Here is a 117,401-nt window from a genome sequence, read left to right on the forward strand (position 1 = left end):
TTTATAAAAAGGCTTTACTATAATTTAACTGCAAATTGAAAAATTTGAATAATCTTAGAAGAAGTATACTGAGTTATTTCTGCTGCACTTCTGGTAGACTACCTCTTTCAGACACCAGGCAGTTTCCAACTAGCACACGCACAGACGTCGGCATGTCCAACAGCCTCTTTCCACAACGAAATAAAGATCCGTTTTCAGGGGGCATATTTCTAGAAACCCTCGAATGATACGACAGAGGTAAACATGGCCCAAAATATAACAGAATGATACTACGTTTCTCAAAAACAATTCAGAAAACGCTGTTTGTTTTTCTTCCGTATGTTTGTTACGTGACAATCCTGTCTTGCGAAGTATTAAATCATAAAATTAGTGAAGATGGTGGAATGGTATTATTGTACAGGGTAATCGTATTCAACCGCGTGCGTATGCTGCAGTGCCCCACGGAATCTGGTACGGGGTGATAAAAGCAGCGCAGATAAAACATGTAAATATTTAAACACCCTTACTTTTCGTACCTAAATTACTTTGCTTACGCATCTCACAAGTTAATGAGGTAATTAATTGCCCTTAGAACTTTTTGCGTCCCAAGTCCGATAACCAGACTCAGGAATTTTGAAGAGAACACCCGTGTGAAGCTAACTACCAAAATGTGAAAAAAAGTGTAACACCACGACAGAAATCTCGTTATAGGTGAAAGCTGTTAACTCATAAGCTTCAGTCATAACTGAGTGTTCTAAGACTTAAACACATAATTCATAGCTTTAGGGGAACAGGAGCTATGGAGGGTGCATAAACACCACGGATATCCTTTTAACCTGGCTGGTGGTACAGTCTTAAAAATCATAATATATGTTAAACAGGTTGTATTAGGAAGGTTCCGGCGCAAAAATTGATCTGGTAACAGTAGTGGCCTACGCGATATTGGCGAATTTGTGAAATTGTACTGAAGCTCAACCAATTAAAAAAACTCATGCTTTTTTGAGCGTGGTGTTATAAAAGCAGTGCACATTGCAAATGCCCACTGCCCAGGCATAGCGGTTTCAAGTCGTGATCAGTTATTCACTGACTGAGTCATGGGTAAAGCTGTGCCACGACTCTATGTTCAAGCTATTTCAGACGTTACGGCATCAGTTCTGCCACCAACCGTGCGGGGCACTGCCAGTAAGATGCTTTACCAAAGTTTCAGAACAACCCTCAAAGCTACTACAGTTTCGCTCAAAGCCGCAAAAGGTGCGGCAATCATGATATACACTACATTTTGCCCTAAGAGCGCAGCAAAGCATACAATACAACCAAAAAATAAAAAGGCGGCCCATTTTAATTTGGTTTTTATGAACTAAATTCTACCAGGTTTGCCCCTAGTCATAATTTTCTCTTGCCCGTCGCGCGCTCGGATTATGGAAAACATACTGCCCACTTCGTGCTATGGTGTTTTGTAACGATCCCCACCAACTAACGTTAAACTTTTCCTCCTTACATGTATTTAAAACAGTTGCTTGCTAATTTTTTTCTGCAGTCATAACCATATGCGCCTTTTTTTATTGTCAGTATACACCTGCCGACTCCCCCTAGCCTCGACTGTGTGTTTAATTTTGTTGATACCTTCGCTCATGTACTGCTTATACCTCAAGTACGATTGTCTATGTGATTACTTGCAGAAGGTCCTCTTTCAGCTTTTGGCTCTGTGATCTCCTTCTGTATTGCACTCATGCATCAGTCAACAATCGCCAATCGCAACATTCTTCTGGTTATGATTTCACCTATTTAGCGCATACACTTCTTTTAATTTTCGATACAGTTTTATTAAATTTTAAATCTTCTAGTCGTTTTTAACGTGGCGCCCATATTGATTCAGTACGCGCCATTGAGTTTCCGTTTCAGAGCCTCTCACATGCAGTCGTCTCTCGAACACGTTGCAAACCCCGGCCGTGCTTTGCAACGTTCCCTTCAGTTTTTTATTTGTTCATCTTTGCGATTTTTTTTTTCGCACGTGCTGCTTGGTGGAATAATGATGAGGTAAAATTGAGCTCTATAAATTCTCAAAATGGGCCGTTTCCCTGGCAGAATCTGTGACGGCTAAATAATATTTTCCTCTGGACATCCAAAAAAAGTGTTCGCAACGTATGGCTGCATTTTGCATTCTGCAATCTGCATTTTGTATTCCTCTAATTAGTTCCTAACCAATTTTTTAGCAGAAAAAAATGTTTTCTTGGACTCCTAAAAATCGGTCAATTTTCCTGCGGTCACGAAAGACTTAAAGACGGCTGATCGCGATTTAGAGCAATTTATAAGATAGTTAAGCAGTACTACTTCTACTGCTGATTCGACCACATTGGCCTCGGCCTACTACGTATAATAAAAAAATAAAATAAAACGTTAGTAATCTTAATTACGGGTACGTAAAATTAGTTGCGTAAACTTAATGCGCTTAAAAATAACGGGCCGTCCTTACAAGGTGCATAACCAAAGTTACCCTAAGACTTACTTACAATAAAGCTAAAACTTGTGTATGCTCAAGTTGAAATGATTGATTGATTTTTAATCGAATTATATGATGGATTGATTGACCTTTGGGTTTAGCAAGCCGAAGCTATGACTGGGCTATGTTCCCTGCCGTGGTGTAGGGCTCAAGATTAATTTTAACCACCTGGTGATCTTTAACGGGTGCTGAAATCTCAACGCACGGGCTTTGTTCTGTCATCACAGAAGCAGGCACCGCGTCCGGGATCAAACCCACGTCCTTGGGCTCAGCAACATAACGTCTCAGATACTGCGCCATCACGCAGTAGCCACTTACACCCACTGGGGTTAGTACAAGTTCAATTATTCATATAAATCAGAATCCAGGGCAGAAGGTTATGGCCGGAAAATATTGCTACGCGGCGTCACAATGAAAGACCCGAATCCCGGTAGATGAATGAAGTGACGATTTAATGGATGCCCATGACAGCACGAGCCAACACCAGGGCTATTGCCCCATTCACAACGTCGTCGTCTTCGGTGGGGCTTCCATGACGCAGTGCGCCACTGTCAACTTCATCTTGTGACAATATTGTTTGTGCATGAATTTCGCACATATGAATTAGGGGCACAGAATGATGGGCCTCGCCGAACTTGCAACTGCCCATGCTTCCTTGAAAAAGCTCCTTCCTTACTAATGGTCTTCCCGCTTTAGCATTCATTGCTGATGAATGATATTCCATATCTGGACGTTCAGTCACGATACTACTGCCCACGTTTTAAGGGATTCACATTTGACATCGGCATCACTGGATTACGAAGTAATAAGCAGCGCCACAAAATTCCGGCCCGATTTCAGTAGGACTTGGGCATGCCAACGTGCCCGGTTGTGCAACATCTTCCCTAGTCACAAGCGTCGCTGCGCATGAGTTTTTGCGGTTTAATATAACTAAGCCTTTGGATTAGAAGTCAAAGCACCTTTCTTTAAAAGAAAAACATGTTTAAAACGCGAGGCTTTCTTGCATACAATTTGATTCTAAGTCGAAAATCCAGGCTGCTTCGATCGTGTCCGAATGGACCCAGGTTCGTATCCGACCACGCGTAGAGTTTTTTCTTCAGGCGCTTCGCGTTTCATCGTCATATGTGCCCTTTGTGGAGACCAATTGTGTATAGTTGGCTTTCCAGCAGTGTGTTTGGAAATTAAAATCTACGGCGTCAGTGAGGCATAAAAAGTTCCGCAGTAACATTATGTTTGGGTCGGAATTGTTGCAAGAAGATTTTAAAGTTGGACAACCTTCCCAAGCGATAGGTTTTTACTGTTTGGACACACAAAACTACACTCTTAAATTAGGCGTAAAAACTCCCATCCGAAAACTAAATTGCTTGTTGGAAAATTCAAACCACTGCTGTAAGGACCACTGCTGTCTCAATGTACTTAATCTAACCCCTTGTGGTTCCTTAGGCAAGTATTGTACCTTTTGTATACTCCAATGCCTGGAGTAGCCAGCTCCTGTTTGGGTTGGAGCTAAACTCTCCAATAAATAATTATTTCTCTCTCTCTCTCAAACCACCTTAATCATTACCACCGTATTTACATGCCTGTAGGTCGACTCCAATGTAGGTGGAACACACACACACTGCACGTAGAAAAAAATACAAAAACTCCGAACAGACTAGTTCTCGCGGAAAGGACCCACTCGCACACAGTATTCAGGGCGGCCCTCTTTACAGTTAGCCCATCTGGTGTGAGTTCTCGAATCTCCGCCCACCACCACTCATTGTATTTTTTTTCAACATAAAGCGGCTGAAGTTGCACCGTCAGACAACGGGGGATCGCCAGCACCACCACCACCACAACCGGCGACACGATGCTGCTCGTGAAGGTGCCCCTAAATGGCAAACGGTAGATGCAACCTGTATCAGCGTGAGCCTAGTAAGAATAGAAAAATGGCAGCATCTGCACTCCGTGGATGATGGCGAGGGTGCGGAGTACGGGGACTCGAAATGACATCCAAGTTGCGCCCCGAGTGACATCCGATTTGCGCCCCGACCGTCATTCGATTTTAGCCGTGAGTTGCACCTTGATTATTCCCTAAAGGAAATTGCAACTCACGGCTCAAATCGAATTTCACTTGACTTTCGCTTGATGGTGTTGTGCGCACGGATGGACGCGGACGGACATTGGGAGGTCCTAAGCTACTCCGCACCGTTACAGGCGAGGGAGTAAGCCGTCTGATTCTCGCGTACAAACACACGGTCGTAGCTCAAAGGGTAAGACGACTGACACTAACCCTGTCTGGTCTACCAGACACAGGCTCGAATCCATCCTGCCGGTGCCTGTGTGATTTCTTGCGATTGTAAATGCTATGCGCACGGACGCGGACGGACATTGTGCGGTCCTAAGGTACTCCGCACCTAAAAAAAGTATTGCGGACGAACGTTCGCCGTAACTACTACATGCAATAGAGCGAGTCGGAAAGCAATCACGGAACTGCAACTACGTCTCTGCGTCCCCAATTTTTTATTTGGCCATCACTGGCGGTACTAGTGTCAGTTTAGGTTGTAGGTGGACCCCAAATTTCAGATTTTCAAATTTGAATAAATGGGTCGACCTTCAATCGAGTAAATACTGTACATGTCAGGGAGACTTAATTGCAGGTTTAGCGTGTGAATTACATCGAACATTGAATTCTAATGTAGTAAAATAAATCAAGATATATCCGCATCAGAACTACGTAACAAATATAGTGCTTTTATGGGAAGAACACAATAAACAGGCTTTGACAGTAGACAGCGAGTTTATCGTTTGCGTGAACACTGCGGAACGTTGCAACATAAAACGTGCAACTAGATATTAGTCATAAATATCAGCAAACTACCCAGGCAAAGATACAGGGGGGATTAAAAGAAATGCGAACAACGGAGCGCACAGCCTCCGACTCATGCTCCAGCATCTGGCTGAAAAGTCGGCCAACTGCGCGCCTGCGCGTCTCTTCGATAGCGTTTGTGAGTGTGCCCTACATTTATGGGAAATGCTTGATCAACCCGCCGCGGTGGCTCAGTGGCTATGGCGTTGTGCTGCTGAGCCCAGGATCGATTCCCGGCTGCGGCGGCCGCTTTTCTGGTGGAGGCGAAAAGCGAAAACGCCTGTGTGATCGGGATTTCGACGCACGTTAAAGATCCCCAGGTGGTCAAAATAATCCGGAGCCCTCCACTACAGCGCACCTCATCGCCTGCGTTGCGTCGGCGCGTTAAACCCCCCAATCAAATCGGGAAATGCTTCATCAAGAAGGCTCCTTTTCACGCTGCGTCGCCACTGAGCAGGATGATCGTTGAAGGGAATCATGGTGGCTGCAATCAGCCTGGTGCGCGCTTTGCGCCCGAATGTAGTCAATAACCGGATGCTCAGTGCCGACAGAGAATAAAAAGACGCCTCAAAATAAATGAACGGCGTCGCTTTTTTATCAAACATTTCGCCGAACAGTAGGTCACACTCTCAAACGTTCTGAAAGAACTATAGCGCTTTCCATTGGGCGAACAGGGGCACTTCTAACTGCACCCAAAATGCTCTCGCGAGTTCTGGCGTCTTCCAGTCGTCGGGCAGGAGCAGGGGCGTTGTGTTTCATTGGTCGAGGAGGAGCACTTTTTCGCCGCCGAGAGCAGCCGAGAGCAGTTCTCGGTGCTCCGTCGCCAGCGGCGGAGTAACAGGGAACGCCGAGGAAGTCACATGACCTCTTTTACGTCATTTCTGGTTTTATCCCCGGGTGGCGGAGGAAAAATGGCGGAATCCAGCAGCTGCAATAGTCGCTCAGTGCGTACGGCAGCAGCTAAGCGCGGCCGTCTGGACGATTCTGCTACTTTTAGATGATGAAAGCACCACAGATTCAAGCGCAAACTCATCATCGGGCAGCAGCAGCAGCAGCAGCGACGACGACGGCGATTTGACATTGCATGAGTTTCTGTTCGAGCACCTGTACACCCTGTCGGAGCAGCGACCGAAGGTAGAGTCGTATCTGGAAAAGACGGCGGATGCTGTTATCGTTCGCAGCTAATTTTTGGGAGATACGATGGTGACCCTATCATGGACATGAACATCCGCTCGGCTTCTTCATTCGTCGCCATGCGGAAGGCAGACACAAAACCACCGGCACGTATCTGCCAAAACTGGCGAGGAACAGCGTGCGGACAACTCGAGCGCGCGAAATGCTCCGGGAAGCGAGAGCGGGAAAAGTTTGGTCACATGACTCTTGACATCACGCCCTCCCCCTCTTTTCACTGCTCCCGGAGCAGCGCGAATGTTTCATTCGCGGAACGAAAGCACACGTCCCCGTTATTCCCGTGTGCTGCTCTGGCTGCTCGCTCCACTTGCTCCTGTTCTCCCAATGGAATTCGCCATTAGCATGTGCGCAGTTTACTGACAGTGCAGCCAGACGGTGTGGCATGCGTCCGAGGCTGTGTGCTCCGTTGTTCGTATTTCTTTTAATGCCCGCTGTACAGGTGCCGTCAGAAGTAACTGGAGCACGGGAGCTGTGGCTGAACTGCATAGGAGCGCCGTGTAGCCGCACAGGCGGTAAACTAAAGGAGCTGAGCACGCAGGCGTGCCTACCGACGCCGATAGCCTCTCTATACTTTTTAACCACCCGCCGCGGTGGCTCAGTGGCTAAGGCGTTGCGCTGCTGAGCACGAGGTCGCGGGTTCGATTCCCGGCCGCGCCGGCCGCTTTTCTGATGGAGGCGAAAAGCAAAAACGCCCGTGTGTACGAGATTTCGGCGCACGTTAAAGATCCCCAGGTGGTCTAAATTAATCCGGAGCCCTCCACTACGGCGCGCCTCATCGCCTGCGTTGCGTCGGCGCGTTAAACCCCACAATCAATCAATCAATATACTTTTTAACCCACTTCTGTTGACGCGGTTTCCAGCGTTGTTCGCAGAATTCTGGTCTCGGCGATGGCGCTGATAGCAGAGCCACCTAAAAATATTAGAAAATAAACATTGTCACTTCAGACCCCTGCGATTGCGACGCTTTTCCAGTAGCTCTTGTGCTCTGAAAGTGTGTTAGCGACGCTGCTAGATACCGCCTCCGCTATCAGCGCCATCGCTGATACCAGTATGCAGCGAATAACGCTTCAAGCAGTGTTAAAATAAGTGAGTTGAGAAGTATAGGCGGGCTATCACCGTCGGCAGGTGCGCATGCGTGTTCTGCTCCTTTTGTTTACCGCCGGTGCAGCTACACGGCGCCCCTATGCGGCTCGGTCACAGCTCCCGTGCTCCAATTACTTTTCACGGCATCTGTACATCTGGAAAATGGCAGTACTGCAGTATATCTAAGAGTTACAGTACTTTTGAGCATAGAATAGCAACGTTCAACTAATTAGCACGCTTTAAACCACTGCTGTTTCATTACAATCTCGCACACACAGCTGTGCTTGCCTTATCACTAAAGCCAGCTGCAGTGACGTATTTCGGAAGCCTGTGGTTCCGCTCCATTTACGTCCTGCCATAGCGGAGTGCCCAACTTCCAAAGTACCTTTATGTCACAGCTACGTCGCTGGGGTATAAACACCAGTTTTAGCAGCTGTATGAGTCCTGACGCATTTTTATGTTCAAGGTAATTTTATTTATTTTTAAAAACTTGTGCAGGTACTGTCCTTGACTGAAGTGACACGAGGATCCGTAGCTTCCCGCAGCGCCGTTTTTCGCAAACAAAAATGTGGGTCAAAATGTGGGTGCATGCTCGCTTTTGATTGTAGGGCTCTTCAGTGTGTGTTTGTGGGGCATGTCCACGCACGTGTGAGGGGGTCAATTGATGCATGAGCACGTGCGTGCTCCCTCCGTGTTGCTGCCCTATACTTTGAATGTTTTCCTTCATCCGTGAAGCTCGGTGGTCAAAAGCATGTTTTTCTTACTTTATCACTGCCCAGTAACCATGTTTTTGTTTTGTACTTACTTGCTAGGTGTTCTTTGGTGAACGCCGTGATGTAATAAAAGTAGTCGGCCGGTGTATCGCAGGACGTTTTGTCGGATGGATCGCTGCTGAAGGAAATTAATGGTACCCAATTTGGAAAGTTTCAAATAGGAAACAATTTTACTATTGTGGCACTTACCAAATTGTTTAAAACAAAACTCATGGCTATGTAACCTTTTGAGCAGGCGAACGCCGTGCAATTTCTTTCGAGATAGTTCGAGTAAAAAAATTCCGCCGTCTCCACGAAGTGAATGATGATATGAGGGCCGAAGCAAAAATGCTAATCGGTAAAACCGTTAAACATTCGCCCACACAACATATAAAGACTCGACACGTCAAGCTTTCCACCACTCCGTTGACAAGCCCGTCGACGACGGCGATGTTTGTGGTGATTATGTAGGGGTTGTTTTGGACGATGAGAATCTCCATGGGCAAGTTGGCGAATTCGGTGTGTGACATTTTAGCCACCTTGGCTTCTGCAGAGCGTCTTGTGTCGTGTACCCCCGCTACGTGTTTTGATCTCGCAGGCGAGGAACGACCACCTCTTCTTCTTCCTCTCCTCCTTGTTGGGTAGCAACGAACGCGTTGAACGTTTTGTCCTCAAAGATTGGCCAATCCCTAGGGGGATCCTGCCACAATCAACATTAATGTGCCGTGCCGTATACAGCAGCAACGACGGACGGGACAGGACCCGAGCAAGAGAAGCTTCGCCCCTAAAATTAGTACCAGCCAGTTGTTGTACACACACGCTTGCTATAGGAGCCAATGTGTTGACGACAGCTGTGACTTCCAGTCGCGTAAAATTTCACGCAAATAATGAATGAATCAATATTTGTTATGCCCATTAATATATTGGCACACCCGGGTGTCACAGGGTGCTACAGCAGGTCACACAGACTTACCCCAGCTAGTGCATCACCCTTGCATCATCGTGGTTGACCCTCTCAAACAGCAATTTTGCGGACGTTTCATGTCTTTCATTATTTAAAGCGCACCGGGAAAGACATTCATTAAATTCAACATACTACCTGATCCTTAAGCTTCCCAGACATAGCCTGCTGCCTCCAAACGGTGATTTTGGTGCTCTCGGTAATGCCATCCTTGATAATTCTGACCTTAATGCGGTCCTTGATGATTTATGATTCGGTTTTTCATCCATGTGGGTGTGTTAATTATCACTAGGTATGATGCAGCAACATAAAAAAATAGATGTGATTCAATGTTTTTCTGTTTCGCAAGCCATGAGGCCGGATGTATTATTTTGTTTTTCTTTATTGCTCCAGTTACTCCTGCAAGGTCATTTTCGCCAACGGTATGGTATAATTCAGTTCTGAAGTGTTTCTTTTTTACTTTTTCGCGAGAGCTCTGGCGCCAAATTTCCCCTACATTTGCTTCCACACAGCTGTACGTTGACGTATCCCCGCATTACACTAGCGTTGAGTTCGGGACGTGCGCATTTTCAACTGTGCTTTGAACACCGAGAGCTCACGAGGTGAGTGTCTCCACTTAAAATGGAGCTATATGATGCTCACTGCACTTGCTAACCCTTTGCCTGTTTCAATAAGAATTTCGGTGCCATTATAAAACTTTACATCCACATCAAACATAGCTGTATCTTCATCACAGACAAACAGCGACATCGCAGCCCTAAGATATTTGTCTGTCGGTCTCGAAATATATTTTACAGTAGCATGTGGCCTACTACTCCCTATAGTTGAGTATATATACTACCGCACACTAGCTACTAAAAGACATGTCGTTAGACTTGCGAGTACGTTTGAGAGGGAAAATGGTCTGGGGTTGTCTTTGGTTATTTAATCAATAGCAGTCGTAAACGGCGCTAACGTTGTGAACTAAGACGAACGCAGAAGTGTAAAACGGTTAGTATGGTTGCACAATCGCTGAAAAGTTTGTTTGTGGGCACGGCTAATAGAAGCCTCAGAATGACCTTCCCTAGAATATTCTTCGAATAAAAAGAAGGGTTTTTCGGTTGATGACAGTAAATTCGAACAGGTGCTGTTACTGAACCAAAGTTACTAAACTAAAACTAAAGTTGCTGTTACAAAAACTAAAACAAAGACTGAAAAGAAAAAAACAGCTACGTATAATAAAATGATTTAGTGCCGACTGAAAATTTACGTCTCAAGTCCTGACATAACCAATGTTCAGTGGAAATAGTCAACTGCTTTGCTTAAAGCAGATACAGATAAAAAAATACAAGTATTTTATGATGAAGAAAAAATCATTTTCATTCAGAGTTAAAACAGGAAAGATGATATTATGTAGGAAGAAGGCAGCTGTGACTGAACCAACACTGCACCGAAGCACCAGAACAAATATTTATGAGTAAAACTACTTTTATTTATGAGGAGCCCAAGACGCCATGTCAGCAGAAGTGAAAAGCCTCGACACTGCGGATTTCGCTGTTTTTGGCGTGCTCACCGCCCTTGGTTACCTTGTTGGCATCTACTTCTCTTGGACTCGACGACGACGCATACAGGTACGTGGGGAAAAGGGACAAGTCCGAAACACACGTGTTCACGAGCATTTCAAGAAACTCAAGAAGAAACTCGCGAACCGCATACAGTGACCTTGTTTCAAATTTTAAAAAATAGGCAAGCAAGATGATTCGAAGAAAAGGTGACTCATAATGAAGGTAAAAGGGCGCGTACGAGTGATTTCACTAGTTACAACACATGCTTACATTGCGAACTTGCGTTAGTAATAACAAGTCGCCATTCTGGTAATAACTGCGATCAAATGGAAACGAGATGGCCGATGTGTGCCATATATAAGTTGGTACTATCATAACTACTAATTAGTCCCCGTAATTTAACACGGCCTCGTTACAGTTGCATTCTGACCGCCAGACGTTCTATGGTCAAGTAAATTCGCGTTAAACCATTTTAGGTGCGGAGTAACCTAGGACCGCACAATGTCCTTCCGCGTCCATGCGCATAGCGTTTACAATCGCAAAGAATCACACAGGTACCGGCAGGATTCGAGCCTGTGTCTGGTAGAAGAGACAGCGTTAGTGTCAGTCGTCTTACACTTTGGACTACAACCATGAATTAGCACCCGAGAGTCAAACGGTTTACTCCCTCGCCTGTAACGGTGCGGAGTACCTTAAGGCCTCCTAATTTCCGTCCGCGTCCATCCGTGCGCACACCACCATCAAGCGAAACTCAAGCGAAATTTGATTTGAGCTTTGAGCTGCAGTTTCATTTAGGGAATAATCAAGGTGCAACTCACGGCTTAAATCGAATGACGGTTGGGGCACAAATCAAATGTCACTCGGGGCGCAACTTGGATGCCATTTCGACTCCCCGTACTCTGCCCCCTCTCCATCATCCACGGAGTGGAGATGCTGCCATTTCTTGTTTTCGTTTTTACGAAGCGCCCCAACAAGACGGCGACTGCCGCCACCCCCTCTCACCGAAATTTTCTGGTTGATTCAACGGGAAGGTGGAGGTTATGAACACAGCAACTAACCCTGCCTGTCGTCCTAAGAACAACCAATAATTTTTTTCTGTCGCAAGCAACATACCAAGCTTACACGGCGACGACGACTGCTCTCATACCAACGATCAACTATTTGTTCGTACCCTTGAAGAAAAACAAAAATTACATAAATAGTCCGAAGGTGCCGTAAGTACTGTCATGGCACCGCGAAGTTTTAAATGCGGAGCTTGTATGGTTACTTGTTCCTTACCTTTGTTACCTATACTTTGTCTATCCCTTTGTGTTTTTTTAAGTGCGAATGCACTTCTTAAGCGAGCCTGAATCGTCCGCCGCCGTAGTCCGCATAGCAACAGCTGCGGGTGCGCGCGCTCCTCGTCTTCCTTAGCAACGGGGGGAGATGGGCGCGCGCTGCCTGGCGGCTGACATGGCACATTCCCACGTGGGGGATTGGCCAGGAATCGGGCGTGAGAAGCGCTAATGCACCCGCTTAAATGAGTACTGACACGAAATTTTAAAGATGGGCGCGCGCTGCCTGGCCGCTGACATGGCACATACCCACGTGGGGGATTGGCCAGGAATCGGGCGTGAGAAGGGCTAATGCACCCGCTTAAAGGAGTACTGACACGAAATTTCAAAGCTGAGATCCGCTCTAGCAATCAAGTACAACGACAACACAAATAGGTGTCTGTGAATAAATGCATCTTTCTTTCTTTGTAGTTGTGTGTGTGTGTGTGTGATCTCTCTTTTGCGAACATTACCGAACCGCGCAAATTCAACTCGTGCATTCGCACTTTCACATTCTTCCCCTCGGGGAAATGCGGGGAATTTTTTTTCTCTTTTGTGTGTGTGTTTTCGCCCTTCAAGAAGATATGCAGCGTACTCCACTGCTCTACATAAATGAACATTAAGATATTTTGACATATTCGGTTTATGCTTTAAGGGGACACTGAGGTGAATTTGTCAAGCTCCCGTTTTTGCTTGCACTGTGCAAACTGGCTTAAACTAAGGCGCTTTTTATCGTTTATCCAGCTGATTAGTATGTAATATTTTTATAAAGACCGAAAGAGGAAAAACTACCATGAGCGGTCTGTGGCGGCCGTATTCAAAGACTAGCATTCAAACAAGTTTCGGTTTCGCTTCTGTAAAACAACATGCTTGACATCCGGCGTTATAGTTGGATGGGCATTCTTGATATCTCAATATTCGCCACACCGCGCTTATGCCATGTTGCCGACTGTAAAACGCTAAGATAAGCCTCCCAGGACGGCTTGGAATCGTAGCAATCACTAGCCGAGGCCTACGCAGTGGATGAACGCCCTCCGCGTCACCGCAGACGCTCAAATGCCATGCGCTTTTCCCGCATATTCAGAGCTTGCCTGACTCATGCCTGTATCGTAAAAAGCGTGTTCGCACCAGGCCAAAGGTCCGCTGATTCTGGCCTGTGCCCACTGCCCGCAAGTAGTCGGTGCTTGTGGCAACACCACGCCAACGAGAAATCGCTAGCGCGTCAGTGTCAGTCTGCGCGCGTTCTGCGAACTCGCTCGTGGAGCAGTGAACGTTACGGCCCAAAAATGGTGAACTCCGTTTAGACAACATCACCCGCAAACGAAAAAATCATCTAACAAAAAGAACATGACCCTCGGGGATTTCAACTTGCGCCTTGCAAAACAACAATCCTAGCGCTTCAGACCACTTGGACACAAGAGAGCGCTACCGATGTTGGATATATAAGGTATATAATGTATAACCAGGTTACACTTATATTTAGCTTTAGCATTTCAAGTACCTTAAGTGACTATTTGTTGTATAGAGTTCGTGCAGTAAGCGTCCCCCAAACTTCAACAATATCTCACGTCTAGCAATTGCATTTCCTAGACGGAAAAGCGTTCGCAGATGTGGGGTCGTGCTGCTGACCGCTGCGCTTGTTTACCCAGCGCAAAAAAGTGATTCCTGCTCCCTAGTTTTACGCTGACCGGTAAAAGTTGCAGTTGATTTTATTTCCTTAATACCTACATTGACTTCGCTGACTCTTCTCCCGCCTTCAAGCGGCCTTAGATTTTCCTACTAGCGTACCAGTCAGTGACGTGTCGCATGTGCACTTGTGCAGCGCTTGTGTGGAGCGACCCGGACTCAGAGCTTGATACAGTGTACAAACTAACAAAATAAAGAAAGGCGCTTTCTTCCATTCACAAACGTGTTGTGGCTTAGTTTCAACTGAGCGAGCGAATTGCGACGACCCGTCGGCGGCCGGCGGACTAAACACTGGGCCGACTGACTTTGTCGGAAGGTCGGCGACGCGTGCAGTAGCGCAGCCCATTGCCAAGTCACCTCCTCCTGACGTCACACGAGAACGCCACAGAAAATGGGCGAGGGTGGAGAGAGGAGGACAGCATTTTAAGTGCGAACGCACTTCTTAAAGGGACACTGAAGTGAATTTGTCAAGCTCCCGTTTTTGCTTGCACTGCGTAGACTGGCTCAAATTAGCACACTTTTCATCGTTTATCCGGTTGACAAATCGGTAATTATTTTACAAAGCGCGAAAGAAGAAAAACTACCATGCGCGGTTTGCGGCGGCCGCACCAACTAAGGCTGTGACGTTGAGAGGAGGGGCGCCGTGATTGGACGATGCCCAAGGTTAGCAATCACACAAGTTTCGGTTTCGGTTTCGGTTCTGTAAAACATAACCAATGGCTTTGTTGGATGGGCATTCTCAATATCTAAGTAATCATCGTACCGCGCTTCTGCCATGTTGTCGGCTGTAAAATGCACAAGATAAGCCTCCCAGGACGGCTTGTAGTCGTAGCATTCACTAGCCGAGACCTACGCAGTGCATGAACGCCCTCCGCGTACCCGCAGACGCCCAAATGTCATGCGCTTTTCCCCCATATTTGGAGCTTGCCTCCCTCATGCCTGTATCGTAAAAAGCCTGTTCGCACCAGGCCAAGAGTCTGTTCATTCTGGCCTGTGCCCACTGCCTGCAAGCAGTCGGTGCTTAAGGCAACAGCACGCCAACGAGAACTCGCTAACGCGCCAGTGCCAGCCTGCGCGCGTTTTGTGAACTAGTTCGTGTAGCCATGAACGTTGCGGCCCCAAAAAAGGTGAACTCAATATAGAAAACATCGGCGGAAAACAAAAAAGTTAACTTACAAAAAAAAAAAAAGCACGTACCCGCGGGGATTCGAACTCGTGACTCCCAAAACATTCAGGGTGAATTCCTACCGCCCCAGAGTGGTAGGCTACGGAGCGGGACGCGAAAGCTTTGCTAATATAGGGTATATATTGTACAACCGGTTTACACTTTTATTTAGTTTTGGCATTTCAAGCCGCTTAGGTGACTATTTGTTGTACTGCGATCGTGCAGTAAGCGTCGCCCGAGTTTCAACAGTAGCTCACGTCTAGCAATTGCATTTCATAGACGGAAAAGCGTTCGCAGATGCGTAGTCGTGCTGCTGACCGCTGTGCTTGTTCGCCCAGCGTAAAAAAGTGCTTCCCGCGCCCTAGTTTTACGCTGTACGGTAAAAATATCAGTTGATTTTATTTGCTTAGTACCTATATTGACTTCACTGACTCTTCTCCCGCCTTCAAGAGGCCTTATATTTTCCTACTGGCGTACCAGTCAGCGAAGCGTCGCATGTGCAGCGCTTGTGTGAAGCGACCTTGACTTGGAGCTAGATACAGTGTACAAACAAACCAAGTAAAGAAAGGCACAATCTTCCATTCACAATCGTGTCCTGGCTTCGTTTCAACTAAGCGAACGAATTGCGACCAAGCAATTTTTTTTTAACCTCCTTGATTGCGACGACCCGCCGGCGGCCGGCGGACGAAACGCTGGGCCGACTGACTCTGTCGGCCGGGGAGCCGTGCAGTAGCGCAGCCGTGGCGCAGCCAATTGCCAGCTCATCCCCTCCTGACGTCACATGAAAACGCCACAGAAAATGGGCGAGCGTAAAGAGAGGAGGACAGCGTTTTCGAATTAGTTTTTCTACTAAATAAAATCGCGTAAACGCGCCTAGAGTGGTCGAAACATGGCCTGGGGACTCCGGACTACAATTTGCGCTAGTAATCCCGCAATGTTTACATATCACTTCAGTGTCCCCTTAAGCGAGCCTGAATCGTCCGCCGCCGTAGTCCGCATAGCAACAGCTGCGGGTGCGCGCGCTCCTCGTCTTCCTTAGCAACGGGGGGAGATGGGCGCGCGCTGCCTGGCCGCTGACATGGCACATACCCACGTGGGGGATTGGCCAGGAATCGGGCGTGAGAAGGGCTAATGCACCCGCTTAAAGGAGTACTGACACGAAATTTCAAAGATGGGCGCGCGCTGCCTGCCCGCTGACATGGCACATACCCACGTGGGGGATTGGCCAGGAATCGGGCGTGAGAAGGGCTAATGCACCCGCTTAAAGGAGTACTGACACGAAATTTCAAAGATGGGCGCGCGCTGCCTGCCCGCTGACATGGCACATACCCACGTGGGGGATTGGCCAGGAATCGGGGGTGAGAAGGGCTAATGCACCCGCTTAAAGGAGTACTGACACGAAATTTCAAAGCTGAGATCCGCTCTAGCAATCAAGTACAACGACAACACAAATAGGTGTCTGTGAATAAATGCATCTTTCTTTCTTTGTAGTTGTGTGTGTGTGTGTGATCTCTCTTTCGCGAACATTACCGAACCGCGCAAATTCAACTCGTACATTCGCACTTTCACATTCTTCCCCTCGGGGAAATGCGGGGAATTTTTTTAAATTGATTTTTCTACCAAATAAATTCGCGTAAACGCGCTCAGAGTGGTCGAAACATATCCCATGGACTCCGGACTACAATTCGCGCTAGTAATCCCGCAATGTTTACAAATCACTTCAGTGTCCCTTTAAGCAACTTTTCCCATCAAGAACGAGGGCCTCCATTGATGCATTAAGGCCTACGCAGAAAGTTCCCTTCCAAAAAACACGGTTACCTGATAAACACTGAGCACATTAAAAACGAGATAAATGCGCGAAATATAGAAATGTCCTGCTGTATCCGGCAAAACCCGAGCACGTATTCTGAAGAATCTGAAGAAATTGATAGTCGCTGCTGTGTGATCTCACTTTGCACCAGTTACCTCAACTAATATGCATTTATTATTTTAGATGCGAATCAGCTCATGGTCGGGGCTATGTCCCTCCCTTGTCGTTATCGTTGTTGCGCCGTCCACACCCCCACTGAGCATCCTGGGCTTGCTGAACGCCCGGTGGTGTCTTACCTCCTCCACACAAAAACCTCACAAAAGAGCAAGAACACCACCTTCGATGCATCCAAACCAACACCTTTCCCCACCCAACTAGAGCCCACATTCTGGCCCCCACCCTCTACTCCTCGGAATGTCGCTTCTGTGAGTCTCCGGGCACGCTTTACCACATTGGGTGGGCTGCGAGAAGAACCCCAACCTACCCCCCCTTCCCTTCCCCTCCCCTGAGCACTGGGGGAGAGCACTGTCCAGCTCGGACCCTGATGACCAGCTTTGGCTGGTGAAGAGGGCTCAAGAAGCCGAACGGTCTCAAGGGGTCCTGGAATAAGGACTCTTTCCCAAGGCGACCTGCTTTATAGGGACGTTTATTCCTCCTCCTCCTTTTTTTTTCAATGTAAAAACTCTTTATTTTTCATAAACAAAGACTAAGGGTACGGGGACAAAAGGTACACATAAGTGCCTGACTGGGTCCCTGCTCCCTTTGAGACATCAGCAGCAGCACAAAGTTACAAGACGAGAGAAAAAAAAATAAAAATTCAGTACAACTGGTAGCCGAGCAAACAAAAAAACAACAAATTTTCAAGCACTCGCAACACTTCGCGTAACAGTGTGAGCATAACACAACATATCATCACAAAATAACATATATATAAACTTACAAATAACGGAACTTCAAAGCGAATTATTTATACAAAAAAGAGAGGTACATATACAACACAGGATGCCAATAGCTAAATTTACTTATAAAATAAGTCAAAATAGAGATCTTGCAAAACAGTATTCTCGTAATATTCGTTAAAAGGAATTTGGAGGACATGTTTCGATAATCTCACCGATATCTGCATTATCATTTAGGAATTTAGGAATGAGATAGTGCATGGTCTTTAAGCCATAGTTTGTTCTAATACGGGGTAACCTGTAGTTTATTTTTCTGAATTGAAAAGTATCATTCATTGATAGATATGTTTGCTGAAATTCATGACGATTTATGCGCATTTCCTTGTAGACATATAATGCTAAGTTGTACATATGTAGCTGTTGTATATTGAGTATTTCATGTGCTTCTCTGAACTGTCTGGTACTGTGTCGGGAACCTAGATTTTCTAGAGCCCGAATAGCTTTTTTCTGCGTCATAGTTAGCTTTAAAATATTAGAACGATTTGTTAAGCCCCAGACTAAAAGGCAGTAATTTAATTGTGATTGGAACATTGCATAATACACAGTTAGTCTGAAACTCTTGGGAATTTTATCACGGAGTTTCCATAGTGCGCCAGTAACCTTAGATAGCTTCAGTAATAGTTGATTAGTATGCTCGTTTCACGTAAGAAATTCATCAAAATATACGCCAAGAAATTTGATACTGTTCACAGATTTAATACCTTCATTTGAAAAATAGAGTTCAGGATTCTTATCTAAAGGAGTGTTTCTAGCTCTGAAAATTACGCACTTGGTTTTTTTTGTATTTAGCTCCAGATCATTTGTCAATAGCCAAGCGGAGAGTTCCTTAAGCCAATCGTTCGCTACTATTTCAAGATCTCCCATGTTATCACCAGTAAAAAACACGTTAGTGTCGTCTGCATATAGTATAATATCTTGCGTTTGCGGTATATTGCATATGTCATTTATATATAGTAAAAAAAGGAGAGATCCTAAAATGGAACCTTGTGGGACACCTTTCGTGATATTTTGATATTGTGATGCATATTCACCGACCAGTACATACTGTTTACGATTACTAAGATAACTTTCAATGAGGCTCTGCGCATTTCCCCTTATTCCATAGCAGTCTAACTTTTTCAATAATATGCGGTGATTTACGGAATCAAATGCCTTTTTTATATCAAGGAATATTCCAATTGTGCAAAGCTTTTTTTCGATGTTTTCAATAAGCTTTTCCTTGATTGTAAGTAGGGCCAGTTCCGTAGACTTTCCCTTTACAAAGCCGAATTGTTTTGGTGTAATTATTTTTAAGCGGTTTACATAATCGGTGAATCTTTTAAGAATTAATGATTCGAAAGCCTTTCAAAAAATGCTTAAGACGGAAATTGGCCGGTAGTTGTTGAAATCATTTTTTGCCCCACCCTTCTGCACTACGGTTACCCGACCAATTTTAAGCTCGCTGGGATATAGACCATCATGAAACACACGATTGCATACGTGAGCCAAAGGTACTGCTATAAAGGGGGCGATTAACTTGATTGGCCACGCTTTTATACCATCTGGACCAGCAGCACTGCTAGTTTTCAATGAAAGGATAGTAGTCATAATTTCAGGCTCATCAGTCGGGGAAATGAAAATTGTACCTGACGAACCCGGTTTTAGATATTTGATTGGGTCAGGAGCTACTAGGCAAGATTTTTTCCGACTTGTAACACAAGAGACGAAATGCTCATTCAAGCGCTCACACAGTTTAGTTCCGGAAACAGGCTCACCATTTATATCTAAAAAATCTGGAAAAACGTGACTCGGTTTTTTATTGCCTAACTCATTGAAGACTCTCCAAAATTTATGTGGTTGATCAACTTGTTCAAACTTACGCCGGTAGTACATATCCCTCGCTCTTTTTATTTCCGCATTTACTTTATTACGAAGAGCTAGAAATTCCTTAAATTTGGTATCATCTCTGAGCTGCAGGCAAAGCTGAAATAAACGATTTCTTTCTTGGATTTTCTTATAAAGTGTGGCACATATCCAAGGCTTTCTCGCTTTTTTGTGTTTCCGCAGAGAATACTCCGGAAAAGCCTTATAGTATAAGTCTTTAATTTTACTATAGAACATTGTGAAGCTTGTACTCGAACTCTCCTCGTTCAATACATCGGACCAATCTGCCTGTCTAACATGTTCTACAAACGCTTCTACAGTAGTATCATTTATTACCCTTGTTTTGTAAGTAGGTGCTTTTGTTCTACCAACATGAATTTCTAGAGCACAAAACACAGCCAAGTGGTCACTCACGTCCGCACAAAGCCCACCAGAAATCACTCTTCCAGTACGATAGTGCGTAAAACAAACATCAAGTAAAGTTTCGGAAGTTTCAGTGACTCTAGTAGCACAATTCACAAGATTTTGAAAATCATAACAGTACACAGTCGAAAAAATTCACATTGGGCATTACTACGTGTTAATAAATCAATATTTACGTCCCCTACAAGTATCGCACATAGACCTTCACCCTTACCCTTCACCCTTACATAGACCTCCTTACCCTTCAATGGCTCCTGGATCGACAGCGTTGCCGGTGTCTTCCTGGGCCGGCACTAGACGAGCACGCTTCACGCGCCTTCGACGTTTCATCGTCGTCGGCAGCGGCGTGCGTCGGTGAGTCTCGCCGGGCCGTGATTAAAAGCAGCCCACAACCATCCGGGGAACGTGCATCTACCTCATCTTCAGCAACTTTAGCGTTCATCCACTACAACAGCCCTTGACTTTACACTTCACAGACCATAAGGCGGTCATACTCAAAGCGGAACGCCAACCACAGCTCGACGTCACCTACGTTGAACATGATGATGATAATGCCTTAATAAAGACAAACTCATTCCACGTACAGCGTCTCTCTCTCTCTCTCTCTCTCTCTCTCTCTCTCTCTCTCTCTCTCTCTCTCTAATGCCTCTCCACTCTAACACCCCTCACCCCCCTCCAATAAATTACACCATCTTCCCGTAGGGGAACCCTGTGTAGTATGCGAAACGCGAAACAGCCATGGGATCAACGCAATTTCCCATTTCGTGGTTCCGGTAAGTGAAAAGTGTGGTAGTTACCATGGAAAACAAACGGTAAATATAACGGTAGCTACGTACCTGAATCTCGCGGAAACGACAAACTGAAAACTAATGGGCACTTAAATCGACCCCATGCCTGCTTCGCATACTACTCAGAGTTCCCCTACGGGAAGATGGTGTAATTTTTAATCAGTGAAGAGAAAAAATTCAGTGCCCATTTTTACTACGAATATTGCCAGAATGCAAACATTACATGTAAGCACAAAGTTTCCTGAAAGTTACTAAAACTTGTGTTCAAAGCACAGGTGTTGCACTTCTATTCAATTACCAACTTTCTGAGTAACCGAATGGTGATGTTAGTTTGAAATTCAGTGTACTGGATCTCTCCGAGCAAGAATATGTAGAGAAAAAAATAATGATATTGACCACAAAAAATAAGTGTAGTAAAATATGTAGTTAAAGCCTATTCTGCATTGGTATTACACGTCATTTCCCGTGAGCCAGCGTAGCCAAACGCTCGCTTTCACAATGGACTAACACACCGAGATAGAATTTTTATGGGTTATCAGGTTTATGTCCAAAGGCAATAATACGCGAAATTATTGATTCTTTTCAAAACGAGAAAAATTGGTGTTGTGTGCCACCGGTATGCAAACACACCTGGCATATTCACGCTTGAATTATTAATTTGGCGCTAATGCTATAAAAAGGATCATCTCAGCTATACAAATCAGTGCTTCGCCAAGCACCTTTCAACTGCAACAATGTTTTATCTAAGTGTTTTACAGCAACTTCCAATGTCGGCGAAAAAATTCCATTTCAATTAAATAACGACTTGCTTTGGATGTGAACCCAGGCAACACAAGGCGAGTCCGAGTTCGAGGAGTTCTTGGGAGGCCGCAGTCTTCCTGCCATCGCCTTGTCCGTCTCCCTACTGGCCTCTGTGGCCAACAGCGTTGGGGTGGTTAGCTTCGTTGCCCACTACTACGCGCACGGTTTCCATGCGATTTGGTCTTTAGCGAGCACTCCCATTGTCACAGCCTTCTCAGCGTGGACTCTGGTGCCACTTCTCTACAGCCTTCGGGTGTCTACTGTGTTTCAGGTATGGAGAACCACTTACTAACGCGTGTTCGACCTAGTTAATACCCCATAATAAATACCTTTAAGCGCGAACAATATCAGACAAAAGACGTAAACGACAAGGACAGGTGCTAAGACAAAGACAGGTGGCGTCTGTCTTTTTCACAGGCGCTACGACGAGGACAGGTAGCGCTTGTCTTTGTCCTTTACGCGCTTCGTCTGATTTTTTTACGCCTAAGGGTGCTGATCAAGGATGAAACGGAAGGCAAGTGTCAAAGCAATTAAGACACTCAGGCATGGTGTGCACATTGCATTGGTGCAAAGGGAACAAAGTTCTGGCAGTATTCAGACCGGACCACGGTATGGTACATGGTAATTGACGGCGTTGCTGTGCATGCGCATGCGCAAACGGGCTTGTGTTACGACCTGGGACCATACGCGACCAGGTTTCCCGCTCTTATATCACTCCCGATCACGTTCTTTACTGAACATTCCAGCTACGCGATATTTTCCTCGGACGAAGCTACTTTTTGGTGGATGCAAGGATCTGAGGGATGCTATACCACAATCTTGGTTGTAAGGGGTTATCCCGTCTGTAGAGTTAGGCTGTAAGCACTCTGTGTCCTAACTGCGAGAGACTGCATGGCAAATGGTAATCACACTGCTAATTGTTCACTCATCATTGCAAGAACTGTACGGTGATTTAAATTGTTACAAGTGGTAGATGTATAACACCCACTGAAGCGTTCCGAAATTTGGTGGTCCAAATTCTTTGAAATTTGTCTGAAGCCATGACGCAGTTCTCGTTGTCCCGTGTGCAATGACTCGTTGAAATGTGTATGCCATTGATTCTTCAATAAGTAGTTGATGTACAATTCTTTATTCAGGACCTTTCAAAAACAGCCTTCTGGAGACTTGACTCCACCTTTTAGGCGGATGGCAATGTGTAATGTGCATAGATGTATTAAACGCGCCAACAAGAAGATCGCGCAAACAATCAAATGAAACGACCAATACCGATCACACGAGTGAGAGCACGCTCGTAGGATGGCTATAATCGCTACGAAAGTGATCCACGCCTTCTAGGCTGCTTTTGCTAGTGGCCGCGTTTGCAGCTATGAGGCTTTTCCAAGCCAGTTCGAGACCCATGGGGCACTGTAATTATTGCCTATCTTGGGATTCAAACCCGAAGGCTAGTTTGAACATTTGTTTCTTTCCTTGCACTGGCTTTTTCGCGTCGTGTTTCCTCCACATTGCAGTGCATGTCGCTGTGGTAGTTTTGCTGTGTCTCGTGAACCTTCCACTGAAGCCTCACTTACTCACCGCCGTCTAGCTGTCCTGATATGCTTTCGCGCCTAGTCCTAGTATTTTCGCTGGACAATGATGTTCTCGCCAACATTAATGTCACCAACACTTCCTGGAGCTTAGATTACTTATTCTACGCAGGCCTTCCAAAAACACTCTTAATACTTTGACGCGAATTGTCTTCTAGGCTATCGTGAATCATGCGAGGATTCAGATTTTGTTGTGTACTTCAGTCGTCTCGAAAAATTGCTCGTGAAATAGTTAACATTTCGGTCGGCTGGATGAGAGAAACATCGCGGCAGCTGACTTTTGAAAAAAAAAAGAAGTACGTAATGCTCTATTGTTTGCCGTTTTTTTGTTTTTATCCCCCCTTTTAGTACCTGCGAATGCGCTTCAACAATGCGGTAGGCATCATGGCCTGCATCGTCTACTTCGTATTCAGCGTAAGTGTCCTAACAAATGCTTCAACATTGACCCTTCATGCCCACAGGTACAAATATTTCAAATAATTTTCAGACTTCTTATTTTATGGGAAACTGCGATAGGAAATAAATGTTTAAGCAGTACGTGGAAAGGCGCCAGCAAAGTTTTACATGCTTTCTGCAACTGAACACTGCAGAAAACCAAATATACGAGCGGGTTAAGCTAATAACGTTTTACAATCTGCGCTGCTTGACGAACATGTACAAATATAAAGTAATCTACGGCTTGGGTTACTGTTAAAAATATTGTGGCCTATAAATAACAAGTTTAGGGGGATAAACACACCAGCAAATTACCATAGATGCGTAGATAAAGTCATGTTCATTCAGAAGATAAATAAAACATCTTGTTCCAGGGCCACCTAAACGCAATTAGGGGCTGGGAATAACTGATATTTGTCATTATTTGCGCTGCACGTCTACACACACCAAAAACTATGTTCCATTTCCTCCCATTTCGTCTGTAGGCCGTAGGGTGGAAATCCATTGCCCATGATTAATTTCGATTTTATAATTGTCGGTCGTATAAACCCCCAAAAAATCGGGATGACTTATTGCGTCACGCAGCTGAATTCACCCAAAGGAGGAATGAGTGTCAGGACTTATTTCCGTCCCAAGCGACCGTTCCTGTCTTCGTACTGTCGCATCAGGCTACTTGTTCATTTTGTACATTGTAATCGTCATTGTGTTATTTTGGATTTTGCTGCCCGATCGCTAGAATAAAAGGCTGTCCCCTTGCCTTTCAATATGTAGACGGCAGCTAAACATTTTATACTTTGAAAAATTTGTAGCACTTTGGAAAAAGCCTCTCAGAGAAAGTGGAGAAGTATACAGCTCCCATGTTCTATATGACATTATATTTTCTCATTGTTTCTGTTTTTATACTTCGTACTGCTTACGAGCAACTTCATCTCCCCAACACAAAAATTTTTATATCAGTGCAGTCAGGTCACCTTACCTGTTCTTCTCAAAAGAGCTACAAAATATTCCACTGTGGCATTTTATTAAACAGCGAAAGAGCTGCTAGCACAATCCCAACCATGACCTCACCTGGTGGCGATTGACAGCGTCGTTCTTTGAACGACTCTGTTCTGGCGTCCAAGTTCATAACTAATTACACAGCTAGAGAGCCAACTGTAGCTGTATGAAATCACTCAGCCTTTTATGAAAGAACGGAGCCCTGAGGTTGGGAGTGATTACTTGGTTCAGCGTGTAGAAATTGCTAAAGCTAGTTTTACTCTCAAAGTACGGCTACAGTACTGAAAAGGCAATCCCAAACATTTTAGTATTGTAAATGTAAGGGTCTTTATTATTCAAATTACCTGGTACAACTCATGCCAGCAATGAAGCGCTGCGTTTCATGTAATCCGAACCAATGTACCTTCCAGTTCTTACTCAACACTACAAGATTATCTGCGCCTAAGTTCTTGACACAAAGCAATGAAAACAGACATGATCAATGTTAAATTTCTGCTGCTCTTTTGCAGAACTTTTGATATGTTCACTATTAGGGTTTACGGCTTAACTTTAATTCTAGTGAAACTTTCGAGCTGTACTGTGTCACTTGGTCAATTTATATTATAAGTAACGTACAAAGTATTTTAATGCCAAGTGTGCACCAATGAAACATAATTCTCAATGAACCAGAGAACTTTTCTAAGAACCTTCGCGTGGCGTGCATTTATATGTCAGCTTCTTAATAAATATCGACTGAGTATCAGCCTTTCACATTATTTTAACTAGCTCAAGAACACTTGTGCCCAGCATTAGGCGGTCACCGTCTTTGTTTAATAACCGTATGTTTAGAATGAAATATTTATTTTTATTTTTCCCTCCCTGATATTTTGATTCGAATTTCGAGATTAGTCTGGTTAAGGATACTGAAATACTGATTCATATCTTATGTACCCTGACAGCAAATACTTGGAGCGGTGGCAATATTCAGCGTCGCCGTCGGCATTTCAACAAGTACGTATTACTTCTGGGCATAATTATTTTCCGTTCCTTTTTGTGTCTTGCTCAATTTGATCATAAAACTTTACTAATTTATTACGGTTTCTCCCCCTAGAGTGATATTAGGGGAAAATTGACAGACGATTCACATACGGCTTATTGCTTTTGATAACTGAACAAAATAACGTCCTTGAGAGAGAGAGAGAGAGAGAGAGAGAAAGTTTAATCAGAGTTCAAGCTACCATATTTCTGCTAGGGTTTTCAGTCCACGACTCCGATGGTGCGTCCAGCTGTCTTCGCCCTTTCCGCTAGAAAAAGCTGCATTTCAGGACAAGAGCTGGCCAGCGTTCCCTCCTACTGCTCGTTTAAGGGGTGGTAATGGAGGGAAGGTCTGCGTCTTGTTGACATTCCCAGACAGTATAGTACGGTGTGCCGGGGGCTTGGCAGTAAATCGAGCAAGAATCGTAGATAACAATAGATGGCGTGTAGTCGTGCTGGGTGTTGGTATGTGTCGGTCTTTCGTAGACTTTGAATTACTTCCTGTTCTTTCATAGCTTCATTCTTGTCCGGAAGTTATAGTTCTTTCGTTAGTTGGTAATGTTGAGAAATTTCACCGTTTTCGAGGAGTGGCCCTCAGGTCCACTCCGAGTCTTCTTGTGGCGCTGGTGGGCGAGTTCTCCGTCCAGGGCGTGTGCCGTCTGGTTGGCGCGAAGAGCAGGGTGGGTCCGGGTCCATATGATTTTGACTTGCTTTCGTCGGGGTTGTTGGAGGAGAGCCGGAAGCGCTTGCCTTCAAATTCTGTTTTCTTGGCATGCTCGGCCGGTGGCTTGATAACCGGAAATAATTGCTTTAGTTTTGTCTGGGAGATTGCGAGGGCGATACCCTCTCTTCAGCCTGCTGGGTGTTAGACGGCTGAAGCGTCAGGCTTGTAATAAGGTCTGCTACCGAGGTAACGACCACCGATCTTACCACGTGCCTAGCACATTCCGCTGCGTCTGTACAGACAAAGTGGTCTGGGCCTCGACACTGGTTTTCTAAAGCAATAGCTCTTGCTATGAGTCTTCCCTCATGATGTTGAGGGGACATATTGCGTGGTATTGGTCAAACAAAAATTATAGGCCTAATGTCGGGGGGACTCCCACTGCGTATTCCCCGATGTACGGTGCCTTGTAACAAAGCTTACCTCTCGTTGCCCTCCTCGTTGGGCTTTCTCCCAGTCTCACTTTTTGCGCCGTTAGGTGGGCCTCTTTAAGTTCTTCCATGGTGTTGTCCATGCCCAAAACCATGACGCTATCCGTTGAGGTGCTCGTAAGAAGTGCCAGAGCTTTTTAATATGCATTTTAAGAAGTAGAGCCTCCCAAATTTTTAATAATACAGCGGGAGCGACGACCGATCGACATGTCAGCGCCTTATCACGGTGTTCAGCAGCGATATAGGTGAGAGTACACGCACGCGCATAGGGCTATCCGCTTTATGAGTGTTGTCTGGTGCGCTGTTTCCTTGAAAGTGGTACACCCCCTGCCACTGCACCTGAATGACACTGTGCCACACGCTTCTTAGCTACCTTTGGCGGTAGCGAAACGGCCTTGCAAGATAAGAAAAACAGGGGGTGTGTTGTCCTGAGAAGAACAGCGGAGCAGACGACGCTCCCACAACATATATTTCAATGGGTGTAAGCGCACCCTCGCCTATTTTGCCGGTGAACACCACGATAAGGCGTTGACAGGTCGATCGGTCGTCGCTCCTGCTATATTATTAAAAATTTGGGAGGCTGTACGTCTAGCTTTTGCCGCGAAGAAAGAATGGTCCTGCATTTTACCCAAAATGACACGTCCTTCTACTCCAAAGTCTATCTTTACATTTCCCTGAATTATTTTTCTAAAGCATATATTGTCATTCTTATAAAAAGGACGCCAGATAATTCTAGTATTTTAAATCAAAGTAGCATTCAGCTGTGTTGAAAACAAATTAAGAATAAGGGTAACGTTAATACTTAAAAAAGCGGCGTGCCCACAAATCGTCTAGATCCCATTTGAATAACACTCGTGGCGCTGACGTTTATATTTGTCAGTGGATGATCAGCACAGCAGAGAATATGAAGCAAATAAACAAAAAGATCGGACAACCCTTGGGCACTTGGGCAAACTGCAAGCCACGAATACTTTCGTAGAGAATGTGCACGACAGAGCGATAATTATTCTTGCTTAAAACATTTCAAAACGAAAATTTTATTAAAAATACTTGTTTCTTGGACAGAAAAGGTTTAGCTGCCTTTCCAAGACTTCTACAATACCGCATGTTAAAGGAGCCATGAAGAGAAAACACAAGTTTGGTTCATTCGAAAGATTGCCTCGTTAGAACCATAACGACACCATTTATAACGCAAACTTCTCTCAAATAAGCTACATAATTAGGAAAAAAGGAAGTGACCATGCGACCCACGAGCTCATTTTCCGCAACAGAACCTATGATGTCACTCGAGAATGCTCTGCGATTGGCGGAGGCCGGCAAAAGCAAACGCATGTCAGGCAGGGCTTACAGTTTGCATAGTGAGCTATATGTCCGTGAAGCATACTGCACATTCTTTTTATGACAAAGAACGGTGGAGTAAACGGTTGAAGTTCCGAACGAACACGCAAGCGTGTGCGCCAATGCGTACGAAACTACCGCCGGCCGAGCTCGACACCTCGCCGTCGCGCAGACGAATTTTCGGGTTCGAGGCTCTTACGGGCGAACGAACCGTTCCAGCACGTACAGCCGCGACCTTGCTTGGTATCTTAATCCCTTGACAGGAGGTTGGCCGTCATATCGCCAACCAGCAAAGGTAAAAGTAGAAACGAGGGGAGTAAGGAAAAGCAAGAAGCGACGAGATAGTGCCAGTCGTCGCAGAAGTTTCGAATGGTGTTGGCTTGCTGCTGTCGTTACGAGCTCGTTTCCAATTTACAACCACTGAAAACTTCAGTTTGTTCGAGTACTTTACAATGAAATTTCGTTGCTGCGTTTTGAAATGCCCATGTAATACGGGCAAATCGTCGAGGGTGTGCGACATCCCCGCCGGTGAAGAGATCTCCTTTCATGTGCTGCCCAACGACGAACCTCGCCGAAGCAAGTGGCTACGTTTTGTGAACTTTGCAAACGGAGGAGAAAGGGAGCTAAAGGAAGTACGAGTGTGCTCGCTTAATTTCCGACGAAGTGATTACGGCAGGGACCCTTACGTGAGCTCACTCGTGGGACATGCTGGCGCTCGTCGCCGACTTCGTCAAATCGCCGTCAAAGCGCTCTGACCTTGGGGGAAAAAATGCCGTACACACCGCGCATTGACGCTCGTATCTTTCTGGTCGGAGCAAAGAACTCGCGCGAACGGCTTTCCATACACGACACCGGCCAACTGGCATAAGCGATACTGCTACTGAAATTGAACTATTATTAACCGTAATAAAAATACGGCCCATACGTACCAGTCTGTATTCGTCCGTCGCGACGGGGCTGACGAGGCAGCGGTGCCGACGGCAGGGCGTTCGTCTGTTGTGGTTATCGCGGAATGGTCGCTTTCCCGTCCACCGCGTATCCCACAACTCCTGACGCTCGTGTACTTAGAAGCATTGAGCGTTCAAGTGGTGTGAGGTTGTTAAATGCAAGCCCGAGCTCCTCGGCGAGAGTTTTGTTGTCCGGATCAGGCGATTCCATGACTAGGGCTGCGGGTGCACTAGGTTTTACTAGTATTTTCAAAATGGCCGCCGTCTCGGTTTCGGCACGATTTCCAGTTGCTGTCTGACTCCCGCGTGTGAGTGCTATATGGAGTCGACATACTAAGTACCTGTTTCATGGACCGGCTCGTATGACGCCATTGTTCACGTGACGAAATGTGCAATTTTAGCGGGAGATTTAAAATTTTGGCTTAAATTGCCTTATTTCTCAGTGAATAAAGCATCATTTGCTTCCGGGAAAGTGCTTGGGGTACTATGAAACACCTAATCTTTCGAATAAAACAAACTTTTGTTTTCTCTTCATGGCTCCTTTAAGAAAATAGATCCTGGGTGTTTTGCAGGCCCCTGTCTGCAACACTTTTTTTACTTGCAAATACTTTAACTGTTTAATGTAAAGGGTATCCCATCGCTCCCCTTCGCTTCCCGGATGTACGGCCAGCCCATGTTCGCTACTTTGCAAAGTTTACCATTTTTTCTGGTCTTCTAAAAAAACTTTTAAATCAACTGATCTCATAAACTTTGAAGCAGACATGTGTGATTAATAAAGTCTCCAGGTGCCCGTCTGCCTTTTCTCTTTCTATGTATGCATCAGTCTGTCGGTCTGTGTGCCTGTCTGTCCGCCGGCATGTCCTTTCATCTGTCTGTCTGTCTGTCTGTCTGTCTGTCTGTCTGTCTGTCTGTCTGTCTGTCTGTCTGTCTGTCTGTCTGTCTGTCTGTTGTGGTTGTTAATTTCCTACACCACTGTGAATGCATCCAACATTTTTTCCCTAAGCAAGCGTGACCAAATTGGCGTTTCTCAGTGCAAGTGAATCATTTATGGTGAAGATACCACACTTTTTTATCTGAGATTCATTGCTTTATGCGCTATTAGTGCTTTCAGTTCCACTACTCTACTCCAACATTGCGATTGGTCTCACCGGTACAATATACACAGCTCTGGTAAGCAGTATTCTCATTTCCAACAATAAAATGTACCGCAACTCTTCTGTTGTACATACTGATGCGACCTATTCAGCAATCCCGACAAGGATTGATGGGATTTAGCATTGCTTTGCAAATTAAAGCAATCGCTGAATAACCATTACAGTCTGGTATTCTATGCCATCCTGAATGCTCCTTCAGGGACGTGCATTGAGTGGCACTGTGGGCTGAATTCAGCACACTTTTCCCACAGAAGGGATCATTAAAATACAAGGACTATCAACATTCCAGAGAATCAAGTTCCTGTAAGGTGAAGTTCATATCTTTTAAACTAAAAGAGACATTTTAAATAATAAGAAAGATAACAACCAACATCAAAATTATGTGTCATGGTTGGTATTCGTGGCGTAACTAGCAATGTCACCCTAAGTACTGGTAAAAAGCGTTTCGCCCGCAATCTTATTAGATGCTAGTGCCAAAAACTGAAATTCCTCATAAGCCTTTGTGTTACTGCTTACCTTTTCACGCACTTAACTCACTCAGAAGTGGATTTGTGAGTTTCCTTGGTGCTTCGTATTTACTGACGCTAAAACTACATGTGTCTAGTAACGTTTCTTAGGTGCAGCGAGCCATTAACTATCAAAAATGAAAGGAATGCAGAACACAAGAAAAGTAATGAACTGACATGGTCAAGAAGAAACGAAAAAGCAGCTCGAACACAAAAAAATGAATATTTCATGTGCAGTGTGTGTACTAACGTGTAAAGTCTTTATTTTGTCTGTGTTCCAGTTGCGCTGTCTCTTCTTATTGATCATGCGTAACCAACACGACCAGACAGCCATGTTATACCTAACATGTACTGAAAATATGCTTGTTCCTTTATCAGCTCACCGGTCCTGCAATTTTACATTTTCTTTTCCTTCAGGGGGGCCTGCGTGGTGTTGTTTGGGCTGACTGCATCCAAGGACTTGTTATGTTTGCATCGCCATTGACCATGGTTGGAAAAGTGCTCTATGACGCCAAAAACGCAAGCCCTCCTCTCAGGCCAATGAGTGATTTCGACTTTACGGAATACTTCTTCCGGTACGCTTCATCTGCAGAGCACGAACAAAATATCAATTGAAGTCCCAAGCTTTTTAAATAGTGCAGTTGGTTCTTCTACTAAATAGTTGCTGACAGATGAAAAGCACAAAGCAGCCGTTTTTTGCCAAAGGCGTTGAAGACAACTTGACACTTGCGTGATAAATCTGAAGATACAAATCTTTTACGTGTAACTTACCTAATGGACAATAGTGCAGGGGTGTTCGAAGCGCCACAGCAATCACCTTCGGCGCAGCTAGCAAGGATGCAGAGATTTGCCATCTACGAAGCTTTGCTAGGTATACTTGCTAAAACCTGCTTTTAACGCGGATCCACAGAACAAACTTGGACATTACAAGTGACGAAAACTTCTGGTCTGGTGTGGTAGCGGCGATTCCTTTCGTCTTTGTGCGCATGGCATTTGATCAAATGGCTGTTCAGAGGTCTATGGCCGCTAAGACGTTGAAGGACGCTAAAAGGTACGTAAACCGAACCGGTTTGTATATTTTACTTGCGAATATCAGCATTTATGTATCAATTAGGAATTAATTTAAATGTTACTAGCTTATGCTAAGCACTGCAATAGGGCTCTTTCCCGTTCATGGCCAATTAAGAAATCATGTCACGGCTTGTACAGGCCCAATGTTATAAGTACTAACTGTGATTATTTTCAGGAAAAATGGGTCCTCAGCTATTTTTTATTGCAACTTATATAAATGCATTTGTAGCTGCTTTGGGCAACTATACAATGTGGGAATACGTTTGTTGATTCGCTCGCAGTCACTTTAAACAGTTTCACTTAGTTTCCAGCCTCAGGCATGAGAGCTACTCGAAGTTGGTTGCGTAATCTGGGCCACCTTCATAAGCTTCGCAAAGCGTTGACGGCTAGCATGACACAGCTCAGCCTACCTGTGCGACCAAGAAGAGGGAAAGTTTGTCGGGTTTTTAAGTCTTTCAAATTTATTTTACATTCCCCACCCGCACGCGCTTTAAGTCTATTCTGAATAAATTTTGCAATAAGAACTTCTCCTTTGTATCACCCAATTCGCAACAATGATAGTACGATTCTCAACATTGATTTTCAAAATTCATTCTCTTTAAAACACAAAGTTTCTCACTCCGGAAACGAAACCTTTATTACCGGAAACCGCGTTCAGCGCATGCACACGGCAGATTCAACTGAAAATCCTTCCTTACATTCAACGCCGCTGAATATTTTAGCGCTGTATCTTATCTCTGGCTCACTTAACTAATTACAAGGTTTGACCACCTCGGCGTTAGGCTGAGACTTACCGTCGGCCCAAAGGAACAACCATAAGATGATTCATACATAACAAATTTAAACGGGCTGATTCCCCCACTACCCTTCTAGCTGTTTCTGGGCTTCCCACGCTCGAAACACGGGCGAAGCAGGCACGTTTAAAATTTCTGTATTAACTCTTGCATAATTATTACAAAATAGACGTTTCAAAATAGGTTGAATATTCGCAAACACGAGCTACCCCGTACAAACATACAAATAATTTATTAAGTATCAATGTAACAATGATGCGTTTAAATACTCCTTTTTCCAGTTGCCATCCACGAATGGAATTTTTTAACGCGTTTCACCACTAATACCGAGTCTTTGTGAGATTTTTTATCCAGAATTGAAAATGACGTCCAGTAGCATCTTTGATGTGCCGTTGCTTTTCTCTGACATGCAGACCAGCTTGCACTTCTACTTGGTGTATATAGTTGTGCATACAGTGCATAATGTTAAATTACCATTGTTATTGTTTTCGTAAAAATTAGCATGTACTTGTAGCACTTTGTGTATGGTGTGCATAATTGCTGTTGTTTGTAAACTTCAAAGTTGCTGATTTTAATTTTTACCTATTATTTACCTATTTACGATCCTTAAAGTGTGAAGTGTTCTTTGTAACTGTATATTGTAGTGCCCAGCTGCTATGGCCTGTGTGGAGGCTGGCAGTATTCTAAATAAATAATAAATAAATAAATAAATTTGGAATTACATGTATTGCACGCCTAGAACACAGTGGCTACCTATTCCACGCCAGACGCTGCAGTACACGCCTACAGATATGAATCAAAGCAAGCAGCACACACTTCACAACTGCTTCCGTGAGATTTTATGTAGAAGATTTTGTACTGTGCCAGTGCAAGCGCTGTCTCTTTTCAACGTCTTACGCTGCTTCATAGCAAATGCAGAGCCATGTTTTGGTAGTCTGTGCCTCATGCGATCGTCGCTTGCTGTTTACCTACTTCATTAGGGTGCCTTTAAATATCAGTTTCGCCTACATCTCTGCGTTAGAATTATCATCTTATCTTACATAAAGCACAAGACAACGGGTAAAACTAGAAAACGAGAGAGCACAATTTCCTTCACTAGTTTCCAACGTTAGTAACCGAGGAAACGTTTTTTTTTTTTTCATTTCGCTCCACCAGCGGCGTTTCCGGAAGATTGTGACCTAAAAAATCTGTTCACGTAAATAAAATTCCAGCAAACATGAATACTATAATAGTGAAAATTGAAACCAATTCTTTGCATGGTATTCTAAGTGCTTTTTTGCTGCATCATTTCAGAATAGCCATCGCTGGGCCCACATTCATCGTCTTCTTCTTCGTCATCATACTAGCTTCAGGCATGGCTATTATATACTGGTACAGAGACTGCGATCCAGTCCGTTACGGTGCAATAAGCAGTTACGAGCAGGTGCGTAGTAGGGGGATGTACAATCCGAAAAAACCGAAATGAATGGTTTCGGGGGTTAGCTGCCAATGACTCTTGCATTCCCAGAACGACGGAGACATTTTGATTCTGTATCAGTTTCAGTTTTTGTGCCTCCTTATTAGGCAAAAAAACTAAACAACATGAATACTCTGGAAGAAATAACATAAACAATAACAATAAATAACATAACCATGAACATAAATAAAATACCATTTTGTGGTAGTGGTTAAAATGGCGGAGAGCGACAGAAGAAAACTAAGCAGTGCAAGTGTCGAGGCGGCTCCGACACGGGATCAAAAAATAGTGAAATGCGTCGACAACAGACTTTGCGCCGGAAAACTGAGCAAGCAACGCGTCCTAATTATCGCCTACGGTATGTTACCGGTAGGGGAAAATCTTAAGATCTGTTATCAGTAATACTGCAGACATGTTGCACGATATACTAAGAGTCCCATGGCTTTTTACTAAGAATCTTTAAACAATTAATAAATTGACAAATTTTTATCACTAAACTAAGAAACGTTTACACAGCTACTTATACAGACATTGAAATGGCTAGTGTCCATTAAAATACAGTACTGCACCTATGAACGAGGAATAGTCGACAAAAGTGTAAAAAAGAGAGAGAAAAGCAAGAAAACGACACCATAGTCATAGCCATTGGGACATTCAAAACCATGCATGTTTTTATTGCGTAAATGAAACATCTCGCATGAAGATTTGAGGCTGTTTGTAGTTTCAGAGGGAATTCACACAATGCTTAAGGCTTTACATCGTTGAATTAAGTTTAACTCGACTGAATGCGTTGGTTCCTCATTATGGGTAGCAAAAAGGCTACCAGGGACACCAAGATGAAAAAACAAAACTGGTAAAAATATTGAAGAACTGGTAAATAACATGAATGCAAGATCAATTACTGCCTACATCTGGACTAGGTGCGCCCTGGCTACACTATTTTCTTTATACATTTTGAAACATTGTGTTCATGCTCCCCTTTGTCTGCTAACTTACAATTTAAGCGCCGTTATTTGTAGTCGTGCACGTTCCTCTGGCACGGTGAATTTATTTTCGAGTTCAAGATTTTGTTAACGTTGTTATCAGTAAGCTAGACAACTAACTGTTCCTTGAAACTCAATGGAGGGAATCAACTCGGACCTCAAGGCGTTTCAAAGGTATGGTACACATCAATAACCCCTTGCGAGTTTCCTTTGTGTCACAGCCGCGGATAATTAGACAACTGAGGCAATATTGCATTCTGCGAAGTGAAACTACTTTGTTCAGGGTTGCTCACGCATACTTGCCGTCAATCCTCGTTTGCGATTTCTCGGAGCACCGCTTTTCCTGCGTGTGAGAATTGCCTGTTTCAGATCGTTCCGTACTACTTGAAAGAAAGCCTCTCTGGTGCCACTATGTTGCGCGGCTTGTTTCTCGCCGGTCTTCTTGGGGCTTCAACAAGGTGATGTGCTTTCTCATGTTTTATACTTCAGTGTGGCGTACATTTCCGCGCAATAGAAAATCATGTCAACTTACTGATTGCAATCATGTTGAAACAGCAATGTTTGCTTTATAAGCACACTAAAAAGCGCCTGCCATATCCTCGCAAAAATTGAACATTCTAGAGTAACTAAAACCACCTTTGATATCTACATAATGTACAGTCATCGACAAATTAAATGCTCACACAAAAATATGAACCAGAATATCCAAAAGTGAAAAATATTGTTCCCTTAGGTCCAATAATGACACAGCATTGGTATACTTGGACAGCCACATTTTTCAACTTTATTTTTGCAACTAAGCCACGTGTCATTGTGACTTGCATAGAAATAACTCGCACTATTTGTGCGTTCTTGTTCATATTTTTGTGTTGGTGTTTCAATTGTCTATGGCTGTACACGTCTCCTTACATTTGAACAATCAAGTTAATTGCATTCTGTAATTGAAAATTGAAGAACAATGTGTTTGAGAAAAATGACCTGGGATTTTGATAATTTAATATCTATACCGGCAACCAATCACTATATTCCGCAGAAAGAACTGCAGAACCTTTTTTCTGATCTTTTCGATGCCTGCTTGTCAGAGATTTGTTTAAAATTAGTGCCGTATCATGTGGTGGATTCGGGATTAGCGTCTGAGCTGGCTGTCCTTTGGTGATTTTTTGGTTCATTCGTGGTGACAGATTTTTCATCTATGTTTACACGTACTTAACTATAGTGCGGGTTAATCTTGTAGAAATAAATTGTTTCAGGACCCCTTAATATGTCCGCATTTTTCTGCAGCACGGTTTCGTCACTCGTCAATTCCCTTGCAACCACGTTTTATATCGATGTTGTCACGCCGCACGTTAAACTTAACGAGCGAGCTGCTCTACACGTGATTCGCCTCTTAGGTGAGCTGAATATTATTTTCAGTCTGAAAGTCACTTTCCAGTACACTTTTGTTGCAAGCATGAATGCTAGCTCAAAGTGCTAAGTACTAGGCGTTGTTTTCGCTTCTCTCTGAAGCACTGCAGCAAAAAGTGGAGAGTGCATTAATTAAAGGGACCTCTACGCTGTGTTCAATTCCTTCCAAAATTTCAAAGGCCTTCAGAACGTGGCACAACGATGGTGTCCACTGCTTAGATTAGAGGATTAAAAAGCTCCATTCAAATTTGACTGTTCTAGGCACATGATAGAACGTCAGAACTTGCTGCAAATATTTTTTCTCTTCCTTAGTCTGAGCTCTCTTTCGAGCTCGAGAGACTTCCCTCCAGCTAGATCGCAGCTATCGGCTGGGTTTGCTTCAATTGCTGCAAGAAGCGCATTCACTGAATAATCACAACAAAACCAACGCAGAAAATGGCAACCGTATCTGCTGCGACGACGAAATACGCAGTGCGTTTTTGTGCTGGTGATAACTACAGCTTTCGCTGTGGACAAGGAAAATAAATGCGCAGGGGGAGGAAAGGAAGGCAAAAAAGGAAGAGTGAAAACTTTTACCAGCTCTTTTGCATAGTCCCATTAACATCAATTAAGTCTGACGTGCCTGCCTTCCAATTGTTTAGCAGCTATGTGGTTTTTCGCTGGCATGAAGCCAAAGCGGAGGTGAAATTTCGAATTTTGCCGGAACGCGTGGACGGTGGGTCGCCTGGAGTCGTGCCCTCCAGCTTGCACATGGGCGAACTGCGAACTAGAGGTTTAACGACGCCGAAATCACGTACTATAAATATGTAAGCACTCTTCTTTCCGACACCAGAGTTGCGCGTATCAACTTGGATTCACCACGCTTCTATAGAAGCGTGATTACCGCCAAAGCTCGCCAGAAACAGCTCTGCTGTTAAAATTACTTTCTTCGCGGTATTGAACCATAGGTCACTGCCACCCTACAGAAGAAACTAAAGAAGCTAAATTGAGCAGGATACAAGCCATTTGTACTTTGAGATCAATATAATGGACATTTGTATTCACGGTTTTTTTATATTTGCCGGATTACTTGTATGGAAGTTTCAAACTGAAGTAAAGTAGAGTTTGCTCACGTCTGCACCGTTTCTAGTTACGCTTGTTTTTTAAGAAATCCCAAACGTTTTTTTAGCATTCCAGAGACAAAGCTGGAACATCTGGTGGTTAGTAGTGCTAAACACTTTGGCAGCACAAAACAAACAATGACGAAAAATGAAAAAGAAAACTAAGTAAAAGCCCTCGATTTTTTTTCCTCAAACTACAATGCGCTAACAATACCAGTCATGTCTCAAAAGTGCAGCGTACCATAAGAACACTATTTTTCAGCTCTTTTCAGTGGCACCGTGATGACTTGCTTTGCTATCGCCGTACCACTACTGGGAACGGCAGCAAGGGTACGGGATATTTTCTCACAAAATACTCAGAATTAGCTCTCCTTTTTGTAATATTTTCTAAATCTCTGTCTTTTCCCCGGCAGCTCCTCCTGTCCTTTTCTGCATCCTGCTCTGGTCCGTTCGCAGGACTTGTCTTTCTTGCAATTTCGTCTCCCTGGGTTAACGCAAAGGTGAGGCTGCCTGTGGACCTGGACTGACGCTTTTGAAGGGCGGCCAGTGTTAGCGCAAGAAAAAATGTTCTAAACACCTGTTATTTCTACAAACTGCCTTGTCTGCTGCGTTTCCTATTGTTTCTCCTTAGATCTCTTGTGAAATATTTCCAGTGCCTTTTCTACGGATATATTGTCGCTGGCAAAACACTATGGTGAACATCTCTTGTCGTAGCTGTGTGTAAACGTCGTTGCGAGCATAAAATCACCGCAAACAGGGAATGATGATGGGGATGCCATGGCACATAAATGTATGCATGTTCACATGCCCCGGTAGCCCCAGTGTGATCATCATCATGGTCTACCGGCTAAGTGGGGACCGGTGGCTCGCTCGGAGTGTAAATTTCAGGACTATGGGCGCCATAACACACAGCGATCGGTCATCAAGCTCATCACATCATCGAAAAACACAAACGGGAGCCAAAAGAAATCTTCCACCTAATAAGATGAAGTGGCTGTGCACCAAAATGACTATAAAAGGGCACAACATGTTTTTATGACCGGCATCATTGTTCTTCCCGCAAGTGGGCCGAGATGTGTCTTCCAAGAACACCAGCAGGAACAAACATGATTCTATGTTGAAAGGAAGCCACTGCACGTCATTTCTTTGTAAGTACGTGTGGTGGCGCTTGCGTGAATGCACCTGCCACCTGCCGTCATGTCTTGAATTGGCACTAATCCATTCGAAATGGTAGTTATCACTATTATTGTACAAAATATACCGGTCAGCGGATATATGGGGCATACGCCATTTGTTTGTTCTTAAAATTATTAAAGAAATCGCATGTGGGCGGTCTCTGATTGCAAAATGACTAAAAACAAGGTACTTCGCTCGTTATGTAAAGCAATTTTTCAATAATCACTCACGACAGCTTTCTACGCCGAGCAGGTTAATTTTATTTCCTTTTTCTACGTAAGTGAAGCCGCAGCCTTGTGTTTTTTTTTTTTTTTCATTGGCTGCCGTTAATTGCGACGAGGCCCAAGTACGCCAAAGAGCCGGCCCTTTTATTCCAAAGTGCACGTAGGGGGAATGTCATTAGGATAAGGGCAAACACAACAGGTACTAGGTAGAATACAACCTAACCTCATGTAGGAAGCGGCAGCAGTGAATAAGTTTGTAATAAGGATAACCATATTTTACTTGCAAAGCAAGCTTCAAACCCAATTGTAGCCGCCAAACTCGTGCGTCATCAAGCCAACCAGGGTAGCTCGGTTTGAATTAGAACTCTTCCCGCATGCGTCTAGTATCTCAAAGTGTTATGAAGCAGGTGGTCGCAAAAATTCCCTTTCCGCAAAAGAACAAACCGGTATAAATTAGAAATAAAATTGCGCTAAATGCACAGGATGAACACAAAAAACACACCTTACAGCTTAGTACTCACACGTCTCTACATGATAGTAGTATATCTATATGAGCGCGGAAATAATCGCAGTCTGTTAGTATCGCGCTGTGTGGTGTGTCCTGTTTTTGTTCGTCCTGTCCTTTTAGCGCAATTTATTTCCATCATGTCAGATCAACTAGCCCGTCACATGGCGTTGATGAAAAATTAGAAAGATCTTTCCCTTCCGCTCCCTAGCGACTGCAAAGCGTATAATTCCTCGAACGCGAAAACAGTTGTCGATAGGCTCCTTTCACAAAATGAGCCCCAACGATATGTTTCTACATAATTATTTTCCGCAAGTTGTGAAATACTCCTAAACATGCCTCTACCAAGCACATGGAAACGTACGGATATCTCAAAAAAGTTTAAGTAACTAACGGCCCGAGCTAGGCGACTCAAACCACCGCGTTAGCGACGTGTGAAGCCTCTATCTGTAACGACATACATTGAGATAAGAAGCTGAGGAAAGGCCCTGACGTCACTTTTTATGAGACCGCTCCGGCCATGTCATAGCGTTCACGGGCCCACTACTCTTTCCTATTCTCCTCTGCAGCTCCCCGTTCCCTCCGCCTCTACTTCCGCTCAAAAAGCACATCTGATGCGGCCCCCTGGGCCTAGCATCACTAAATAAACGCTTTTAGAGTATCGGCACTCTTTTCTCTCGTTGTTATGTACCGCCAGGATTTTGATTGGTCGGTAGGCACCACGTGATATTTGTTTGCATATGGGCGCAGCCTATTTGTTTCTGGGCGCCCACCTCTTTCTCTCTCTGCTGCGCGGACGCTAGAGCGGCCGGTCACACTCTGCCCGTCACAACCAGCGGCTGTTTCATTGGGAGAGATGGCAACACCGCAAGCCAGAAACAAAATGGCCCTCAGACGCTTCCGGGTGCACGAAGTGGCGGTACTCTTAAGCGTAGCTTATTTAGTGGTGCTAGCTGGGCCACCCAAACACCGAAAAAACGAGAGAACGTTGAAAAATCTGTCAGAAGTCAGCCGTAACTGCAAAACACTGCACTCCGTGGACATGCTTTGCGGCGCACTACAACTAAAAATGACAAAGCTTCTACCGTGCAATTTTACAGAGCCATAGTGATACAGGGGTCTCCCTGAATTTTACTTCCTCCACGGCGTCACAACTCTATTATGCAATTATGTTGCCTCTTTTCAAATTCTTTAACGTGACATAGTACTTTTACTTTGTTCTCGCGAAACAATCGTCTGACGATTACGGTGCTCCATTATGCGAAATTTGATCGCAGTGTAAATGGCAGCATTCTCAGCGACAGCCCATGGCTGCTGCATCTCAGGAAGTGATCGCGTCATCAGCGAACGCAACACTGTGCGTGCTACTTTGGCGTTATCTCGTAGCGCGCCACCGCTGGACAGCACGTATCGCACGGCACCCTCGGCATATCGCCCTCTCCCTCAAACTTTTGCCATAATTTCCTCTTCCGCTTTCCTGCTAGCTCTATCTGAGGTGTCCTCTTCCTTGTCTCGGTTACAACGAGGCCGACGGCAAGGAACGACGCGAGAATACAGGAGCGGGCGCTTAATTAAGAGCTGCGCTCAAAAACCTATTCCATCTATTTTGTTAATTGATGGCCCCTCCCACCCAGTTTACGTGCTTATACTCTGGCTTAAATGCTCATGGGGGTAATATTGCCCTAAATAATTTGGAAAGGTACAAACCTTTTCATTAGTTAATCATTAACAAGATCAGGGCATGTCCTAGGCTGGCTTGCGCATGCGCAGTTACAGCTTCCTTTCGGCTGCGCCAATTATGAGGCCGCAAGTAGAGCCCACTGATAAAATGGCAGCTCCCAGGACGAAGAAGTTAAAGAGGTTTTATAAACAGTGTCAAGTGTGCTAATAGTTGGGAAACACTGCATAAAATTCCTGTTCACGTACAATGTTAATATGCAACCGCCTTCCGCAGTGATAACGTTCCCGTAAGTTTTTACAAAGGCGACGCGTGCGTAAATCTGGCACCAGAAAAATCTGCCATGATCCCCCAGATAGTACTTGAATAGGAAAATCTCTGAACACCTTTCCACCCACCAAAATAGCACTATGAAGCAACTGCTGAAAGCATTACACGGTGTTTTGGTGGTCGCCGAATAACTTCTTTGTGAGGTATGGCCTGTAAAGCCTGACAGGCCACTTGTGCATGTTAATTCCTTATTGTGGTACACCTTATAACAAGGCTAGTGGTGTTGCATCATCTTCGTGACCATCAATGGTGGGAATATTACAAGGATCATTATTCGGTCACTCATACTGATTCCGACGTAAGCAAACACCTCCTCGTTTCCCTTAAACTGTATTTATGCCGCCTGATTCTCATTTAAGCGTTCTACGTTGAATAGCGTTGGGCTTGTGCCCCTCTTTATCCTTGTACTCCGAATAGCTATGCTTTACCCTCAGCACAGTACACTTACTACAACCAATGCATCATCATTATTTGGCGTAGTGTTGACACTTCTAAAATCTGACGCAGGGAGCAGCTTGGTCTTACCTCCTGGTGTGCGGGTTACTGTTGTGGCATGCGGTAGGAAGAACGATGTCTTCCCTAGCGCTTCCACCACGGATACCTACTACGCTGGCCCGCTGTCCCCTCTTTACGAACGGCACCAACCAAACATCCGCTGGCATGAACCTGGTGGAGCCCTTGCTTAGTAACAGGTTCGTCAGATTAATGCATCATTTGATATAGCTGACTCAACAAAAAAGATGCCTGTTAGTGCTCCTGCATCGGATCTTCTCACCATAAACAAGTCAAGAAAATGATACTACTTCAATGAAATACGAACATAAACGTATTATCTCTCTGCCTAACGTTCGCCAAAGCAAGGATAAACCGAATAACAACTACTCGCTCGGTTGTCATTCAGCCTAAGTTAACCTTCAAGACTTTTCTGTTCACTTCTGAATTGGTATTTTCAATTGTAAGTACTGGTAAATTCTCAATACACTTCACTATCACCCTCATTATCATACACTAATCTACCGCAAATAGGATAGATGCTCCTTGAAAGACATACAGAAACAAATGGCCTAATAAAAGTGGCACTGCCTAACTTTCTGCGGCGTTTCCAAGAAAACAGAAAGCATAGTAATTCTGTAGATTTTCAGAGATATGACCAGCGACAAGTTAACTTTGCTATAGCCTCTACGCTCCTGTAATTGAGAAAGGAGGATGCGAAACGTAAACTCAGTGCACAAAAGGCACAAAATACCGTCTCCGCAACTCAGCGAAATATAAGGCAACTCACTGGTATTAGCGGGAGATAAAATACCATAGAATAGCTTATCGGGGGAACCACGATAAGGGTGCCGTGGTTCCCCCAATAAGCTATTGTATTGTATTTCACCTCCAGTTAATGCCACTGAGTTAATGCAGTGTGAATGAGGGTGAGAGGAAGCGCAGATAATCTTGAGAGAATCCAAAGCACACAACCTCGCTTTTAGAGAAGTTACCACGTTGTTTTGGAAAGAACTGAACTAAAATATTGCGCAAAACATGGACGGGCATGTATAGTGTCGCCTAATGACAAAATAAATGAATTGGGCACATTATAAATGTGTATTCTAAAATACTTAACCTTCGACAGTATATTGAAAGTAGATCAAATGGTACAAAATGGCGATTATAAAATAGATACTTGTATAAAGTTTTCGAAAAACTTGTGTCGATAAGGCAGGAAGAGTGAACATCAGACTTTTGTTCCTCGGAGCTGGGTACGTAACAATGTCGTAAAGCTAGTGGGCCAGAAAATTCGTTTTTCAGGGTGTTTTTTGTGGGCAATTTCCTTTGAGCATGACGTCCGATTGGAGGCTTCACCAACATTTAACTTTTGATATGTGTAACAATACGATAAAAATGGTGTGTTAGAAAGAGCTGAGCTAAAATGGATGGCTCTGCAGTCAAGTGTACAAAAACGTCCCTCACTTGTCCTCTACTCACTTTTGCAGCCCACAAGAAGTGTTTCCACTGTACCAGATCTCATTCTTTTGGATATCTTCTTTCGGTTTCCTACTAACGCTCCTCTTGGGAAATGTTATCAGTCTTGCTACCGGTGAGTGTATCCAAGTGCCTCATGAGCCATTTAACACTGTGTTCAAACCGAATGCATCAAGATACAGGCAGAGACCAATCGGACGCGTTCCTCACCCAGCGCTTCTATTCACAGCATTTTTGTTTAAGTCATTTTGGCTAATGTACATCGGAGACATGTTTCGGCCCATGATTTCTTTCATAAACTTCAATGTTAAGTGCAAAGCATGGCAGTTTGCCATATGAAGCAGTTATCCGCTAGAGAGAGAGAGAGTAAACATGTTTATTGCGAAAATTAATGGGGAGGAGTCCTCAGACCAAGACCCCTTGAGCTTTGCCCGCCTCAACAGCCCTCAACACCAGCAGGCGCTGGTCATTGAGGTATGAGCTGGTCAGAGCTCTCTCTCAAAGCTCGCGAGAAGGAATGGAGGGATTTCGCGAATGTAGTGGGGCGTGCGCGCAGCCCCCTGCCATATGAAAGAACATCCCGGGGGCTCCGCAGAAGCGGCATAGCGGGGAATATATGGTGGGGTGCAAGATATGGCATTTAGTAGGATGGGGGAAAGTATTCGTCTGGAGCGCACGGAGCTGCCATTCCTCCTCTTTCGTTAGGTGTTTATACGATGCTGGGTAGGTGATATGTCCCAACTTGTAGTGCTGTGTTATTTCGTGATACGTGATCAGAGGGGTTGGCCTCTCTGGCTCGCTTCCCGGGGCCCGGCGGGATAACTCTCGGGCCAACAGGTGGGCGGCTTCGTTGCCCGGGACGGCAGAGTGGGTGGGTGCCCATGTGATTATGATAGATCTGTCTGGTGGACGCTGGCAGATGATAAGGCGCCCCATAACTACAGCTTTTCATAAAATTTTAATAAGGAAATCTTCCTCGTACTTATTCAGTATGACACAATTTCGCTAGCTTTGAAATGTCGGTGAAAATGCAAATACTCTTTATCCTGTTACGACTATACCTGTTCGGCAAAATTTTGCGAATAACTAAGCAGCGTTGGGATTTCACTTCAGTGTTCATGCAAGGAAATGTTTACGTTTAACATTTACAAGTGTAACATCACCCATACTTAAGTGAAAATACTATTTCACAGTAAACTGCTAACTTCAATGTATCTGAAGGCTTTGCTTTACGCATGGGACTCTAGATTAGCTAAGGGATCTGGCTAAGCCGAACATACCTCGCAATTTACGAGTTCAGCCCGGAACCCACATACTGTACTTGTACGCCCCAATAGCATCCCCGCATTTTTAAGGTTAACCTATCTTTTCAGGGGGCATCTTTAGAAGCAGACGAAATTCGTGCTTCACAAGCAACCTTTTCCTGAACTTCTGGAGCCGCTTTAAGTTCATGCGAGAACTACTGCAGGTAAGGTACAGGCTTGCCGGCAAGAATATGCTTTGCAGTCACAAGCCTGGAACGCTTTATTTTATTAAACGAGCTGTCTACTCTTCGAGCATAGTGGAACCCATGCCCCGTAACGCTAACCGCAATAACTAGCCGAGCAGAGTGACTGCACTTTGGAGGATCTCCAACATTAAAATTTTTGTTAGAGCACATGCACTGTCGCCTAGCCAAGAGAACACTGCCGTAGTCTTTCTCCTTATTTGTCTCTATTTTTCTCTATTTCTAACTGGAAATTCTACAATAAGCACCAGAACATTTGCTGCAATGCTTAGTTTATTTGTGCGTTATATGGTAGTATGATGTTGAGTGAGTGCAACGACGTAAGAAGTGTTCAATTTGGCTTTCAGCTAAATATGCTGTCGAAATGTTATCGAAACCGAAAATGTTGTTTAAATAAGTATAAAAATTACCCCTAATAATTGAAAATTGTTTGGACATTACTGAAATCAGGTAAAGCCTATTTCTTTGACTGTTTCGTAGTGTTTATACGGGTCGTTGTAAACCGTTCATGATAAAGTACCGTATTTAGAACATCAAAGCCAGTTCCTTCAATTTGTTTACAGATTGGCGATGAAACGAAGAGCAAGAACGTCCCCAAAATGCATGCCCATGAGGACGCCGATGACGCAGAGCGCGCTGCATTGGACACGACGCAGGCGTCTGCTCGCGACTCAGTGCGAATGGGACACTTTTCTAACTTACACAGATTAGGTACTTAAATAAAAATGGGAAGCTCGTCAAGTCTAAACCAATTAACCGCTACGGGAGTTACATTTTGTTCTACAGCTCACAAAGGAAATGCAAGAGGTTTTTTATGGGTAGTCGCTGCCGAGTATTGATGAAAAATTACCACGTTTAACCATGCTGCAAAGAACGCGAAGGTAGTTAACGGCACAGTGGAGTGAGCTTTCTGCTGTTCATCGGCCATGACAGAAATAACTTTTTGTTGCAGGTTGGTTTCATCAAAAAATTGGTCACTGGGTGTAAGAAACAATGGAAGAACGTCAACTCCTGTGCGGGCTTTATTCTTTGTTCTTTATTTTTCACCTTTTAAATAACCTTAAGTAGCTTTGTTGAATCCTACAAACTTGCTATGCATGCAAACGAAAATATTAGGTGCTGTACCAGCAGAACTTATACCGTGAATACTTCTGAGTAGCCTGCTTGTTCTCTTCGTAACCTAATTTTCCATTTTATAAAGGTTATAAGCCTGAGAAAAATTACATACCACAAAACTTGTATTATGTTCAAGTTTATTAGGGGCGTTTATTTCAAAATTTTGGGCTTTCTCTGCTTGATTGAACATTTTAATTCCACCCGTTCGTTCAAATGTACGTCATGCTTTATTAAAGGAGCCATGAAGAGAAAACACAAGTTTGGTTCATTCAAAAGATTGTCTCGTTAGAATCATACTGACACCACTTTTAACGTAAACTTCGCTCAAATAAGCTACATAATTAGGAAAAAATGGAATGGCCATGCGACCCACCAGCTCATTTCCCGCAACAGAACCTATGATGTCATTAGAGCTAGATCAGCGATTGGCGGAGGCTGGCAGAAGCAGACGCAAATTAGGTAGAGCTTACAAACTAGACGAACGAGCGATTTGCGCTTAAATTTAGGGCACATTCTTTACAAAGCAATAAGAATGATGGGACAAACAGTGGAAGTTACGAAAGCACATGTAAACATAGAACTACTGATGCGTTCTGCTGTTCGTACTGCGCCCAGCATGCCTGGTTTCGCTGCACAGCCCTACGGGGCTTGGGGTTGTCTCAGACGACACTGGCCGATTGACGCAAGCAACGGTGTCTTACGTGACCCCATTTGTCGAGCGAGCACTGTTTCAGGGAACGAATATTTTCTCCCAGAACAAAAACAAGCCAGGTTTAAATGCGGGCAAAAACAAACCAAACGCTTGCCACGGTATGGTGGCGCCATCTAGGTTACGGAACGTAAAGAAACGCGGGAACAAACCAACACCGCTGTACAGGGTGGAGACAACCTTTGAACGGTCCCGTGCCGCCGCAATTGGGCCAACGGGCTAAACGCGTTATTCTTTTCGTTTCCCACGAGACCTAGCAACGCGAAACAGGCAATATGATTCAAACTTCTTCAGTAAACCGCGTTGCGGCGATAATTTTAGCGCGGTTTTGACACAATGACTTGCTTCGGTGGCGAGCGAGCAACCGAAAATGGCGGCGCCAGCGTATACGTGTCTCTACCCTGTACGGCGGATGCGTGAATTAAGGTACTCTAGGCTGCAGAGCGGTCGGTTCCTGTGATGTCATTTGGGACCACGAAAACGCACGATTGAGCGGGAAAATCAAAATTTTAACCTAAATTGTTTAATTTCTCAGTGAATAAAGCACCGTCTGTATCCGGACAAGCGCTGGGGGCACTATAAAACACGAAATCTTTCGAATAAAACCAACTTGCATTTTCTCTTCCTGGCTCCTTTAAGTTCCTACACTACACCTTTAATCAGCTCCATATTTCCTTCATTGTAACCCACTGGCAAAGCTAAGAAGACCACACCGTAAAGTATAAAACGGCTGCGGATCTCCTGCACTTGCTGCAGACTTTGCCTCTAGACAACACCCTTCTTTTGCTCCTGCCACGTAGCACCCTCTCTGTCATCCCCCTCGCGCTCTTTTCCTCCCCTCTCGTTTCTCCCGTGATAAACGCAATGTAGACTGCCTCAATTACCTTAAATTTTCCCGCGTTCCCACTGCTCGTATGCCACCTATTGGGACGTTTTATTACTCTTGGTCTTGAGGCGCCACAAGCTCAAGATATTTTTTAGATTTTTCTTTTACCCCACCTCAGTTCGACGCCGTGTATACCATTCCCTTATTTGCTATCACAAAAACCATGCCCACATCTACGTTGAATGCAAAACCCGGGGGTAATGTAAGCTGTGTACTGAGCTCCTAGAACAGCCTAATTCTCTGTTGTTGCTAAGTAATTGTGACGTGTAGGGAGCATGCCACCACTTGCAGTAGATTGAAAACATTCTGTCTGTATTTCATTCCCCTTCAAATGTTTTATCACCGTTTGGCCAAGCGGCTTTGCCAAACGCCTTTGCCATAACTCAGAGCATACTTTCATCGTCCATGCTGATGTTTGAAGTATGCATTGTACGGTCAATTAAGTTTGAGAGACTAACTACACAGTACGAAAGTCCACAAGGAAAAACTCAGATGACAGCGCTTCACGGCTTCCTCACAGGTGGACCTCACCAAGATACTTTGGCGATGGTTTCGGTAAAAACTTCTGCTGAGGTGTTGGCGTCTGTAAAGATCTAGGAACTCTAGTGATGGCGTCAGTAGCGATTGCCATTGTATTAGTAGAAAGTGAGAAATCGTAAGCTTGATAGACAGGAAAGCGCTTTTGAAACTACGGGAGACGGTAACAAAACGGAAAGAACGTAAAGTGCGGGTGAAGCGCTTCACTCGTACAGAACATTCTTTCCGTTTTGCGATTGTCCCCTACATTTTCGAAAGCGCTGTCCCGTCTATGATGAACAGACACCAAATAGTACAGCGTGAAGGTTTAGTAAACTGTAATTATTCTACTGGCAGCTGCCTACAGTTTCCAGGAAGCCCACTTCCCCGGGAAGCATGCTTCCTCAAGATTTGAGTGCACAAAATGGCATTCCTTGCTCAGGCGTGATCTGCAAGCAGCACGGAGTAACCTTAACCTACCAGCGATATCACGCCTACCACTGGACTCAAAAATTATCCCCCGTCGCGGTACCTCTAGCACACAGTACACCTTGCCTTTATGTTAGTTTCAAGACAACAGAAATCAATATGACTGGTGAGCTCTCTCTATTGCTCATCCCGTGAGGCAGCGTGCGTGCAAGTTCCTCAATGTCTTATTGCTGGTATGACGTACGACATGCTTTGTCTTCAACTTCCAATATTCCGTACCCAGCATTACAAGACATGAGGGGGGGAAAGCAGCAAAGAGAAAAGGGGACTAAAACTAATCCTACTAATTAAAACAAGCAAACCTATTAACCCGCTGCATGCTCAGATTGCCTGTGAATTATATCTTCCATAGTAACCACAGCTTTCAAACGGCTGAAGATTGGCTACAACGCAGCCCCGGTAGCAACTGCATCTTCTGCTGCGAAGTTATTGGTGAGTTGATGCTCTTCATGACGCTTCAGAGAAGAACGATCGGTGGTTTTAAGAGCTGTGTACTCTTCTTTTCCGTGCTTCTGGGGCTCGTCCGTCCCATCCTGTCTTTCAATCTGTGGAGTACAAGAAACGAGCAATGGTATGCAGCAATACTAATTAATAACTTCAAACATCGCGCGCACACACTCCGAAAAAAAAATGAACTTGAAATCCGCGCCAAGTAATTTCGAATGTCGATGTAAGGCTGTGACATTTTTTTCGGGGCATCAATTCCAACCCTCAAGCCTCAAAGGCATAGTAATAAAAACTAATTAATGCATCTATACCATTTCGTAGGCAAGCAAAAATATTTAAATTCTAGATTTCTGTGCGCAGCTCCCCTTCCGCTTCACATATTTATAGTGGGTTCGTGCAAGGCATTAACTCTTACAGGCCTGCGTCCTGCAGTGGACCTAGTGGGCTGTTGATGATGATGGCCAATCTGAGAAAGAACAGTATCCCTCAGAAAAAAGCAGTGTTGGGCTTAGCATGGCCTGTTCTAACAAATTTGTAGGACGAATAAGTTTTAGCAACAACATTAATATTCTATTTTGGGTTAGTATCTGTATCCAAACAGCGTACTTCAATCTGCTATGCAAATTTCATTTACTGCAGGAGAGCAGTAGCTTCTTAGTATTTCAAATATTTGTTACTGCCCACTCTGACAGTCAAGGAACACTGGTTGATTTCATCTTACCTTCAAGTTTTCAGAAATAAGGCCGAGGTGGGTCCATATTTTCAGAAAAAACGGACTAGTAAATCTTATATTTCTTTCAGTACTCTTAGCCCCACCTGCGGAAAAAAACGCAACCACACAAATACGCCTCCTGTACACGCTGGTATAAATACATGTTGATACCATCACACAAGCTCACTGCAGTAACTGAATAATGGACACTGTGCTACAGAAATGTTTTTAACAGATTTTTATACCCATTCCAAGCCCTGAAGGGTTTTCCCGTAAGTGTTAAGTTCGGAGCCAAGTAAAATTCATAGTTGTGTTCGCTTCTTGGACACTAATCGTCTCACTGCTACGGAGGAAAACAAGCTATGCGCTAAACTTCTGGAGGAATTTTTAAGCCTTGTTGCGGAGCTCATTTTTCACCGGTTTTTTCCGAATGTAGTAACCAAGGCGCACTTTTCTCTTTCACTTTCCACGCAACCAATGTGCATTTTAGAATGTACACGCGTATGCATACAGCTGCCTTGTCGACTGCGCGGAATAAACGACATACCAACCTTTTCTTGTGAATCGAAAACAAAAAAGTGCTAATGAACATAAGCCTAGCAAAGACCTCACCCAGTATAGTGTTGTGACGAATTTGCTTCCTGCTTGAGGAGCCTTAGATGTCTTTATTGAAAAAGAAGGTAGGGTTCTTAAGACGGAAAAACTGAAATCGCAAATGGTAAACAGCTTTTCATTCCCAGTTTATGTTTTGTGGTCCTTTTCAGACTTCTATACGCCTAACGCACCTCCAGCATTGCCCAAGTAACTTGCCGTCAAGGTGTTCCATCTACACTTTTAATTCCTTGCACTGTGCTTCCCATTAAAATATAGACTAACTAGCCCGAATATGCGCTCTTCCCATTACCTGCTCCTTCCTCCACACGACCTTGTCATTCCACTCATTCATCCCACTCCTCGTTCTTCTCTCCCCGCACAATTGTGTTTCAGCAGCGAATGTGTGTTTCGGTTAAAACATATTATTTTTTCACATATAAATTTTCTACCATGACTTTTTGTGCGTGGCAAGGCATGCGGTGACTTTACTGTATTGTCTGTAGTTTGGTGTTATCGCATGGCCAATTAAAAGTGAACAGTCCGGTTTTAAGGCTTAAACCTGTTAAAAACCTTCGTGGCGCCCTAGTCTGAATCCTCAACGCTAACAAACCGCAGACTACGTAATTATGTAAATATACCTTTCCATTTTCCAACCCCTTCGCTACAGGACCATTCATTATAACCATCCGGATCTATAACCGCGAGCGTATCATTTGCAAACGTTTACCGGTTGCAAAGCTCAAAACCGTCCCAACACCGAGGGTGAGCAAGGCACCAAAAGTTGAACTCCAGAAGTAGGAAAGCCGGTATAACGGGAGAACATCGGTTGGGCTGAAAATAGAGCATTCCAATAGCTGTCAGGAACCACGTTCGCATCGACACTTTTTGAAGTTCTGGTTTAAAATAAATTGTTGAATCAAACACAACAGGTGTCGCAGTTTTCAATTTAGTTTTTTTTAGTCCCCATTTATTAGATAACCGCTTTGAATTCGAGGTTACTGATGGTATTTCAGATCCCAGGGCCGCTCTTGTTTCCATACCTGTTCCGGTTTGCTACAATCGTTTTGTTTACTCCCTTTCCTGATTTTCGCGCGCCGATGGCTCATCTATTATTGATTATTTAAGCGATTGTTGTCGCAATTTTGAACAGCTCAGTGTATCTAATGATGTGAATTCCTTGGTGTCTTCTTTCGAAAATGTTGTTGCAACCTATCTCCACCACTTCGGCCCACTGAAAACAAAAAAAAATCCTCGCATCTATTGGATCTCGCGTGATATATTTCACCTGTCGCGTCGTGTTGTGAGTTTTAGGTGGGCAAAACGAAATGGTGATCCCCTTAAAATCGCCGAATTTAGCGATGCCAAGGGAGAGCTCCACCTAAAAATGAATCTATTTCAAGACTTCTATTTCAGGGTTACATTGCAATGTTTACTGAAAAGCAACCCTAGAACATTTTGGGAGTAAACGTTGCCCTCATGGGCTTTAACTTATACCGTTCTAATAAACAATATGCTTTCTAACAACCGGTTCACTATCGCCACGGCCTTCAAGAGTACTTTAGCCGGTATTCATAGCTGAACCCTTGGACATACTCGATTCCCCACGCGATTCGCAGTAATCATTTGGCGATATTACCGTATTTCATGAGAGGGGTTTGCAATCTAATTTGACACCTGGACAATAAGAAATCACGCGGTCCTGATGAAATCAACCATGCTTTTCTGGTTAGATATTGTGTTTGGACCAGCTAGTACTTCACCGTAATTTTTGTGAAATCTTAATCTAGCTCGACAATCCCGTTAGTATAGAAATTTACGAAAAGAATTTCCGTGTTTAAATCCAGGACCAAGCAGTCACCATAAAATTATTGTAGATTTCATTAACGTCTCAATCATGCTCCCTTCTTGAACATACAGTAGACTCTCGAACAAATTACCGAAAAATTAGGGACCGAAAAAATTAGTTCCGTTTTTAGAAGGAGTTCCGTTTACTGAGATAGATGTGTGAACGTGCAAAGTTATGTGTGTGCAAACTCTTAATACCATTGCACGGAACTCTCTAGAAAGTGAATGTAGCTGACAGTTTATCAGAAAGCAAGAAAACAACATGAGGTTTAGTCACAGCAGTTGATTTTGCAACAATGAGTCGCTGAGCACTACAAAACGTGTCAATAATTTTTGTTGGAGTCCTTGCCACTGCATCTTCACGGAGGCTAGAGGCGTAAATTATTCGAGTGCTTACGATCCTCTGAACTTAAAAGATGGCACATGGTAATTAATGAAGTGCGAATAGCTCCACGATGGCATGAACGAGGAGGCAGGAGCTGAGCCCTGTAACGCGGTGTCTTGATTCGGGACGAACGACTGGAACAAGAACTGCGATGTTGTATTCATCGCGCTAACACCGCTGACTACTAACAAGACGAGACTCACTATGCCAACGAGATTTTAAAAAATTAAACAGCCGCAACCGGCAAAAGCTGATAATTATGGCAATGAGTCGGGCAATAAGTTCCATTTTCGGTTCCGTTTACACGGTAATGCGGAAATTTTAGTTGCGATTACCGAAAGTGTTGTTACATTATCTAAATACAAAACCAACCAACTTACATGGTGGTGTTCCGTTTAAACGGCTATTGCGTTTAAACGATTTCCGACTAGGGAAAACATTATTGATGCAATTTTCATAGACATATCCAAGGCAATCAAAACCGTTACCCACACAAGACTTCTTCATAAACTTCGTGTTTTACTTAATAACTGCGCCTTAGTTGATTAGATTTCTAGCTTTTTACATGACCGCTCCCAGTATGTTTTCCTTCCATTCGTCTGAAGTGGATTTGTCGTCCGAAGTACTCCAGGGTTCTTTTATGGGACAACTTTTTTTCTTGTTGTATATAAATGATCTGCCAAATTATGTATCCGCAAAAATCCGCCTCTACGTTGATGACTGTGCTATATACAGCGTAATTAACACAATAGATGACCATATTTCACTAAATGATTCCTCTACACAATTTTGCAGGTGGTACGACAAATTTCAAATGAATAGAAACTTTCCAAAAACCATAACTTTCTGTTTCAGTACGCGCAGTTCCGTTTCTTTTATTTATTAGTTCAACGGCTCTTCCCTACAGCGGGTGTCTGAATATAAGTACCTAGGGCTCATCTTCAGGCCAACCTTGTCGTGGCCAAAGCACATAATATGCATGAAGCAGAATACTAAAGCATTAAGCTACCTAAACCATGCACTGTGCGAAGTTCCACTTGAAACAAAATTGCTAACATATAAATCGCTCATCCAACCCATCCTAGAACACACCTGCACCACCTGCAACACGTATAAGGTACCTGAAATTGACGTGCTTAAATCAGTTGAAGAGAAATAAATCCGTTTCATTTGGCGCCATTTCGATTAGAGCTTTTCACCATCATGCCACCTTGCTACACTATATTCAGAACCTCTTCCGAACGCCGCGATCGCGAATGTCTCAAGTTTTTGCATATACTTACGAATACCCCCCCCCCCCCCCCCGCTCCTTATTAAAGAACAAAGATATTTCTCCGGGTAAACTGAAAGTTACTGGAAATACCTACAAGCTTAACCTTGCGCCTTTTCAATCACATACTAATCTATTTAAGTACAGCTTCTTCCGAAGACCCTTACAATTGAAAAATGAAATTTAGTACCAGGTGGAATTAGGTCATTGCTTTAGACCAACATTTTTGGATTGAAAATCATTGAGTTGTGTACTTTGGAGAATTTTATTCAGTCTTTGTTGTATTTATAGTTACCAGCTGTGCTCAAACTGCGCGAAACATACGTGAGTTTTAATATGTGAATTCTCTATGCTGATCTGTGCAGATTAGTGTTTTTGCATTCTATGTACATACCCGCTGCAGTGATAGCCCAATTAGGCTGCAGTATGTAAAAATAAATAAATAAATAAATAAATAAATAAATAAATAAATAAATAAATAAATAAATAAATAAATAAATAAATAAATAAATAAATAAATAAATAAATAAATAAAAATAGATAGATAAATAAATAAATAAATAAATAAATTATAATGGGATTATAGCTGGGGGCCAGCAAGACACTTGGAAGGAGATGAAGACCAAAGACGAGCAAGGCAGCGGAGACCGATGCCTCGGTGCGTTCTCTTAGAGCGAGCCACGCGAAGCTGGCTGCACCTCGTCTTCTCTCGCCCAGCACCTTGCGCCTGCCATGATTATGCGACGCATAGTAGTCCTTCGTCGGACACATACCCCGTCGGTTGCACAGGAGAGATTGGCGAACACAAACCACATGGTATGTCGTCTTGTCGGGGGCTACTGTCTCCAGTGCAAACTAAATAAATAAATGAAAACTAAGTAAGTGTAGGAGTTCGAAAACGCAAAAAATTGTGTATATCCACTAGTTCCACCTTTGTGGAAATGGTTCCCATAACAGGTCGTATTGCTCGAAGAAAAAAGGCAATCGTAGATGACCAGCACACCTGCTGGACGGACGTTGCGCAGCAACCACACACGCCACATACCACCTTTATCGCCCGCAACTCTGAACAAGATGTGGCCACCGCGGCTTCCTACCATAATGTCTCCTCCAACACAGCTGAGGCACCTGCCTTTGCCCAGGCTGTAACAACGTACGAAGCCCAGCCCACCTCAACATCATCCCGGATACGTACTATATGTGCCACCTCGTCCAAGCAGGCCTGGCACCGACTCAAACCATCAAGCTGTTTGACAAACTAGTGAAGATGTCACTGCTAAACAAAACCCCCGTCATAATGCCCCTGCAGGGGATGAAATAGCGCACGCTGCAGCCCGCGGTCTTCATTTCTGAGCGTTCCCGTCAGCACGGCCGCACCCGGGTTTCACCCCCGTCTTCCATCTCCCCTGTTGAAACCACCCACAACGTAATGCTCTCCAGCTACCGGAATCCTGGAGGCGATACCCTCCCCCATCACCCTTTTCTATCCCCCTATAAACCATATATCTGCCACAGGCTCCAAGCCGCCACTTATTACAATCAGGCCATCCACACCCAAATATCGCCCTACCTCTCCGACCCCTCATGCCATCACTCCCGCACACCACCTGCCACTTAATATTTTCTTGCACACGCAACCACCACCCCCCCCCCTTTCTGCCACCAACCCCCCCCCCCTTAGGCAATAGAGACAGCACTGAGGCAATCAGCGCTGGAGAAATAGCAAGCCGTCGTGTTGATACCTTTGGAAGGAGCCTGGGCCGAGGAGGCTGAACTCCGCCCTACTCTCCATTTCACGTCAATCAATTCTTATTACTGCTACTGCTATAGTAATGCATATAAGGACCGATGAAACAACTATTCATGCAGCGAAGGGCATGTACTTCAAAGAACCAATAGTAATCGCCGGTATGCATCACTGGAGATGGATCATGATGGGTAACAAAACAACGACACACTTTTCGTGCAGTAAGGTGGCTTCTAGGCTTGGGCTGATAGCAGAGCCAGTGCTGTTGGTTGGTGGTGGGCAGCGGTCTAGGGTCCTGTAAAGCATGGCATGATGTGCGACGGCAGAAAGACTTCTCCCCACAGCATGCCACAGCTGAAGCGCGCAGACCAGCAGGCCTGCCCAAGCAGCCCCCTGTGAAAATATCAGCAGGGAAACAGTTCTCGTCGAGATCATCAGTGCATCCTCACTCAAATGTTACCTTGAAAGCGAAACGCATGCCCCGAGAAACAACGCGTTTTAGCGCGAGTATCTTTTTTTTTTTTTGCCTTTCCAAAACCGGTTCTGCAGCCGTCATTCGTGTTTATGAATCCTGACCGCTGCCTAATCCATTTCGGGAGAGAGAAAACGCGTTGTTTTCCGTACAGGCATGTATTTCGCCCTTCACGGTGTTTCTCAGAGGGGTGTCGAACAACCTCTGCAAATGCCTTTGCAAGAACCTACACTCAAGTATTCTGTCACGTGTTCCCATGAGCCTGCGACTGCCACTTATTTGTCCTGGCAGTGTGCACATGATTCCTACGCCAGTGCCTGCTCAAGCATGCTTCAAATGCTCCTCAAACACAGACATTCGATGACTCACTTCGACTGCAGGTACTCCCGCTCAAGCGGGTCATAAAGGTGATTTCTGTGCTATCTATTTCTCCTGTAAATTTTGATTCAAAGTAGAGATGCACAAGATGTAAACAACAGCTAATCCGAAACGAAGGCGGGCTACCAAGCAGCAACGATACCGTAACATCGTCATCATGGCCAGGGCAAACGGAAACAGGGGGCAAGAAGAGTGGGTAAGACAGCGCTTGTGTGGCTCTTTTTGTCGCGTCTTTGATTTCTGATGAGCATCATGCGCGTTTTTCTACTTCCCCAATCGTTAGCTAATAAGGTAACAGAAAGCATCATCTCTGAACCTACCTAAATAACCTGAGTGAAATCTAAATTTCTCTCCTTGGACTCAGGAGTAGATTAGATGGTAGATTTGAAGATTGAAGAGCTCCATAAATTGCTATGCAGAATTTAATCCAGCGAAAAACTAATTTTAACGCAAAATATGAAATTACAGAGCAACCAAACTGACAGAAATCTAGCGCTTCTAAGTAAAAACGTTTGCTGATTGTCTTTAAACTACCTTTAGACATGCCCTGTCAAGTTGGAAGTTTGCGCAAACTCTATAGGTTGTGAAAATCACATCGTAGGCTGTAATATGTAACACGTTTACTCCTTTCACAATTGTAGCTTTAGATATGTGTCGCAAACTCGCTGAGAATAAAGAACAGGTCATTCTAATTTCTATGTGTGCATAAATTACCTTTATCATTTTCCTAAATACAATCAATAGCTCGCTCTTATGTAATCAATCGTGCTACTATACCTTTGCGTTCACCCAAGGTGATGAGATACCCAGCAGGACCAGTCCAGAGAAGGGACCCGCGCAAATGGAGTACAGGGACAGAAAGAGCTGCGTTCCAAAGAAGGCGCGAAAGAAGTAACGCTGACGTTTTCAAGAAGTTGTCCCCGCGTTGGGCGACTTTTAATTGTACTAAACCTGCAAAAGACGCGTAACATCGCATAAAAAATATTTATTATCTAACTCACAGGTGGGACGTTGCAGCGGCCACAGGTGGGGCAGTTGGGGCTATTTATAATTGTCTGGTAGTTAGTATATTTACGTTCTTATTTTCTATACATTGCACTCTTCGAACCAATATAACAGCAGTTAGTAAACATCAGTGCTGTCACACGCATCTTTGCAGTCCCGCCCTTAGCGCTTTTTCCGCGTTTAGTAAGAAATCGTCTTCTGAGAACCAAACGGGGAGCAGAAACATCATACGTACCCGGGCTATGGATCCTATATATGGCACGACGAAGGCGAGTACTGTCATTATTGTTCCACTACCCAAAGCTGGAATGAAAATAGAAGTGTGTAAGAAAACAGCCGGGCACTATGTTTGTAACAAAGCAATTCAATAATTTATCGTGGCCTGCATGATGATACGAAATTGCCTGAGGTGCAGAGTAGACCCAGCGTGAGTTACGAATGTGTCTAGAACAGTTGATTGCCCTAAATAATTGAAGAATTGACAGCAATCTTTTTAATTTTTTAAATATTTGAACATTTAACGTTAACATTTTCTTCAAAGTTTCGAATATTTATTTTATATGGCCCGTGGAACTTACACGACTTGGCAAGAAAGAACTCGCAAGGCAGGGCCGCTTTAAGCCAGTGGCTTTTACAGTTCGTCCTGAGTGATGTTAAAATGGTTTTTAAACGATACACAATGTACACTCCCTTAAGGCAAGCCACCAAACCGTAGTGGCAACCTACCACAATCGTTGATCAGCTTTTCTGTGTAGTTAGCGAGGTCCAAATGCTTCCTTCAGCCTAGAGAACCTTTGCTTTAAGTCAAAATTTCTTACAAAATTTTCACCATTTCCACACATGAAGCGTACTTCCGTGGTGATAAAAAGATAAGCCCTTTGAATTCTCGAGTGCAATTATTCTTCAGAGGTGACCGCCCAGAATAATGTGATTTTTGCAGATAGCGGCCGATTATGTGATTTTGTGTGGTGAATATGCAGATTCTACAATTTATTCATACTTAAAAACATCTACCTAAAAAAATCTAAAACATCTCATGCCTTGGGTCGAGTGGCAACTGTTGGAATAAAATGTTAAATATCTTTCAGCGTCCTACAAATAGTTCACGTATAAAGATAATTATATTGGGTGCTACGCTTTGCTTGAGTCCGCCAAACGCAGTATTAAAAAGGCAAAAAAGCAGTGACTGAGGAGCTGACGATAACTTGTGTTGTTAGGCTCGCAGCAATCAGTTTTGTCAAGTTCGCCACAATAGCTTTTGGGCTAATATATTCGTCACAAGCTGGCGTTAAGAGCACCATACCTAGGAGCCGCATCACGACGATTGCTGTCCTTTGGCTCATGTGGACATAAGGTAAAACTACGTCCACGTAGATTACCGCTGCGTGGGTGTTGACGATCGAAGACAGCGTACTGTTGTGCAAAACAAGAGAAAACAGCGCTGTGCTATCGTTTTCCTAAAAAGTAATTTTTGACGCAAAATAATGTTTCTAGTGATATGCCTATCTGAATAAAGTATATCGTTTATAATTTGTTGGCACATCATAGGATTCACCCGAACAGTATCAGTGAACTTAAAACCTAAATATGGGGAACAACTCCGAGACGTTGCTAATGTGTATAAGCTATTAAATTTGCACAAAAATACCAAACATTTCAAAAGCAAAAACTATCTTGTGCTCCGGCACCAGCCAAAATCACAGCTAGAATACTTACGCTAACTCTTTCCAGCCAAACATTAGAGATAATATTTATCCAGACAACAACAGACAGTTCACTTCCGCATGACTGGAAGCTAAGCAGCATATCCCTACTATTTAAAGCGGGTAATAAGTCTGATCCGTCGAATTATTGCCCCATTTCTTTAACTTCTATTCCTTGTAAGCTCCTTGAGCACATAATCTATTCGAGCGGGGCAACCAATCTTGAAAAACTCCTTGTTTAAAAACACGCATTGCTTTTGCCCAGGCCGCTCCTGTGAATCACAGCTGTTCGAGTTCACTACGGGCCTTCATTTGAACCACGACGCGTTTTTTCTAAAACCGATACAATCTTCCTCGATTTTTTTATTGTGTTTGATGGCGTTCCTCGTACACGACTTCTGTTAGGCTCTCTAGTCTTAATCTCCAGCCACTCATACTGTCTTCGATACATTGCTTTCTGACAAATGGATCCCAATACACAACCGTCGGAGGTCACGTCATTTCTGGCGTACCTCAAGGTTCCATTTTTTCATTATCGACCTTCCCTCAGGTGTTACATCTTCCATAAGTCTTTTCGTAAACGATTGTGTCGTATCCCGCCGTATAAGTTCTAGCTATGATCAATTGGCCCTACAAAATGATTTGAACTTAAGCGAAAATTGGTGTTCTACATGGATTTTGCCACTGAATATTTCTGAATGTAAATTTATACTAGTTTCCCGCAAGCGTCTCAACATGAATTATACTTATTCCCTACAATACAACAATCTCACACTAGTAGAATCCTACCCTTACCTAGGTGTTCTCATCAATACCACGTTAACATGGACTGATCATATCACACAGCCTACCACCGATGCGTACTAAAAATACTAGGTTTTATCAGGATGTCCCTTTCCTGCTCCCCATCCTCAGTTTGTAAACTTGCCTGCGAAATTTACGTCCGCAGTAAGCTCGAGTACGCCGCTTCAGTTGAGATCCCACACCAATCCTTTTAATCGACGCAATTCAAGCCATTTAGAATCGCGCCGCTCGCTTCATAACTTCCCAGTACGATTTCCACACAAGTATTACTAATATAAATTTATCGCTGTGTCTTAACTTCTTGGATTTTAGACGGATGATAACACGCCTCTGTCTATTTCCCAAACTTTATTTCAATTTTTCTGATTTCCATGGCTTCCTGCTGCTTCGACCAATTCGAACTTCGCGCCGCCATTTCAATTCCATGTGTTTTCCAAATTTAAAACGCTGGACAAACGGTTTTAACAAATCCTTCCTTCCAATAACGATTGACGATTGAAATCCGCTCTCAAATCCGATAGTCAATGAACGCAATCCTCTAAAGAGTAAGGCATTACTCGAAACCCATTTCAAAACGGTTCCGCCGTAATGTATTCGTATAATTACTGGTGTAACCAGTTGTGTGTGCGTTTTTTTTTGTGCTGTAAGATACTTTGAAATTATTCAGCTCTTTGTTGTGTAACCAGTTATTATTGTTACACTGTAATCACACTTTTCGAATTCTATTTTGTTTTGTGTTTTTCGGCAGCAAATGCCTTTGTGTGTGCTTTGTTTGCCACCCACCGCCCCTTATGTAATACCCGTCAGGGGCCCTTAAGGATAAATAAATCATGACGATGATGATGACATATTAGTAATAATGAAGCAGTTGAAGGTACGTGCAGCCAGGTCAGTCACAACGAGTGATCATAGAAAGTGATGGGATTTACGTACAACTTGCCCATGACATGTCGGGTGCGGATGTATGTCACGCCATGCAACCATCCCACAAAGTTGGTGAACTTGTGCTGCATCCCACCGCTCACTTTTTGGCGGGACAATACCAGTGTCAACATTCAACCGCGCAGTTTTTTTTCGGAATTAAATCGTAAATGCGGCGGCACATTGTGGTGTATTTCACTACTGGCTCAGACCATTCCGATAGTTGTCACCATTGTAGGACATCCGTCCGACAACTGACAATATCATTGCGCCGCCTGCAATGCTGAGTACGTCTAGCTAGAAATTACCTCCAAAAATAAGTATCGCCATACTGCTACCCTAAGTGAATTTCCGCATTTTGTTCATCAAATTTAATGTTGTTCAGCCATTGTGCCTGTGCGATGTAGCACAGCGTAAATTCCTACATCAGAACAATCGAATGGCTGCACTAGGTTAACTCTACGGGGAGAAAGGCAGACTGGTATGGCTAATAAGAGCAATGATGACTATATTCAGATTCTTAACCACTGCGCGAGACAGGGCATTACGAACACAAGGATTAGCAGCAATGTGAAACCATATACATGTCCCACTGCAATGGGTAACAATAATGGCTCTGGAATTCCTAACATAACCCTTCATTTCACAATACCCACACAAGGTTCGATTTTCTGTCATTGGCCATTGTCATCGAATTCCGGGTTTGTGTTGGTCGGCATTAAACGAAAGGCTGGACTCCAAACAATATATTATTGCGAAAACGAAAATACGGTGACGAAGGAGTAGGCAGCACGCGGCCTGGCTAGGCGCTGTCATGGTCGGCATGTACAGTCGCGCTCACTATGACCTACACCGCTCATTAGTATTCAGACGATTATATCGTCAAAACAATGACTATGGGCATATACGTTGGGATAAGGCATGATACATTATGACGTTGTTCTCCTAATGCGCACTTGGTCTTTAACCCCGGGCACCAGACAAAGGTCATATAAAGCTGTGAATACTAATGAGCGGTGTAGGTCATAGTGAGCGCGACTGTACGTACTGAAACTAGATAGCTCATCATCCTTAACCATCTTCCGTCTCATTCGCTCTACCACCACGTAAAATTTCTGGCACAGGGTGCGGAGTCATCCACATCCAGGTCCGGGCATCGCGACGTGTCGGGCCGAATGCAGTCGTCGATGATGCATTGACAGTGTCGGGAAGCTCTAGCCCCGTCCGAACAGGGAGCCGACCACGTCTACCGCCAAATGTCAACTGCCGTTGACCATACCAGCTGCAGTCCAGCCAGGTCACGTGCTTCCCTCTCCTTCATCACCGTTATCAACGTCGTCGAACTTTCATTCCCGTAACAACATGTTCATTATAAAGGCAGCTTCTTACGACGACAATGAGCAGCTAATGCACAAAATAAACTGATGAGGAACCCGAGTAGCCACAGAACGTAGATACATTACCTGGTTGAGGCGCCGAGAAGGCCAGCCAGAAATAAACCTCGTAAGGTTGCCACGTTTGAAAGGCTTTCTCTGATGTAGTACGGAACGATCTGGAAGACAATGTACCTGTGGTCCCTTACAGCCTCATAGTGTAAGACAGATTTTTTTTTTCTTATTTAGCTTCGATTCCTGCCGCACGTGCCAGGTTGATTTTTTAAAGAATTGGAACTGAAACCAAACACAAATTCTACTGCTACGTGTAATCAAATGTCGCTTCTAACAATGTTAGTGATATTGTTCCATATTGTCTTCTTTAAGCACCATCTTCGCTACAGGGACATTGTGGGCACTGATTTACTAAAACCAGCAAGACTACAAAACTAATCAGGGACTATGGAATGGGTGACTACGAATCAGTTAATAACGAACTTGAATCTTTTTTAGAGGACTTTCTTTCTAGCTTTCATGAACGCTCAGTAAACGAAAATTGGCTACGTTTCAAAGCTAAAATCTCTGAACTCACTGAACGCTTCATACCGCTACATGAAATATACGATAACACTCAGTCTGCCTGGTTCACACCTACTTTAGGATGACTGCGAAACAAGAAAAAGCGTATCTTTCGTGAGGCCAAACTGTCAGCTAACAACGAACGATGGATAGCATATCGCACTGTTGCAGATGAGTACGCACGCGCAGTCTCATTTGCCAACAAGTCATACTTTGAGCAGACGTTGCCGTCTCGTTTAGCAAGCAATCCTCGTAGATTCTGGCAGGTGATCGGTGGAGATAACAAAAAACATATTGATCTAGCCCCTTAAAGTGATTCCCTTATTCCAAGAGAAACCTGTTGCTTGGCTCTTAGCACTGTATTTTTCTTATCATCATCATCATCATCATCACCTTTATTTCTACATGCCCACCAACAGCCAATGGCCTTAAGCGGTGGTGCACACGATGAAACACAAAATTTGATGCAAACACAAACAACTTAAATATGTAGCCTGAAACGAGGAAAAATAAATCAAGGAGAAAGAAAGAAAAATACGATCCGTGCACTTCAGTCAAAGCAAGCTTAAATTGTTGTTAAAAATATCAAGGTGACTTGCCTTTTCATTGTATAGTCTAAGCAATTTTTGCATAGAAGAACAAGTAGAACTGATTCTAAATAAAAGAAATTCACGAAAAGACTTACAGGGAACTCTAATCTCAATTGATGATGTAAGGTCTTCACAATCAATGATGCTGTGTAAAGACTTAAACAAAAAAAGCAAATCCGCGTCAAGCCTCTTTTTAGACAATGTAGCCAATTGCAATTTCTCCAACATGTTTTCATACTGATAGTAAACTCGGCGATCGAAATGCCTGTCGTATACAATTCTAATAAAATGTCTTTGTACATTTTCAAGCTTAGCGCTACTTGTTATGCCCAACCTGTTCCAAACAACAGACACAAAATGAAGTTTTGGGATCACCATAGTTAAGAATAATCGAACAAAACACATAGGATTAGAAAATGGTCTCGTAATTCGCGACACAATTCCCAAGAGGCTGCAGGCCTTGTTCACAACAGAATCAACATGCGAACGAAAATGCAGTTCTGAATCTACAACAATGCCGAGATCACGACTTTCTTTGACCAGTTTGAGGACTATTCCATTTAGTGTGTAATCATGTAGCACAGCAAGACTTTTTCTAGTGAAAGTCAATACATAAGTTTTGGTGACATCAATCAACAGCTTAATTTCAGCACACCAATTAACTATATTTAAGATGTCAGACTGAAGTAGGACGCAGTCATCCTGCGTGCTAATTTCTCGAAACAATTTGATATCATCTGCATACAAAAGGCTGCGGGAATTTGCGACACAGCATGTAATATCGTTAATAAATATATTAAACAAGAGAGGGCCCAAAATAGATCCTTGTGGAACGCCAGAAGTAGAAATAAAAGGCTTTGACAGCACACCGTTAACGCGCACGTAATTACATCAACCGGACAAATAATCCATCATGAAAGTACAAAGTTGATTGCACACGCCATACGCTCCTAACTCTCTGGTGGTCAACTAAGTCGAACGCTTTGGACAGGTCAAAGTACACGGCATCAACTTGACCACGAGTCTCAATATAATGACTTGTGTACTCCAAAAATGTCAGTAGATTAGTTTCTACGGATCGGCCTTTATACAACCCATGTTGTGCATTCCCGATCTGACGTTTAAAAAAGAACAGGGCAATTTCAAAAACTTTCGCAAAAGGGCTCTGCAAAGTTATAGGTCGGTATTAAGTGACACATGAATCACCAGATTTATGTACAGGAACAATTACACCGTTTTTCAGTAACTCGAGAAAAATTCCGTTCGAAAGAGAAACGCTGAAGATATGAGTCAAAACGAGCAAAAATATCGTGCTGCATCCTTTAACTATGAAGCTAGGAATGCCATCGAAAGCGAGCGAGAACTTCGGTTTCAGTGCTGATATCGCCCTTTCGATATCACATTCGGAAAAAGAAAACGTGTGCAACACATTACCGCTGTCGTTTGAAGGGAAAAAGGTACAATGGGAGTTCGAAGGAAAGGTATTTGCAGACAGGACACAATGAAAATAATCCGCTAAGCAGTCAGCCACATCCTTAGGTTTGTCCATCACCGTTCTATCCTGGGCTAACGTGGCGCTCGTTCGAGGTGTTGAAATATCTTTCACATATCTCCAAAATATTTTTGGCTCACGATTTAAATTAGATTTAACTGAATGTAAATGTACCTTCTTATAACGTTTGTAAGCTACTTTTACTAGGGCGCGGGCTTCCCGGAATTTTTGACGCGAATATTCGCTTCGCGTGACCTTATACTTTCGGTGATATCGTAATTTTTTCAATAGCAAGTGTTTCAGTTCACGTAAAAACCATGGAGGATAGCTACTTCTAAAACATTTATGTTTAGGTATAAATAACCGCATTGCTTCATGTACAACGCTTGTGAGGGCATGGAAAGCTTCGTTTGCATCACTGATACTAAGAACACGTGACCAATCATGATCACGTAAATACAGAAACAGGCCTGAATAATCACCTTTAGAAAACAATAATTTTTCGCATTCAAGATAGTTCCATTTCGTTATCATTTGTCAACGAGGCGACTACCTCAATTCCTGAATTGCCTGCTTACAGCTACGATCCAATGGAACCGGTGTACATCGATTGGGTGGAAAAATAGAAAATTACTTCAAAACCTTCAACCTTCGTCTTCTCCTGGTGAAGATGTAATTAACCCCAAGTTTTTAAAAAAACACTAAAATTTTGACGTTCATTCTACTGTCTAGAGTATTCTCCCAGTCTTTAGAATCCTGTGTCCTATCCATTGACTGGAAGCTGGGGAAAGTAGTTCCGCTTCACAAGTCTGGAAACACTAGCGACCCACATAGTTATAGGCCCATTTCACTAACCAGTGTGCCATGTAAACTGTTAGAAGACGTCATTTACTGCAGCATTGTCACTTTTCTTGAAAATAATTCTTTTTTACCAAATTCCAACATGGCTTTAGAAAAGGTCATTCTTGTGAAACCTAGCTGTTATATTTTACTAATGATTTGTTCCCTGCTGTTTCTCATGGTTCATATATTGATTGTGTATTTATAGACTTCTCTAAAGCGTTTGATACTGTATGTCATATATTGCTACTGCTTAAGTTGAGTAAACTAAACCTTGACACTAACATTCTAAAATGGATTGAATGTTTTTTCTGTAACCAGAAAGAATATGTAACTGCCAATGAATTTGACTCTTCTCCCATTCCTGTCACTTCCGGGGTCCCACAAGGATCCATTTTGGGCCCCTTGCTTTTCTTAATATATATAAATGACATATCAGATAACATATCCTCTACCATTAGATTATTCGCCGGTGATTGTGTAATTTACCGTGAAATTTTATTCCCTGATGACCCTGATACCCTGCAAACTGACCTGGATAACATTTCTTCATGGGGCAATACCTGGTTAATGAAGCTTAACGTATCTAAATGCAAATCGATTAGGATCACTAGTAATGTATCAAAAGCTACAATTTTCTCGTACTTACTTAACAACTTACCACTAAGCAACGTTTCTTCTTACAAGTACCTCGGTGTTGTTATCTCTAATAACCTTTCGTGGCAGGCTCACGTTGATTACATAACACGCAATGCTAACCGCACTCTTGGCTATTTACGTCGAAATTTTTTGCTTGTTCCGGCAAACCTAAAACTTCTTTACAAAACACTAGTGCGGCCAAAACGAATATGCGTCATCCGTTTGGGATCCTCACACTAACATGCTCATAGATAGCATTAAATCCATTCAGAATCGTTCTGCACGTTTTATAATGTCTAATTACTTTCGGACTGCAAGTGTCACATCAATGAAAGCAAATCTCAACCTGCCTCACCTTTCCCTACGACGGAAAAATTAACGCCTGTGCCTCTTTCATAAATCTATCATTCTAATAGAGCCCTCCCGACTCATTGTTTTTGCCCCCAACCTAGATATCATCACGCAGTGATCACCAATACAAAGTTGGCATTCCTTTCAGCCATATGAACCTATATATCAAATCTTTCGTCCCCAAAACTTCCAGTGACCGGAACCATCTACCCGCCTTCATCGCATTAATCACAGACGCCAACGCCTTCAAAACGGCCATTTCTAACACTCAATTGTAATTTATTGTAACATTGCCTTTTTGCTGTATGTTTTCTTTTCTCTATGTTAGCCTACTCCTCTCTGTAATTCCCCGTGGCTTGAAAGTAAATAAATGAAATGAAATGAAATGAAAAGTTATGCAATACTGAAAGACATACCACAGCAAACACCCAAGCAAGCCAGTGCTATCTGTGCATATATTCCCCAGATGTTAAGCTCGATTTCCAATGATAACTAAGCACTGGGCCTTTTAATCCGACGAGGAACGTCACTCAAGACGTGGGATTGGACAGGTACAATTTATGTGCGGAAGTGCAAGACGCGCTTTCTTAGTTCTTTGGCAGGGATAACTTACTTTCATACGTGCGTAAGCATAAGAAGTAGATACTTTCTGTGCTCATTTCAAAGTTAAATTCCAAAATCTCCGCATATACTTTATTGCACAATACATTCAACACATTTTATATCATGAACTAGCACGACGCCTTACGGCTTTCTGTGAATCAAAAATTATACGTTTCTACCCACGTTGCCATTTTTGTCTAGTGCTTCATCCCCCACCCGCATGCGCCTGTCTGCGACATCATACTCAAGAAATTAGACGAGGCTAAACCCTCCGAACCATGAGTCGTCTGGGACCACGTACCTGGTCGTAGCTTTCAATGGCGCCACTTAGTACTGGGTCACAATCTCTGTACCAATATATGACAAATAGAGCAGCCACTGCCACTACGAAGAAAAATAACAGGACCAGTGTTGCACCAGTGATTGCGATCCTGTAATAGTGCATCCGCGGACATTGAGAAACTTTGTTATATTTTTTACGATAAAACAGGCAAAAAAGCGTGAATTTTAACAAAATAGTACCGCTTAGCTTGTACCAGTGACCTAGCTGCCATAAATCTTTGGACCGCCATCTGATCCAATCCGGTGCGAACCAGCATGAAAGGCACCGCTGCCAGGAGTGAGCTCCAGACGTTTTCGTCACTTGTCAGGTCAAACGTCGTCCTTTGGATCGAAAGCATAAAAGATGCAAGACGTCTGAGCATTTCTGTAAGACATCTATAAATTACATGAAGCTTCCCACGTTCTAGAACGTCCTGACTACAGAACTAACACTTTCAAAGCATAACACGCCAAGAACATGTCGTGCCTTAACGCCTAGCAAAAAAACGCGCTGCGTGTATCACAGCATATCAACGCCAATAGAATAAAAAAGTAAAACATGCGGTTCCCCTTTTATGCTCATTCAGTGATTCGCTCATCCGCTCAAATCGAATTTTTGGAGTTAACAGCATTTAATTCGGACAGCAAGATTCCGTTTGCGCAGTACAAAACAGCATTCCCTTTGAATTAACAGTTCTTTTTTTTTTCAGTAGCCAAGCATTTCTCAATCATCTAAGAGGGAAGTTAAAAGGGTCTCACCTAAGCACATTCATATTGGACTTCCTACTTCATGACACACGGGCTTAAAAGGCATCGTGTACCGATATAAAAAGTTCTGCAGATTCCTAGAAATGTTCCTAACGACCTAGTTTGATGCTTTTTGAAACATAACACTTCTTTGCTGAAATGAAAAATAAACTAGAAACGCATGTGGTTGCACAGCATTCACTAGATGGCGGCAGCTGTTTACAAAGAAAGTGTTTCATTTTTTAGTTCAGAACAGAAGTTACATATCTCTAAAACAAGCAAACTAGGCCGTTCTGAACGTTCACATATATTTCTAGAGCTTTTCGTATTAGTGCAAGATGGTTTTTAAATCCATGGGTCATGAAGTATTAAATCACCTAAAAATGTTAACAGGTGAGGCCTCCTTAAAAGAGCCATGAAGACGAAATGCAAGTTCGGTTCATTCAAATGATTGCCTCATTAGAATCATGCTGATGCCACTTCTAACATAAAATTCGCTTGGATAAGCTGCATAATCAGGGAAAAAGGGAATGGCCATGCGACCCACTCCAGCGACAGAACCTATGATGTCATACCAGCCAGTTCTGCGATTGGCGCACGTAAACATAGAAGTACTGATGCGTACTGCTGTTGGTACTGCGTGCACCATGCTTCGCTTAGATGCACAGCACTGCGGGGCTTTAGCGTTGTCTACGACGACACTGGCCGATTGATGCAAGCGACGGTGTCTTACGTGACCACATTTATCGAGCGAACACCATGTTTTACGAAACGATTATTTTCTTCATGAACAGAAGAAGTCGGGTCTATATACGGTCACATAAAAACAAAGGCAGAAAACAACTGGGCGTGGTGTGGTGGCGCCATCTAGGTTAACTAACAGTAAGCAAGTCTCCGCTCCACACCAAGTTTAGCTGAAAGACCTGTTCTTATGATGTCATTGCAAACGTCGTTCAAACGCGTTATGGCGCGTCTGTCAAAATTTTACCTTAAATTGATTAATTTCGCAATGAATAAAGCATCGTTTGTTTCCGAAAAAGCGTTGGCGGCCCTATAGAACAGGAAATCTTTCGAATAAAATAAACTTGTATTTTGTCTTCATGACCCCTTTAAGGCACTTTGTTATCCAAAAGTGGTTTCATCAAAGCTCACTGCATCGGCGTTAGCATTACTAAAACACTCAACATTATCTCGTGCCATAAAACTCTGATGGCGAACTTTGACTTCAAACTCGTCCCGCTACTTCTGAGGTGTTGCCATTTAGCTTTGTAATACGCGATTGAGTAATATTGCGAAGTTCTAGACTTCTGCTGGTGTGCCTGCGTAGATAAGAACGGTGAGAAGTTCACGGGACACGGGAAAACAAGACCGCGGCTATATCAAATGATGTATTTTGTTGCCAAATTAAATGGTTAAGTTGGAGTTAGATTTCAGGTAAATTAGAGTAAACGAGAGTTAAAATGACCACCTAAAGTGTGGACGACACTTACCGTAATATATTATCCGTGACGTTGAAATCACTCAGAGGCCGTAGTGGCGGGATCGCCCCTTGGGAGTCGTAGGCAACTTTTCCGATGACCGTCAAAGGAGACGCAAACATGACCAGTGCTTGAACGCAATCTGCCCACACCACGCTCCGCAGCCCACCCTTTGGCAGGAAATTATTTGGACTGACGGGTGTGTCATCGCTGTCCTACGTTATAGGAACCCTACAACACTTTTTCAACTTTTTTCGAAATATTTTATGCTTGCCCAACGTGGTCACCCAACAAATCCAGCACTTAAATTAAGTGGTAGCAAAATGCCTCAGTCAAAAAATCACTGCTGTATGCCCATCAAATAACTTGCTCAATTCAGTTTTTTCTCTTTTCCGGTCTTGGAATTCTTCAACCGCTGGAATAGCGCCATTACAGTGGTGTATCAGCTAATAGCCGGCTTTCCTTCAGTTGCACCAATGAACGCATTCGACAGCCATTTTAAAAAGAAAGCCAAAAAAGCAAAGCAGCAGCGGAAGGCGTATCTGCTAAATCTTGCAGTGCCGCTCCATGCCGGAGACAATACATCTTCCATAACACATCCAGACGCGCAGGAAATACTGGAAGCGTTTGTGGCAGGCGTTTTAGAGTCCCTTTAAAATGAATATTTGGTGGAAGTATACACTAGTACGTAAAAACGTAAACATTCAGGGAGGAAGGAGCTCCGCTTAGTGCTCGGGATATGTCGTAGACTACATCTTGCCTTGGAGCCTTTTTGTGTGTCTGAATAAAGATGGCAGTGGAGCGCCTGTTTCTGCTCTTTATCCGCCAAGCCGCATTCAGCCGAATCGCGTCCTTATAACAGACGGAGACACCAGCGTTACAAAAAAAAATCAGTCTTTCTAATTTGTAACGAAGGATGACCAGAAAACTGGTGGTGCCTAATTTTAGTGTCGTCTTGGCGGATAATTGTCATATAATTCGTTTCCGCCTAGTTCCGGCAAAGCAACAGAGATGGCTAAGCATTGACAGCATACAGTAATTCTGTAACGTACTCAACGCACAACTTTACTTTGCACCTATTATGAGAAGTAAACGAAACCCGTGGTAATCGCAGAGTCGTCTTAGAGGCTAATTTTCAAATAAATTGCTTCGGGATACTTTCGATAACACAACAGTTAAAGCTACTTGCGGTAATCATACTCCTTCCGTAGATGAACATGCTTCACCTCGCCACAGGATAGGTCGAAAAGCCGGGTTACAAAGACCAAGCTAACAGCCATCGTTTTAAAGTTAGCTGCACCTCTAAACAAAAAATGCAATGCTGGGAATACAATATTTCAGGGGTAATAGAAGAGGCCTTATATCAAAATGTGAATGCCCTAGGACCTTTTATTTTTATTTTAATGATTTGTTTCTATACTACGCACCGGTTTTTGCGGGCGGAGCAATCTGCTCCAGAAAACGTTGCACGATACCGGCAGAGACCGTGGTTAGTATCTACGCTGTTCACAGCTCCGCTGTTAAAGGGGTACCCCCTAAAATGGAAGGGGGGGGGGGGGTTGCGAGAAGCGCGTACAAGCGCATATAACACGGTATAAAACGCAGCCCAAATTTCAAACCCAGCTACGGACGCCTACAACTCCGGCGACGGCTTTTTGGGTGAAGGAGTCATAAAATGCATTATTATGATATTTTGCAAGTGAACTTTACTTGATGCCTTGCTTTGCAACTTGTTTTAAGTGCAGAGCACTTCAGGCGCTCGCCTTGTCGTTTTAGCTCGCTCGCTCGACCCAAGTATATAGAGCACCAAGGCGGCGTCCCAGGGTAACGCTGTGGTTCGCGGCATACCCCGCGGCATGCCAAGCGGTTTATTTTGTCATAAGCGTTCGAAACTCGTGAAACGCTGGCGCTTGTAATACATCTTCTCGTTGTTTAGCTCAAAGAAAGCTATAGGTACGTTTGAGAAAAAATATACGTAATTAACCGGAAGCGCCCGCGTTCCTTTAGTTAAAGACGCCCGTTGGGTTGGATTTTACGATAGTAAACGCAGGAATCCCGCTAGCGAAGTTTCAGGCAGGGGGTGCGCGAGCACTGCGAAGGCGGGAAGTTTGAATTGCATGGGGTGGTAGCAGTAAGCGGATAACGGCGGTGCAGCCCATTATGGCGAATCACTGCTCTGCACTTCCGACAGCTTTCACATTGAGTAGAACGGCTTTATTTTTTTATTTCAGTGCTCCTAGCAATGAGCTAAACGGGGAGTTCCTTGGTTGGCCCCTTGAAGTTAGGCTCCCTTTTAGATTATTGGGTTAGCTGATGAAGCCAGTGCGCTTATGATGAAAAGGTCTCGACATGAGAGTGTATGTCCTTACCTTTTTAGGCTAATTACCGAACGGGCCATTTTTGCAGTCACTTTTGCGTTACTCGTTCCAGTCTCACACAATCGTGAAGGACTAAATTTTGTTACATATTGATCACATTTGTAAAGTTCATTTTGTTTTGGTTCCCAAACAACTGTTTTCTCTGGAGGAACCAGATATCGTTTTTTTTTTCAAAATTCCTCATTGCAAGAGTGGGTGGAGAATATTTTTTTCATTAGTCGCTTAATTTTCGTAAGGAAACTGTTTTGTTGTCGGTTCAGTGTCTGGTGCAATACATTCTTGTTGAACACCTTTCCCTTCTGCCTGAATTACCTTGGTTAACTGTCTGCATTTACAACTATAATCTTACGTTCTCTAAAAACGTACCTTTTCTAGCGTTGCACCCCAGTTCATGCCGTAAGATTCGTGACAGCTTTGGAGTTATAAAAGCACATTGCGAAGCAAATTTGGGCATTTTTATCATAACACTCGCACCAAAACAATACCTCGATTCTTTTTGATCCACTTCAGATTTAAAGGCAATGCGAAGTGATTCTTCAATGCGAATACAGATTTTTCACAATCGATGTTAGGCATTATTCGTACTCTGAATTATTTACAAGGTCCTCACGGGCTCCCTTTAATGCACCGGTTACAATCGCCACCGCAAGAGAGATAAACTAACTTGCCCAGCAGGGTGACAGCATTGTGAATACTCATATTGAGCAGTGTCTTAATCTTATTTTTTGGCACCCCTCAGTGCATTGATATTGTGATGTCTGGTGCGAGCGGCATCACGAGCAGGTTTTCAAAAAGTAACTATTACCTGTTCTATTTAACTAGTGTTTTTAGTTAATAGCAGCACCTTCTGAGTAAACATAAGCTCACCAGGCTAGTTGAAAACCTGCATGAACAAGGTAGCCTCACTAAACTTTCTACTTGTACTAAGCCCTTCAGTGGCATCCTGAACACCAAAAATTACATAAAAAGGAAAAGTTTGTTACCAGAGCTGTGTAAATAGTTCCCGCCAGACCAATGGCGACAATTGAATATGGCAGCGGCACGGGCAGCACTGGAACGACAGTACGGAGAATTCATCTACAATGAAATAAAAATGTGCGAGGCCTCCGTACACGATAGGTTGCTTGAAACTCATCGAAGGTAAAAAGCTCTGCATACCGTGTTTCCACTCGAGTTCAGAGCTCGAGTTCCACAAAGTAGGTGATTTCTATCAAGGCCTTTTTCATGCCTGTAGGCATTTAAAAAACTGGAAGCGTATCTCCTCGATTCGCTGCGAATCCGCCGAAATACGGCAGTCTTCGGCGTTAAATGAGCCATGAAGAGAAAATAAAACTTCGTTTTATTTGAAAGAACTAGGATTCAGTATCGCACTCAGCTCCATTAGAGCCATAAAAATGTTTTTAACGAAAAAAAAAGCAAGAAGTATTTAAAAACTTTCACATTTTGCGCCACAGTGACGTGTTATGAGCAAGAATGACGTCATACGGGCCAACAATAAAACATAATTTTCAGTGCGTTAACTGCACGTTAGCATTCAAGTGATGGGGTCAAATGGAACTAGAGGCCCCATTACAGATGTCCAGTCATCTGTCGTCGCGACAGGTCAGTTAGGCGGGCGCCAATCGCACAAACAAGGTTCCGTGACGTCATAGAAAAGTTGCGGGAAATTGGCTAGGGGGTCGCGACTGCTTCACACGTTTTCTTTAATATCTCTCTTGTTTGCTCGAAGATTGCGATAATATTGGTATCATTGTTATCGGGACTAAGCAGTCTCTCTAATAAACCCAACTTGTATTTTGTCTTCATGGCTACTTTAAGTGGCTTTCTCACTCCCAACCACCTCTCAAAGTCTTACCCTCCGGTGTTACTCCTCGTATAATAACAGGTGGAAGTTTCCTCAAGACAACTCAATTTTTCCGCGTTCTACTGCTCACGCACAACCTACTGGAACATTTCGTTACGGTGTTTTTAGCATGCTGCCCCAAAGCCTAGGTTAGGGTGAGAGCTCTTACAGTATTTTTGGATCACAATATTGTTTTCAACGCGCATTTTGTTACTTGCAATTGTTAACACCAAACGCAGATCTATTTTTATTTAAGAGTATACTGTTTTTTACCAATTATGCATGATACTTTGCCCCAATATGCCTAATGTTTTCTCTTTGCTCGACAACTTTGGCGAATATGAAGTATGATACCAGGTTTGGTGGTTTGGAAATGTTTTGCTTTTTTAATGTTTTTATTGATTGGCTGGCTGGCCGAATTGAGGGACAGACAGACAAACAGACCGATAGACAGACAGACAGACATTTTCGGGTTTCAGTAGCCCAATAAAGGCTATCGTTCCTCTAAAAAGTAAATATATTGATATCATTACGTACTTGTTGAAATTCCGATGGCAGCACTGTAGATTCCCAACGCGCCAAGGGTGAGCTGCAGTGGGCCACATTTATTGAACAGGAATCAAGGGTGAATCAATTCTCGTCTTTTAATACCGAAATATTAGCAAACAAACATCTGTTATAATCAGGTCTGGTAATTAATTGCCCGTGGCTTGAAACAGTTTAGGCGCACGTGCGCAGCCGTAATTACGTCTCACTTGAAACAAGCAACTCCGAAGGGATAAATGCTGCATAGTGTTGTACACTATGCTGCATAGGCATGTTAATAGTATAAATGCATGTTGCATAGGATAAATGTTACAAAGGTATATTGTACACAAATGAGGCTTTCTTTCAAGGAATTCAAAAACCGCAGAGATTGCCCGTTTGAACCCAGCAGAGAAGGAAAACAAGACAACTTCAGGAGAAGGTTGAACATTGAATACACCCCGTTCAACTATAAATTAATTGCAAAATGGTAAGAAACATAGAAAAATGGTGTGGCAGCAATTTGAAACCAGCAATTTCAAGTCATAAAAACTTCCAAGAGTAATTTTTTGCTTCTAAAACGCTGAGAAATGATACGTTTAGCTTTAGTTACCCAATCCGATACTCGGCTATGAAATCATGTTCATTGTTTTTATGATGGCATTAAATCTGCCCAGCATCAATTCATTATAATAAGGGGCCCTGCCATAGGGCTGAAGTAGGATTTTCTTCTGTCATTTGGGCTAAATTTTGGCACCAGTTAGTTTGCAGCACACATAGTGGCATTCTTGTGGAGCTGAACCGTGAACCGAATCTTGTGAGAGTGCGCCCGCTTCAGTAGAAATAAACATTAGCAGCAGCAGAAAGTTTGGTAAAAATCAGGTTAGGTGTTGTTGCGACCGGGAGGGCCGACCCGAGCCGAGCTCCGTCGCCTCCGACATACGTGTAATAGCGTGGTGTGAAGTGAGCGGCCAGCCGCTGTTGCAGCCGTGAAGAAGTCCAGAAGCCGTAGGCTAACGTAACTGTTTACTTCATAGCGAGAGGTGAGCCGAAGCCAAAGAACAACGCCCCGACGGTCGAGGTTACAGTACAGGACTCGAGCAGAGTGCAGCAATGATTCACTGCTCAAACAGGAATGGCTCTGCAGCGCTTGGGCGAGGTCTATTTATACCCAAAAGCGTCAACGGTAAAAAAGCGTTCCCTCTAGATTGTGCACATGCCATGAACGTCACAGACACACACAACACTCTTTCCAGAGCTCGTGAGCAGTCGTTAGTAGCGGCGCACGCTCAGCCTGAGAGAGTAGAGAGAGGAGGACTCCGCTGCGATCGCGGGGCCTCTGTGTCATTACAGAGTTTTAGCATAGCGTGCTCCGTCCGCTAACGCTACGGCGGCGGGTAGCAGGGCGCGACTGGGGAGAGCAAATTCGTCGCGGTGGGGTGGATTAGTTCCGCGTGGCCTGCCTTCGCCATGCCCGCTCTTTCCCTCCGCTGAGGGGCAACCTCCTCGCACTCCCCGCGCGCGCATGCGCAGTCCGGTCCCGCTACCCGCTAACCTTAGCGTAGCGTACGGGAGCCGCTATGCTAAAACTCTCTATTGAAGCGCGTTGAGACGTGCTTCGCCGGTAACCGTCGAAGCTTGAAACGCACCGAAAGCGAAGCGTCTGACCCGGGCTTGTCGAGGCGTGAAAACATAAGTCACCGACACGGTGGGGCTTGCCTGAAAGGCGCACGTAGTGGGGCTTCGCCGCGCAGCCGAGGAGTATTGAAACGAAGCCCAATGGCGGGCTCAATCGTAACAGTGTTGATTCAGCCGGATCTACCCATTTTACATTTTCTTCTTGAATACTGTCTGTAACTTGAAATTATACGTCCCAGGTGCACCTTTCGGGCTCATGTAAGCCCTTTCAATAGTGATTACTCTGTAGTTATTTAGCGGAATGGGAAACATTTTTGCGCTTCTAATTTTGGGGGGCGAAACCTTTATTTGTGCAGTTTTACGTCTAGAACGCTGCGCGACCAAGCTCCTGACCCATGGAATCTATCCCATAAAAATGCATGAGTAAATTTTGACACCACATTGCACAAAAAAATATTGGCAATCTTGGAAAGTGAAAATATTAGAATTGAAAACATTGTTTTGAGATTCCTCATTTTCATCGCACAGTTACTATATATTAAGCAGACTAATAAAATGTTCGTTTCATTATGAAAAGCCTCCCCTCTTCACCAAAACTCAAATTTTCAGTTTCAATTCCAAAGAAAAACAAAAGCCTAAAACACATTTTGCTGTTTTGCACATTTTTATGGAGCTTTGGGTAAAAGTACCGCATTACATGTAAAGAAACAACAAAGAGTAAAGTTGACCATATGACAACAGTTTGTACCATAGCACGATATAGTAGTAGTTTTTGAGCCTGCCCTAAACAAATTCAACAGTTTCAAATTTGAAAACACACGCAATTAGTGTACAGGATGACTGTTACGAACTTGTAAAAGAGGTAAGGGATTATATGCATGACCTACCTATGATTCATTGTTTTCATCCTCCGTTCTCGATTATATCAATTATAATCGAGAACGATTATATAAGCTTGCTTAGGCATTTTTAGCAGCAATTTAGGTGCAACCCCCCAATGTTTGCTTGATTGTGGTGAACTTGAAGTAGGTCTCAAGCTAAGCAATGTAAAAAACACTCAGCACAAAAATCTCACTTAATTTTTATAGGTTAAGGAGCAAACTTTCCCAGGTGCCTAGTTAGCATTGAAAGCGTGCAGCTGTAATTATAGTGCTAAAGCTGATGATCTGCATTATCGTCCTTTATGGCAGCATGTCATAATTCAATTCCATCCGCGCTGTACCTTTACGCCTATCTCTGGAGCTTTCAAAAGCACTCGAGCACTGGACGCGGACTGTTTTGTTGTTGTTCCTTTAATTTTGACATCCCCACGCGGGGGATTGGCCACGATCGGGAGCTTTTGCGGGCTAATGTGCCCGTTTTACAAAACTATGATTTGGCGAAAAATTCCCGTGCTCCTGCTTTGACGCATAAGACAATGGTGCGTGTCTACAGCGTAGTATAAAATCCCAGAGCGTTGCATTTGACAGCACTGCATAAACCGGAAATTGTGCTGAGCCGGACACTCAGATCTCAATACAGTTAAGCCTGGATGTAACGAACATCTATGTAAGGAATTCCCGGATTTAACGAAGTTTTTTTAAATTCCCCATTGCCAGCTCCATTCAAGACCATGTGTTTGCGACCTCTATGCAACGAAACGTCGCTGCGGTTAACCTTCATGTAACGAAGTCGGCGAGCTGATCAGTCATGGTTTTTTGCAATTCTACTCAAAAATCGACCGGAGAAATGAACTAATTTAGCGAATACTAGCACTACCGTAAGGAGCCAGCAGCAACGAAAACATCGCCTTAACCCAAAATTTGTAATGATGATGATGATGATGAACGGAGGGGCTAGCAACATCCCGAAGCTAACGTAGCAGTCACTTCTGCTTCTCCTTGTGTAGCGTGACACCACACCAGCTAGCAAGAGTAACTACCCTTCACGGTTTTTTTTTCCGCCCGCACCGCAATCTCTCGTGCGTTTCCACGTGCGAGCGCGGTTTCGGTTTCAGCTGTGCTAGGCCGTCCTGTCGGTGTGTAGCCACGCGTCTCCACTTCTATCTGTCGTATCGGTTCGTCGGTGATGAGTGCTGCTGCTAGAGACCGAAAAGTTGTGTCTTTTCAAGAAAAGCGCACAATTTCAAATCCCGTCTCCGCTGGCGAGAAAGAAGAATGTTGCCTCCTGGTACAGTATCCCAGATAGCACCTTCTAAACAATCTTGAGTGCTGTATAGAGCATCAAGTTCGCAAAAAGGCACCTTTTCAGCGTAACTTTGGTTCTTGTAACGCTTTAAGCGGCAGAAAAAAAGCCGAAAGGCAAAAGTGATACTTAAGTTACGCTTGTTAATTCGGGAGTAAGTTACCTTGCTTCTTTGGTAAGTTACGTCTGTTAATTCGGGCGTAAGTGACCTTGCTTCTTTGGTAAGTTACGTTTATTAATTCGGGGGTAAGTGACCTTGCTTCTTTGGTAAGTTACGTTTGTTAATTCGGGGGTAAGTTACGTCTGTTAATTCGGGCGTAAGTGACCTTGCTTCTTTGGTAAGTTACGTTTGTTAATTCGGGGGTAAGCGACCTTGCTTCTTTGGTAAGTTACGTCTGTTAATTCGGGCGTAAGTGACCTTGCTTCTTTGGTAAGTTACGTTTATTAATTCGGGGGTAAGGGACCTTGCTTCTTTGGTAAGTTACGTTTGTTAATTCGGGGGTAAGTGACCTTGCTTCTTTGGTAAGTTACGTTTGTTAATTCGGGGGTAAGGGACCTTGCTTCTTTGGTAAGTTACGTTTGTTAATTCGGGGGTAAGTGACCTTGCTTCTTTGGTAAGCCGTGTAGTGCCTAAGCTCGTGCGAAAGCAGGAGGCGCGACTCACGCAGCTTTTCTCGGTGAAATAAATCCGCGAAAGGTGACTTCACCTTCATTAATTTCTGGCATTTTGCCTTCGTTTCTACTTCATTCTCGTGAGCCTTAACTCGAAACGTGCATGTAACGAAAACCTGGATGTACGAAAAATTGCGAACTTTTATCAACTTCGTTACATCCAGGTTTAAGTGTAAAACCAAAAATATTTCTTGGCAATCGATCAATGACGCACATAAGCCAAATAGGGCTTGCTTGCGCACATAGAACGAATCGGCATCCCATTTTCCCAAATATTTTTTGCTAGTAAATTGCAGTGCCAAAACATTTATAATTACTCACGCTTAGTACGAAGTAGATGACGCAAGCACTGGTGCTGACCTTGTTATCAAACCGTAGCCGAAGGTACTGGAGTGTAATAACAAACAAAAAGCAGTAAATCGAAAGCAGCGTTGTATTGCTGGTGCAATAAACAGCCGTATTCAAATGTCCTAATCGCGTGCAACATGAAACGGGCACGTACAAAAAAACTGGCCGAGCATCGTCTCACTTCAATCCCAATGTCTTGGAGAGGCAATAAAGACGTTTGCATGTACGTATCGTGTCTTAGACACAAAAATGCTTTTTAGGAAGGGCCATTATCAATGCTCGAGAGAAAAAAATCAAAGCCAATTTTCTTCAGAGAAATGTGCTTAAAACGCCAAGCTAAACTGCTTCTACCATGTCGGAATGACGCGAACGAAAGGCTTCATAACGGGAGGGATCCAGGTTCCATTCGGACTACGGCAAGCGTTTGTCTCTTGGGGCGCTTCGCGTGCTTTCGCTTATCATCGTAATCGTTTTGTGAAGCCCATTGTGCAAAGTTGGCCTCCCTGCAGCGTGTCTTTGTGTGACCTCGTAGGCATTCAGTGAAGAATAGAAAACTTCGCTTTCAAAAAATTGCTCATACCTTTCCCTAAAATCTGCATCACCCGGATGTCGCACGCTAGAAAGTTGCGCTGATCATGGGGACGTGAGCTCTCAACCCATCACGATTGGATGCAAGGGCACTCCGCAGGGGGCGGTGCTGTCCCCGCTTCTCTTCAATATTGCCCTCATCAACCTTCCAAGACAACTGGATCAAATTCCAGGTCTGCACCACGGAATATATGCTGACGATATTACGATCTGGATAGGGGAAGGCTCAGAAGGCGACATGCAAGACAAATTACAACAGGCTGCAGACGTTGTCCGAACCTATGCAGCAAACTGTGGCCTCAAATGCGCCCCTGAGAAGTCAGAACTCCTACTGGTGCAGAAGAGATCTCGACTCAAGAATGCCACTAAGACAACCATAGAAATAGAATTAGATGGGGTCCTCATCAAACCCTCACCCTCCATCAAAATATTAGGCATGATCCTTCAAGAAGACTGTTCTAACTCTCTGGTGATCCGCAAACTCGACTCTTCAATCAGTCAAATCACCCGCATGCTACGCCGTATCACAAACAAGAAGCACGGAATGAAAGAACAAGACATAATTCGCCTTGTACAAGCTTTCGTTGTATCCAGAATTGTCTACATTGCTCCATATGCCATACTCAAAACTTCTGAACGCAATAAGTTGGACGCACTAATCAGGAAGGCCCACAAACAAGCCCTCGGACTACCAATAAGCACATCTACCGAGAAACTGCTTGGGCTTGGACTTCACAACACCATAGCCGAGCTCATAGAAGCCCACCTGACCGCTCAGCAGCTTCGACTCGCCACCACTCCAACTGGCCGTCACCTTTTGCGCCGTCTCGGATATTCAGTAGTGAATTCGGGGCCTGCCATGAAAGATATTCCAGAAGAACTCAGAGAACACATCAAAGTTTCCCCTCTACCTCGAAACATGCACCCTCAGCACCACGAAGGCCGAAGAACAGCCAGAGCCGAAAACTTAGAGAGGAAATATGGGCAAAAAAGTAGGGTGGTGTACGCGGACGCGGCAGACTACGCCCGAGAGCATGCTATGACGGCAGTAGTCACCGACACGGCGCGAACACTCACGAGCCTGACACTTAGACGCACCAATACACTGCAAGCAGAAGAAACAGCCATTGCGCTTGCCATCACTCAAACTGAAGCCATGGCTGTCATCTCAGACTCACAGGGAGCATGCAGGAATTATATAAATGGAAGAATTTCTAAAACCGCCCTTCGAATCCTCCAGCAAAACCCTCCTCGAAGAAATGTGACTATCGTCTGGACACCTGCCCACTCCAGTCTTCGTGGAAACCTCGTCGCTCACACGAGTGCCCGAGAATTAGCCGGCCGGGCTCCACAAGAAGATCAGCAGAGGGTTAACCAGCCGTTAGTCACGTACAGAGATATTACGCAACATTATAGGCTTTCCCGACAGATATACCCGCCAGGCCATAAATCCCTCACAAAAGAGCAAGAAACCTCACTTAGGCAGCTACAGACGAATACTTTTCCGCACCCTACTAGGCTCCACGCTATATTCCCTACAATATATACATCCACTTGCCCTCACTGTGGAGAGCTCTCTACCTTATATCACATGGTGTGGGCTTGCCAACACAATAAAAATATAGACACAATAGAAAATCCAACTTTAGAGCAGTGGGAGCGAGAGCTTGCCAGCTCAGATCCTGATCGTCAGCTTCGGCTCATCGAGAGGGCGAAGGCGGCAGCAAGCTCTTCTGGGGTCCTGGACTGAGGACTCCACTCACAGCGCTCTTATTTTATATGAATAAAAGTTTTCCTCCTCCTCCTCCTCCACCTCCATGCACAGCGTGAAATGTCTGCTAATTTTTTGTCAACCATAGACACTTCTTTCCCCACATTCTTACCTGGAAGACAGACGTCACCTTCATGCCGTACAGTAGTGGCACAAAGGCCACCGCAACAAACGCCGCCATAAGGGGAACGCAGCACAGAGCCCACGCCACATTGAACCCGTGCGCGTAATAGTGCCCCACAAAGCCGACCAGGGTCATGCCGTTCACTGCAGACGCCAGAACAGAAACTGCCAGAGCCGACGCCGGGAGGCTGCGGCCACCCAAGAAAGCCTCTTGTTCCTCAGCTCCCGCAAATTTCCGGCTGGCGCCAGCGTTCGTTAATACCTAGGGCAGAAAAATATTGGCTTTAGCCCCAGCAGAACCTAAGCAAAGATTGAACAAGATAACGGAAAGTACCGCACCTTGTGACAGCCCTTAAGCAATTTTTCAAACGAAATATCAAACATAACGTCCCTGTGGTTGTACAGATGCGACATTCTGTTTTTATGTCAATGCTGTGCGGACACTTCCGGTGCGAACATCATCATCAACAACAACCCACTAGGTCCACTGCAGGACAAAGCCCTCACCTATCGACTTCCAACCGCTCCTGTCCTGCGCTCTACGACTCCATTCTTTCCGTCCGAAATTCCTTATTTTGTCCCTCCATAGCGTAGCTGGCCTTCTTTTACAAGACCTGTCTCTCGTTATCCACTCGATCACCCTGGTAGTCCACCGATTATCATTTCGCCTAACCACGTGGCCAGCTCAAGTCCGATTTTTTTTTAGCTATGATATATTCTACTCTAGTTTGTACTCTTATCCAGGTAGCTCGTTTCCTGTCTCTATATGCTACTCCGATCATTATTCGTTCCATGGCCCTTTTAGCTGGTGTAAGTTTGCTTTCAAGTTTTTTAGTAAGGCGCCAAGTTTCCGCTTCACACGCCATCACTGCATGACGCATTGGTTGTATATTCTCCTTTTCAGGGATAGAGGTAGCTCACTTTTCATGATATGGGAGTGTTTGCCGAATGCAGCCAGCCCACACCTATTCTGCTTCGGATTTCTTTCTCGTGGTTAAGATCAGCACAGATAATGCGACTAAGTTACTTGTACTTGTTCTAGCGCGTCTTTACATGCGCTGAACAGAGTGCTTTCGGCCGGTTTATTCATAATTACTTTAAATTTATTCATATTTATTTTTACTGACATGTCCCTGCTGTCTGCATTTAGTTCCTCAAGCATTTTCCTCAGGTGTTCTGCAGACTCGCTTAGCAAAACTATGTCGTCTGCAAACCACAAATGGCTCAAGTATTATTCCCGTGATTTCCCAGTCATACTTTCTCCATACATTCTATAAGCAAGATGTAGCAGTTTTGTAGAGATGGTATCCCCTTTCGTACTCCCGTACGGATTGGAAATTTGTCGCTTGGCTTATGATGGATTATCCGGCCCATCCGTATACTTTATAGCTGTCGTCTAGGAGTTTATCTATGTTTTCTCTACCCCCTGTACTTTCAATGCTGCCAGCACTGCTGACGTTCTGCCTGAATCAAACGCTTTTTCGTAGTATATAAATGACATGTAAGGGGGTTCATCCTACACTGCGGGTTTTTATATCACTTGATTGACGATGTGGATGTGATCCATTGTTGAGTATCCTTTCTCAAACCCAGCCTGTTGTCTGGGCTGATGACAATCTAGGCTGTTACTTATACTTATTCGGTTAGCTCTGACTTCGATAAACAGGTTGTATAAAACTGAGAGCGGGTGTGTAGTTCTTAAGGTCCTTTGTGTCCCCCTTCTTGAAAATTAGTTATGTTGGAGTTCTTTCAGGCTGTGGGCACTGTTAAAGCCCTTGAGAGACAACCGATTGTTGTAGAATATAATTTGGTATTCCAAGTAAAACGACATTAGTTAAAGAACCTTAACCTAAAACGATTTTGCTGATTGCGCCCTAGAACTTTTGAAATCTCAATTTTAATATCTACCAGTCGTATGTGTCCCGCCAAAAAATGCTGGCAGCCAAGACAGTGAGCCGTGCTGCAATATACTTTTAACTGCACGTGAGATTAAAAGAGGCGTTTAAAAACTTGTCCCCGGCTAAAAGAATCATAATGTGTAACCTTTCTTATTCCTTCATGTGCTTTTTGAATCATGCGTTCAAATAAATCGACGCAGCTTGTTGGACACATAAAAGCGGTCTCAGTTGTGGACACTACGTGTCGCCAACTGTCAGACTCACACAAATTTTAGGATAAAATGTATTATATTTCTGCCTGCTTATTTAGAGGTCCCTTGCGGTTACCCTAGTATGTAAGAGGCTGGCTTTCGTATAAGCTAGACCACATGCACTCCACAAAAACTGGTTGTCTGTCGTTTTAAGCATCCTTAAAATAGTGCAGCAAGCTTTTCCAGTACAATATCCCCTCACTCATTTAAAGAATCCACGGTTATGCCGTTACCATCTGCAGCATCACCTCTTTTCGTGCCCTTGAGAGCCTTTTCAACTTCGTCTTTTATTTATTAGTGGGACTTCGTGAGCTAAGTCTCTACTTCTATTTCATGGTGTAACATCGCAGACATACAGCCTCGTGTTGAATCGTTCGGCTACTTTGATTATCGCGTCCATGGTGTGTACAAGCTACCCAGTGCGTACATTCGCTCTCTGCCTGTAGCTAGCTTCGATTTAGTTGCTCTTGAACTTCTTACCATTTCCAGTTTTTCCTCAATCACTGCCATTTTGTAGGCATGAATGTCGTTGGCTTTATTTCGGTTAATGAATTTCGACTGCTCGGCTAACTCTATTTCATCCGCCGTACTCGTCAGTGTCATGTTCTTACCTTTCACAATTATTTCCTTCGTTTTCTTAGTTAGTTGTCCAACTCGTTTAGTACATGTTACTAGTCCCACAGCTGGACATACTAAGTTGTCACTTAGTATGTCTACAAAGTCCTCGCCGTCCCTGGTTAAAAGTGCGAATTTCTTGAGAAAAGATATTTTAAAATCCTGCGTCCTGGCTCTCACTGACTTTATATCGTATTTGTTACTTTTCACTGGCCTCGCCCTTTCTCTTTTGAGATTCAGGCTTTCTTTGCATCTAACCATCCCGTGATCGCTGCTTCGAACCTTGCCTGGTTCGAAGCAGTGATCACGGGATGCCTTCGAGCTTTGCCTGGTGCATCCACGTCCTGCACAATATTTGGGTTCTCACTGAAAATGAAATTAATATTGTTTTTCGTGTTGCCATTGCGACATTGTAATGTCCATTTCATATACCTTCGTTTGCAGAAGAATGTGTTCATTATTTTCACGTTGTTTCTCTTCGCGAATCCCAGACGTTCGCGGCATATGGTTTAACTTCGTACACTCCAAACACTGTCGACACAGAGTGTGTGCCTGAGTTTCATTGCATGGAAAAAAGCGTCACACAGCGTCGCTGATGAGCGACATTGTCAGCGTTGACGGGCGTCCCGTATGGCTGAGCACTAACGAAAAGATTAACACTGTAAGATTCGAACCGCTGCCCCCGCGTTCCATAAACAAGGGCTCTACCACGGCATTAACTAGTGATTCAGGACAACGATTAATGAATTGTCCGCAGTGGCTGCGGTGCAAGCAATTGCTTGCGCACGGACTGGATATAACAGTATGTGTGCCGTGGGAAGTAATGCCAAAAGGCTCTCTAAATGGCCATGATGCCTTCTGATTTAACCGGTCATTAACTCTCCTCAAGGAGAATTAACTGAAAAAGGCTAAGTCCACGTGAGTAGCCTTAGCTCGCCATCAGCAAATATGGTGCTCCCTAGTCTTTCCCGTCATGATCCCCCTTTGTTTATTCCTAGACAGTGCCTTGCCTCAGCATAGAGATCATACTATCAGGCACGCAGATGCGAAGGCCTAGAGAATAATACAGGCGAGCTTCGAGTGTCCTCATGCATGCAAGTATCTGATACAGACGGGTCCTACTTTTGTGCCTACATCAAAAGAGCCACCGCACTGGTCGGAAACGACAGGAGGACTTCCTGTTCTAGTGCACTCTGTCTCGGCCCCCTAGCCACGGGGCAGGTACTGCAATTTCATTTCTATGCCATTCTGTGCAGTTGTTTGCCAGAATGATTGAAACGTTTTTAAGGCACGATTGTTAGATCTCTATGTTTCATGCATGCGCCTTTTGAGGTGCAGGAAATCACGGGCACAAAAAAGTTGAAGTTTACGCAGCGCGCACCGGGAAAGGAAAACAGCAGAGACAATAGAGGACAGGCCGCTGCCGAAAGTGCCATACGAGCCGATTTGACAATTGAAGGTTCCGACACACAAAAACAGGCTTTTCGCCAAATTGAGCACAGCATTTTTGTATTAATGCTACCTTTTTGAATTATATTCAGAAATAAAAACATTGCGAAATAATCACTGTTAAACTGTTTGCCAATACAAACTTATAAAATTGTAGTTCAATATCAAGGGCACTGAAATGACTTACCCTATTACTTTTTCAGCTTGAAGTATAAATTGTATAAGACATGTCAGTTTTTGTTCGGCCCATTTACAGGCATTTTTATAGCGGCAAAGTGCGTTCAGAAGAGCCGTTCTCCTAACGCTGTAATCCTTGCCGATTTGGTAACATTGACCAGTGATGACATTCGTTCCACTAGGCAACCATTTTCGCAGTTTGGAAACTACTGATTGCGAGGGTGCTCACGATATAAAATCACCGTGTGAGTAAATAAAGAGTCGTAAGAAGTATAAACCCAGTGAAATATCACAACTTTAAAACCTGGGAAGAGCATCAAACCACTTTGCGAATATGTTTTATCTTATTGCAGCAGTTAGTGTGGCTACCGGTAGTAGCGCCCAGTGCTTCTTTTTTCTTCCGGGTTTTAATAACGAACTAATGTTCTAGACTTCTATTGCACAAAGAAGAAAAATTATCCCATAAATTAGGCTGCACCGGTTGTCACCTGCGTAGTCTAGTAGTTAGGGTTTTTTGACGGACAATAGTCTTTCTTGGGCTCCTCAAACGCGGAAGTTTGAGCCTGTTTGTCAATATGTTGGTCTGTCCCTTGAATCAGCTTTTCGAACAAAAGTTATAACTACCCTTAAATCAGGCGTTTATGTAGCCAAAACATTCCCGAAGAACTAAATCTGCAAGCTCGGCTTTTACCTTCCGACATTGTTCAGCAAACCGAAATTTTCGAGGATATTTGAGGCAATACAAACACATAACTGGTCTATGGAGTGTTCTTTTATCTAAAAATAGGCTTGGCCGCAATTTTTGCGACAGAAAAAAGAAAAAACGCCTTCAACGTAACATCTTGCCCACGAAATGCGAAAAGAGCCCGAGGATCGTTAAACTGAGTTCAATCATCCTCGATTTCCTTTATCATGCGAGGACCGAAACCGAAGGGGAACTTTAGGAGAAATAGTATGGGGAGAGAGGAGATATAGTTACGTGGCAGGAGAAGCAGAATGCTCTCGTTTGGGACATTTCAAGCGAAGCGAGCAGAAACGCGGGCAATTTTTTTTTTAATACTGAGCACAAAAAATTAAGACAAAACACGCGATGAAGAGACTGGACCAGCGCTTCTGTCCTGTCTGTTCTTTATTTGTTCCGTGTCAATATATCCCGCAATATTTTAAAAGAATAGTAAACCAACTAACCCAGAAGAAAGTACCAGCGGTTAGGAAGTCCAGAGTCCAGACTCGATCATGGGGTCCGAAGGGGTGGTTTGGTGTTTTGAGCCTTTTTTTATTCGCTAAACATAAAGATCGTGGATTCCAGTGTGGTTATAGGAAAGAAATCAGATAAAACCATGTAAAAATCTTGGGCCATTTATAGCACTTCTTCACCAGAACAGTATGCAACTGTTGTGGCGTAGTATTCGGTCACGGCCTCCCTATTAACCAAATACTAAGTTGCACACTGAAGCTAGACAAAAGTCTTGTTCGATTCCGCCTCTGCTTCCCCACTAAAATCGTATATTTAAATTGATAATTTCAACTGTGTTACCACTTCATGTGTCTGCGATTTGTTCGAAACGCAAAAATTTGCTATTGACATAATGACTTGCGCTTTATACTGCGGCGTTCAAGATACTGCCATGCAAATACATTGCACCCAAGAATCCGAAATATAAGCAAGTTCAATATTCTGAATTTCGACAGTCTCAGTGCTGTGCAACGTACCTGCACACGATGTCGACGAGAAAAAGAAAAGTAGAGGCCAACCAGGTATCCGAGTGCTGTGAGGACGCCGAAGACAACGCAATCCGCAGTGTCCAGGCTCTTCCATTCCGAAGACATTCTATAGCTCACTAGTTACGTCACCCCTTAGTTTCAACAGCGTCAATAATGCATCGGTCTCGGGACTTTGCTTCCGCCCTTTAACTTTCTTTCTACTTCTCAGCTAGCGCTTTGACTTTATGCATGTACTTTGAACCTTTTTCCAATGGTCAAATTTCTGCAATTTGCAGAATGTGCGTAGGTGATTGATAAATGCGTTTTCTGATCCCCCGCTTGGACGCTTTCGCCGGCCGCTTTCCCACCTCTAAAAGCAACTGATTGCCTTTGCCGCCACTTCGTATTTCCAGCTACGTAGTGGTTCTTTGCCCCTGCGCAGCCACACGTGCGATTTAGCACGAAAACCGCGATGTTCTACTTTCAATCTGGCACAACAATTCTGACGACCGTCGCTCGCGTGATAAACGCGACACTGCACAAAGCTAGCGCGAAACAGCTTTCGAGCGACAAGCAACGGCATCCGGCACGCGGCGTTTTTTATCGTTATATTCTGCCTATTTCTCAGTAACTCTCTAGCGGTGTTCAATTCAACGTTTTCTAAATTCAGGCTGTTTTCTGCGCTAGTGGAAATATGGCATCTATTAATTTTGTGAGCCGCCTGCATGCATTAGAAAGTACGCAGACGGATCTGCAGTTCTTAAGTTCTCTGACATTACACCCGTCCTGTCTGTTAATTTTCAACATTTTTTCAACTTATCGGCCTTTGGGGCAGCGTGGTTTTAGTCTTTAAGGCTGTCTTCCTAAAATATGTCCCCCATTTTCAGCTCCTCTACAGTCAGTTTTCCCTCTCGCCCTGCTTACCCCCTTAATTTTCTTGCTATTTTCCACGACGTGAGGAGTAACTCTTACAACGTTTTTGCCACTTTAGCCGTGACCAATTGCTTTCTGGCTTTGCTTTCCTATGGCACAACGGCACCTATTTTTTATTTCAGTACTCGTCACTGTTCCTACTGACATTATTTTCTATTCACAGAGCACGCTTGAACTGCGCATGCATTTTCTCTTTTATGAAACCTAAGCATCCGTCTTTGTGTGTTTCCTCGGTGCTTCCCACGGTGAAGGCACGAGTTCCGCAAGTTTTTTAACCCCTAATTCCTGCTTCTCAAAATGGTATTTGCATCTGAGAGCTTACACATTCGTATTTATTCTCTTATCAACCTTCTCCTTTGTTTTCGAAGAGTTTAAAAGTTGAATTCTTTGGTTATCTTCCTCTTACAGCAACTACACACTCTCAAATTATCGTAGTAAGGCCAGTGTGTATTACGTTCACGTTATCCTTGTCCTCCTCTAGCTGTCAAACTGGTGGATCCGTTTTCATACATACCATTAAAGTAGTGCGCATTGTCATACATTGAATGTAACTTTTATTTTCTTCTCACTGTTTTTGTTCCCTCACTTCTCAGATACAGCAAAATTCTGCCATTCATCTTCCTGTGATCGCTACTCCAGATCTTTCCTCGCACTGCTAAACCCTCAGAAATAGTTCTGTACTCACTACATCCTGGATGCGTCTCAATGCAAAACTGAAATCGAGGACCGCAATAACTGCAGGGGTATAAATCTTGAGTCCCAAAAAACGTCACGAATAGTTGTGTAAAATCTGGGCAGGCGACTATAAAAGGTGAAGCCAGCATTGTACATCAAACTGCTTGATCATTGACCAAACACTTGTTTGTGCAGATCTGCAATTCACCTTACCAGAAATAGTGTAGAGGTTCAGGAATAAGATGAAACAATTTCCAGGATATCTACCGATTGATAGAAGGCTTCAACCCGACAAGGTTTTAAGTCCCACGGCAACGCAACAAGGGACTCGAAGAAAATTATGCATCCCAGCTCTATGTGAAACCCATTTTTAACGCGTACAGAAAAGCGGCAAGGTCGCTAAAAAATTCTCAAACTGTGAGTTTAGAGATGGCAGCATCCGCGACTTGAATTATCCTAAAGCATTTCTGGAAAAGCACTTACGCAGCGATAATGTCTGATGTGCAAGCATGGGGGTTAAAATTTTAAGGTTGGAGTAATAAAGATAAGAAATAGGTTTGAGAATGATCTTACAAAAAAAGAGAGTTTATGGACTGCAATGAAAGCTAATACCGATACGAGGATTTAAACTGATTGGAAAAGTGACACAGCGAAAGGTTTACATGATATACTTACTCTTATGACATACAAAACAGGATATCCAAAAAAAAAAACAATGCACCTGCGCACTCCGAGGAAGACGAAATAACTGGATTTATATTTCGGTAGTATTCTAATGAAAATAACTTTCAGTTGATCTTAAAGTGCAAATGTGCAAAACTTGAAACGGCAGATGATTAAAATTCGGCAACAGCGGAGAGTAATGGAGTCGACGTGAGGATTGATAACAGATAAGGTCCAGTACACACGCCTCCATGGGAATCTGGAGATTTACCACACAAGTGCCAAAGCCTAGGCTAGACTATTCAAATGCCTTGCTGACGAAGTGAGGAGAGACAGGGCTAGTTTAAATAGTAAAATCTGTAAAATCAAGGGAGCCCTTGCCATGTTTAGACGTTTATACAGCCGTCCTTTTTAAACTGAAGCTTTCCTGGTCTCACTCACGGCAGTGTCGCAACCAAAACGCAGTGCAGGAACGCGAACTTCACACAATACGAGTTCACATGATGATGATGATGATGATGATGATGATGATGATGATGATGATGGCCCAAGAAATAAACGCTTCCAGTTGTCAGAATCGCAACCTGGGCCCCTCGCATTATGAAGCCGACGTCCGTCTGAGTGCGCCAGTCTGACACGGTCTAAGCAGTTTGGATATTAAATCAAAGTGGAACGCTTGAAGGACAATGATGGGGGGCAGGCGCTCCGCTATCTCGTGAAGGATTCGTTTGCTGTCCTCTGACTGTGGGCTTTCATTCACAGGCAGTTTGCACTCTGCTTGTTGACGCTTGAATACGAAAAGCACTCAACATGATCTGACATGATATGAAAAGCGCTCAAAGCGCTCAAGAGGCTAAGGACATATCCTTAGACTCTTAGACCACATAACCCCAGGTGCTCTTATGCAACTTCGCAATCACCATTGCTTTACTTGCCACAGCCCCACACGCTCGAGAAGGACTAAATTTTGTTGCTTATTCGTCTCCCCTGTAAAGTTCATTTAGTTTTGGTTCCCAAACAACTTCTTGAAATGAGATACCAGAGATGATTTCTTTAAAATTCTTCATTGCGATAATACAGTGAAATCAAATATAATTTTTCTTCGCTCAAGCGCGCTGAAAAAACATTTCCGTCGTCGGTAATATGTATGGAGTGACCTATTTTTGTTGATCGCCTTTCCCTTCTGCCTGAGTTACCTTGGCTAACTGTGCGCTTTTGCAACATGAACCTTATGTTGTTTACAAATGCTCCTGCTGCAGCTATTGACCTGTGTTCAGCCTGCAAGCTCCGGGACAGCTTCGGAGCTACGAAGCCGCTTTGCGTGGCAAAGTTAGGCATTTTTATCATAAAACTTGCACCGAAACAAATGCATCCCTTTCTTTTCATTCTTTCATATTCAGGGGCATTGCGAAGTGATTCTTTAGTACGAATGCGGGTGTCTTCACAATAGATGTCAGGCTTTATTCGAACTCTGAATGCTTACGAAGTACTCATTGTCATCGTGACTCTCTTTAATTCCGCATTTACAATCGCCCCTCCGATACATCAGAACCAACTTGTGTAGCATGGAAACAGCATTGTGAATGGTGACATTGCGCAGTATCCTATTTTGACTTTTTTGGCATCGAAAAACTAGCTTTGTAGGGGCTCCACCCCTGGATGTATACGGATATTGTTATGTCTGGTGAGAGGCACATGACAAGCAAGTAATTAATTCGTAACAATTACTTGTGGTATTGCACTAGTATTATCAGCTATTAGTAGCACTTTTTAAGTAAGCGTAACCTTTCCACCTTAAAAACAAAATATTCCCACCAAGCTGCTTGGGAACATGCGCAAAGTAACCTCACCCAACTTGCTACTTGTAGTGTGGACATCACGTGCGCAGAACATCTTTGAAATAACGGTCTCTTCGATGGACTCCTGACCATCACAAACTACAAACCAAATGGCGCAGCTTGCTTGCAATAGTGGTGCAATGCTGGAGAAAAAGCAGTGCTGGCGCTCGACCTGGCCTGTCCCCGCAGTGTCAGCGGATCCCAGAAGAGAAAGAGCAGTAAGAACCTGTCCACGCATGTTCCTCGTACGGTGAGAGGCAACCCAAGACTGCCACCCCCAACATTAACAACCTCCAAGACGCCGTCGCCGCAAGCCCAGTCAAGCCCGCTTACACCGCTTCCCTGCGACCTACCCAGGGCTTCCCCGTCTCAACGACCCCGCCCCGGAATTCCCAAGCTCAACCGACCGTAAACGTCACGTGGGCAACTTAACAGACTCGGGCTCTTCGGGGGGAGCCCAATAGTGACCAGCGCGCCGCGGGTCCGCCGCGCCGAAGCGATGACGACGAAGGCGAGAGCTTCTCACGTGGCGTAAGCCCACCACTTAATCGGTATTTATATGGGGCAAATCTGGTAACCTCCCCCTTGTGCCACTTTTGCCAAGAAATTGAATCCGAAGAGCATTTCTTTCTTTTTTGCCGCCGATTTTCTAACCATCACAGAAGGCTGCTGGAGATTCCCCTGCTACGTCTTGGACTGCCTTTGACTGTACCGGTGCTTTTGTCGTTTGGGGGGAATAGGCTGGGCCGATGCCATAGGGACGTGTGCAACGCCATCCGCTCCTTCATTTTGGAGACAGCTCGTCTGCAGTGTTAAAAACATTCCGATTAGGCTAACTTTTACTATAGTTTTCCTACTCTTCTCTCTGTTGTTTTTTTTTCGTGTTTTTTCTCTCTCTCTCATTAACCTAGACCAAATTCTCTCTTCTGCTCCATTATTTTGCCTCGCATGATTGATTGTAATGAAAACATAACTCTTCTTGGCCAATCTCCCTAAGTGGGTATGCGCCATTTTTCGGGCCACCACCACGGGCAAGCCTGGATGACGCCCAGCGCTACTCGCTAGGCGCACGCTCACGTGCGCTGTTTTTTTTTTGCTAAAGTTACAGCGAGAAGGTCGTGAGTCGTGATGGGTTCCTCTCGCTGGGAAGTATTGTGACACGAAAGTGTTTTATACCCGGGTACACGAAGATATCCCTCACGTCATATCCGTCACGGAAGTGACGTTGCCACAAAAAAAACTCCCCCCACCTCCCCGAAGGAGATCGTGCGGAAATGCGAATGCATTAGGTGCACCGATGAGTGCACTGCGGCAAGCAGTCACGGAGAGAGGCGCGCGCTCCACTGCATTCATATATATTTTTCCGAGCGCAGCGAGCGGAGAGAGGGTACGCGGAGAGGAGAGAGAGACCCGCGCAACACGCCCGCCCCGCGCGCGAGCTCTCTCCGCCGAGCTCCGCGATGCGAGCGCCCTCACACGCCCGAGCGCGCTCCTCCTCTCCACTCACTCTCCGCTACTCCGCCCGAGCTCCGCGATGCGAGCGCCTTCACACGCCGAGCGCGCTCCTCCTGTCCCCTTGCCCTCCGCTACTCCCGCCCGAGCTACTACGCTATTACGTGCTCCGGTTGCTAGGCGCGCCACAGCTGTTGCTAGGCGCACGCCGGCCAACGCACGACAACCCCCGACTAAGAAATGCATTCGCATTTAAAAGTGCCATTGACGCTGCGGCGCCGGTATTCGAGCCCATGCTCTCTCGAGCCCTCTCGCCGCAGTGGGAGGTGCGTGGAGCTCTGCCGACTGCGCTATGAGCAGCGACGTGAGCAGCTCTACGAACGCGCCTTATGTCCTTCCCTATGACTCATTCAGGTGGTGCTGCCGTCTAGGAGAGGCGAAACGAAGTAGCGCATAACGACGCTAATGAGCGCCGACACTTGGCGCCTCGATGCCAGCGCCTTCGTGTACGGGGGATGCGCCTGAATTGAGTCACACTCCGCTGTGGCATTGTTCCCATGACATTGTGTTTCAAGTTGCTGTTCCTGTGCATGTTATTTTTGGTTTAGTTGACCCGGAATAAACCGGTAATTTTTTTTTGTCGGTTTCTTCCGTATCGGCGTCACTTCGTCCGGAGGGGTCAGGCTCGCGAACCCTTCGCACATGAAGGAGGTTCCTTTAACATTCAACTGCTCCTGTGAAGGCACCTTTCACTTTTGTGTTTTACTGATTCCTGTGAAAGAGGGATCAACCACAGTTTTTCTTATATTTTTTGCAAACGCCAACAGAACAAGAGCAAGCTTAAACAGCTCTGCTGTTACAAAAGAAAAAAACACGTTACCAGACCGCTGTAAAGAGTTCCTGCCACGCCGATGGCGAGAGTTGAATATTGCAGCGGCACAGGCACCACTGAAAGGACAGAACGGGGAATTCATCGACAATGAAGTTGTGAAGGGCTGGTGAAGAGCTTTTCAAAAAAAAATTTGTTGGGGGCATTACATTATGGTTTTCTTGACGCTGAATACGAAAAACATGTTCATTTGATGTGTAAATGAACACCCAAACTATCTTTTTTCGTCAAAACAAACGACCCCTGCCCGCGAGCGCAGTGAGAGCCCTGGCTGCCTTTCGCGATTGGCTGGCGGCAGATGACGTCATATTCGGAAGTGCCGGCGCTGTGGTGACCGCTCGACCTGAAGATATCATTCTGTTCCCGTTCAGATACGGGCCAGAAGGTTCTCTCGTGAATTGAGGGCTCACACAATATTTCCTTAGAATAGGAGAACCTGAGGGAAGTATAAACGCAACAGGTTCGCTCGCGGCGAGCTTTAGAAAGGGGTTCTCCCCCGACGACTCATGGCCGACTTGTTTCTCGGGTGCAGGGAAGTTGCGCAGATATTGGTTCGCCGCTTTCACTACCAGCGCTAGTCGCAATTCCTGGCACAATTTTTTAACCCACCATCATCCCTTCCCCGCATGTGTAACTTTGTTTTTACATTCGAACGGGCGGCAACAAGCTGTGTGCAGCAGCCTCCGATGCGCACAGGCAGCGCGGCCGCCGCCGGTCGCCGCGTCGCGCAGAGGTGCTGGTCGCTGCTCGGCCGGTCAGCGGAACGTGGCATTGCTTCACATACACATGTTGTAGAATAGGGGAACTGAACGTTGGTCGCCCCCCAAAAGGTAGACGAACCCAAGCGCAGCACGCCGGTCCCCGACGAGCTTTAGAACGCCTTCCCCAACAGCTCCAGCTGGCTCAGGTTGCACGAATCGCCGCCGATGTTGGGAACTTTAGGCTTAGCACCAAGGGAGATAGTTGGTCGCTGCTATCTCTACAATTGCGAATGACTATCTTTAACACAGTTTTTCACCACACTTTCATCCCCTTTCTCGCATGTGGAACCTTATTCCTACGTTGATAGTCATTCTAGCGATCGGTGCTGTGCTCATTCTTGCGCGCAGGTAACGCATTCCATCGGCCTCTCGCCGCATCTCGTGCTCGGGCATGTTCGTTTGCTCCGTCGACGAGCCTCCGCGACCGGTCGGCGCTCCGCATCGCGATACAAATTCGTTGACCTCTTTCGAAATCACCTTGGATGACAATCCCTAGCACAATTTTTCACCACACTATCATCCTCTCTTGCACGTTTACCTTGCTTTTCGCGACGGCCTTGATTCTGGACGGCAGCGAAGAGCGGTCGCTGCCGCGGCGGCATGCGTGATGCGCGTGGTGCGAGCCGTTTCGTGCGCCGTACGGACATGCACGACCAGCGAATGTGCGGAACGTGCTTCCGCGCGCAGAAAACGCTTCATACTTTCAGCTTGTTGATTTCTTCTTAAAATCTAGCTATTCAGCTAAGCTGTCGTCCCAGCCAACAACGTTGATCGGGAAAACGAGCAAGAAGTTCGGGAAGCCCAGAGCGCTGTGGTCCCACATTTTTTTTAATTCCCTTATAATAATGGATCTGGAACTTGGGGTACCTCCGTATTTGTTTGAGCTCGTCGCTTCGCGTATGAAGCACAGAGCACCCGACGACACAGCCGGCCTCGCGACTACTCGTGAAGGCAATGTAGTAGCCACGGGCGCTCGGGTAGGAAATCTCTGGTATCTATGAGTCGCTTTAGGGAATCACACAGTAGCATTACGGTTAAAAATCGACGCGGAAGCAACTCTAGACAATGATGATTAATAAAGTGCAGATTACACGCCTGCTTAATTCGGAACTTTGCCCAGAAAACTGGGACACAGCGAAGCCGCGGCGCACGTCGCTCGCCGTCTTCCGAATATGACGCTACTTCCGGTCGCTGCCGCTCAGTTTCTCGCTCTTCCGGCGATGCGGCAGGGAGCAGTGGGCGGGGCGTAGGGTCAACTTTAACGACGAATACCGCTGTCCCCAACCTAAAACTGACGAAAAAAACTTTACAGGCATTAACTGACCAATGTAATAATTGTAAAAAGTAGAGTTTTCACCGGTTTTAAACTTGCTTCACTAGCCCTTTAAGTGCACTTTAGCCATCATTCGTAATTTTGCTATACGAATGCCGCCAACAAGGCCTCCCGAAAATCGCCCACAATTATCAAGAAACATCACTTGGTTACCAACAGGCGGCCGAAGAGGATATATGAGTTAGGCATTGCATGTCAGTATAGTGATGCTGTACAAGGCTTGCGCATACATTATGTCGTTTAAACTTAGCTCTGGTTAAATCTCAGCAAGCCGCGGCTCTACGCGAGTTAACCGCGAAATGTGAACTTTCACCATTTGTACTGGCGCATAAAAACGATTCGCGCACACGTATGCTTCCCCGCAAATTTGCTTTTGTAAAGCCCTCTGCAGGAAAAAGTTTACTACAAAGTCCTTTTTTTTTTTTCATCTTTACTTGTGCAAATTAAATTTTCTTTTCCGCTTCGAACGTTTTCTATCTAGCTAACATGAAGTTGTCGGCGGTTCAGCGTTACGAGTTGCACACCTGTTCAGCGAGCGCCATTTCCTTTTTTTTTTTCCACTTGACGACATTGCAGAAATAGATGGCCTTGTCGGTAGAAAGCCGGAGCCGTTGCCACGACGAAAGCTCACTGTCGTTTTTTTGTTTTTTGTTTTTTTTTTTTTTTTTTGCGCGGAAGGCCAATGAGATAAAAACACCGCATCCCACTTCTATTTGCCTTTTTTGCTGTTAAGCCTATTGCATGAAAGAATCTATGAGTCTAATGATATTTGTGTTGCAGTGTAGAAAAAATCTAAAAAGTGACGATCCCCTCGCAAATTGTTTGGAAAAAACCAAAAGGTTAAGCTTTCTTGCGGCTAGAAATTTCTCTCGAAGTTCTCGGCTGCGATCGTGTATAGACAAGATAAAACCTGGGCCCGATCGCGTAAGAGCGGGCTTTTGCTTTCCGGTCAACAGTTTCTGCACAGCACTAGACCGATCCTTTATAAACTGCCATAACTCAGTGAAATTAAACTTTTGTTTGACAGAATAATCACCAGACGGAAGTTCCAGTATGTTCCTAATAAAAAAATGCTGTGTGATGCCTAATATGCCCCCAGAGGCGAGCACGTGGCCCCATCGTTGACCTCCCAAAATACCCATACTCGCACTTGCCGACAGCACATTATGTTCCCATCTACTGCATACGCTGTGCTGCGATACTAACTATGATCGCTCCGCTGGCGCCTTTTTGATGGTGGTTTGTACGGGAAGCTCAAAATTACAGTCAAGGATATTTTCTGTGAAATAATTTCAGGAGTATATTGGGGCATCTGCCGAATTGTGAAATTAAAATAAGCGGTAACTAGAGTACGCATTTTAGGGAAATGCATTTTCTGTTCTTGCGCTCCTATCGCGTCATCTTGATATATGAGCACGAATTACAAGTTAAGAAGCGCTTATCTGTGTTTTATAGTGCCTATAAATGCCTGTCATGGCGTTCGTGCTAAATGGCTTAAAATGTCGAATAATGTTATTTTCAATGCCTATTTTTAATATCCGTGCCTACGTGAACACTATTTAGCTTCAAGTTTTGCTTTCGGCTGCAGTTTGAGATTTTTATTCACGTTACCTGGCAGAATTACCTGTTCTGAACTTCGTGCGGTTCAACCTAGTCCTCCAGTTCAACGAACTTCCAAAACACAACCGCTAGCGCAAGTTGAATGGGACACTTATTCTCAGTGACAAGAGGCACACTTTTGAGTAAGAACATCTGGATATGGTTTTAGTTTGCTATTGTTGCCACAATTTTCACAGTGAATCCTAGACTACGTTCCTCTTGCTCTCCAAACAGATTTCTGCAAAAATGAGCAGTCGCATCCTTGCTTCTAGAAGTACATATACTCAGATCCAACTTTATTGGCAACACAACGGTTGAGAACCGCATGCCTTTATTAGCAGATCACTTAGCAGATTAGCAGATTAGCAGATTAGCAGAGGCAGAATCTCTGGTTTCGCTCTTTGTAGAGCGACGTGTGTGAATTCAAATGACGTCGCATGGGAAATCGTCGTGGGTGTCGTTTACACCTTTGCTTTCGAACCACCTTCACAGCGTGTATTGGAGCCAATTTTTTTCTCCTCACTCTACATTTGATGTCCTCATTTTATCGGTTACATCACAAGACGACGGCAGGTGACGCCGCAAAAGCACAGAAGCAGGCGCCTAAAAAGAAGAGCCTAAAATAGGTTTTGCCCTTTTGTACGTCTTTACGCATCGTGTTTACAGAATTTCGAAAAAAGCAACAAATAACAAAAGGGACAGTAAGCAGACAGTTTGTATTGAAGCACGATATAATCTTAGTTGTTTAACCAACAGAAATAAATTCGACAACCTCAGGCTGAAACGATGTGTGACATCTCTCTCTCTCTCTCTCTCTCTCTCTCTCTCTCTCTCTCTCTCTCTCTCTCTCAGTGAAAGCATTTCCACTTGCGGGTGTATTGTTTTAACCAGATTAAGCGTTTTACCCGCATTACACGTCACTACAATTAAACTTTTCTTTGTTTGTGGTTACCCTTGGAGTAGGACTCTAATAACAATGTAGAAATGCGCTGGGCATGAATATAGCATTAAATTTGTGCGGGCATCCACAAATTAGCAATATTGGCATATAGGACTGCCAACGGCGAAACATGACTGCACTGCTGCATTTCCTTACGCCTTCAAATTCAAACTGCCGATGGACTCTGAAACCCGCTTTTCCATCAGTTTTTGTAGCGTAAGCTACACTGGCCGAGGTTGAGCAGTTCTCCGTCGACCTTGAAGGGCCGTGCTGAGCAAGCGCGAGGAGCATTGGATTGAATTGGATTGGAATCCAATTCAATTGGAGTACGTGTGGGTAGAGAATTGGGTCTGCACATTCGCCGGTCTGCGCATTCCAGAGGAGTGACGTCACAGCCGCGGCAGAAGCACTGGCGCCGGCGCGTGCCCAGCTGTGCGCCTCCGTTGCGCAGTAGCCAAGTCTGACGGTGCGCCGGGGCTGCTTGATAGCCGTTTCGCGTGGCTCCTGGAGAGTCGTGCTGCGCATGCGCGAGGAGCAGTCACTGGACTGGACTGGACTGGATTGGATTGCAAATTGTTTTAGCAGCAGTAAGCACGATAATCAGCTATTCCTAGACAACCAGGAGACCTAAGCAAAACCAGCTGAACCTTAGCTCACGCTACGTATATCCTGGCATAGCTGACCTAAGCCACTGGTAATTCTTTTTTTTTTTCGGCTGCTAAACACATTTTGAAAAACGCTGTTCAATTGTGTGGAAATGCATTTTCCAGTATTTGGACGTCTTGATTGTTCAATTAGCATATCATTGAATATTAGAAAATCGCTAGAGCTGTACATAACAGTCCTCAAGTAAGAGCGCATTAATTCCTTGATAAACAATAGTCTCTCTTGTGTTTGTTATTTGTGTCTGTCTCTGTCGCGTCGTAATGAAATTTTGTCAGGCATACATACCGTAGCGATTTTTCTAGTCAGGATTCATAGCTCTCAAGTATTCTTTTTCGTCCGTGGTTCAATATATGCCACGCTAGAGCAAGCGATAGTGACATTGAATTAGAATTTGAGCACTGCGCTTGTTGAATCAAGTCCAAAGATCGCCATTAGTTTAGCCGATTTACGGGACAACCGAACGGCTATGTTCAACTGTTGGCGCGTTTATGCCATCATTAATAATATTAATATTGGTTTGCTTGTTGTAGATACAAGTGGCGCACGTCTTCGTTTGAAATTATTTAAATTAACGTAAGAAATTAAGGCACCTATATTTCCTATGTTTGGAGCCTAAGGCAGTGTTTTGCCTGCCTATTTTAGGCGCCTAAAGCGCGCTTTTTTTAGTGCCTAAAATCCGGCCTCTAGTGATAACCAGAGTTACTACAAAAAGCAAACTCCGAATTTGCGTTTGGTTAGGGAGGTTCGCCATTTTCCCTCCAATATAGTATGGGTGTTTGAGCTGTATCATGAACCGGGCCTACATGCAGGCTTGTCGCTGCTACATGGCAGCATTGATAACTGACGGGAAGAGCAAGAAACTGGGCTGCACGAGGCCGCAGTGGTTTCAATGAACACCTTGTAAGTGAACGAACCTAAGGAACGATAGGTATTTGATCAGAAGCATCGCGTCCTCTGTGGAGCTTAGGCACAGGGGGTAACGTCAAGGAATGGGTAACGAAATTTCGAGGCCCGGAAGTGGCCTCCTCCAAGGAAGAGCCGTTGACTATAAAGGAACGGTACTACAGGAATCACATAAGCTTCGTGAGGCTACAATGCGATGATATCTATCAAAACGTTTTTCTATTACTGAAAACAACGAACAAACTAAGCTTTAAGTTCACCTTCCAGCCCTCTGCTCCCTAGAACGGACGGAATTTAACTGTACTTTCCTTCTTACTGTAAGTGCGAGCCTCGAGTTGTTTTAAAACCTGTCTGCGAATCTTGAAAATTAGGTAACGTCTGTGCTTACGGATACTGTAAATGTGCACTTCTAAACGTGAGACTATCGATGAGTACTTTGAAGTGTTTTGTTTGTTTTTGTTTTTGTTTTCATAGTCTCACATGTTGGCGGTACTGTGTCTCCGCGTAACAGGCGGGACTATATTTGACATTATTATGAGTATTGTTGAACAGAGTTTCGCGCGTGAAGAACTATGTGTTTCCAAACGTTGATGTGGGCTTTTTTTTTATTCAGTGTATGTGTTTTCGAAGTGCGTGTTTTTGAAGTGTTACTTATTTTGTCAGCTGCATATGCCAGCGTTGATTTTTTTTTTCACTCTGTATCGGCCCTTACGGGCTAACAGTATTAATAAAAAATAAAGAAAACAAATAAATTAATAAATAACCTGATCCCATACGTACTTATTGAAATTCCAATGGCAACACTGTAGATTCCCAACATGCCATGGGTGAGTTGAAGAGGACAACAATTATCAAACACGTATCAAAGAACAATCAAGCTTCATTTCTGCATACCCAAATACTATTATACAAACAACTGTTTCGCTCAAATTTGGTTGTTTTTTCTAAACGGTTGAAAGGCATTTGATCACATGTGTGTATTTCTAATACCCTCGCATGAATGTTACAGGGGCAGTCATGCTTCAGAACTCTAGAACAGATCAGCTTTTATGCCTCATTTGATGATCGAAGCTGGTGTATATGCTCATACAATCAAATGTCGTTACTACGAACCCCACATTAACGAATCTCTCACATTTTCGCACATTTTCAGAATCCCCGCAGATTGCCTATATCATCAATATAAAAATATTTCAGAACTACGAATTCCAGAATAGCGCATATTTTAGAATAACGCAGGTAATTTATTTCCTCATCTACAGTCAAGGAACATCTGTAGTACGAATGCGGGTAAAGTAACAGCGCCGCAACTCTCGCGGGGAACAGAAACTTCTGTTTCCGTGTGTGCTCCCCCATGTTGAGAAGCTATCATCATCACCGTGTTGAGTGCCAATTACTAGCGCCTCCGCGAGGCTGTAGTTTAATGCGCAGTAGCCTAGCCAGCCTAGCCGCCTTTGACTCTGTTCTCTGTCGTTGCTTTGGGTTTCAGTCGGTGGCCGGCAGGTGGTACGATTGTTTTAAATGCGAATGCATTTATTAGCCGGGGGTTGTCTTGCTCCGTTGGCCGGCGTGCGCCTGCATTCCTCCAGCGCGAGCGCACGTGAGCGCGCGCACATGCGCTCGCGCCTCGTAGTTCTGCCTTTGTCGTCGTCGTCGTCGTAAATGCGAATGCATTTCTTTCGCCGTCGTCGTCGTCGTCGCACGTGCGCTCGCGCCTCGTAGTTCTGCCTTCGTCGTCGTCGTCGTCGTAAATGCGAATGCATTTCTGGACGCGGCTATGGAAAGTGTGCGCGTGCGCTCCAAACCCTGTGACCCCATAGTCTTGGTTGGCGACTTCAACGTTGACGTGCGCAAGAAGAGTGGCGAGTGGCTGGTCGAGTACATGCAGACCGGGCACTCTATGCATTGTCTCTCTGCCGGCTTCGACACGTGCCCCACTACCATTCACGGGAGTTGCATTGATCTGGTCTTTACGCGAAACTGTGACGCGCGTATGCTTCTCAAAGACCCTTTGACCGTGCACTTTAGCGATCACAAGGCAGTGATTGTGGCCGTCAGGTACAATGATAACACAAACAGGTGCTGATGAATAAATGATTACGTTCACACTCTCGTCATTAATTACGCCATTACTCGCAACACACTCATCGGTGCACCCAATGCATTCGCATTTCTGCACGATTCCCTTCGGGGAGGTGCGGGGGTATTTTTTTCACGTTATTCACATGTGCGGGAAGGTATTATTTCGTTATGAGTGATCTTGCAGCGAAGTTTGTGCGAGATGCAACGATGAATGCAGCTAGAGACACAGTCAAGATGACGCAACGGCAGTCATCGTCCCGACGCGAACGAAAACGTCGGTGGGTCACAGAACACAGAAGATAAGATACTGTCGAAAACTGATGTTTTACTGCACATGAACGAAGTCCACACTTTCATCGCTTGTTGCGATGATGCACCCGCTAACGTATTGCGCAAAGTGGAATCCATCGTGCGAATTGCTGCACTCGCCAGAAGAAAATAACCGATTTCTCCAACTAAAGCTGCTCTGAAGGGAGTACAATTAACGTTTTGGTTTGAGAGTTTGTTTGCCTATACAAGCGTATACTGTCAAGATACGCCATTCTCCTTCTTAGGTATGAGCACGGGCTTATAACCGCAAGTTTCTCCTTACCACGATATTTCAAAATAACGAACGATCTTGGGTGATCCCGCGTAATTCGTTATATCGAGATTTGACTATTTATGTTTCAGGATTTGATGGTTATTTCTTTTGAAGAATAAAGTTTTCAGTAGTCCCCTAGCAACTCACAGATTTATCACCCCCCCCCCTCCCAACTCCTGTTCGCCTACAAACACCTCGAGTTTGCATCTTTTTTGTGATGTAATAACCACCCCAAGCTAAGTGTCATAATACAGAAAACACTGAAAATTAAGAAACATGAGGTTGGCTCTTCCTATCCCACTAATCATACACTGAGGCCACTAAAAGGTGTTTCCCTACCAAAATTTAATTTTCATTGACATTTTCAAGAAAATATTCGCTGGCGATTACGGCACTCCCAAATGCGAAATTTGAGCGCAGCGCAAACTGTCGAGTCTTCTCAGCAACGGCGCATAGCTGCTGCTTCGGCGACGCGCACCTGTGTATTCTGGAGTCGGCCGCGCTGAGCCTCTGCTCGGACAGGTTAGCTGCAGCAGCAGACAAAGCACTTCCTTTGTCTCAGGAAGTGATGGCGTCATCGGTGAACGCACGACGACGGGCGCTACTCTGACGTTAGAACAACTAAATAATCTACGCTTAAGAGTAACGACCCTGACGCATGGCGGCCGCCATTTTGGTGCCTAACGCCAGAGGGGCCAGCTTTATTCGACCTATTGCGGCTGCCACTTACGGGCGGAATTGGACTGGACACCGCTTGGCAACCATGACAGCGGTGTTTACTTTTTGAGGATTTCGAGCCTGCATGCCGGTGCCATAGGTTCAGGCTCGGTTACGCTATCGTAGCTTATTTAGTGGCTCTAGGTTACACTAGAGCCACTAAATAAGCTACACTTTACTAGTGGCTGTAGGTTATGCTAGGTCACAGTCGCTCTTTCGCAGCGGGAAGCGAAGCAGGCGTTTTCCACCTTCCAGCCGGTCGAAACAGCCCGGTACCGAGCAGCACGGCATCGCTACTCTGCCTGGTGATTAAAAACTAACTCTCAACGTGTCATACAGCCACACTGCACTCCGAAAATCAAATCACGATGTATCGATGAACACGCGTGCGGCAACAAAGAGGCACCAAAATGTCAGCGCCCGTGGGTCTTCCGGAGTAAACAAATGTCACGTGACGCGGCCCGACCAATTCCCGCTGTCGGCGGCATACAGCAATGACAGAAAAGAGTGCCGATACTCTGAAAACTGAACTAGTGGTTCTATCTGACGTTATCTCGTTGCGCCTCGCCGCGGCGGAACACGCTATGCGCGGCACCCTCGGCTTACCGTCTGTTTCCTCACACCTTGTACATACTCGCGTCCTCTGTTTTAAAGCAAAACTTTCTACCTGTACCTTAACTACTTCTTAAGCGCCGAAAACTACAGGGACATAGAATGAGACAGGGACACGCGCTAACTTCCAACTAAATTTTATTGAGCAAGCGTGAAATATATACATGAAAAAATAGTCGATAGGAGATACAGAAAAGAATTACACACAAGAGATAACAGATAAACTCGGTGCTGTTCCACACGTGTCAGGCACTACCATGACCAGTTCTTTTTCAAGAACACTGCTTCCTTTACTGACAAGGCTATCTACGTTGTGCTGACGCATTCGAAATCACCTAATTGCATCTCAGCCGCTTCAACTATTTCACGCGTGCGTTGATCAGAATCATGAAACAACGTGACTGAATTTGAAAAGTAGGGTTCGCACCCCTGGCATTCAGCACAGTGATTTGAGAGGTTCCCATTTTTTCTTTTTAGTACGTTATTCTGGTGTTCACGTAGCCTTGAGTTGATGCATCTGCCAGTCTGTCCTACATATACTCTACCACAAGCCAACGGCACACGGTACACTACGCCGCCATCACATTCGACATACTTGTTGTTATGTCCAATATTACAGCCACTGTTCTATCGACTATTTTTCGTGTATATATTTCACGCTTGCTCAATAAAATTTACTTGGAAGTTAGCGCGTGTCCCTGTCATTCTATGTCCCTGTCGTTTTTGGCGCTTAAGAAGTAGTTACGGAACACCAACTAGCCCGAACGCAAGCCCTTCTACCTGTACCTGTCAACGGTTCTTTCGTAGCGTGCGGGACAAGAAACTCCCAGCGCGGCTAGGGAGGTAAGGGCGGTTTTCACTTACGGAGCACAGTGTCGATGGCGCGGCGAATTTACCCAGCGTTCCCCGCACGCTCACACCGGCTGGCGCATCGGGGCGACCCGACTTTGTTGTCTGCTTTAGCGACGGTCGTTTTGGGCCTGTTTGGGCGCAGCTTCGCGTCCATTGCGCGCTTCCTTCACACGGCTTGATTAAATTGTTCGACAGCACCTCCTCGGTAACCTAGACACGCCGGAATTAAATGGTCGTACGGCAAAGATACGTTAAAGATTGGTTTTCAGGGCACAAAAACAAAATGTAGTGACAACATACAGACATCTGGCCGCTAAACAAGCACTACTTTTTGCGCACTGCTTTCCACGATTGGGACTCGGTTTCCTAAATTGGTGAATACCAATTACGTTGTGTTTTAACAGGTATTACAAAACGCGAATGGAGCATCTGGTTCTGATAAATAGCGATTATAAGAGTTCCCTCAGCTTTCTCGCAATTCTCAAACTTACTAAACTAACTGCTTAAATCAGTATACATGGGAATCACTAAGCTCACATGCCGAATTGTTTCGATGTCCGAGCTTGTGTAGCGTGGTGATGTAGCCCCGAGCTAGCTCATCAGGATCGCTAGGTTTCGCTGTCTCCCCCTTCGAATGACGCTCCTCGCCGTTTACTTTCTGCCGACGCACGTCCGGGCTACAGCGGTAGCGTCCGCTTCTCTAGCCCGGCCATGGCCGACGCTTCTGCGTTCAAAACGCCGCCTCTGCGAATTCTAGGTAACGGCTGGCAGAACCTGTGGTTTCGCTCGTTGTAGAGCCACGTGTGTGAAATCAAATGACGTCGCATGGGCAATTGTCGTGGGTGTCGTTTACACCTTTGCTTTCGAACCACCTTCACAGCGTGTATTGGAGCCAATTTTTTTCTCCTCACTCTACATTTGATGTCCTCATTTTATCGGTTACATCACAAGACGACGGCAAGTGAGGCCGCAAAAGCACAGGAGCAGGCGCCCAAAAATAAGAGCCTGAAATAGGTTTTGCACTTTTGTACGTCTTTACGCACCGTGTTTACAGAATTTTGAAAAAAGCAACAAACAACAAAAGGGACAATAAGCCAACAGTTTGTATAGAAGCATGATATAATCTAAGTTGTTTAACCAGCAGGAAGAAATTCGGCAACCTCAAGCTGAAACGATGTGTGACATCAGTGCACGATATGTAAGTTACAAATTAAAAGCAGAAAAGTGGAGGTTTTTACCAAGACCAAACAGAGATTCATAGTTTTTACATTCAGTTTTTGTTATTTTATTTTCATCCTCACTGAAAGCATTGCCACTTGCGGGTGTATTGTTTTAACCAGATTGCTCATTTCGTTCCCGCATTTCATCACTACAATTAAACTTTCCTCGTTTTGTGGTTACCCTAGGAGTACGACTCGAATAACAATGTAAAAATGCGCTGGGCATGAATGTGGCATTAAATTTGTGCGGGTGTCCACAAATTAGCAGTGATAACATCAATAGTAATAGTAAAGAACAAATGGCAATAGAAAATAGAAAAAAAAACAAAAAATGGCAATAGAAAAATGTCAAAAATGGCAATGGTAATACTAAAGGAAAAATTGGGAAAATAGCCAGAAAGAATGGCGGATGATGGCGAGGGTGCGGAGTACGGGGACTCGAAATGACATCCAAGTTGCGCCCCGAGTGACATCCGATTTGCGCCGCCACCATCATCCTATTTGAGCCGTGAGTTGCACCTTGATTATTCCTTAAATGAAACTGCAACTCACGGCTCAAATAGAATTTCGCTTGATTTACCGGTGCTGTGCGCACGGATGGACGCGAACGGACATTAGGAGGTCCTAAGGTACTTCGCACCATTACAGGCGAGGGAGTAAGCCGTTTGACTCTCGGGTGCTAGCTAACTCACGGTCGTAGCCCAATGGGTAACACGACTGACACTAGCTCTATCTGGTCTACCAGACACAGGCTAGAATACTGCCGGCACCTGTGTGATTTTTTGCGATTGTAAATGCTATGCGCACGGACGCCCACGGACATTGTGCGGTCCTAAGGTACTCCGCTCCTAAAAGCTGTTCTTATGAAACTTCGATGTAGCATCTCATTTGTGTTTCTTTCAGACATTTGGCTTTTACACTGGTTTCTGTGGTTTCTATTAGTGCGCAAGTACTAGTTGGGCCAACCGGAAGAAATCATTTTTGCGTTACATGAAGTCTAGCGCACTGTCAGATACCCACAGCGTAGCCCATAGACACAAAGGTGTATGGTACATCGTTTTAAAAGCAGAAAATTATGCTGATCCTGACGCACACACCGGAAAAGAACCAGCAAGATTCTTTCGCACCTGCCTGATGAACGATCACGCACATGAACCAAATCGGGCTTGCTTGGGCACCTAAAACGAATCAGCGTCAGATTTTACCATTATTTCTTGCTAGTCAATTGCTGTGTAAAAACTTTTTAATTACTCACACTTAGTACGAAACAGATGGCGCACGCACTGGTGCTGACGTTGCTATCAAACCGCAGTCACAGGTACTGGATTGTAATTACAAACGAAAAGCAGAAAATGAAAATTAGGGCTTCATTACTGATGCGATAAAAATCCATTTTGAAATCTCCGAATTACTTGCAACTTCAAATCGACATGTACAGCTTCCCAAATTTTTAAGAATATCATGAAAGCAACGACCGATCGCCATGTTAGCGCCTTATCACGATGCCCACTGGCGGAAGAGGCGAGAGTACGCGCACATGCATAAAGCTATCGGCTGAGGAGCGTCTCCTGCTACGCTGTTCCCCTTAGAGCTACACATCCGTGTTGTTCTTGTGTGCGCCAGCAACCACAGGTAGCTAAGCCGCGTAAACATTCCTGATGCACGTGCCTGGCAAGTTATACAAAAGAAAAATTGAACATGCATTGGAGATGCGCATGTGCTTACAGTAACTCCTATGTGCAGTGGCAGGGTGTATATCGCTCTAAACCGCGTAGCAGACGATGCACCCAAAAGGGGGGGAGGGATTTTGCGCGTGCGCGTACCCTCGCCTGTTTCGCTGGTGGACACCGTGATGGGGCGCTGACACGGTAATCGGTCGCCGCTCCCGGAATAATATTAAGCGGACCCTGCAACACTTTCGATAAGCGCTTTCACTCTTTCCTTCGAGTATGGAACCACTTTGAAAGCAATAGTTATCGCCAGCGCGGAGCGCCACTGCTTGATTTGCTCGCCGCATTTCTGCTCTGTTTTTGTGACTTTTTTTTAAGTTGCTATCGAAAAGCGTTCATTGCTGCAACTGAAGGAAAACCGGCCAACAGCCGCTACATAGCCTTAGTGACGTAATTTGGGCCGTCGAATGACGTCAAGACCGCAAAAAGAGGAAAATATTTTGAGCGAGCTTCCAAGTTTCTTTAGTTTCTGCTCAGTTTTTGTGACTTTTTTAAAGTTGCTATGGAAATTGTTCATTGCTACAACTGAAGGAAAACCGGCCAACAGCCTCTACGTAGACTTTGTGACGTAATTCCAGCTGTCCAAGAACGTCACGACCGGGAAAGAGATAAACATTTTTTGAGCGAGTTTCCAAGTTATCTGATGGGCATAGAGCAGTAATTCTTGGCTGAGGTACTTTGCGGCCCCCTAATCTAAGTACTGGGTGTGTCGGGTGAGTACGTCGTGGAAGCATTAAAAATTTCAAGAAAAGTTGGAAAAAGTGTTGCAGGGTCCCTGTAAAAATTTTGGTGGCTGTACGAAAAAATCACTTGCCTTCAGATGTCGCCGAAAGATAATGAAGACGTTGCATGCACATATCATGTCCAAGACGCGAAACTGTTTTTAGGAATGACCACCATCAATGCTTGAGAGAAAAAATTCTTATACCTTTCGCCTAAAATGAACATTTTCAGCCCGTTTCCAAAAAGCTGAGCAGATAATTTACTTTCATCAGTGGATAGTCTGCCAATTTTTTGTCAACCGGCGACACTTGTTTCGGCACATTCTTAGCTCAAAGACGGACGTCACCTTCATTCTGTACAGAAGTGGCACAAAGGCCACCGCCACAATCGCTGCCGTAAGCGGGGCGCAGTCAGAGCCCACGCCACGTTGAACCCGTGCGCGTAATAGTGCCCAACGAAGCCAACCAGCGTCATGCCATTCACCGCAGACGCCAGAACGGACACGGTCAGTGCAGACGCCAGGAGGCTGCGGCCACCCAACAAACCCTCCTGCTCTTCAGCTCTCGCAACGTTGCTGCTGTCAGCGTTCGCTGACACCTGGTGCATAAAATGATGGTTTAAGCAACAGCAGAACCTAAGCGGCCTGAATCACTGCTGAGGTTTTGACCGAGTCAAACTGCAGCAGTCATTGAGGCATTACGGAACCAGGGTGTATACGAGCATTATGCCAGAAAACTACAGGATATCTACAATGGGTCCACAGCTACCATCATCCTCCATAAGGAGAGCAGTAAAATACCTATAAGGAAGGGCGTCAAACAAGGAGACACAATCTCCCCAATGTTATTCACAGCATGTTTGCAAGAAGTACTCAGAACATTGGATTGGGAACAGGTGGGAGTAAGGGTTAATGGAAAATACCTTAGTAATTTCAGATTTGCTGATGACGCTGCCTTGTTAAGTAACTCAGGGGAGGAATTGCAAAGCATGCTTACCGCACTGGACAAACAGAGTAGAACCGGGGGCCTGAAAATTAATGTGCAGAAAACTAAAGTAATGATCAATAACCTCGGGACAGCACAGCGATTTGAGATAGGTGGCGAGGCAGTGGAAGTGGTAAGCGAATATATCTACTTAGGCCAAGTTGTGACGACGGATCCTAATTATGAGGCAGAGATAGATCGAAGGATAAGAATGGGGTGGAGTGCATTCAGCAGGCATTCTCAGATAATGAATGGCAGACTACCATTGTCCCTTAAGAAGAAAGTGTATGACGGCTGCATCTTACCGGTACTCACCTACGGGGCAGAAACTTGGAGGCTCACTAAGAGGGTTCAACTTAAATTTAGGACGACTCAGCGCGCAATGGAACGGAAGATGATAGGTGTAATGTTAAGGGACAAGAAGAGAGCGGAGTGGGTCAGGAAACAAACGCGTGTTAAGGACATATTAGTAGAAATTAGTAGAAGAAATGGACGTAGGCAGGGCATGTAATGCGAAGGCAAGATAACCGTTGGTCATTGAGGGTAACAGAATGGATCCCTAGAGAAGGCAAGCGTTGCAGGGGGCGGCAGAAAGTTAGATGGGCAGATGAGATCGACAAGTGTACGGGGATAAATTGGTCGCAGTTAGCACAGGGCCGGGGTAATTGGAGATTGATGGGAGAGGCCTTTGCCCTGCAGTGGGCATAGATAGGCTGGTGATGAATGAATGAGAACCTAAGCGAAAATTGAACAAGATAACTGAAAGTACCGCACCTTGTGGCAGTCCTTAAAGGAGCCATGAAGAGAAAACAAAAGTTTGTTTTATTCGAAAGATTAGGTGTTTCATAGTACCCCAAGCGCTTTCCCGGAAGCAAATGATGCTTTATTCACTGAGAAATAAGGCAATTTAAGCCAAAAGTTTAAATCTCCCGCTAAAATTGAACATTCCGTGACGTGTACGATGGCGTCATAGAGCCGGTCCATGAAACAGATACTTAGTATGTCGACTCCATATAGCACCCACACGCGGGAGTCGATCGAGACGGCGGCCATTTTAAAAATACTAATAAAACTTAGTGCACCCGCAGCCCTAGTCATGGAATCGCCTGATCCGGAGAACAAAACTCTCGCCGAGGAGCTCGGGCTTGCATTTAACAACCTCACACCACAAAAACGCTCAATGCTTCTAAGTGCACGAGCGGCAAGAGTTGTGGGATACGCGGTGGACGGGAAAGCGACCATTCCGCGATAGCCACAACAGACGAACGCCCAGCCGTCGGCACCGCTGCCTCGTCAGCCCCGTCGCGACGGACGAATATAGACTGGTACGTATGTGCCGTATTTTGATTACGGTAATAATAGTTCAATTTCAGTAGCAGTATCACTTATGCCAGTTGGCCGGTGTCGTGTATGGAAAGCCGTTCGCGCGAGCTCTCTGCTTCGACCAGAAAGATACGAGCGTCAATGCGCGGTGTTTACGGCATTTTTTCCCCAAGGTCAGAGCGATTTGACGAAGTCGGCGACGAGCGCCAGCATGTCCCAGGAGTGAGCTAACGTAAGGGTCCCTGCCGTAACTGAACAAACTGAAGTTTTCAGTGGTTGTAAACTGTAAACGAGCTCGTAACGACAGCAGCAAGCCAACACCATTCGAAACTTACGCGACGACTGGCACTATCTCGTCGCTTCTTGCTGTTCCTTACTCCCCTCGTTTCTATTTTTACCTTTGCTGGTTGGCGATATGACGGCCAACCTCCTGTGAAGGGATTACGATACGAAGCAAGGTCGCGGCTGTGCGTGCTGGAACGGTTCGTTGGCCCCGAAGAGCCTCGAACCCGAAAATTCGTCTGCGCGACGGCGAGATGTCGAGCTCGGCCGGCGCGCTAGTTTCGTACGCATTGGCGCACACGCTTGCGAGTTCGTTCGGACCTTCAACCGTTTACTCCACCGTTCTTTGTAATAAAAAGAATGTGCAGTATGTTTCACGGGCATTTAGCTCGCTATGCAAGCTGTAAGCCCTGCCTAACATGTGTTTGCTTTTGCCGGCCTCCGCCAATCGCAGAGCATTCTCGAGTGACATCATAGGTTCTGTTGCGGAAAATGAGATGGTGGGTCGCATGGTCATTTCCTTTTTTCCTAATTATGTAGCTTATTTGAGCGAAGTTTGCGTTATAAGTGGTGTCGTTATGGTTCTAACGAGGCAATCTTTCGAATGAACCAAACTTGTGTTTTCTCTTCATGGCTCCTTTAAGCAATTTTTAAATAACAATACCAAATATAATATCCGCGTGGTTCTGCAGGTGTGACATTCCGTTTTCATGTCAAAGCTGTCCGGACTCTTCCGGTGCGAGAGAGAACTTCACGGAAACGTGGCGATAGGCTCGTCTCCGCCCATAAACTGAACTTAAAGGTAATACACCATCCTTTTTTTACGAAAAGATTACGTAGAGCTGATCTCAGGGGCTATATTTTCAATAACGAAGTCCCTGTAACAAAACAGATGGCAGCATCTCCACTCTATGGATGATGGCGAGGGTGCGGAGTAGTGGGACTCGAAATGACATCCAAGTTGCGCCCCCAGTGACATCCAACTTGCGCCCCGACCGTCATTCTATTTGAGCCGTGATTTGCACCTTGATTATTCCCTAAATGAAACTGAAACTCGCGGCTCAAATCAAATTTCGCTTGATTTTTGCTTGATGGTGCTGTGCGCACGGATGGACACGGGCGGACATTTGGAGGTCCTAAGGTACTCCGCACCGTCACAGTGGAGGGAGTAAGCCGTTCGACTCTTTGGTACTAACTTACGGTCGTATCGCAACGGGTAAGACGACTGACACTAACTCTGTCTGGTCTACCAGACACAGGCTCAAATCCTGCCGGTGCCTGTGTGATTTTTTGCGATTGTAAATGCTATGCGCACGGACGCGGACGGACATTTTGCGGTCCCAAAGTACTTCGCACCTTAAACGAGTCAATCCTAGGGCTCAATTGAAGAGTTAGAACCTGCTACGATACCCGATAGACCACAGAGGTCGAAGATCCAGCCAGTTTTAACAGTTTACAAATAACAGCGCAGCAGTGTTCAAAGCTAAACTCGTGCACCGATAGATGTAACCGGAAGTGACCTATTTGCCCTGACTTCGAAACGGAATGGTTCTGTACTCACGGCAATACCACTTGGAAACATTTTGTGCAAGCCTGTGAATGGGGCAACGCCTAAAGGAAAAAGGTACGTAATTCTGAGTGGCATGGGATGTAGAACTTGGTGGCGCGATGTGGACATTATGTGGCAATAAGAAGCTTAGCAACTATTTGCAATAAACATTGACCGCCCACAGGCGCCGTACGATCGGTCCATAGTTGATATTGGAAGTGAGTAAGACATACTTGGTGCTAGACTCTACTTCTGCAATGAGACGTTCTCCTGCTTGTGGTTCCAAACCATCTGTCAAGTTTGTGTATTACTCGAACGTGACAAGCGTTATGTCGTCTTTCTCACTGAAACAACCGTATAATAAATAAACACCTGTGAATCGAAAACCGCCTCCTCATGGCCTTCGTGAAGATGTGTGTCCAAACACCAGCACTGCACCTTCAAGCCGCTGCGTACAAAAGACTTCTGCATTTGGCTTTACTCTGAGCACTTGCGACACTGCGTGTGCCGATCAGTCTCATTGCGTGGAAAAGGCGTCACACAGCATCGCCGATGAATGACATTCTCAACTTTGGCAGAAGTCACGCATGGCTGAGCAAGGGCTGACTCCGACAGGCCCAGCCATTAGGCACTAAGAAAAAGATTAACGCGGTGGAATTCCAACCGGTGACCCCTAGTTCATAACCAACGGCTCCACCACTACGTTAAATGGAGGTCCAGGACAACCACCATTGAACTGTCCCTAGGGCTTCTGGCGCAAGCAATTGCATGCGCACACACTGTATATTAGAGTACCTGTGTCGTGGAAAGTAATTAAAAGAGACACTCTAAATGTTCATGATGCCTTCTGATTTACCCGGTCATTAACCATCTTAAAGGTGAATTAACCCAAGAACGCTGAGTATATGTGAGTAGGTCTACCTCGCTCTCAAAACTAACAGCGCCTTCTAGTCTTTACCGGCATCATCACGCTTTCTTTATTCCTAGACAGTACCTTGCGTCAGCATCCAAATCACCCCGTGAGGCACTCAAATGCGACGGCCGAGTTACTAATACAGAACAGCTGTCGGTGTGGTTGTTTGCTGCTGTATCTTACAAACACGGCTGCTATTTTGTTCCCACATCAAAAGAGCTGCCGCACTGGTCTCGGCCACCCAGCCACGCGGCGGGTAGTGCAATTTCACTTCAACGTCATTCTATGCAGTTGTTAACGACAATGCTTGCAACCTTTTTACAGCACAACTGTTCAATCTCTTTGTTTCACGCATTAGCATTGTGAGGAACATGAAATCCGAGGCATAAAATAATTTAACTTGACGCCGCGCGCGCTGATAAAGGGGGAAAGCAGAGCCGAAAGAGGATAGGCGGCTCGCGAAAGTGCATACGAGAGGTTTTGTGAATTGAAGGTACCGCAGAGAAAAAAAAAAAACGAGTTTTTCGCCATATGAAGCCCCTAATGTATGGTTATTATTACCACGTATTTTTAAAATCTTTTTAGCAATAAGAAATAGTGGGAAATAATCATTGTTAAACTATTTGTCAACACAAACTTATAAAATTGTAGTCCATTATCAGGGACACTATAGTTATACAATTTGTTCTGTTGTATAAATTTATGCAACGATCAGTGTAGTGACCACCGTATTCCAGATCTTACCATACGGTTTAGTGACTACCGTATGGTAAAATCTCGTATTAGGCTAGATTTGAGGAGGGACCGTAACAAGCTAGTACGAAAGAAGCCGATTAATAAGCTCACAGTAAGACGTAAAGTTGAAGAATTCAGGATCGCGCTGCACAGCCGATATCCAGCTTTTACCGAGGAAGCAGAGTTTACCGAGCTCAGCTCTTCCCGAAGAAGCCTCTCATTTCCCATTCTAATTCGCTGTATGCATAGCGAGGGCTTTTGTTGTGGTGGTCTTGGTGCCATAGGTAGCTTAAGAGAGTTCAACGCTGGTCGAACACTCTAGACAAGTCGTAGACACTCCAGTCACAACCCGGGGGTCAAAAAGAAGGTCCCCTTCACCCCGAGCAGTCGGAGTGGCGCTGGCTACCACCCTCAAGCACAGGAAAAAATTACCTTGAGATAAATACCCAGGAAAGTGGAGGTGAGAACCGCCCCGCCGGTAGCTTAGTGGTCATCGCACCAGGCGCGTATTCTGGAGGTCGTGGGTTCGGATTCCACCCGGCGGGCATTTTTTCTCCACTTTATTTCTCAAAAAAATTTTCAACTGTTTCTATGACCTACTGCATTCTCCCCTTTGCTTTCCGACGTTTTCTTGACTGCCAATCCTTATTTCTGTCTTAATTCAACGAGACCCCCATTTCCCTTTCTGATTCGCTATATATATATATATATATATATATATATATATATATATATATATATATATATATATATATATATATATATATATATATATATATATATATATATATATATATATATATATATATATATATGTGTGTGTGTGTGTGTGTGTGTGTGTGTGTGTGTGCGTGTGTGTGTGTATGTGTGTGTATACAGAGAGACAGAGAGAGAGAGGTGGAAATAACGCTAGGCAATCAAGAAAGCCAAAGAAAGCAAAGGGGAAAATGTGGTAGGTCATTTTCTTATCCTTGAAACAGATAGTTTTTTTTTTGGACAAAAGAAAGAAAGTAGAGAAAAGCATGGCCGCCCGGTGGGATCCCACTGTGAACTAATTTTTATCTGCGGGCGAGTTTTTACTAGTACATGTAAATTGCGTAAGAGACGCAACAGGCGCCGCTCAAAACAAGTGCCTTAGTTCCACGCAATTCTTTTAACGCATTCTCAGGAACTTTAATCATAAAGAAACTTCTCGTTCCCGCATGCATGCGGCGTAAAGTCATGCGCGAGGCAGTATCAGAAGATTCATTAGTGCGACTGCCAGCTCTAACGTTTCCCGCTTCGTTACTCATAAATAAGGGGCGACGCTCTGCCGACGGCAGGTCATGTCGAGCCCCTGGAGACAGCTCTATTTGCACGCACCTCGCTAAAAAACTGTCACTGCGAAAAAACAATTATTTGGTGCTTACGTTACTCCTGACCGCGGGCATTTTTAAATCATAGCCGCAAAAAAATACGCGTCGCGAAAGGCACGCGAAATTTCACGCACAAACTGACGCGCACGTAATGTAGAGCGCTTTCTCGCAGAGTTCGTTTCTCCAGATGAGGCTGCTAGAAGTACAGACGGCAAGCCACTAACATGCAGCTTTGCCAAGCTCCCGGGGGGCCAATCATCTTTGCTGTAGTTGCAAGCGCGTATTTTTCGTGCATGCGGCAAGTCGCCGAGGCCGATATGGGCTGGCTAGTGGTGGATGTTCAAAAAAGTGAGTTTATTATCTATGTGCACGTTATTACGTGTGCTTTCGCTTACTTTTTATCGTTGCTTCATTTAAATCAAAGGTTAGCTGAACCACGTTTGCATTTTGGGTAACATTTCCTTCTCTTAACAAGCCCCTGCGCAGGTCTTTCAACTTTTTCAGGATGTGGAATGCTTTCAGAGAGTAGTCACAAGCGCACCCATGACGCCGATTCGGTGACAGCGTATACACAAGTCAAATTTTACTGCTCTACAACAATCGCATAACTTGGAATCTCGTTAAGAATATTTTCCACTCTTTCCCAGTCTGGGGATTGTTTGCGCGCATGAATGATGTCATTCGAGCTCGGTCATGACTACTGGCAGACTTCCTTTCCAATGCAGGAATGGATACCTTCAGTGGCCATTTAAAACTCAGAACGAAAGCAAAGTATAAACTGGGAGACGTAGATCTGCTGCGTGGAGTAAATCATGCATTGGCATTGCTGCTCTGTTCTGGCGATAGCTATAGCGTTATCATAGCTTCCAGGCACACAGTACGTGAAAGCGTTTATCGGAAGTGTTGCAGGGTCCCTTTAAAGGC

At 44.5% G+C, this 117,401-nt stretch overlaps 2 protein-coding genes across 2 annotated transcripts; one reads left to right on the forward strand and one right to left on the reverse strand.

The window, feature by feature from the left end:
- Window positions 1–9,856: 9,856 nt before the first annotated feature.
- Window positions 9,857–50,670, forward strand: LOC144139603 (sodium-coupled monocarboxylate transporter 1-like). Its single transcript, XM_077671898.1, has 18 exons — window positions 9,857–9,916; window positions 10,797–10,924; window positions 21,692–21,937; window positions 23,598–23,663; window positions 25,619–25,670; window positions 30,234–30,301; window positions 31,209–31,366; window positions 31,702–31,842; window positions 33,950–34,079; window positions 35,465–35,553; window positions 36,377–36,486; window positions 37,862–37,929; window positions 38,013–38,099; window positions 42,020–42,204; window positions 43,495–43,598; window positions 44,857–44,951; window positions 45,554–45,701; window positions 50,630–50,670. Exons 2-18 carry the CDS (start codon window positions 10,808–10,810, stop codon window positions 50,668–50,670), a joined length of 1,905 nt encoding a protein of 634 aa, XP_077528024.1. The 5' UTR covers window positions 9,857–9,916; window positions 10,797–10,807.
- Window positions 50,671–51,151: 481 nt separating this feature from the next.
- On the reverse strand, window positions 51,152–88,292 carry LOC144139604 (sodium-coupled monocarboxylate transporter 2-like). Its single transcript, XM_077671899.1, has 14 exons — window positions 88,176–88,292; window positions 82,062–82,334; window positions 79,564–79,629; window positions 74,761–74,812; window positions 73,364–73,431; window positions 70,015–70,172; window positions 67,979–68,119; window positions 67,758–67,887; window positions 62,453–62,541; window positions 58,865–58,974; window positions 57,797–57,864; window positions 57,334–57,420; window positions 55,918–56,099; window positions 51,152–51,290 (listed from the first exon to the last, which is right to left on the reverse strand). Exons 1-14 carry the CDS (start codon window positions 88,290–88,292, stop codon window positions 51,152–51,154), a joined length of 1,680 nt encoding a protein of 559 aa, XP_077528025.1.
- Window positions 88,293–117,401: the final 29,109 nt, after the last annotated feature.

The sequence above is a fragment of the Haemaphysalis longicornis genome, unplaced genomic scaffold (genome assembly GCF_048455015.1).
Source record: "Haemaphysalis longicornis isolate Haplotype H1 unplaced genomic scaffold, Haemaphysalis longicornis Haplotype H1 scaffold_5, whole genome shotgun sequence".
NCBI lineage: Eukaryota > Metazoa > Arthropoda > Arachnida > Ixodida > Ixodidae > Haemaphysalis > Haemaphysalis longicornis.

Coding starts and splice junctions, on each gene's coding strand:
- LOC144139603 (XM_077671898.1), top strand. CDS start 10,808: ATGTCAGCAGAAGTGAAAAGCCTCGACACTGCGGATTTCGCTGTTTTT. Junction 30,302..31,208: donor GTACAATATACACAGCTCTG/GTAAGCAGTATT, acceptor CTTTTCCTTCAG/GGGGGCCTGCGTGGTGTTGT. Junction 37,930..38,012: donor TACTGGGAACGGCAGCAAGG/GTACGGGATATT, acceptor TTTCCCCGGCAG/CTCCTCCTGTCCTTTTCTGC.
- LOC144139604 (XM_077671899.1), bottom strand. CDS start 88,292: ATGTCTTCGGAATGGAAGAGCCTGGACACTGCGGATTGCGTTGTCTTC. Junction 67,888..67,978: donor TCACTGGTACAAGCTAAGCG/GTACTATTTTGT, acceptor GCACTATTACAG/GATCGCAATCACTGGTGCAA. Junction 57,421..57,796: donor ATATAGGATCCATAGCCCGG/GTACGTATGATG, acceptor TTTGGAACGCAG/CTCTTTCTGTCCCTGTACTC.